This window comes from Salmo trutta, chromosome 7 (assembly GCF_901001165.1).
Source record: "Salmo trutta chromosome 7, fSalTru1.1, whole genome shotgun sequence".
Lineage (NCBI taxonomy): Eukaryota > Metazoa > Chordata > Actinopteri > Salmoniformes > Salmonidae > Salmo > Salmo trutta.
The window spans coordinates 23,070,152-23,196,172 of NC_042963.1; the positions used below are offsets into that span (position 1 = coordinate 23,070,152).

Consider the following 126,021-nt stretch of genomic DNA (forward strand, 5'->3'; position numbering starts at 1 on the left):
AGCTGGATCTACAGATTGCCTGGGACACCACATTTGAGGTCTAAAAACATCTGACAACTCTGGGATGGTTATATCCCTTTAAAATATCTACGCCTTTAATCCGGGCCTGAGTTCAACTCAGCTCAGACTGAGGAGTGCAATGAGAAAAAAATTGAAGATAGGAGCTAATTGAAAATGGGATCAAAGCTAAGCAGCATCAGATGTGAGACGCACTGCAGGAGGATTCCTTGGGGCTGTGTGTGGGACAGCAACACTCTCACTGGATTAAGACAGATCGTGGGAGGACTCTGGGGAGATAACCCACTCTCAAACAGCATGACTGAGCACATTTGAACTCCAGAAAGTTTTGTAGATGGATGATAAGTGTGGGTGAACCTACTCCAAACATTTTTACAGCCCTAAAACCACAATACTCTTCAGGCCAAAATACTGAACAAATTAGAAGAAAAATTCCTGGACTAACTGAACTGTTGATGTGGTAATAATGTTTGAGTGATGATTGTAATACCTCACAAGGAGCAGTAACCTGTGTAGTAATGCTGTGATTACTTTAGTAACAATATTGTACATACCGCATCTTTTGGGCACACTTGTGACATGTTGGCATTAGCAACATCACAACACTAGTGTTGACAGGTGGTTTTTACCAAAGCTAGTACACAGGCCTTGTTTTGGGTTATCGTCACCATTTCAATGGGACACATATTGCCATGGACCTAACCAGCAGAAGCCTTGGCACCGACGAAAGCCGTGTCCACTTTCTATGGCAAGAAAATGGCACCACATCAAAAACAAAAAGCAAATCTGTCTGTCTTTCACGGCTGCCAGGGATTTTCAACACTCCGCTCTGAGAGCCGTAACACAGCAGCAAGGCGGCGGTTCCCATTATTCAACACAGAGGCTGCCAGGACGACAATGTAACGCCCCTGCTTTTTGACCTGGTATCCCTTGAAAGAATGAGTTTCCCCCTGAGTGAATCACAATGCACGGGGAAGCCGGGTCCGGGGTACAAGCCGCTGCGATGTTAATTTAATGACGAGCTGCAGCTCAAATGATCATCCAAACAGCTGAATAAAGTCATTGTTGTTTTGCTTCGGTCTGTCCCGCTTTCCCGCGGTCTGTCCCTCTGTCACCAACAGAAGAGAACAGCTCTTCCCAAAAAGCTCTTCCTTACCACCGCCCAACCCAATTAAGTTCTACACAGGGTTTTGAAGGGGTGGGGGCCCTGCTGAAAATGGCCCATTGGTTTTGTGAACTGAGACAATTAGTACCTAACTGGAGTATACATTATCAGAATGACGTCAGATGCTGAGAGATGACAGAGAATAGAAAAATAACGAACTACTAAATGTTTGCACCTGGACAGTTCGCACCGGTTTCTTTTTTGAGGGGATAAAAGAAAAAACAAAGTGCTTTATTAATACTTCACTGTACATTTTTATTGTTCACTGAACCTTTATTTAATATTTTGACATTTTTGTTGTTTTACAACCTCTTGAAAATAAGGTGCAAACGTTGCACTTGTGGTAATGCTTAGTTTATCTGTCCAAAATCAGGATTAGACCAATAAACACTACATTGGCAAAGGTATGTGGACACCCATTCAAATGAGTAGATCTGGATATTTCAGCCACACCTGTTGCTGACAGGTGTATAAAATCGAGCACACAGCCATGCAATCTCCATAAACAAACATTGGCAGTAGAATGGCCTGTACTGAAGAGCTCAGTGACTTTCAACGTGGCACCGTCACAGAATGCCTGTCACGTCCTGACCAGTATAGGGGTTATTTGTTATTGTAGTTTGGTCAGGACGTGGCAGAGGGTATTTGTTTTATGTGGTTCGGGGTGGTGGTTTGTTTAGAAGGGTGTTTGATTTATTATTTCTGTGTTTTGGGTTATATTCTATGTTTTTGTATTTCTATGTTCATTCTAGTTCTTTGTATTTCTATGTCTTAGTATTGGGTGTTGGACTCTCAATTGGAGGCAGGTGTTTTCTGTTGCCTCTGATTGAGAGTCCTATATATAGGTTTGTGTTTTGTTTGTAGATAGTTGTCTTTAGGACTGCTGTTATGTGTATAGCCTGTTAAACTGTCGTCTGTCGTTTTTTGGTTTATTGTTTTTCCCGTGTTCACATTTTTACATTTTACATTTTCCAATTAATATGATGAGCACGCAACCCGCTGCGCCTTGGTCCTCTCTACCCAACGACAGCCGTTACAATGCCACCTTTCCATCAAGTCAGTTCGTCAAATTTCTGCTCTGCTAGAGCTGCCCCGGTCAACTAAGTGCTGTTATTGTGAAGTGGAAAAGTCTGGGAGCAACAACGGCTCAGCCGCTAAGTGGTACGCCACACAAGCTCACAGAACGGGACTGCCGAGTGCTGAAGCGCGTAAAAAACGACTGTCGTCAGTTGCAACACTCACTACCGAGTTCCATACTGCCCCTGGAAGCAAGGTCAGCACAAGAACTGTTTGTCGGGAGCTTCATGAAACTGGTTTCCATGGCCAAGAAGCTACCCAGAAGCCTAAGATGTGCAATGCCAAGCATTGGCTGGAGTGGTGTAAAGCTCGCCACCATTGGACTCTGTAACAGTGGAAACGTGTTCTCTGGAGTGATGAATCACGCTTCACCAATCCAACGGACAAATCTGGGTTTGGTGGATGCCAAGAGAACGCTACCTGCCCAAATGCATAGTGCCAACTGTAAAGTTTGGTGGAGGAGGAATAATGGTCTGGGGCTGTTAGTCATGGGTCGAGCTAGTCCCCTTGTTCCAGTGAAGGGAAATCTTAACGCTACAGCATACAATGACATTCTAGATGATTCTGTGCTTCCAACTTTGTGGCAACAGTTTGGGAAAGGCCCTTTCTTGTTTCAGCATGACAATGCCTACATGCACAAAGAGAGGTCCATACAGAAATGGTTTGTCGAGATCGGAGTGGAAGAACTTGACTGGACTGCAGATAGCTCTGACCTCAACCCAATCAAACACCTTTGGGGTGAATTGGAACGCCGACTGCGAGCCACACATATATATACACACACATATACAGTACCAGTCAAAGGTTTGAACACACCTACTCATTCAAGGGTTTTTCTATATTTTTACTATTTTCTTAATTGTAGAATAATAGTGAAGACATCAAAACTATGAAGTAACACATTTGGAATCATGTAGTAACTAGTAACCAAAAAAAGTGTTAAATTCAAGGCACACTTAAATTTAGATTTCAAAGCAGCATTTGTTTTTCAACAGGACAATGACCCAAAATACACGTCCAGGCTGTCTAAGGGCTATTTGACCAAGAAGGAGAGTGATGGAGTGCTGCATCAGATGACCTGGCCTCCACAATCAACCGATCTCAACCCAATTGAGATGGTTTGGGATGAGTTGGACCGCAGAGTGAAGGAAAAGCAGCCAACAAGTGGGAACCCCTTCAAGACTGTTGGAAAAGCTGTCATCAAGGCAAAGAAAATGTGTCTACTTTGAAGAATCTCAAATATAAAATATATTCTAACACTTTCTTGGTTACTACATGATTCCATATGTGTTATTTCATAGTTTTGATGTCTTCACTTTTATTCTACAATGTAGAAAATAATAAAAATAAAGGAAAACCCTTGAATACGTAGGTGTGTCCAAACTTTTGACTGGTACTGTACATATACAGTGCACATTCGGAAAGTATTTAGACCGCTTGACTTTTTCCACATTTTGTTACGTTACAGCGTCATTCTATAATTGATTAAATCATTTTTTCCCCTCATCAATCTACACACAATACCCCATAATGACATAGCGAAAACAGGTTTTTAGAAATATTTGTACATTTTATTATTTTATTTTTTAAATAAAAACGGAAAAACCTTATTTACTTAAGATGTTTCTACAACTTGATTGGACTCCACCTGTTGTGAATTCAATTGATTGGGCATGATTTGGAAAGGCACGCACATCTATTTAAGGTCCCACAGTCATGAGGTTGAAGGAATTGTCCATAGAGCTGGATTGTGTCGAGGCACAGATCTGGGGACGGGTAACAAAAAATGTCTGCAGCATTGAAAGTCCCCAAGAACACAGTGGCCTCCATCATTCTTAAATGGAAGAAGTTTGGAACCACCAAAACTTTTCCTAGAGCTGGCTGCCTGGCCAAACTGAGCAATCGGGGGAGAAGGACTTTGGTCAAGGAGGTGACCAAGATGGTCACTCTGCCAGAGCTCCAGAGTTCCTCTGTGGACATGGGAGAATCTTCCAGAAGGATAACCATCTCTGCAGCACTCCACCAAATCAGGATTTTAGGGTTGGCCTCACCAGACGGAAACCACTCCTCAGTAAAAGGCACATGACAGCCCACTTGGAGTTTGCCAAAAGGCACCTAAAGGACACTCAGACCATGAGAAACAAGATTTAACACTTTGGCCTGGAGATAACCTGGCACCATACCTATGGTGAAGCATGGTAGTGGCAGCATCATGCTGTGGGGATTTTTTTCAGTGACAGGGACTGGGAGACTAGTCAGGATTTAGGGAAAGAAGAATGGAGCAAAGTACAGAGAGATCCTTGATGAAAACCTGCTCCAGAGCACTCAGGACCTCAGACTGTGGTGAAGGTTCACCTTCCAACAGGACAACAACCCTAAGCACCAAGCCAAGACAACGCAAGCTTGGCCACCCCAAATACAGGTGTGCCAAGCTTGTAGTATCATAACCAAGAAAACTTGAGGCTATAATCGCTGCCAAAGGTGCAAAGTACTGAGTAAAGGGTCTGAATACTTCTGTGAATGTGATTTCAGTTTTGTATTCTTTATAAATTTGCAAACATTTCTAGAAACCTGTTTTTGCTTTGTCATTATGGGGTATTGTGTGTAGATTGATGAGGATAAACATTTTTTAAATCCATTTTAGAATAAGGCTGAAGTATAACTAAATGTGGAGGGGTCCGAACATTTTCCGAATGCACTGTATACTGTATTTGCTCAAGAAATAATTGGTAAATACATTTCTCCAAACAAAGGAGCCATGATGCTAAACTGAGGGAATAAAACCATCTTTACTTTCCTAGCCTAAAAAGACATGCTTTGGTCTTCTTCGTTGTTGGTTTTGAAAGGTGTCAAAAGCTTAAAAGATTCTCATGTTATCATAAGTAGATGGAACTATTAAAATAGTAAGACTGACGAAGGTTGAAAAAGGTCAAGTTCAGCCAAGTGTGGGAGTGCTGTCACATCAAATTACCCAGAGTGCTTTGTGCCTCAGATGTCCCCAATGACTTTCATCCTGTGATATATTTAGTCACGCTTAACTCCAAATAAATGGTTTTCTCAAAGGGCATTCACACATATTCAGAGCTCTGACAGATACTTCCAGTGCAACACAAGTGTCCAAGGATTTATTCCACACAATTGGAATCCAGTAGTAGAACATTTCCAAACAAAACACTGCATTTGATGAAAGTGAAGACATTTTCAAGATTTAGTATGTTTTCTAGGAATCTGTGTGCAAGTTCACACTTGGTTCACATTAATGGCTGTGACGACAGAGTTAAGGACAGAAGGCTCACAAGAGGATGAGGCCGCAAGCACGTACTGGTATCCAAGTGAGAAAAAAATTGCTGGATAAGATGTGTTTAAAAGGGATGAAACATGGAATGCTGAATATCCTCATTTGAACCTCCAATGTAAAGTAACTGACTATGAATGGAGGTTTTCAATAAAGTTTTTGGAGGCATGTCAGAGGTTGTTTGTATTCAGTAGTGCACAACACAGCAAAAAAAACTTACAAGTACTGCTACTAGCACAGGGATAGCTTATAATTACAACAACAAATCAAATCAATAAAAGTAACAAGTAATTAAAGAGCAGCAGTAAAATAACAATAGCGACACTATATACAGCGAGGTACCGGTACAGAGTCAATGTGCGGGGGCACCGGTTAGTTGAGGTAATATGTACATGTAGGTAGAGTTATTAAAGTGACTATGCATAGATGATAACAACAGAGAGTAGCAGCGGTGTAAAAGAGGGTGGGGGGACAATGCAAATAGTGTGGGTAGCCATTTGATTAGGTGTTCAAGAGACTTATGGCTTGGGGGTAGATGCTGTTTAGAAGCCTCTTGGACCTAGACTTGGCGCTCTGGTACCGCTTGCCGTGCAGTAGCAGAGAGAACAGTCTATGACTAGGGTGGCTGGAGTCTTTGACCATTTTTAGGGCCTTTCTTTGACACCGCCTGGTATAGAGGTCCTGGATGGCAGGAAGCTTGTCCCCAGTGATGTACTGGACCGTTCGCACTACCCTCTGTAGTGCCTTGCGGTTGGAGGTCAAACAGTTGCCATACCAGACAGTGATGCAACCAGTCAGGATGCTCTCGATGGTGCAGCTGTAGAACCTTTTGAGGATCTGAAGATCCCATGCCAAATCTTTTCAGTCTCCTGAGAGGGAATAGGTTTTGTCGTGCCCTCTTCACAACTGTCTGTGTGCTTGGACCATGCTAGTTTGTTAGTGATGTGGACACCAAGGAACTTGAAGCTCTCAACCTGCTCCACTGCAGCCACGTTGATGAGAATTGGGGAGTGCTCGGTCCTCTTTTTCCTGTAGTCCACAATCATCTCATTTGTCTTGATCACGTTGAAGGACAGGTTGTTGTCCTATAGGCTGTCTCATCGTTGTAATTGTTGTTGTGTCATCGGCAAACTTAACCCTTGTGTAGTCTTAACATTCTGTATACTCCCCTTGTCCTAAGGGTAAAAAATGACCCGCCTTCACTAAACCTCTAAAATAATGCAGTTTAATTGAACTTTAAACCCCAAATCTATTTTGCAAGAAACAACCTGTCATTCATCACAAACTTTGTGAATACCTGCGTTTTCCCTCTTCACAATGCAGAAAGACTGCATTTAATCAGTGGACACCACTCGTTTTTACAACACACCTGTCATAATTGTTTTCTTTACTAAAGTACAGGTTTATTATTATTATTGCTAAAGGTACTGCATAGGTGTAAACATACATTTGTTAGCAAGAGATAGCACTTGTATAGCCTAAGAAAGTAGCAGAAATGTGCAGAAAGTAGTTTTTAATGCATTTTATTGAAGGGAAACAATAACAGTCTTGCACTTTCTTGGCAACATAGTGATATATTATTTTATACTGTACATATACTGTACTGTACAATGAGGAATTCAACAACAAAATACTAGTTTTCAGCCATTTTTGAACCATTGCCCCAACCCAAGGTGTAAAAACAACAACAATAAATAAGAATAAAATAAGATAATTGATTCAAAACAAAAACATGAAGAACATAAATCCATCAACTCTAATTAGCACATTTGCAATAAAATGCTAATTAATTACTTAAAAATCATACAATGTGATTTTCTGGATTTTAGATTCCGTCTCTCACAGTTGAAGTGTACCTATGATAAAAATGACAGACCTCTACATGCTTTGTAAGTAGGAAAACCTGCAAAATCGGCAGTGTATCAAATATTTGTTCTCCCCACTGTATTTGTTTTACAGTCCTTCTTTTGGGGGCAGAATTTGCATCTCCTCCTCTTGCCTGCTCCAGCTGCAGCTTGGTGGATCAGGACAAGATTCAGCCCCCTGAACAGCTTTCACAAGCACTGCAGAGGCTGCTGTGTGGGGGAGGCGCTCCCTTCTTTGAATGTGTGGGGTTACAAGTGACTTTTCCAGCTGTTCCAGGAACACCCTCCTCTTGTTCCGCTTATCAGGCATCCAGGTAGGGTTGATCTTGTTCCATGAGGACACATCAATGATGTTATGGAAGATGACCAGGGGCCAGCAAGCAGTCATCCTCCTGCATCTGTAATTTCCAATCACCTTGTCCAGGTTGTCCACGCCGCCTTTGTTGTGGCTGTTGTCCCGGATGATGGCTGGCTTCCTGTCCTCACGATCACTGATCTCAGCCGTTTTGTGCAGTGTGCTCAGGAGGACCACATTCTTGTTCCTCTTTGGGAGGTAAGAAATTAGAGTGGTGGTGGGGTGAAGGCAAACTTTGATGAGAAGGCCTTTCTCGCCCTTGTTGCGAGGAGTGCAGGGGGGAGCTCAGGCTTGTTCTTTTTAACTGTGCCAACCATGGTGATCTTCCTCTTCATGAGCTGCTGGCTGAGTTCAATCAGTAGCACACAATCTTAATTTCTCATTGTATGTGTGTGTGTGTGTGTGTCTTTCTGGTTTTTGTGGTGTGTAAATGATTTTATAACTGCCGGGTCAAAAATGACCCAAAGACAATCTTTGTACCCTGGTGGTGTACAGCTTTCATGGAAATATGAACAAAGGCGATGTTTCACTTTTTATAATGTTGGGGTCACTAGGAAAAGTCATCAAATTTCAAGCTGAAAAAATATAATTTAGTTTTTTTTTTCTGCTGTTAAACATAGTGGCGGGTAATTTTATACTCTTAAGACAACACAAGGGTTAATGATGGTGTTGGAGTCATGTCTGGCCATGCAGTCGTGGGTGAACAGGGAGTACAGAAGGGGACTGAGCACACACCCCTGAGGGGCTCCAGTGTTGAGGATCAGTGTGGCAGATGTGTTGCTACCTACCCTCACCACCTGGGAGCAGCCTGTCAGGAAGGTCCAGGATACAGTGCAGAGGGAGGTGTTTAGACCCAGGATCCTTAGCTTAGTGATGAGCTTTGAGGGTACTATGGTGTTGAAAACTGAGTTGTAGTCAATGAATATCATTCTCACGTAGGTGTTCCTTTTGTCCAGGTGGGAAAGGGCAGTTTGTAGTGCAATAGAGATTGCATCATCTGTGGATTTGTTGGGGCGGTATGCAAATTGGAGTGGGTCTAGGGTTTCTGGGATAATGGTGTTGATGTGAGCCATTACCAGCCTTTCAAAGCACTTCATGGCTACGGACGTGAGTGCTACGGGTCTGTAGTCATTTAGGCAGGTTGCCTTAGTGTTCTTGGGCATAGGGACTATGGTGGTCTGCTTGAAACATATTGGTATTACAGACTCGGACAGGGAGAGGTTAAAAATGTCAGTGAAAACACTTGCCAGTTGGTCAGCGCATGCTCGCAGTACACGTCCTGGTAATCCGTCTGGCCCTGCGGCCTTGTGAATGTTGACCTGTTTAAAGGTCTTGCTCACATCGGCTGCGGAGAGCGTGATCACACAGTATTCTGGAAAAGCTGGTGCTCTCATGCATGTTTCAGTGTTATTTGCCTCGAAGCGAGCATAGAAGCAGTTAGCTCGTCTGGTAGGCTCGTGTCACTGGGCAGCTCTCGGCTGCGCTGCCCTTTGTAGTCTGTAATGGTTTGCAAGCCCTGCCACATCCGACGAGCATCAGAGCCGGTGTAGTACGATTCGATCTTAGTCCTGCTTTGCCTGTTTGATGGTTCGTCTGAGGGCATAGCGGGATTTCTTATAAGCTTCTGGGTTAGAGTCCCGCTCCTTGAAAGCGGCAGCTCTAGCCTTTAGCTCAGTGCGGTTGTTGCCTGTAATCCATGGCTTCTGGTTTGGGTTTGTACGTACGGCCACTGTGGGGATGACGTCATCGATGCACTTATTAATGAAGCCAATGACTGATGTGGTGTACTCCTCAATTTCATTGGACGAATCCCAGAACATATTCCAGTCTGTGCTAGCAAAATAGTCCTGTAGCTTAGCATCTGCTTCATCTGACCACTTTTTTATTGATCTAGTCACTGGTGCTTCCTGCTTTAATCTTTGCTTGTCACAGGAATCAAGAGGATAGAATTATGATCAGATTTGCCAAATGGAGGGTGAGGGAGAGCTTTGTATGCGTCTCTGTGTGTGGAGTAAAGGTGGTCCAGAGTTTTTTTCCCTCTGATTGCACATTTAACATGAGGCAGTCCTCCATTCAATTGTAGCCTTTACACCCCATCTACGCTGTGACTGATTCAGTTTTGTTACGGATAAAAAGCATTTGTTTGCTATAACAATGCACACATACATTGAAAATTGGTGTGCGAAAACTTTGGTAGAGTGCTTGAGAGTGAGTGTACTACAGAAGGCTGCAGTGGTTATGCAAAATTGCCAGACTGCTCCTGACTAACCCCATTGCTGTGGAGGAGCCAGGAGGTGGGGGGCCTCAACACAGCACAAAAAGCCCTCATTATAGTTCAGATCTGGAGTATCCCCCGGGTACAGTGTGCAGAGAATACCCACACTGCAGTTGTGAAAAGAAGAACATTGTTGCAACAAAGAAGGTACCAGGAGCACTTTGTCTTGGCTGCGTAGTGCACTGGACAGAGAATGAATGAGGAAATCCGCCCCCGTGCTCCAGAAGAGAAAAGACTCTGTCCCATGACATACTGGAATAGTAAACAGCATTCGCCAATGTTTGCCAATCAGTGAGTTAATTGGCAGCTTTGACATTGAGGAGCCTCTTGTTTCAGAGACAATACCTAATCTGTAGTTCCAACAGCAGCCTGCTCTGAGAGTCAAACTTTGTATACGCCGGGCCACCATTTGGGGCCATTCAAACACTGTTGGAAGTTGGGAAGCATGCACTCTGAGGCATAATCATGCAGAAGGACTTTGGGGAAAAGTACAACCCCCTCTCCTGCTTTCCCTTTTAACAGAACTCATTACCTCTGCCGGTGGGAGAAGGGGGATTCTGTGGGCATGTGTCAGTCCAGCTCCTCGTCAGGGCCCCGGCGCTACAAGTGCTAACTGGGTCAGGGGGGAACAGAGAGGGGTGGGGGACTGGGTTTATCTCTCACCTGTCCGGCCTCATCGGATCTGTGCCAGTCGTGGTGCACCACCCAGGGCTCGCTGGCCAGCCAGACTGAGCTCAGTCCCAGTGAGGTCCCCTCAGCCCCAGCCACCCCATCAGATTATGTACACAGCTGCACTGAAAACAAGTGTCTGACCTATATGGCATGTCCCAATAACCTTGAGTGGCTTTTTCTTTGTGTCTCATTTGATCTCCATGACCACTGGTCTGTGAGAGCAATTTAATGGAACCGATCCAGTATTTGCATCCATCATTGGTCAGGAAAGTGACGGGATGAGGAAAGGAACTTATTCGGTGTCTTCGGACACAACCAGATGCTCATGTAAAAGGATATGTCCAACCACTTTTTGTACACGCCAAGCTTGGTAACTGTTTACGTAATGAGCAAAATGTCCTAAATCAACCTTGGCAAGAAGCCTGACTTTTTTTGTCTGAAAGTGGGGGTGCAAAAAAAAGAATCCTGCAATTCTTCTGTTTTTTCACAGAGGGAATCCATATTTATGAACAGAAGAACTCTTTTTCATAGGTTTAACCACAATAAATTAAGCTGAACAAAAAGTATAAACGCAACATTTAAAGTGTTGGTCTTATGTTTCATGACCTGAAATAAAAAACACACGCACAAAAAGCTTATTTCTCTAAAATGTTTTGCACAAATTTGTTTACATCCCCGTTAGTGAGCATTTCTCCTTTGCCAAGATAATCCACCTGACAGGTTTGGCATACCTGGAAGCTGATTAAACAGCATGATCATTACACAGGTGCACCTTGTGCTGGGGACAATAAAAGGCCCATCTAAAATGTGCCTTTTTGTCACACAATGCCACAAATGTCTCAAGTTGAGTGATCGTGCAATTGGCATGCTGACTGCAGCAATATCCACTAGAGCTGTCGCCAGAGAATTTAATGTTAATTTCTCTACCATAAACCGCCTCCAACGTTGTTTTAGAGACAGAACTTGTCTCAGCAGCATAGGCTACATATTTGATGCAACAAAGGTAGAAATGGCTTATTTGGGCGATATTACTTGCCAAGCAAAGCAGAGCTGTTTTATCGAGGTACAATTACCATGTTTTTTCAATTTGTGCATAGGCGCACACAGACACAGCTTGGCTACATTGTAACCGCGAAGTGGCCACGGTGTGCTCGCATATGGGGCTCAGCCACAACTCTTACTTTTGTGACTGAATAAAAACATTTTAACAATGTGATTTAACCGATTGATGTTGAGAAAATAGATGGCAAAAATGCAGAATGGTGTTAAATGCCTGTAAACAGCTTAGGGATCCTTTTTTTTAATTACAGATTTAATCATGTAATATTTGCAGTTTCCTGCTAAGGTGCAACCTTACGTAGGCTGATGGAAGGCTACTCAGAGTCAGTGGGAGAATCTCAATTGCATCCTCCTTGCGTACTCTCCTTCTCAAAATCCATTGGATGTGAAAGCCAGAGGTCCCGCCCCTCTGACATTCTCCACCAATGGGTTTTGAGAAAGAGGCGAGGAGAGAGGACGCAAGCAATTGAGATTCTCCCAGGCTGCTATACATCGAAGACTAATCAGTCATGCCCATGCCCATCATCGGACATGAAACAACGATACAAACGTGGAGGGAAGAAAAACTTTCCACTGGGCAAAACCATTCATCTTGAGGCGACAGGGGGAGGTGGTGCAAAATGCAATCTGTTAATTTTTATATAATATATCAAATTCACATATCCATTTTAATATAGACTAAATCAAAATATTACTACTCATTGAAATTGACAAATTACCCAATGGACGTTGACACATCTCAGGTAAAAAACACGTTAGCACCTCTATTTTGAAAGTGGGGATGCAGCTGCTCCTTTAATGCCATTGCTCAGGCGCCTATGCACCTTGGAATACACAGATGTAGTGCAGATGTACTTACATTCACAAACATTCCCAGTATATATTTAGTAACATTTTTTGTTGGTGATTGAGACCAACTACCACCACAATCTACTTTGGTTGACCACTTTACATTACTGGTATATTATGATTATTTTCTATGGGCAATGCTGCTCATCAACAATTATAATGTACACTGGTATATGGTGAAACAATGCCATCTGCTGGAAAGTAAGAACATTGCATGCGTGTACATTTCTTTGCGTTTGGTACAAGACACACATCCTATCCTACAACATCCCCCAGTGGCTAAACAGTATTAAGATAACACTATAATAAATAGCCCACCAAATCTCCACACAGAAGACTGTGGTCAGCAATAGACTCAGATTGGGATAGTTCCTATGTTCTCAACATGAAAATGGGTGAACAATGATACAGTGATACAATGACATGGGCACACACTGTCAAAGGCTTACGGCCAAAAATGTGTTACCGCTTTATCTTCATGGTCGAACAAAAAAAAAAGACTGATCGACCACATACACTTTTCTGGTGTGTTGCCGATTCTCCCTCCAACTTCCCTCTTCAGAGATATGCCCTCTTCTAGGTGGATACATAATCATTCCTTTAAGGCAACCATGGCATACATACAGTCAGTGCCTTTCAGAAAATATTCACAACCCTAGACTTTTTAAAAGTGTTGTTGTGCTTCAGCCTGTATAAAAAATTGATTAAATTGAGATTTGTTGTCACTACACACAATAAGACATAACCCCAAAGTGGAATTATGATTTTTGAAATGTTTACAAATTAATAAAAAATGGAAAGCTGACAATAAGTCAATAAGTATTCAACCCCTTTGCTATGGCAAGCCTAAATAAGTTCAGGAGTAAACATTTTCTTAACAAGTCACGTAAGCAGCATGGACTCACTCTGTGTGCAATAATAGTGTTTAACATGATTTTTGAATGAGTACCTCATCTCTGTACCCCACACATACAATTATCTGCATTTAGTTTAGCAGCTACATACTGTTTTTGTGTCCATTGGAGGATGTACAGGCTGCAAATATATATTTTTAAACAAACCCTCAAGACAGGGTATATCAGCTACAAATGTCATTTTTTATTATTATTTTAAATAATGTTGAAATAAAAGGAATATGATCCACAGAAAATACATGCTCAAGTGACTTTTTCGGGGGGGTTTGTGTGTGTATACACACACACACACACACACACAACTGGTCAAAAGTTTTAGAACACCTACTCATTCAAGGGTTCTTAATTTTTACTATTTTCTACATTGTAGAATAATAGTGAAGACATCAAAACTATAACACATAGAATCATGTAGTAACCAAAAAAGTGTTAAACAAATCTAAATATAATTTTATATTTGAGATTCTTCAAATAGTCACCCTTTGCCTTGATGACAGCTTTGCACACTCTTGGCATTTTCTCAACCAGCTTGACCTGGAATGCTTTTCCAACAGGCTTGAAGGAGATCCAACATATCAATCAATCACATTTATTTATAAAGTCCTTTTTACATCACCCAATGTCACAAAGTGCTATACCGAAACCCAGCCTAAAACCCCAAACAGCAAGCAATGCAGATGTAGAAGCACGGTGGCTAGGAAAAACTCCCTAGAAGGGCAGGAACCTAGGAAGAAACCTAGAGAGGAACCAGGCTCTGAGGGGTGTCATGTCCTCTTCTGGCTGTGCCGGGTGGAGATCATAACAGTACATGGCCATATGCTGAGCACTTGTTAGCTGCTTTTCCTTAACTCTGCGGTCCGACTCATCCCAAACTCTCTTAATTTGGTTAAGGTTGGGAGATTGAGAAGGCCAGGTCATCTGATGCTGCACCATCACTCTCCTTCTTGATAAAATAGCCCTTACACAGCCTGGAGGTGTGTTGGGTCATTGTCCTGTTGAAAAACAAATGATAGTCCCACTAAGTGCAAAATCAAATGTTATTTGTCACATGTGCCAAATACAACAGGTAATAGACCTTACCAGATGGGATGGCGTATCGCTGCAGAATACTGTAGTAGCCATGCTGGTTAAGTGTGCCTTGAACTTTGAAAGTTTCTGCAAGTGAAGTCGCAAAAACCATCAAGTGCTATGATGAAACTGGCTCTCATGAGGACCGCCAACAGAAAGGAAGACCCAGAGTCACCTCTGCTGCAGAGGATGTTCATTAGAGTTAACTGCACCTCAGATTGCAGCCAAAATAAATGCTTCACAGAGTTCAAGAAACAGACATCTCAACATCCACTGTTCAGAGGAGACTGCGTGAATCAGGCCTTCATGGTCAAATTGCTGCAAAGACACCACTACTAAACTACACCAATAAGAAGAGACTTGTTTGGGCCAAGAAACACTAGCAATGGACATTAGACCAGTGGAAATCTGCCCCTTGGTCTGAGGAGTCCAAATGTGAGATTTTTGGTTCCAACCGCTGTGTCTTTGTGTGATGCAGAGTAGGTGAATGGATGATCTCTGCATGTGTGGTTTCCACCGTGAAGCATGGAGGAGGTGTGATGGTGCTTTGCTGGTGACACAGTCAGTTATTTATTTAGAATTCAAGGCAATATTAACCAGCATGGTCATCACAGCATTCTTCAGTGATACGCCATCCCGTATAGATTAGCGCTTAGTGGGACTAATTTGTTTTTCAACAGGACACACCTCCAGGCTGTATAAGGGCTATTTGACCAAGAAGGAGAGTGATGGAGCGCTGCATCAGATGACCTGGCCTCCACAATCACCTGATCTCAACCCAGTTGAGATGGTTTGGGATGAGTTGGACTGCAGAGTGAAGGAACAGCAGCCAACAAGTGCTCAGCATATGTGGGAACTGTTGGAAAAGCATTCCTCATGAAGCTGGTTGAGAATGCCAAGTGTGCAAAGCTGTCATCAAGGCAAAGGGTGGCTACTTCAAAGAATCTAATATATTTAGAGTTATTTAACACTTTTTGGAGTACTACATGATTCCATATGTGTTATTTCATATTGTATGTCTTCACTACTATTTAACAATGTAGAACATTGTAAAAATAATGGAAAACCCTTGAAAGAGCATTTGTGTCTAAACTTTTGACTGGTACTGTGTGTGTGTGTGTGTGTGTGTGTGTGTGTGTGTGTATATAACACACACACACACACACACACACACACACACAGCAGAAATCTATCCAGGGTGGGAGACCTTGTGAAGAAATTAGACTTCGTTCAAGTCTTCTTGCTGCCTAGGGACTGCAAGAATGAACTGAGGGCGTATCCACAAAGCGTCTCAGAGTAGAACATATTTCACAAACTGCCCTAACCAGTTAACCAGTAGGTGTCTTGATAATAGAAAAGGGCAGCAAGTCAGTGGAGTTGTTGAATGTTTTGATATTCCTATATGATCAATGCATAAATAATGTAGACCTACATGCAACAGTATCTTGCACTTTTGAAAATTATTTCTCATGAGCCCTATTTCACATAATATACCTAACCACACAGGCTAATAAATAAGCCGTTTAATTTTTTATGTATTTATTTAATTAACCTACATATTAATTCAAGTCATTTATTTGGAGCACAATATCACAGTTTAAAATATGCCTAAATTGGGCAATTGAAAGCATCTAGGGCCTGTTAACTTTGATTTAGTTCAATGAAAAGGATAGAGCTTTCAATCATTCTATGCAACATTATCAGCAAGTGACTTGACAACTTTGCCAATGCGATTTAGAGTAGTTAAACAGGAGTGACGAGTGTGTTGATTGATATAACAGTACGCATGCCAACATATTAGCCAAGAATTAAGAGTAGGCAAAGTGATCGTGTCAGATGAAAATGATATACAGTACCAGTCAAAAGTTTGGACAAACCTACTCATTCAAGGGTTTTTCTTATTTTTATTTATTTTTTACTATTTTCTACATTGTAGAATAATAGTGAAGACATCAAAACTATGAAATAACACATAGCTATGTAGTAATTACACAAATCATGTAGTAACCAAAAAAAAGTGTAAAACAAATCTAAACATAATTTATATTTGAGATTCTTCAAAGTAGCCACTCTTTGCCTTGATTACAGCTTTGCACACTCTTGGCATTCTCTCAACCAGCTTCACCTGGAATGCTTTTCCAACAGTCTTGCAGGAGTTCTCACATACGCGTGAGCATTTGTTGGCTGCTTCTCATTCACTCCGCGGTCCAACTCATCCCAACTATCTCAATTGGGTTGAGGTCGAGTGATTGTGGAGGCCAGGTCATCTGATGCTGCAATCCATCACTCTCCTTCTTGGTCAAATAGCCCTTACACAGCCTGGAGGTGTGTTGGGACATTGTCCTGTTGAAAAACAAATGACAGTCCCACTAAGCGCAAAATCAAATAAAATTTTATTTGTCACATGCGCCAAATACAACAAATGTGCATGTGTCTGCTCAAACGGTCAGAAACAGACTCCATTAGGGTGGTATGAGGGCCCGACGTCCACAGGTGGGGGTTGTGCAGCCCAACACCGTGCAGGACCGTGCAGGACGTTTGGCATTTGCCAGAGAACACCAAGATTGGCAAATTCGCCACTGGCGCCCTGTGCTCTTCACAGATGAAAGCAGGTTCACACTGAGCACATGTGACAGACGTGACAGAGTCTGGAGACGCCGTGGAGAACGTTCTGCTGCCTGCAACATCCTCCAGCATGACCGGTTTGGCGGTGGGTCAGTCATGGTGTGGTGTGGCATTTCTTTGGGGGACCGCACAGCCCTCCATGTGCTCGCCAGAGGTAGCCTGACTGCCATTAGGTACTGAGATGAGATCCTCAGACCCCTTGTGAGACCATATGCTGGTGCGGTTGGCCCTGGGTTCCTCCTAATGCAAGACAATGCTAGACCTCATGTTGCTGGAGTGTGTCAGCAGTTCCTGCAAGAGGAAGGCATTGATGCTATGGACTGGCCTGCCCGTTCCCCAGACCTGAATCCAATTAAGCACATCTGGGACATCATGTCTCGCTCCATCCACCAACGCCACATTGCACCACGGACTGTCCAGGAGTTGGCGGATGCTTTAGTCCAGGTCTGGGAGGAGATCCCTCAGGAGACCATCCGCCACCTCATCAGGAGCATGCCCAGGCGTTGTAGGGAGGTCATACAGGCACGTGGCGGCCACACACACTACTGAGCCTCATTTTGACTTGTTTTAAGGACATTACATCAAAGTTGGATCAGCCTGTAGTGTGGTTTTCCACTTAAATTTTGAGTGTGACTCCAAATCCAGATCTCCATGGGTTGATAAATTGGATTTCCATTGATTATTTTTGTGTGATTTTGTTGTCAGCACATTCAACTATGTAAAGAAAAAAGTATTTAATAAGATTATTTCATTCATTCAGATCTAGGATGTGTTATTTTAGTGTTCCCTTTATTTTTTTGAGCAGTTTATTTACTGGATAAACTAAAGTAAAAAAAAAAAAAGTTTACATAAACAATAACGAGGGGTACCGGTACCGAGTCAATGTGCAGGGGTACAGGTTAGTCAAGGTAATTTGTAAAGTGACTCTGCATAGATAATACACAGCGAGTAGCAGCAGTGTAAAAACAATGGGGGGGGGGGTTAATGTACATCGTCTGGGTGGCCATTTGATTAGTTGTTCAGCAGTCTTATGGCTTGGGGGTAGAAGCTGTTAAGGAGCCTTTTGGTCCTAGACTTGGCGCTCTGGTAATGCTTGACATGCGGTAGCAGAGAGAACACTATGACTTGGGTGACTGGAGTCTTTGACAATTTTTAGGGCCTTCCTCTGACAACACCTAGTATATAGATCCTGGATGTCAGGAAGCTTGGCCCCAGTGACGTACTGAGTCATACGCACTACCCTCTGTAGCGCCTTACGGTCAGATGCTAGGCAGTTGCCATACCAGGCGGTGATGCAACCGGTCAGGATGCTCTCCATGGTGCAGCTTTAGAAGTTTCTGAGAATGGGGACACATGACAAATATTTTCAGTCTCCCTAGGGGGAAAAGGTGTTGTCGTGCCCTCTTCACAACTGTCTTGGTGTGTTTGGACCATGATAGTTTGTTGTTGATGTGGACACCAAGGAACTTGAAACTCTCGACGCGCTCCACTTCAGTCCCGTCGATGTTAATGGGGGCCTGTTTGGCCCTCCTTTTCCTATAGTCCACGATCAGCTCTTTTGTCTTGCTCACATTAAGAGGTTGTTGTCCTGGCACCACACTGTCAGGTCTCTGACCTCCTCCCTATAGGCTGTCTCATCGTTGTCGGTGATCAGGCCTACAACTGTTGTGTTGTCAGCAAACTTAATGACGGTGTTAGAGTTGTGCTTGGCCACGAAGTTGTGTGAGAACCGGGAGTACAGGAAAGGACAAAGCACGAACTCCTGGGGGGTCCCAGTGTTGAAGTTCAGCGTGGCGGATGTGTTGTTACCTACCCATATCACCTGGGGGCAGCCCATCAGAAAGTCCAGGATCCAGTTGCAGAGGGAGGTGTTTAGTCCCAGGGTCCTTAGCTTAGTGATGAGCTTTGTGGGGACTATGGTGTTGAACGCTGAGCTGTAGTCAATGAACATCTTTCTCACATAGGTGTTCCTTTCGTCCAGGTGGGGAGTGTGATTGAAATTGCGTCATCTGTGGATCTGTTGGGGCGGTACACAAATTGGAGTGGGTCTAGGGTTTCTATGGTGTTGATGTGAGCCATGACCAGCCTTGCAAAGCACTTCATGGCTACCGACGTGTGCTACGGGGCGGTAATCATTTAGGCAGGTTACCTTCGTGTTCTTGGGCACAGGGACTATGGCGGTCTGCTTGAAACATGTAGGTATTACATACTCAGCCAGGGAGAGGTTGAAATTGTCAGTGAAAACACTTGCCAGTTGGTCCGCACATGCTTTGAGTACACATCCTCGTAATACGTCTGGCCCCACGGCTTTGTGAACGTTGACCTGTTTAAAAGGTCTTGCTCACATCGGCTACGGAGAGCATGATCATAGTCATTCGGAACAACTGGTGCTCTCATGCATGCTTCAGTGTTGCTTGCATCAAAGCGAGCATAAATGGCAATTAGCTCGTCTGGTAGGCTTGCATCACTAGGAAGCTCACAGCTGGGTTTCCCTTTGTAGTCCGTAATAGTTTCAAGCCCTCCCACATCCGACGAGTGTCAGAGCCGGTGTAGTAGGATTCAATCTCAGTCCTGTATTGACGCATTGCCTGTTTGATGGTTCGTCTGAGAGCATAGCGGGATTTCTTATAAGCGTCCGGATTAGTGTCCCGCACCTTGAAAGAGGCAGCTCTAGCCTTTAGCTCAATGTGGATATTGCTTGTAATCCATGGCTTCTGGTTGGGAAAAGTACGTACGGTCACTGTGGGGACGACGTCATCAATGCACTTATTGATGAAGCCGGTGACTGAGGTGGTATACTCCTCAATGCCATTGGACGAATCCCAGAACCTATTCCAGTCTGTGTTAGCAAAACAGTCCTGCAGCGTAGCATCCGCGTCATCTGACCACTTCCGTATTGAGCGAGTCACTGGTAGTTCATGATTTAGTTTTTGAATGTAAGCAGGAATCAGGAGGATAGAATTATGGTCATATTTGCCAATGGAGGGCGAGAAAGAGCTTTGTATGCATCTCTGTGTGTGGAGTAAAGGTGGTCTAGAGTTTTTTTCCTCCTCTGGTTGCACATGTGACATGATGGTAGAAATTAGTTAAAACTGAATTAAGTTTGCCTGTATTCAAGTCCCCGGCCACTTGGAGCGTTGCTTCTGGAAGAGAATTTTCTTGTTTGCTTATGGCCTTATACAGCCGTCGAGTGCGGTCTTCGTGCCAGCATCGGTTTGTGGTGGTAAATAGACAGCTACGAACAACATAAATGAGAACTCTTATCATGAGATATTCTACCTCAGGTGAAAACTCTCAATTCTTCTTCAATGTTAGACATTGCGCACCATAAGTTGACAAATAGACCCCCCCAATCCCCACCCCGTCCTGCCGAAACACGGAGAAGCCAGCCAGCTCTATATTATCAGTGTCGTCGTTCAGTTTAGTCTCGGTGAAACAAACTAGTAGTTTTAAATGTCCCATTGGTAGTATAGTCTACCTCTAGTTTGTTTTCCAATGACTGCACGTTGGCCAATAATACAGAGGGTAGTGGTGGTTTACCTACTCGTCTGCGAATTCTTCCTTTCCTGTGGCGGTCCTCATGAGAGCCAGTTTCATCATAGAGCTTGATGTTAGTTCTTGAAATGTTCCAGACTGACTGACCTTCATGTCTTAAAGTAATGCTGGACTCATTCCTCTTTGCTTATTTGAGTGGTTCTTGCCACAATATGGACGTGGACTTTTACCAAATAGGGCTATCTTCTGTGTACCACCCCTACCTTGTCACAACACAACTGATTGGCTCAAACGCATAAAGAAGGAAAGGAATTCCACAAATTAACAAGGCACACCTGTTAATTGAAATACATTCCATGTGACTACCTCATGAAGCTGGTTGAGAGAATGCCAAGTGTGCAAAGCTGTCATCAAGGCAAAGGGTGGCTACTTTGAAGAATCTAAAATATATTTTGATTTGTTAACTTTTTTGTTATTTCATAGTTTTGATGTCTTCACTATTACTCTACAATGAAAATAATTGTAAAAATAAAGAAAAACCCTTGAATGAATAGGTGTCCAAACTTTTGACTAGTAGTGTATATACTTTACCATCGTCACATTTACCGCGATTGTGTGAAGCGTGCTAGAGTTCATAGCTGCCGATGCCTCGTCGCGATTGTTTTTCCCACATTATTTGCAACGTCATTGAGCATCATCATCTTTCCTTTGCAGTGGCTCAAAACGGTCGTGATTACAAGCGGAGAAACTTCAATGAATTGATTTTACTCCTGGTTCAGTTTGTCTGAGCAGTGTCTTAAAGGCCCAGTGCAGTCAATTTATTTTTATATAAACTCAGCAAAAAAAGAAACGTCCTTTCACTTTCAATTGCATTTATTTTCAGCAAACTTAACATGTATAAATATTTGTATGAACATAACATGATTCGACATAAACAGACAAAGTTCCACAGACATGTGACTAACAGAACTGGAATAATGTGTCCCTGAACAAAGGGGGGGGGGGTCAAAATCAAAAAGTAAGTCAGTATCTGGTGAGGCCACCAACTGCATTAAGTAGTGCAGTGCATCTCCTCCTCATGGACTGCACCAGATTTGCCAGTTCTTGCTGTGAGATGTTACCCCACTCTTCCACCAAGGCACCTGCAAGTTCCCTGACATTTCTGGGGGGGAATGGCCCTTGCCCTCACCCTCTGATCCAACAGATCCTAGACGTGCTCAATGGGATTGAGATCTGCGCTCTTCGCTGGCCATGGCAGAACACTGACATTCTTGTCTTGCAGGAAATCACGCACAGAACGAGCAGTATGGCTGGTGGCATTGTCATGCTGGAGGGTCATGTCAGGATGAGCCTGCAGGAAGAGTACCACGTGAGGGAGGAGGACGTCTTCCCTGTAATGCACAGCGTTGAGATTGCCTGCAATGACAAGCTCAGTCCGATGATGCTGTGACACACCGCCCCAGACCCTCCACCTCCAAATTGATCCCACTCCAGAGTACAAGCCTCGGTGTAACGCTCATTCCTTCGATGATAAACGCGAATCCGACCATCACCCCTGGTGAGACAAAATCGCGACTCGTCAGTGAAGAGCACTTTTTGCCAGACCTGTCTGGTCCAGCAACGGTGGGTTTGTGCCCATAGGCAACGTTGTTGCCGGTGATGTCTGGTGAGGACCTGCCTTACAACAAGCCTACAAGCGCTCAGTCCAGCATCTCTCAGCCTATTGCGGACAGTCTGAGCACTAAATGGAGGGATTGTGAGTTCTTGGAGTAACTCGGGCAGTCGTTGCCATTCTGTACCTGTCCCGCAGGTGTGATGTTCGGATGTACCGATCCTGTGCATGTGTTGTTACACGTGGTCTGTCAGTGCGAGGACGATCAGCTGTCTGTCCTGTAGCGCTGTCTTACGCGTCTCACAGTACGGACATTGCAATTTATTGCCCTGGCCACATCTGCAGTCTTCATGCCTCCTTGCAGCAAGCCTAAGGCACATTTACGCAGATGAGCAGGGACCCTGGGCATCTTTCTTTTGGTGTTTTTCAGAGTCAGTAAGTAGAAAGGCCTCTTCAGTGTCCTAAGAAGTTATTTGGATTTTTATGAATGCACCTTTGAAAGACAGGGTCCTGAAAAAAGGCAGTTTCTTTTTTTGCTGAGATACATATATATACACATAATGAGTTCCAAACCTCTCTACCAATAACAGCTAGTTCAGTTTTTCCCTCCTCACTCAGACCACTCCCAGACAGTCCTAGCAAGTCTTTGCTAAGAAGCCATTTTATTATTTTTGACCATTTTAATTGATAACAACCACAATAAGGTACTTAATTATTATCCAGAAATGATTTGATAGAGATTGGCTTAAAACAGGTTTTAAAACAGGATTCCTAGGACCTTTTCTGAGATGCTTTGTGGATACAGGCCTTCCGCTAATAGCCCAGCTCCACTCCATTCAGAGTATGTTCAGCATATCCACATGGGCAGTGATATCGACTGAAATGACAGCCAAAATCAAACTTCAAAAAAATTTAAGATTTTATAAAACTTCCATTTCAAAAACAAAGACCTGGATACATTTCTACTTTTCAAATGAACATTTCTTACTACAAAGAACAAAAAAAAAAACACAGTAAGGAAAAACAAAAAACAACTATCCTAATCAACTCCCTTTGGTAAAAACTGTCTTGCATTTTTATTTTTCATACACATACTAACTTCAGCCATCTCACTAAAGTCCACAGTAAGCTTAGAAAGTATTACTAGAACAACAACGCAGTTCTTAGTCATAAAAAAGGTCTGACACTATGTACAGTTTATTTACAGTGTGGATAGTCCATCCATAATGATCTCGGTTTATGTGTACAAGCTGGTGTATTGGCGTAGTAGGGCATTGCCAGCAACTTCAAAAGGTTGAATATCAGGGCGGTCAGGATTAGTTGTGTTTATATACTTATAATAAATATATACACACACACACACACACACACACACACACACACACACACACACACATTTCATAATCTGACATTCACAAGCTATACAATTTTACAGTTAGACACAGCAGAGTTGTGTGGCTAATCTACTTGTCTTTTTACATTAAACACAACAGTGCTTTTCACTTCTCACCCCACAACGCTGCTTGTGACTCAGGCCTCGTTCTCTTAATGCACCCTTGTGTTTGAAAAGGAAAGGTGACCAATAAGAAACATCTTGGTCTCATTTTGAAGTGATGTGTTATTGTGATTTGTCCCCAACACAGGGACGTGGCTGTACCAGATCGTTTCAACTATAGTCCGCTTTGAGCTCCATGCACCCTTGAAACCGTGGCAACTCAAACTCAACCCCATCCAATTCCTAGTTAAGTGCACTTATCCCCCAAAACTATTTTCCACGGATACCGCAGTTACACCGTCAAAAGTAATCTTTGACAACAGAATCCTTATTTTGATGGCTTCATATATTACTATGTCTGTCAATTACAAACAACCAAACCCCAGCCTACTGACTGAGCCCAAGTGAGGCTGTTACCCAGCAGGCACCTCTAGGGAGCACACAGGGCGAGTCCCAAAAGCTTTTTATTAAAGCCCCAAGACCATGATTTGTGATGTGGTTTGGTCTGCTGGTAAGAGCTCAGGTCAGTGACTGTGGCTAGATTTCAACCAACAGGACAACTCCCTACGTTTTGGCACCGAAGGCCCTGCAAAAGTGTGCACAGCTAAAAACGCTGGTTAAAAACAGTGATCCAGTCGCCCCCGGTAAGACCTAGTTGTGTGTTGTGCTCCCATATCAGTCTTAGAAAGTTGTTGATATGCCCTCTCCTCCATTCCTGACCCATCCTAGTATATAATCCCAACCCAACCCCCCCCCCTTCCATTCCTGGTGGGTTATGGTGCATTGAGGGGTGAGCCGTATTTGACACGGTACTTGTTGATGTTCATGAAGTGGAGGATCTCCAGCTCGCGGGTGGTGGTGCACGGCACCAGGCCGTCACGCCCCTCTCCCATCAGCCACTTGTTGGTCTCAGCGGCCATGTCGCGAGTGACATGCTCCTTCACCCAGAAGTCGACCCAGGCCTGGAAGCGCTTGTGCAACCGAGTGCTCACTCTCTCGTGTGACTGCAGGTGGAAAGGAGAGAGGGACACCGTGGTCATGTTACTACTGTGTTAAAAAAACAGAACTCTCAACACAGCAAATATAGGTTTCTAAGGTATCGCTCACACAATTGGTGGTCCTTTAGAGCAGTGGTTCCCAAACTGAGGCACGCGAGGGATCGGCAGGGGGGGCACTTGGGTCCCACCCCAAAAAGGAACTCAGTCCGGCTTTCAACGTACTCTTGAAAGTGGTAAAAGTAGAATGCACAAGGTGCAATTTCGAAATTGGGTTGTGCATCAGTTTTCCTCGTCATGTCAGTCATTGCATAGCTTATGTCACATTCGCAAACTAGTCGGAACTAGGCAACGCTGACATTTCCAACTTGCTAACGGGTTGTAGTTATACGTGCCGCGTTCAATGACTCAGCAAGTCTGAAATGTTTGAGTTTTTTAGTTCCGACTTGCATGTGAGCGCGGCATAAGAGAGCTATTTATAACCTCTGGACATTTCTGAGATCAACTAATCCATGTCAGTGAACGTTTTTTTAGCCATAGATTTTGTTGTAATGTTTGAGTCACTCAATTATCACATGAATACACATTAGACATGGAAAAATGTATAAAACTGCAAGAAAACGAGATGTAGATCTTACAATTTCTCTCTGCACCATGTGACAAAATGTGTAGAATTGCTGGAAATAAGCTGTAAAGCTGAGAAACGTTCTCTCCACCAACAAGAGGGTTGTGAACAGTTAGAAATACACGTGGCACGTGCAGGAGGGGGCGCGGAATGTTCCCCAATGCTTGAATGGGAGCCTGAGTGAAAGTTTGGGAACCACTGATTTAGAGGACGGTTACTAATTTAACCGACTAGAATAACAAGTCACAAATAGGATTGTGCCCATTAAAAGGATGAGGCCACAAAGGGTAATATGTACAGCTCACTACACTAAGACGGTAGTGGGAGAGGAATATGAGTAAATGGGAGGAGAGGTGAATACCTGGTGAGCTCGCAGCAAGGCAGTGCGTCGGTACATGTAGTCCTCAGACTTGAAGACATACACCATCTTGTAGGAGTTGAGCTTGAACATACATTCCATTTTAAGGTTCTCAGCATTCTCCATGGACTTTTTCTCTCCCTCGCTGGCCTCCTTCTCCAGCTGCTCCCTACCCCTTTGGTACTTCCGTATCCGACGGAGGTTCCTGAATAGAAAAGGTTCCAGGTTAGGCTAGTTAAAGCCAACTCTTTTGAGGCATTTTGCACCAAAAGAGAATAAAGAATGCATATTCAAATAGAGTGACACTAACCTGGGAAGGAAGACGGGTTTCTGAGCAAGGTGTTCCCGCAACTCTGGAGAGGTAGAGTCAGAATTCAGGTAGCGACCCACGTAATCTGACCAGCGCTTGAAAATACAAAACAACTCCACTCAATACACAGACCAGCTGCCAAAATAAAAGGTTAGCAGTGATAACACACATCTACCGTTTACCACAACACTAAAAACAACTTTCAATTAGATGGGTTCAAAGATTACATGTTGTCAATCAAAACAATCGTCGCCATTGGTCAAACACAGTATAACAAAAAAATACAGGCGCGCTAATTAAGTCGCGGAAAGCTGAGAGATGCCTGGGTTCACACACACACAGGAGAAAATAAAAGCATATATTTGTACTGTGCTGTCTATTACCTCTGCCTCCATGGGTTCATCGGAGTTCTCCTCCTCGGTGTCCAGAAGCTCCACTGTCAGTTGAACATGGCCTCTGTTCTTTAGAAACATAAGCTGTGGCGAGAGCGAGGGAAGAAAGGCAGGAGAGGAGAGAGAGAAAGATAACGTTAGAGTTTTTATTTATATACATGTGTACGATAGTCAGAAACAGACATCACAGGAAAAAAAACTATTTCCTGACAGTGGTCGATCTACCTTGAAGCAATTCTCATCGGACATGATCTGTTCCGCCTTGCGCTGGTAGCATCCCTCTGTGGAAGCTCTGGATGTCTGGGTGGGAAGGGGACCCCCGGTGGCCTCGTTGGTGCCCTCTGCTAAGTACAGGTCTGTCACCTGCACGCAGATCTCGTCACTCACTATGTGCTGGAGCTGCAGACAGAAAAGAAGAAGAGCTGAGTGGAGAATAGTGCTAGACCAGCAGAACCAACCCGTAAAAAATGCTTAAACAAAAACTGAAAACAGGTTTAGAATAGGCTCATCAACCTGGAGGATCAAAAAGCTAGCTATGCTACTAGGAACTAGCCCAAATCTAGTGTAAAAGAATAGCAGTAATGAGGGGCTACTGACCTGCCTGACGATGCTCTGGATGAGTTTGTCCATGGTGAAGGCGGTGTAGGCATGGATGGTGAACATCTCCCGGAGGGAGTCCTCGTACTGAGCCGGCTCCATGTTGCCATCCAGAAGGTTCCGCACCATCTCCAGGAAGGCAGAGTAGTAGTCCTCCACCTCTATATCCACTGCAGGTAGGGAAGAAAGACTATCAGAGACTGATCATGGCACTATGCATTTCAGTTTAACCAATGTACAGATGACATTTAAATAGAGGACTGCATTCCCATGGGATGCCCGCAGGACCTGAGGATCCCGACAGATCATTGTGGCGCGGTGAGCAGTTTTCATGCTGCGGGTGGGAGTGGGCGGTGAGACAGACTTCTTTGGGATGAAAATATTTTTGTTGTCCTGCAGAGTTAGAAATGGTGGTCTTTCCGCTTTGTATGGGTTAGCCTAGGCCTACCCATTGTATTAAAAGCACGTTGCATTATTCACAAACTCAGAATTCGCTACTTCAACTTCAGTAGCCTACCTCTGCTCTTCTAGTTGGGATCAAGTGCCCCTAGTATACAGTACCAGTCAAAAGTCTGGACACCAACTCATTCTTAATTTTTACTATTTCCTACACTGTAGAAAAATAGTGAAGACATCAACACTATGAAATAACATATACGGAACCATGTAGTAACCCCAAAAAAAAAAGTTAAAACAAATCAAAATATATTTTAGATTCTTCAAAGTAGCCACCCATTGCCTTGATGACAGCTTTGCACACTTGGCATTATCTCAACCAGCTTCACGAGGGAGTCATTTGGAATGCTTTTCCAACTATCTTTCCTTCACTCTGCGGTCCAACTCATCCCAAACCATCTCAAATTGGGTTGAGATCGAGGGATTGTGGAGGCCAGTTCATTTGACGCAGCACTCTATCACTCTCCTTCTTGGTCAAATAAAACTGTTCATCTAAAAACAACTAAGGCACTACACCGCAGTGCTAGAGGCATCACTACAGACCCTGATTCGATCCTGGGCTGTATCACAACCGGCCGTGATCGGGAGTCCCACGGCCGGCACACAATTGGCCCAGCGTCGTCCGGGTTAGGGGAAGGTTTGGCCGGGGAAGGCCGTCATTGTAAATAAGAATTTGTTCTTAACTGACTTGCCTAATTAAATAAAAAGGTTCAATTTATTGTGGTGCATCTTTCCAAGGAACTGTACTTCCTAAATATGATTACGGCTATAGTTTACAACTTTGCCTAGGAATAAATACTGATTAACCATATTTGCCTCAGTCTGAAAATCGTCCCACTCCGAATGTAGGCTATAAAAATAGCTCAAGAGAAAGTATCTCCAACTCTGCTCCAAGAGAAAGTATCTCCAACTCTGCTCTCTTCAAACTACATCTAGCATATTGGCCGATAAACCCAGTAATATCGCTAGCTTAATATAATGGGCCACGTGAAAATTACATAGACCTAAAATAACATTGCAGGACTGTGGTTGGGTTGAGGACCAGTTCTTGCAGTAACAGGTGGGAGTCTGCGGCAGGATGAAAAAAATAAGTGCCAGGCAGACCTCTATACTTAAACATCTTTCAATGCACAATCTGAATAACAACTGATTTACTGTGGAAATTTTGCAGACAACTGCACATACTGTGTATGGCCAAGGGCTATGATTAGCCAATCTCTAGCTTGCTCAATGCTTCACAGATCCACAGTAGCCCCCATTAACCCAGTGCTGATGCACTGTGTGTCTATGAGACTTACCAATCAAAGTGATGAAAATCAATGAGTGATTGAGTGTGAAAAGGCTATTGCTGTGTGGGATTAACAGTTTTGTGCTATGAACTCACTGGGCTCTTTCAGTCTCAGCTGGATGGCAGGGTTGTCCTTCTTGTCTCGCTTGAGGCCCAGCACCTCTCTCTCCCAGTCACGCTCCCGGATGTCCTCCTCAATCTGCCTCTCCGCCTGCCCGTAGATCCGCGTCAGCCGCGAGCACAGTGTCTGGTGCAGCCGCAGGAAGATGTACCAGTTATTGTTGACGTAAAATAGATTGTAGGCCTCGGCGCAACTTCGCAGCTTCTGGGCACCCGTGTTGCAGAAGAGGAGCTTGGAGGACTTGTTGGGGCTTCCGCCTTGCATGACGCCATTGTGCTTCTTGGCCACGGACACATCCAGCTCCATCTCCTCTTCCTCTTCTTCTTCCTCCAGGTCTGAGAGCTCGCCGCGCTGGGCGAACAGCATGTCGGGGATCAAGTGGTGAATGATTTGTTTGATCTTGTACTTGTCCTCCTTCTGGATGCCCGTCTGCCGCTTGACGTGGTGGATGATGAGGGCGGCAGCGTCCTCCAGGATCTGGCTGTCCTCGTAGGTCAAAGTTAGGTGGGGGCCGCTGGGCATCGCGGTGTTCTCTTCCGATGCCTGTTCCTGTCGCTACACCGTAACACAAAAGCACACACTTTTCACGTACTTGCTGTTGAATGAACAGCAACATAAAATTCCCACAATTTAGGATTCTATCCATTTTAACTTATTGGAACTCAAGAAAACTCACCTCGTCGTAGATGCTCTCAATCTCATTGAGCAGTGTCTTGGATCGTAGCACCTTGGTGTCGTTCTGTTTGAAGTTGATACCTTGGTGGTCAAGAGACTTCAAGTAGTACTTCTCATTCTGCTCCCTCCAGATCTTGTTGAAGCCCCTCTGGGCTTCCCGCCACTCCTCCTCCTTGGTCTTTAACCTGAGGACAACATGGGAATGAGGATGGCTTGCAGGAGAAAACCTCAAGTTGTGACTAAGTGAAAAGATTCATAGTTATCAACTCAACACTTTGATGTAAGAACAGGCATATGAGCATGCATGAAAGAAGAATGTAGACACCCACAAAAGCCCTGTAAACAAATATATAAAAATTGAATCAACAGTTTAGATAAACTAGGGATAGTTCATCCAAATTAAATGTGGAATAAATAATACTCCTTTCCTGGTACAGTTTGAGTTTTGGCTTGACACTCACCTCTTCAGCACAATGGGAACAGAAACGGCAGGGTTCTTCTTGAGCCCATCGATGATGTCAGGGGCCTTGTCACCATATATCCTCTGGATGGCCTTGCGATGGATGACTTCCGAGGAGCCTCCCAGCGTGTTGTCCAGGCGGAACTTGGCCTGCTCCTCGGCAGACATACGGGACAGTTTTCTTTGTACTGTCTCCAGCATGCGGATGGTGGCCAGGTTGGTCTCCAGCACCACGTCCAGCTGGAGGCAAATACAAATGAAAATAAGGGAGTGTTAGATAACAAGCACAACATGGGCAAGACAACATAATAGCATAGACCAGCGATGGGCAAATGGGTGCAATTTCGCAAATTTGGTTGTGCATCAGATACTTAATTAGCACATGTCAGCAAAAATGTTTTAGATTGGTAAATTAGTCTAGCGGCCAGCTATCTAAACTTGTAGTGAATATGGTTGAATTACTGACAGGGGTAGGGTCCATTGGACATTAGTTATATTAAAAACTGCAAAAGTGTACCTCCAACCAACGGCAAAATGTGTAAAATTGCAGGAAACATAACAAAAAATATTAGATGTCACGGGGGGGGGGCTGAAAATGTTTTGTTAGCAAGGGGGTGCCTCATGACACAAGTTCTGTTTTTTTGTGGTCCCCACCCCCATCAAAGTTGCCCATCGCTGGCATAGATGGATGTATTTGTCCATGAAACATATCAAAACTGTTTATATTAATTTGGTTTACAGTTTTGGGCTAACTCACCTCGAAGCGTTCATCCTCACATCTGTAGATGTGCTCCTCATACTGGGTCTTTTTGGAGCTCACAAAGGTAGAGTCTTCAGACCAGGAAGGGAAGGACACCCAGGTGTCATTGAGGACCTGGATGAAGCAAGGACACACTAAACATCTTGTGTACATACTTTACACATCTAAAAAAGGTGTAAAACGCAATACAGCCCCGGTAATAATACAGCTCTGATTTCACCAAGTAAACCTATAGAAACATGGTTCCGACATGAACATCCACTACATTCAGAAAACAGTACACACAGTGAGTAGACTAACTAGAGAGTAATTATTTGTGTGAACAGCTGACAGGTAGGTGTGGTTAATGGCTGGTGAAAAAGGTTCCCTTGAGGGCCTGTTGATTGGCTGTAGGTCTTTAGATTGCCTTCGAGGGGCAGTGTTGCACTTACCTCTTTGCACAGTGGCGTTCTCCCGGTGCACTTTGGCTGCGTGTAGCTCTTCGGCAGTGCTCTGTAGCTCGATCCCAGTCTCTTGCAGGAAGCATAGTCGATCTCCATGGCAATGCCCTCCAAAGCACGCTCCTTGGGATAGCGCTCAGTGTGGGACATTTCCCGGTATCCTAGGAAGTTCTTGAACCAATTGAACAGTTCGGGGAATTTCCTGTCAACGACAGTGGCCATTTTGGTAAAAAAAAATGTTTTTGCTTCAGCCACACTTAACAAAGCTTTACTGAATGGATCAAATGAATGCATAACCAGTCGAACATGTCAATGATGTGAAACAAGCCACGACCAATGAGGAGTGGATGAATCTAGAGTTAGTCGGTCACTGACTGAGTGAGGCAGTTTCCCAACTTCCGTACTCACCCCAGGAAAGGCAGCACCAGTTGCACCAGCTCAGCCCTGGAGATGACCTCTTGGTTGAAGATGACCAAACAACGCAGGAAGTTGTCATAGGCCTCTGCACTCCGCAAGCCCTTCCGCACCTGCAAAAAAAAATTTGTAAACACCTGGATGAGACGTCAAGTAAAGACAGATTAAAAAAGTAAAAATATAAAAATAGCATGTTTCCCTTTAAGATAAACTATATCATACTGCACCTTCAAGCTTTATGGGGGGTTTGCCGCCTGGGGCGGCAGGTAGCCTAGTGGTTAGAGCATTGGACTAGTAACTGAAAGGTTGCAAGATCGAATCCCCGAGCTGACAAGGTAACAATCTGTTGTTCTGCCCCTGAACAAGGCAGTTTACCCACTGTCCCTAGGCCGTCATTGAAAATAAGAATTTGTTCTTAACTGACTTGCCTAATTAAATAAAGGTAAAATTAAAATAAATACATTTAGTTCATTATAGCAGGAAATTATAAGCAACTTTTACTCGTTAATATTTAATTTAATTAGTTAAAAACATTGACCTTTCAGGTTATTTAATTACGTAGCTAATGAAACTAAATTGGGTAGAAAGCCAAGCTCAAACTCACCTTCTCAAAGAACAGAGATTCTGTGCCATCTCCATGTTTGCTGGCTTCTACCAGGGACGAGTCTTTCAAATTCAGCAACTTGGGCTTCTTCTTCAAGATAGCAAAGATGTGAACAAAAGAGTGTGAGTTCTCAACTGTGATGTAAAAAATATCATATCAGTTTATATTGATAAATAATTCAACACAAGCTGTAAAATAGTAGAGCATGCTGGAAAGCAGTCAGAGGGTAATGCATTTTCGTATCTACAGTGTGCTGATAAAGGGGTGTGTACCTTGACAGGGGGTGTGGCAACTGTCCCAGAGAGCATGCGGATCTGGCAACCGTTCTGATTGGGCCTCTGTTTGTTGTTGAGCTGCAGCTTCTTTGCTGTGCCACCGTGGTCATTCCGCACAGACTCCGCCTTTTCTGCTGTCGTCTTGCTTAACAGCTAGGGAGGACAAGGGACACGACATTGGCAGATAGCTCAGAAGTAGTTGCATCACAATATTACCTCAGGTACTCATTTGAAAACCTGCTATCGAAAAGTTACGTCAACCACTGAATATTATGTCTGATACGGACTTTTAGGGACAAATACTTCTGAATAGAAATTAATACTTTACACACTTTATAGGCATACACTGAGTATACCAAACATTAGATATCAACATCCTAATATTGAGTTGAACCCCCCCCTTTTGCCTTCAGAACTGCCTCAACTCATTGGGGCAAGGACTCTACAAGGTGTCGAAAGCGCTCCACAGGGATGCTAGCCCATGTTGACACCAATGCTTCCCACAGTTGTGTAAAGTTGGCTAGATGTCCTTTGGGTGGTGGACCCTTCTTGATACACACAGGAAACTGTTGGGTGTGAAAAACCCAAGAGCATTGCAGTTCTTGACGCAAACCGGTTTGCCCTGCACCTACTACCATAACCCCTTCAAAAAGGCACTTAAATATTTTGCCTTGCCTATTCACCCTGAATGGCACACGTACACAATCCATGTATCAAGACTAAAAATCCTTCTTTAACCCGTCTCCTGCACTTCAACTACACTGATTGAAGTGGATTTAAGAAGTGACAATAAGGGATCATAGCCTTCACCTGGTCAGTCTATGTCATGGAAAGAGCCGGTGTTGTTAATGTTTTGTATACTCAGTTTAGATTCTCAGGGAACAGATAAATGCTTTGTGCTCTACTCACCACCGAGCTGTTGGCATCTGGTAGGAACTGGCCAAACTCAGAGAGAAGGTCCTCCTGGTTCTTGAAGAGCCGGGCCACCTGGGCATAGACCTCCTGCTCTGTCAGGGCTGGGGTGTAGTTCCCTCCTGCCTCCTTAGCATTCCGCTGCTCCTTCTAGAGTTGACAAAGAAAAACATTGCTATTATGAATGCTCCAGTTGGAATATTACATGATAGGCAAATGGCAAATGTGGCAAATGTGGTTTGGCTGCTGACCTGGTAGGTGTGCAGGATCTCCAGGAAGGCTTTGTAGATGTCCGGCTGACCCTGGAAACGGTTCTTGATCTTGTTGACGTAGTTGATGGCATGATTGAACTCCACAGGCTGGTTGTTCTGCAGTGGAGGGGCATTGGGCGTGCCACTGATCGGGGTGTGGGGCTGCAGGGTTGGGGATCGGGGGGAGGCATAGGCGGGGATGGACGGATTGGGCTGGCTGCTTGGCGTGAGGACTGGAGATTGCAGTGGCTGCTAGACAAAGACAAAACGAACATGTATATAAAAATCATGTTGGGGAAAAACTAACATATTTAACATTTTGGACTAGCAGACTGAGAAAACAGAGTGGTAAACATAATATAGGCAAATAATGTGTAATATTTATATTTTCACCCACTCACCTTGCTTATCTTGGTAGGGGTTGGCTGTGTGGGAGGGGGTGGGGCAGAGGTGGTGGTGGGGGCTGGCGGCTGGTGCGGGGTGGGTAGTCCCGACAGGGGGATTTGTGAGACAGAGATGCCGTGAGGGGTGATGTGGTGGATCTGACCCGGCGTGGTCACATTGACCAGGTCGTTGGTCGCGACCTCGATCTTGTAGCCTGGTGGCAGGAAGGTGTTGAATCCCATAATGAGGTCAGGGTGGCCTTTGAAGAGCTGGGATACCCTGCTTATCACCCCTGGAGTGTCAATGCTGTGACAGAACAGAGAAACATATTTGCTTGAAAGGCAGTTAACTTTTGTCATGCTAGAGTAAGAGAGAGGCAAAACCTTAAAACCTCACCTTTGAGACTTGAACTCCTTCATGATGTCCAGGAAGTCATTGTAGACTTGAGGTTGGTTGCCAAACTGGAGTTTCACTTGGTCCAGGTAAGACAAAGCATCTTCCACCTGAGAGAGACAGAAAGATATCCATCACTCTAAGTCTGATCACTGTTCATCTGGGTTTTATTGGATTATATTTCAGAAAAATGTCTAAATTGCTCTCATTAGGCTGGCCTAGAAAACACCAAACGGGGGGCCCAGGAGGTCTCACCTTGAGCCTCTGGAATTGCTGCTGGCCCTGGGCTGAGGCAGGGGGGTGAGTGTGGCCCTGCATCACAGGGGGCCCATGGGGCTGGACAGCTGGGCTGTGGTGGTGTACAGCTGGGCTAGGGGCGTGGCCATGACCACTCGAGTTCTGTGGCACAGTGGAGACCTGTAGGGAGGACACAGAGTCAAATACACTACCGGTCAAAAGTTTTAATAAACGTACTCATTAAAAGGGTTTTTTCTTTATTTGTACTATTTCCTACATTGTAGAATAATGGTGAAGACATCAAAACATATGGACTCATGTAGTAACCCAAACAAGTATTAAACAAATCAAAATATACATCTTTAAAATAGCCACCCGTTGCCTTGATGACAGCTTTGCACACTCTTGGCATTCTCTCAACCAGTTCACCTGGAATGCTTTTCCAACAGTGTTGAAGGTGTTCCCACATATGCTAAGCACTTGTTGACTGCTTTTCCTTCACTTTGCGGTCCAACTCATCCCAAACCATCTCAATTGGGTTGAGGTCAGGGGATTGTGGAGGCCAGGTCACTCCATCACTCTCCTTCTTGGTCAAATAGCCCTTACACAGCCTGGAGGTGTGTTTTGGGTCATTGTCCTGTTGAAAAACAAATGATAGTCCCTCTAAGCTCAAACCAGATGGGATGGCGTATCGCTGCAGAATGCTGTGGTTGCCATGGTTAAGTGTGCCTTGAATTCTAAAGAAATCACTGACAGTGTCACCAGCAAAGCACCCACACACCATAAATCCACCTCCTCCATGCTTTACGGTGGGAAATACACAAGCAGAGATCATCCGTTCACTCACATTGCGTCTCACAAAGACACGGAGGTCGGAACAAAAAATCTCCAATTTGGACTCCAGACCAAAGAAAAAATGTCCACCGGTATAATGTCCATTGCTCGTGTTTATTGGCCCAAGCAAGTCTCTTCTTATTAGCATCCTTTAGTAGTGGTTTCTTTGCAGCAATTCGATCATGAAGGCCTGATTCACGCAGCCTCCTCTGAACAGTTGATGTTGAGATGCATCTGTTACTTGAACTCTGTGAAGAATTTATTAGATCTGCAATTTCTGAGGCTGGTAACTCTAATGAACTTATCCTCTCCTTTCCTGTGGCGGTCCTCATGAGAGCCAGTTTCATCATAGCGCTTGATGGTTTTTGCGACTGCACTTGAAGAAACTTTCAAAGTTATTTATATTTTACCGGATTGACTGACCTTCATGTCTTCAAGTAATGATGGACCGTCGTTTCTCATTGCTTATTTGAGCTGTTCTTGCCATAATATGGAGAATGCCAAGAGTGTGCTGAGCTGTCATCAAGGCAAAGAGTGGCTATTTGAAGAATCTCAAATATAAAATATATTTGGATTTGTTTAAACACTTTTGGTTATTACATGATTCCATGTCTGATTTCATAATTTGTATGTCTTCAGTATTATTCTACAATGTAGAAAATAGTAAAAATAAAGAAAAAACCTTGAATGAGTAGGTGTTCTAAAACTTTTGATCAGTAGTGCACATGCATGTAAAGGCATTTCTTTTTTGGGGATGAAATGACTGATTGGTTGTTTTACGAATGCAGTAATGGAATTGATTGATTATTGTTAAATCATTCCAAAGTGTACATAGCCACAGAATATCACTATTAGAAAAGTTACTGCTCATTTATGATTAAAATAGCAGTTAAATCTATTAAACCGTAAACCTTGGTTGCGTGTGTAGCACTGCGTACCTGGTAGCCCTGTGGGACAGAATACTGGATGTTGCCTGCGGTAGGCTGCATGCTGTCGCCCACGGCCTCGTACGCGGCAGGCGCCGGGGCCAGGACGCGGTGCTGGAAAGCCTCCGTGCTGCCGGTGAAGCGCCGCTGTTGGGACGCAAATACCGGTTCCTGTTCCTCCAAGCGCCGTTTCATTTTGAACTCATGCTCGAGGGGGCTGAAAGACCTGCAGACGAAACAACTTCAGCATGGTGTCCGGGTAGTCATGTATTTACAGGGCCGTTTCTTTTGTCATACTCGCGCAAAAATTGTGTTTACCTTTTCACTTAAATGGAGTCAAAGACAGCGTCAAAAATATATGTACTTTCAGGTAGGAAGGTATACATTTAAGAAAGAAATGTAAGCCTAAACTTAATACACAAACAGGTTTTATTTTTGTCAAACATCCATGCTGGGAAGAAAGTATGAGCGTGAATCTGAAGCTAAACATGGACATAAAAATACGACTGGCACGTGTTGATACAATGTTGAAATACTATGTAGACTGAAAACAACCTAGCAGCCAAGGCATGCTGCAGAACTATGAATTACTTATCGAAGCGACGCCACAGTACTGGGGTTTATTCAAAACATTACGCCGATTTACGTTGCAAAACAGAAACCGCTTATTCCTAACGGAAAATGCTTCGTAATGAAAACGAGAGTTTCTACTGGACAAATTCAGGAAGGTTCGTCCCCATTTCGTTTGCTTCTTATACGGTTTCCGTTTTAAGATGTAATGAATACACCCCTGATTGAATGTGACTGGCTTGCTACATTCCATTCATGATCTAGCTACCGTGGTAGTGATTTATTTCCTGCAATTTCGCATGATGACAAAACAAAATCAAAAAGTCAAAATATGAGATTTCTACTTGGTTAGTTTAACGAGAGGTTCCAATAAATATGTATTTTGATATAAAATAACTAGCTGGTAGCTGGTTAACATTTCGGACAAGCTCCTGTAAGTTACACAATGCTGCATTTGTTATGCTTAGAAATGGTAAGCTTTATAGCAAAAGTTTAGTTACCGTTAGCTATATTGAATTAATATTCCAATACATCTGTGGCTAGCCAACACACGTACGCTATGATGACTAGACCACACTAGCTCAACTATATGACCGGGTCCATGTTTTTGGTCGGTGCCACCTACCCAGACAACCTCGGCTGGTCGACTCGCTAACTAGCCAATATATAGTTAACTTAGCAAGCGTCTTCAATCAGGTAGGTAAACTAACTGCCAACACACTAACGTCACAAGCTAACCACTTATGCTGTGCATCTTAATCGTAGCCACATGACTAGCTTGCAAACAAACCACCAGCGTTTCCCAAATAAAGGCATTGCGAGTTAAGTATTAAGAGAACGGCTCATATGCAAGTGTATTGGCCACAATAATAGCTTCGGCCTTATTTTCAAGTTGAAAGTAATGGCCAGTCCCCTTTACCCTCCCCCTCTGCTTTGCGGCCTGTCACCATTTCAGAACACCGACCGCGAGTAGCCGAGTTACAAGACGAAGCGATCCAGTGCCCGCCTTTGGATAACGACTCAAAGTATTAAGTGCTTTAGAGAAAACATAATAACGTTAACTAGTTAGTGTTTTCAAATGCCATAGCTAAGACCACAACAAAAGATGAGACATTAACGGTGCCTTTTAAAAATTCGCAAACTAACAATCTTTGTCCATTGCAAAGGTAGGTGTGTTAGTTAGCTAAGCTGTCTTGCTAGCATACAACATAAACAACACATTGAGAATCGATTCGAGTGGAGCAGACTATCTACACAGTAAATTAGCGTTACACAATATTCACATGCTAGCCAATTTACCAAATGTTTCCCTCAAATCTTTGCTAGAGTACTTCAGCAGTGACTGAAAGTCCAGTTCCACACGCCAGTTTCCCTTTAGTGCTAGCTATATCAAAATTGATATCGGGGAAATAGCTAATTCAAACGAAACAATGATTGTTTTTTCAATTCTTGACAAATGAACTCACCCCCTGCCCTGGTAACACAGACTTGAACAGGCACGTTAAAGTTGCAGTCAATTCGTGGGTATAAACTTAAACCTTTGAAAGCCGAAAAGACTAACAGGAGCATGCATATACTTTTGTAAATAAAATAATTTAAACAGCTATAAGTATTTTAACAATCACCGCAATAGGAAAATTATCCTCGACAGAAAACAACCTCGGCTCGGTTCTTAAACAAGAGGCGTGGCCACGATTGTGTATTTCTCTTTCCCACCCACTGAACAATGTTATTGGTCGGCACTCGAAAGAAGCGGCAAAGTGGGATGGTATTGTAGTTATTATTGGCAGTTTGAGAAGTCCCTCAAATATTAACTGGAAGGGGGCTGTAATATCGCCCGCAACCCTCGCGCACACAACATTCGAAAATTAAACTGAACAAAATGCTCGCGAAATAATCCGAATGTTTGTAAACAAAGCCGTTCTGGTAGTTCCGGGTTGCGAGCGTCGGAAAGCTGCACTCGAGAACGAAAATAAAACCATATGCAGATCACCGCCGTAATAACTAGACTATCTAATTAATAATGTATATACTCAGTTTAACATTTCTATAAAATCATCAACACTATTCTTGTTATCAAGCCTCCATATTTCTAGGTTGTTAGATAGCGTTTCCTCCATTAACGAAGCAAGCAAGCTAACTGCAAAACTACAAACATTGCCTTGGTTGCAGCTGACCTTGCTGTATGCTAGCCAGAGCTATGTCATTTTTGGGGGGAAATGTATTGCCAGCTAACTCCAATTGCAATGCTGGACAGATCGCTAGTCTGTTCCATTTATGAAAACAGCGCATTCATTGACTTTATTTAATCTTCACCCACTAGCATTGTGCAGAATGAATGTATGCAAAGGTAGTAACTACCTAACGTTAGCTAGCCCATCTGTAGCCCCTAACTGCCTAGTTAGCGGAGTTACATTTCTCTCCTTTTTCAGCTATCTTGTTTGAACACCGAATGACCGACCACAAACTGCCTTCCAGTGGGTGCGCTCGCTGGTTAGCTAAATATTCCTACCTCTGGCATTGCATTGGCTAACTTGTCAGCACGCATGGATGAATGCAGATGTCCGTCATGTCACGTTAACAAAGAAAACCCTCGTTTTCAATTAATAAGCTGGTTTGGTATCTACAACAGTACACACATATTTCCTTACCCAATGCCGATGGTTCCATAGCCTGCCATACGCGAGTTGCTGAGCTGGGTTATGAGAAAGCTATTTGTCTGGCATAAGCTACAGCCTACATGTCGACATGTAACGTTAATCATTGCAATTTCAGCTAATGTTATACACAAACAATCATGTATTTTAAACAGTTGTTTGACTGTGATATCCTTCATCTGATGAGTGCAGGGCCATAACCAGGGTTGGAGTTTTAGTGAAGTTGAAGGATATGTCAAAGTTGAAGCTCATTTACTGCATTTCTATACAATTAAAAAACAATACTATTTGGAGAACAGCAAAAATGACCCCAGCCATGGTGATCCTTCATTCTGCTGTAGGTTCATTCACCTGTTGATCTACAAACACCACATATTAGCTATACAACTGTAATGTTATACCCCTGAATTATGAGAAATGATTCACATTGACACATTGTCATTAATGACAAAATCTCCCCCTTCCCCTGCATTCCACTTCAAATGTAACATGGCAGAAACTCGCACTTGAGCCTTTTACTCTCGGTTTTAGTCCAACAGCTGTAAAAACTATGGTTCAATGATTCCCTACACTATTCAGTGCATCTTTTGTCACAAAGAGAAGTTTCAAATTTTTGCAACCAGGAATATACAGTGATTTCTACATTGGCCACTTGACCCTATTTTCACTAGATAAACACAGCCACAAAGTCGTCTTCTCTGGTATTATGGCAGCCTGCAAACAAAGGTTAAAGTTGTATGCTGCCACATACTATACGGGTAATGAAAAAGGGGTCAAAAATAAACTACGAGAAAGTGGAAAAAAATACAATACAAAATTAAATCCTAAAACCAACTCCTTCAGTCATAGTCCAAATCACATCCCTACAGGATGGAACATTCATCAACAGGATTCCTTGTAATGCCAAAAAAACGTTAAGCCGCACTCACAACACTGCCTATTTTCTCAGATTTCCAATACGTTTGCACCTTTTTAACATGCAACATCTCAGGATCCTGTTGGCGAGTAACATTTACTCGTTTCTCTAATCCAAATACCATGGTTTCTTAAACTTTACTGACGCCTTCCACTCCTCTCACCACCTCTGTCTCCTTCACCCGAACAGGGCACTTCATGCATTCGGGCGCATGCTCGCTACCACAATTGCAGCACTTCGCCTCAAATGGCATATGATACTCCTCCCGTCTACATACACTTCACAAATTTACATTCATCACACTGCATGGGTTTGAGCACAAAGGCTCTTACAGGTTAGCTCGCATAGCATAAATATATAGTACAAGTCAAAAGTTGACACCTACTCATTCAAGGGTTTTTCTTAAATTTTTGACTATTTCCTACATTGTAGAATAATAGTGAAGACATCAAAACTATGAAATAACACATATGGAATCATTTAGTAACCAATTTGTTTTAAACAAATCTAAATATATTTTATATTTGAGGTTCTTCAAAGTAGCCACCCTTTACCTTGACAGCTTTGCACACTTGGCATTCTCTCAACCAGCTTCATCTGGAATGCTTTTCCAACAGTGTTGGAGTTCCCACATATGCTGAGTACTTGTTGGCTGCTTTTCCTTCACTCTGCGGTCCAACTCATCCCAAACCATCTCAATTGGGTTGAGATCGGGGGATTGTGGAGGCCAGGTCATCTGATGCAGCACTGCATCACTCTCCTTCTTGGTCAAATAGCCCTTACACAGCCTGGAGGTGTGTTGGGTCATTGTCCTGTTGAAAAACAAACGATAGTCCCTCTAAGCTCAAACCAGATGGGATGGCATATCGCTGCAGAATGCTGTGGTAGCCATGCTGGTTAAGTGTGTCTGGAATTCTAAATAAATCACTGACAGTGTGACCAGCAAAGCACCATCACACCTCCTCTTCCATGCTTCACGGTGGGAACCACACCTGCAGAGATCATCCGTTCACCTACTCTGCGTCTCACAAAGACACAGCGGTTGGAACCAAAAATCTCAAATTTGGACTCAGACTAAAGGACAGATTTCCACTGGTCTAATGTCCATTGCTTGTGTTTCTTGGCCCAAGGAAGTCTTCTTATTGGTGTCCTTTAGTAGTGGTTTCTTTGCAGCAATTTGACCATTAAGGCCTGATTCGCGCAGCTTCCTCTGAACAGTTGATGTTGGGATGCGCCTGTTACTTGAACTCTGAAGCATTTATTAGATCTGCAATTTTTGAGGCTGGTAACTCAAACCTATCCTCTGCAGCAGAGGTAACTCTGGGTCTTCCTTTCCTGTGGCGGTCCTCATGAGAGCCAGTTTCATCATAGCGCTTGATGGTTTTTGCGACTGCACTTGAAGAAACTTTCAGTTCTTGAAATTTTCCGGATTGACTGACCTTCATATCTTAAAGTCATGGTGGACTGTCATTTCTCTTTGCTTATTTGAGCTGTTCTTGACATAATATGGACTTGGTCTTTTACTAAACCTTGTCACAACACAACTGATTGGCTCAAACTCATTAAGGAGGAAAGAAATTCCACAAATTAACTTACGGCAACCTGTTAATTGAAATGCATTTCAGGTGACTACCTGAAAGCTGGCTGAGAGAAAGCTGGCTGAGAGAATGCCAAGAGTGTGCAAAGCTGTCATCAAGGCAAAGGGTGGCTAATCTGAAGAATCTCAAATATAAAATATATTTTGATTTGTTTAACACTTTTTTGGTTACTACAGGATTCCATGTGTGTTATTTCATAGTTTTGATGTCTTCACGATTATCCTACAATGTAGAAAATAATACAAAAAAAGAAAAACCCTTGAATGAGTAGGTGTGTCATTCCACTATTACTGCAGATATGATGTAAATTTTCTGTAATTACACAATGCAAAAATAAATAAGAAATACCATGTGTAGTGCCACTATTCAACAGGAACCAGCTTCCGCATTCGGAGCGACTGGGAGTGAATGGTAGCAGCAAGAAGTTCACCATCAAAGTGAATAATGAACGTAACTGTAGTGAATTTCAGTTAACTACTCAGCAGTCACATAACAGATTGACAGTAAAGCAGTTATGTTAATTTAGAGGTTTTTTTTAAATAGCATTGTCTTACCATCTTCAACCTAGGCTTCAGGCTATTCGGTGTGGAAGAGTGGTAAATTGTGGGGACCAGGTGTCCAAGGGTGTGTTCGTAAATTCACTGTGGCTATCTTCTCCGATTTCAGAGCACTCTCGTCTGAGTGTGACAGAGGACAGAATAACTGAGGAATTTATGAACACGTAACACCCGTTGAATATGACCGGTGTCAGTAAACACCTGCACATTTTTTAAATTAAATTGTTGCTAGCAGCACAGTCAGTCACCAACGCTCTAAATAACATGTAAAACAGCCTAACTAGCTCTGCTAGGGCAAGTAAAGTGATCAGAGTGAAATGATTGCTCATTTGTGTCTGGAAGTAGCTAGCAAGCTAGCCAACTTTAGCCAGTTAACTTGGGTGCTTGACTGCGGAAGTTAGAGTTGAGGTCAGAATGCTCGGATCAACCCTACTCCTCGGCTAGTGTCCAGTGTGTGCTCTGAACACACAGCGAAATACTCAAACGCTCTGAATTTACTACTTGTACAGTTGAAGTCGGAAGTTTACATACACTTAGGTTGGTGTCATTAAAACTCGTTTTTCAACCGCTCCACAAATTTCTTGTTAACAAACTATAGTTTTGCAAGTCGGTTAGGACATCTACACCAGTCATTTTTACAATTGTTTACAGACAGATTCTTTCACTTATCATTCACTGTATCACAATTACAGTGGGTCAGAAGTTTACATACACTAAGTTGACTGTGCCTTTAAACAGCTTGGAAAATTCCAGAAAATGATGTCATGGCTTTAGAAGCTTCTGATAGGCTAATTGACACCATTTGAGTCAAATGGAGGTGTACTTGTTGATGTATTTCAAGGCCTACCTTCAAACTCAGTGCCTCTTTGCTTGACATCATGGGAAAATCAAAGGAAATCAGCCAAGACTTCAGAAAAGAAATTGTAGACCTCCACAAGTCTGGTTCATCCTTGGGAGCAATTTCCAAATGCCTGAAGGTACCATGTTCATCTGTACAAACAATAGAACGCAAGTATAAACACCATGGGACCACGCAGCTGTCATACCGCTCAGGAAGGAGACGCGTTCTGTCTCCTAGAGATGAACGTACTTTGGTGCGAAAAGTGCAAGTCAATCCCAGAACAACAGCACAGGACCTTGTGAAGATGCTGGAGGAAACAGGTACAAAAGTATCTATCCACTAGAGGTCGACCGATTATGATTTTTCAACGCTGATACCGATTATTGGAAGACCAAAAAAGCCCGATGCCGACTTTGTTATTTATTTATATATATAAATAAATAAATAAATAAATAAATAAATAAATAAATAAATATATATATATATATATATATATATATATATATATAGTAATAATGACAATTACAACAATACTGAATGAACACTTATTTTAACTTAATATAATACATCAATAAAATCAATTTAATCTCAAATAAATAATTTAACATGTTCAATTTGGTTTAAATAATGCAAAAACAAAGTGTTGGAGAAGAAAGTAAAAATGCAATATGTGCCATGTAAAAAAGCTACCGTTTAAGTTCCTTGCTCAGAACATATGAAAGCTGGTGGTTCCTTTTAACATGAGTCTTCAATAATCCCAGGTAAGAAGTTTTAGGTTGTAGTTATATGACTATTTCTCTCTATACTGTTTGTATTTTATATACACCTTTGACTATTGGATGTTCTTAAAGGCACTATAGTATTGCCAGCCTAATCTTGCGAGTTGATAGGCTTGAAGTCATAAACAGCGCAATGCTTGAAGCACAGCGAAGAGCTGCTGGCAAATGCAGGAAAGTGCTGTTTGAATGAACGCTTACATGCCTGCTGCTGCCTACCACCGCTCAGTGAGACTGCTCTATCAAATCATAGACTTAATTATAATAACACAGAAATACGAGCCTTAGGTCAAATCATTGTCAAATCCGGAAACTATAATTTCGAAAAAACAAAATGTTTATTCTTTCAGTGAAATACGGAACCATTACGTATTTTATCGAACGGGTGGCATCCCTAAGTCTAAATATTGCTGTTACATTGCACAACCTTCAATGTTATGTCATAATTACGTAAAATTCTGCCAAATTAATTACTGTCTTTGTTAGGAAGAAATGGTCTTCACACAGTTCGCAACGAGCCAGGCGGCCAAAACTGCTGCATATACCCTGACTCTGCTTGCACAGAACGCAAGAGAAGTGACACAATTTCCCTAGTTAAAATAAATTCATGTTAGCAGGCAATATTAACTAAATATGCAGGTTTAAAAATATATACTTGTGTATTGATTTTAAGAAAAGGCATTGATGTTTATGGTTAGGTACACATTGGTAGAAACGACAGTGCTTTTTTCGCGAATGCGCTTGTTAAATCACCCGTTTGGCGAAATAGGCTGTGATTCAATGATAAATTAACAGGCACCGCATCGATTATATGCAATGCAGGACAAGCTAGATAAACTAGTAATATCATCAGCCATGTTTAGTTAACTAGTGATTGTTAAGATTGATTGTTTTTTATAAGATGAGTTTAATGCTAGCTAGCACCTTGCCGTGGCTCCTTGCGGCACTCGCATAACAGGTAGTCAGCCTGCCACGCAGTCTCCTCGTGGAGTGCAATGTAATCGGCGTCCAAAAATGGCAATTACCGATTGTTATGAAAACGGCCCTAATTAATCTGCCATTCCGATTAATCTGTCGACCTCTACACTGTGTGCACAATTATTAGGCAAGTCAGTATTTTGACCATATCATCATTATTATGCATATTTCCCAACTCCAAGCTGTATAAACTGGAATGCTTATTGGATTTAAGACACTCTAGTCAGTATAACTGTTCAGTGTATCAGGCTACACCAGACAGGGGGGACGACACTCTAGTCAGTATAACTGTTCAGTGTATATCAGGTGATGTGTATTTGTGTAATGAGGGAGGGTGTGGCCTAAGGAGATCAACACCCTATATCAAGGTGTGTATAATTATTAGGCAGCTTCTTTTCCTCAGGCAAAATGGGCCAAAAAAGAGATTTAATTGACTCTGAAAAGTCAAAAATTGTAAAAAGTATTTCAGAGGAATGCAGCACTCTTGAAATTGCTAAGATATTGGGGCGTGATCACAGAACCATCAAACATTTTGTTGCAAATAGTCAACAGGGTTGCAAGAACCGTGTTGAGAAAAAGACACAAATTAACTGCCAAAGATTTGAGAAGAATCAAATGTGAAGCTACCAGAAACCCATTATCCTCCAGTGCTGTCATATCCCAGAACTGCAATTTACCTGGAGTGCCCAGAAGTACAAGGTGTAGAGTGCTCAGAGACATGGCCAAGGTAAGGTAGGCTGAAACCCGACCACCACTGAACAAGACACATAAGTTGAAACGTCAAGACTGGGCCAAGAAATATCTGAAGACAGATTTTTCAAAGGTTTTATGGACTGATGAGATGAGTGACTCTTGACGGACCAGATGGATGGGCCCGTGGCTGGATCAGTAACGGGCACGGAGCTCCACTTCGACTCAGATGCCAGCAAGGTGGAGGTGGGGTACTGGTATGGGGTGGTATTATTAAAGATGAGCTAGTTGGACCTTTTCGGGTTGAAGATGGACTCAAACTCAACTCCCAAACCTACTGCCAGTTTTTAGAAGACACTTTCTTCAAGCAGTGGTAGAGGAAAAAGTCTGCATCTTTCAAGAAGACCATGATTTTTATGCAGGACAATGCTCCATCGCATGCATCGAAGTACTCCACTGCGTGGCTAGCCAGTAAAGGCCTTAAAGATGAAAGAATAATGACATGGCCCCCTTCCTCACCTGACCTAAACCCTATTGAGAACTTGTGGTCCCTTGTTAAACGGAGGATTTACGGTGAAGGAAAACAGTACACCTCTCTGACCAGTGTCTGGGAGGCTGTGGTTGCTGCTGCACAAAAAGTTGATCATCAACAGATCAAAAAACTGACAGACTCCATGGATGGAAGGCTTATGACTGTTATTGAAAAGAAGGGTGGCTATATTGGTCAGATTTTTTTTTGTTGAAATGTCAGAAATGTTTATTTATACATTTTGATTTGTTTGTTTATTATTCTCCCTTTTAACAGATGAAAATAAACAAGTGAGATGGGGAACTTTTCGTTTTTAATTTAGTTGCATAATAATTCTGCACACTAATAGTTGCCGAATAATTGTACACACATAGATATTCTCCAAAGAAAGCCAAAACCTCACTTTTACTTTCTTAAATATTCAGGTTTGAGGTTTATTAACATTTTGGATTGACCGAGAGCGCTGTAGTTGTACAATAATACAATTATTCCTCAAACATACAACTTGCCTAATAATTGTGCACACAGTGTAATATCCACAGTAAAACGAGTCCTATATCAACATAATCTGAATGGCCGCCCAGCAAGGAAGAAGCCATTGCTCTAAAACCGCCATAAAAAAGCAAGACTATGGTTTGCAATTGCACATGGGACAAAGATCGTACTTTTTGGAGAAATATCCTCTGGTCTGATGAAACATAAATAGAACTGTTTGGCCATAATGACTATCGTTATGTTTGGGGGGAAAAGGGGGAGGCTTGCAAGCCGAAGAACAGTATCCCAACCGTGAAGCACGGGGGTGGCATCATCATGTTGTGGGGCTGCTTTGCTGCAGGAGGGAGTGGTGCACTTCACAAAATAGATGGCATCAAGAGGCAGGAAAATTATGTGGATATACTGAAGCAACATCAAGACATCAGTCAGGAAGTTAAAGCTTGGTTGCAAATGGGTCTTCCAAATGGACAATGACCCCAAGCATACTTCCAAAGTTGTGGCAAAATGGCTTAAGGACAACAAAGTCAAGGTATTGGAGTGGCCATCACAAAGCCCTGACCTCAATCCCATACAATATTTGTGGGCAGAACTGAAAAAAGTGTGTGCGAGCATGGATCCTAAAAACCTGACTCAGTTACACTAGCTCTGTCAGGAGGAATGTGGAAGGCTACCGAAAACATTTGACCCAAGTTAAACAATTTTAAAGACAATACTACCAAATACTAATTGAGTGTATGTAAACTTCTGACCCACTGGGAATGTGATGAAAGAAATAAAAGCTGAAATAAATCACTCTACTATTATTCTGACACTTCACATTCTTAAAATAACGTGGTGATCCTAACTGATCTAAGACAGGGCATTTTTGCTTGGATTAAATGTCAGGAATTGTGAAAAACTGAGTTTAAATGTATTTGGCTTAGGTGTATGTAAACTTCCGACGTCAACTGTAGCTTTATAGTGTGTTGTTGGTCTTGGCTATTCTATGTTCTGGTTGGTAGCTCCCACTCAAGTGGCTAACGTTAGCACCATCATGAAAATGGGCATCTGGGAAGCCCTACAATATTACATTTTTCTAAGTAGTGAGAACACTTGGGAGCAGGCAATGTTGAAAAGTAATCTTCACATGTTGTACTTTTCTTAAAATGTTGGTAGTTTGTAAATTACAAACAAGCTGACAAGAAAATTGCATTTGAAAAAGGTGAAGTTTTTGCTGGGGAGAGGCTATACGTACACGCAGGATGCCCAAATGGATGACTTGTAGCTGAGAGTAGAATGTGCAGAGGAATGTATTCGGTTCAGTCAGTTGTCCAATAAGCCCTTCCCAGCTAACGTAGTTTATGCTGGCTAGCTGGCAACAGCATGGCGCTAGTTAAAACTTGTAAAAGTCAGTGATGTTATGTAGATGAACATGGGATAAATAATTTGCAGTATTGATCACCAATGTTCCCTTAACTGTGCACCACCACCGGGACTGCCACGAAGAAGAAATGCTGAGCAGAGACGAGATTACATTTCACTGAGTTCACCCCATTAGTTTTCACTATATAGATAAAGCTTTTTTCTGTGATCAAATCAACATTATATCATCCCCTTTTCAATTAAAGAAAACAAATCTAACTTTGCAAGATTGAGTCTGTGATTTTGTCGTAGCAGAGCCAGAGCGCAACGGAGTACAATTTTATTGGCAGGGTTAGCCCTTGAGCGGTCTTTCAATCACCCGCGAGTGAATGCACTTTTTTAGATCAGTTCAGAGCGTGTGCACATTTGTTCATATTCTTTTCTAGTTAGCGAGTTATTCGCCCAGTTATAGACAAGTATAGGTCAATAATGGGGAGTTATTGCTTCCTACAAGAGCACAAAACGTGTAGGCTACATTTCAAGTTGTCTTTGAAAAGCCAGTCAGGTAAAAAGCGTATGTCTTAATTAAAAGGGGCAGCAGGTAGATCGAATCCCGGAGCTGACAAGGTAAAAATCTTCGTTCTTCCCCCGAACAAGGCAGTTAACCCGCTGTTCCTAGGCCGTCATTGTAAATAAGAATTTGTTCTTAACTGACTTGCCTAGTTAAATAAAAGGTTAAATAAAATAAAAGAGGGACAGTCTTGCATTTTGTGACAGGCTTGACTTTACAAATAAGCCAATAAACAGAGGGGTAGCCTACATTGTCTAATTGTTTGTATGGTAATAATAATTAATTGTATATTGTTAGTGGTTTCTTGCATCATACAACAATACAATTTACAGTTACCTATTTGGCCCATGGCATTACAGACCAAGTCAAAATTCATGAATTCATGGCAAGCCCTTTCATATAACATAAAAACATTTTTAAAAGTCTCATGTAATGTAGGCCTGCATTGAACACCACATTGGCTACTGTAGGCTATATCATAGAAATCAAAAGCTATTTCCATGTAAAAATGTTTTGTTGGTAGGCCTACATTATGCTCAAATAACCACAATAGCATATTGGCTACGGTCTAAAATTATAAGGGTGTTCACTATAAACGCACACCGGAAGTTGCACAAAATTCTTACAATGTTCAAGTTTCTGCTCACAAGACCAACAATTTGCTCAGGGCCCCCAACATTTAAAGGGAACATTGGTGGTCACAATCTCCAATTTGTTCCATCCCACTTGATTTTATTTTGTATTAGGATAGCAGCCTACATGAGAAATAACCTGTAATATTGATACCATCTGGATCTCGTGATAGTCTTCACTGCTCAATGGGGATGTACAATATTATGTTTCAAATTCTCGCTGAAGTTTCTAGCTAAATTGGATATTGTGGCTAGAAACTTCTGCGAGAATTTGAAACGTAATATTGTACATCCCCATTGAGTAGTGAAGACTATCACGTGACATCCAGATGGTACCAATATTACAAGTTATTCCTCATCAGGACGACTGACTGAACCGAATCCGTTAGTCTACACTCAACTCTCGCTGCACGGAAAACATCATGAATTTGGTCACCAGGCATGTCTGTATAGCCTCTTTCAGAGTGGTGAGGAGGATCTCCACGGACCCTTCATGTCGGGGGAAGTAATTTAGCCATCTGTAGAGTTTTCTGTCAATTATCTTAATTCTAGCATTACACATTATACTAATTATGTCCGATTTAATCAACAAATACGATCGTCAGTTTAAAAAAGGTTAAGGGTACAAGACTGTGTACATATCTGGCTATGTTGGCAGAAATCACTACATATCCCATCAAACCAAGCGGGGAGAGAGTACCCATTGTTACTGTTCCAAGACCAGTCAGAAGCAGTGCTTGACGGGCAGGAGCTCATCAGAGCGGAGTACCGGTGTTGTGCCGAAAAGCTCCCCCCTGCCAGAATTCTCCCATTCTTCGCATAAACGCGCACACACACAATTCTTCATTGCTGTGACTTGCTTGCTAGTTAACAATTCTGATCACGTTAGGCTGCGTTTCAATGTATTTTTTTTATGTCGGTTTGATCGTGGGGGAGGCACTAGTAATGTCTGCAGTTTTCGGGTTTGGCTATTTGTTTCAAATGTATTAGTCTAAATAAATCTCTGCCAAAATTCGTCATCTCTCCCATGTCTTATTCGACTAGTAGTTGTTCTGTAATGTTTATTGCTTGCCTACATTTTACTCCCTCCTATGTTTAATATAACACACATACATTAATAATGAATTTTGGTTGCCTATCCTTGTGTGAAGTTTGTGCTATAGAAAGCATTTGACTCTGATGTGTGCCACAGAAAGTATTTGACTAGCCACAAAATGTAAAAAAAATTAGGGGGGGGGGGGGATTTCGGCAAGGCCATTTTCTTGCCTGACGAAATTCTTCCCCTTTTCTATCCTGGGACTGCAAGGCCTGGCACACTTCAGAATCATTTTGGTAGCTCATGTTGACCAGTAGTGTGTGCCACGGGAAGTATTTGACTCCAGCCACAAAATTAAGGAAATTAGAAGGGGGGACGACGACAACGATTTAAGCAGGCAAGAAAATGGCCTTGCCGAAATCACCCCCCAATTTACTTAATTTTCTGACAGGGGGGTGCTTTTCGGCCCAACACCGGCACCTAAAATGTTCTACTGCTTGAGCTCTTGTTCCTCTTATAGAATATTAGCTCAAAAGTATTGTGACGCTCCTGCACCTAAATGTCAACCTACTGGCACTCAACATGAGTACCGGCCCCTATTTCAATCCAAGTCAGATGCGTCCAGCAAATCATATGCCGATGACGCCGGTGGATCTCTAAACCGAACTTGGATGCGCGTTTAGTAGTGCAATGATATCCTTCGCCACCTTCATGAATATGCATAGTCATCTCGAGACAACTACAATAATGTGATTTTTCTCAAAGTTGCCGGCATGTCATTTATACTACTTATCAGTACACTCGTAACAACTGAAGCATTACAAAACTTCTATTCGATCAAATAAACCTCACGTAGAAAAAAATTATAATTGTTGACCAAATTTAACACTCATTGACCTCCATACAAAAACTCCTTGTTTTGTGGGCGAAACAACGTTACCTGCTGGAGGGAAACCGAGTTGTCTCGCGCATCACTGCGCATATGCAGGCTGTCAAAGGCACTCCGACAAAGTTGTTTTTGACAAATGAAAACGTGTCAGTTTGGCACTTTTACGAGGTCGGAGTAATAACAAATTCAACTAGACATTGGCCTGATATTCATTAATATATTGGCTCAAATCTAGGTAGTGCCTTTAGATTTCGATAAAATTAAACTTTGGAATAATATTTCACTTCTCAAACCGTGGCCTGTTTCGCAAGCGTACTCAGAAGTCTCGCGATGTTGCGCCTCTGGGTTTAGAAACTGTGGTGGAACTTCCAAAATAAACCATCGCCCACCGGAGGCGGAGCTGAAACACAGCCAGGGATTCCTCCCTCCTCCACCCGAGGAGTTACAGCAGCGATTGTATGACAACCGTGCCCGTGTACAGATTACTAGACATTGACCAGTACGCACATTTTAATTCGTTCTGAATTGGGTTTTGGCATGCTTCTGCTGAATACAGTCAAACAGGCGCCTCAAATGGATTCGCCTATGTGACTTATTCAGACTCAGAAATAGAAGCACAGCTAACAATTTCGACCGACGTAGGCACCAGATCTATAATGTTGTCAAACACATAAAAATCCATATGGTTATTGCTAGAGCGGAAACATTTTAAGCATGTAGCCAACATTAAGCTAACCAGCTAGGACAGAGCAAGGATTTCTTCAAGTTTTATAGGATTGATGGCAGACTAGTCTCGGTCTCCCTCGATATAGCTAGCAGATTGTAACTGGAGCGTCACATTAGCCCTGCAAAATCCCAAATGCTATAGGCTGCGCTGGCTGGTTCGATATGGCCCCTATTACTTTTCTACCGAAAATGAACAGGAACGATTGTGAAATGCTGCGTTCTAAAGCAATACGGGAAACATAGCAAACTATATTATTTCCCCGGTTGCAGCAGCTTTGTTGTGCGTAGATTTGGCACTCGCAGCGAGGACAATGGTTGAAACATGATATACAAGACTACAACAATGTAGATAATTTCAGATATCAATAGCAGATTTCGTTTGAAACATGCAAGTCAGTTGCCCTCAACATTCAATGCCAAAGTCAAATAGGAACTATGAAACATTTTGTAAGCGTCATTACAATTGAAGTTATAGGCAATTCCGTGTCAAAAGCAGTTGTAAATGTAAAGGAAATGCCTCCGTTTGAGCGTCTTGATTCAATTCTTTGTTTACTGTGATACTCGAAGTAAAATGTCCTATTCACCACAATAACTCCCTCCCCCTGCCGATCCATTTGCAAACTGTAGCCTATACATCGAGGTCTGCAAGATACTACATAGTATTTTTACTTATCGGGTAGTGTAAATATATAACCTCATTTACATCTATATAACCTCATTTACATTTAATTTGTGCTCATTCAGCAACAGAAACGCATGCTTGGGGGAAATGTGGCTTGCAACCATGTCCTTATTTTGGCCGTTCCTTTGACATTATCGCGTAAACACCAATACATTTGCAAGAACAAGATTCATAGCCTATATACCCTTAACCTTCCTAATCCTTATGAATGTCATATGGTACGAAATATGAAAGCAGCAACATTTATGTTTGCTTTACCAGCTGTTACATACCTAGGAAAAATGATCTTCTCACTCCGGATTCGTGTTTGTAACAAAATAGTTGGAAACGCCCCCCTCCCTCCCCTCTTGCATTGGCGTACACTTCTTCTTACGTCATTTAAGTTTAAATATTACCCGCCAAACTTACCTATAGGCCTACTTTTTTATGCTGGTCTAGTCTAAGAAATGTAATAGTTTCAAACAAATAAGGATTTGGTATGAACTTTGAGTCATATTGTTTTAAATTGTAGATATGTTATTGTCAGATTCATAAGCTATGGCAGAAAACTGTCACCTGGTGACAAAGTAAACAGCAAAAGAGGAAGACCTTGACGGTTGCAATGTTACCAATCTTTATTAAATAATAGCCTTTGGGAGCAGCTAAAGTGAGCAGAAATGTCTTTAATGCATCTTATACAATATAATTAAAAATGGTACATAATGTAATAATAAATATCGATTCTCGATTAGGCTACCCTCCCTTCACTTTCAGGTGGATGCCACCAGGTTTCCTCCAAATTAAGAGCATCTTGATTCAAGCAAGCCTAAATTGTAACCATGGAGTCAAGATGAGGCATGACACTTAAAGAAAAAGAAAAGCCTCTGCTACTTTAACTTCTGGGATATCTTTGATATCTTAAATGCATGCAGACTACTGAGAAGTGACACTTGGCCATAGGCTACTGCTGGGTTGGAGCAAAAAACAAAACCTGTGAGTTGAGTCTGTGCAGTAAATGCAAATGTATTCACATTTGTCCAACAATACTAAAATTGAAGTAAGATGTAAGGATAGTATGAAGGCTCATTAGGGACGACAACTTCCCTGTGGTGATAATATTAGGGCATCCTATCATTGATGTCCAAACCACTACTATTGGACACAAACTAAAAAAAGTCAACAGCAGATAACTCAGTTTTAGCAAGAGCAAGTAACGATTATCACAGGGGAGATGGAATACTAAATTGGAGTTGAAAAGATCTTAGCTCCCCCTTCTGGAATTTATGGAGCTTTTGGCCACCTCAGAAAGCTGCAAAACAATCCTGGAGCCAAGACTAGAGCCTTTTATAGATGCTAAGAAATGTAATCAAGTCACAAAAAAATTATTAAAGCCAAATTAATAATTTTCTTCAAGCTTAGATTTCAGAAATATGATTAGTCTAGACAAACCAGATTAAAATATGACAAAAGCACACAATCAATTGGGAATCACCATTTAATATGCTGAATACACTGTTTGTCTTTGAAAGGTTATTGGACATATCCCAATCGCCTTCGATTGGAAAATATAATACTTGACAAAAAAAAAAAAAAAGACAAAAAAAAAGGGTAATAAGAAAGAACCATTTCAAATGCACATGTGTAGACAAATGTTGGCTTTTCATACAGCATAGTTTGATTCAGTTGTCCTCAATCATACTAATAACAAGTAATGTTACAACTGAGAATATAATTTAAAGTAGATACTTTTAAAGTCTGAATACTTGTAAGAAAAAGTTGAATACAATAGAAAAATAATATTGGTCACACTTTGTGACCGTCATTGAAAGTAATAAATCTAAAATGATTAAGAGTGCACGAGGATGGCGGACTAAAATGAGGCTCCACTTCAAGCAAATTCAATATGAATTCAGTTGCAAAGAACACATTTCATCCAACTATAAGATATCATGTAATGATGCACAGGCACTGTACAGCAATGGGAACGGTAATATTCTACGTGTAATCATGACAAGATGTCAGGTACAGATGGATTATATTCGGAAAGTATTCAGACCCCTTCACTTTTTCCACATTATGTTACAGCCTTATTCTAAATTTGATTAGATGGGGGGGTGATTTAAACACCATAGTGACAAAGCAAAAACAGGTTTAGCCATTTTTGCTAATTTATCAGAAAGTAAAATCACATTTACTTCAGTTCTCAGACCCTTTACTCAATACTTTGTTAAAGCACCATTGGCAGCGATTACAGCAGTCTTCTTGGGTATGACACTACAAGATTGACACACCTGTATTTGGGGAGTTTCTACCATTATTTTCTGCAGATCCTCTCAAGCTCTGTCAGGTTGGATGAGGCGTGTCGCTGCACAGCTATTTCCAGGTCTCTCCAGAGATTTTCGATCAGGTCAAGTCCAGGCTCTTTCTAGGCCACTCAAGGACATTGAGTGTCCCGAAGCCACTCCTGCATTGTCTTGGGGTCTTTGTCCTGTTGGAAGGTAAACCTTAGCCCCAGTCTGAGGTCCCGAACACTCTGGAGCAGGTTTTCATCAAGGATCTTTTGTACTTTGCTCCATTCATCTTTCCCTTGATCCTGACTAGTCTCCTTTTACTGAGGAGTGGCTTCCATCTGCCCACTACCATAAAGGCCTGCTTGGTAAAGTTCTGCAGAGATGGAATGTTCTCCCATCTCCACAGAAGAACACTGGAGCTCTTGTCAGTGACCATAAGGTTCTTGGTCACCTCCTGACCAAGGCCCTTCTCCCTGGATTGCTCAGTTTGGCCGGGCAGCCAGCTCTAGGAAGAGTCTTCGTGGTTCCAAACTTCTTCCATTTAAGAATGATGAGGCCACTATGTTCTTGGGGAACTTCAATGCTGCAGAAATGTTTTGGTACCCTTCCCTAGATCTGTGCCTCGACACAATCCTGTCTCAGAGCTCTACAGACAATTCCTTTGACCTCATGGCTTGGTTTTTGCTCTGACATGCACTGTCAACTGTGGGACCTTAGACAAGTGTGTGCCTTTCCAAATCATGTCCAACCAAGTTGTAGAAACATCAAGGATGATCAATGGAAATATGATGCACCTGAGCTCAATTTCAAGTCTCAAAGCAGTGTTTGAATACTTATGTAAATAAGGTATTTTTTACATTTTTTATACATTTGTAAAAGTGGTCTAAAAATCCTGTTTTTGCCTTGTCATAATGGGGTATTGTGTGTAGATTGAGGATTTAATTTTGTTTTTATACATTTCAGAATAAAGCTGTAACAAAATGTGGAAACAGTTAAGGGGTCTGAATACTTTCTGAAGGTCAAAAGTTCAATCAACAGTAATCAAGTTATATTGTACCCAGTGCCTTCAGAGAGTTTACACCCCTTTACCTTTTTCCACATTTTGTCATTACAGCCTAAAAAAAAAAAACTGATTAAATTAAGATTTGTGTCACTGATCTACACACAAATGTAAAAGTGGAATTTGGGTTGTGAAAACATTTAGAAATTAAAACATTAAAGCTGAAATGTCTTGAGTCAATAAGTATTTAACCCCTTTGTTGTGGCAAGCCTAAAATAAGTTCAGAAGTAAAAATGTGCTACAAATCGCATAATAAGTTGCATGGAATCATTCCGTGTTCAATAGTGGTTAACATTAGTTTTGAACGAGTACCCCATACATACAGATAAAGTGTAAGGTCCTTCAATTGAATAGTGAATTTCAAGCACAAAGACCAGGCAGGTTTTTCAATGTTTTGCAAAGGGCACTGATTGGTAGATGTGCAAAACATGTAAAAAGCAGACCCTGAATATCCTTCTGAGCATGGTGAAGTTATTAATTAGGCTTTGGATGGTGCATCAATACACCCAATCAAAGATACAGGCGTCCTTCCTAATTCAATTGCTGGAGAGGAAGGAAAATGCTCAGGGATTTGACCATGAGGCCAAAGGTGGTGTTAAAACAGAATTTAATGGTTGTAATATAAGAACGGAGGATGGAACAACATTGTAGTTACTCCACAATGAAGACACATTTCAGTTGAATGCATTCAGTTGTACAACTGACTAGGTATCCCCCTTTCCCTTTTCCAATACTAATCTAAATGACAGTGAAAAGGAAGCCCGTACAGGACACACAAATTCCAAAACATGCACCTTGTTTGCAACAAGGCACTTAAAGTAATGTGGCAAAGAAATGTACTTTTTTCCTGAATACAAAACTTTGTGTTTAGGGCAAATCCAACACATCAATGAGTACCACTTCATATTTTCAATCATGGTGGTGGCTGCATCATGTTATGGGTATGCTTGTCATTGGCAAGGACTAGGGAGTTTAAGCTAAAAAGAAACAATAAGAATAAGCAGATGAAAAATCCTAGAGAAAAACCTGGTTCACTCTGCTTTCCAACAGACACTGGTAGACAAATTCACCTTTCAGCAGGACAATTACCTAAAACATCTACACTGGAGTTGCTTACCAAGATTGTAAAATCCAGGTGTGCAAAGCTCTTAGGCTTACACACACACCCCACCCCCCCCCCCCCCCAAAAGATGCTTCTACAAAGTATTGACTCAGGGGTGTGAATACTCATGTAAAATTAGATTTCTGCATTTAATTTTCAATAAATGTAAAAAAAATAAAACTATTCACTTTGTCATTATGAGGTATTGTGTGTAGATGGGTGAGAGAAAAAAAATCTATTTAATTCAGGCTGTAACAAAATGTGGAATAAGTAAGTAAGTGTGAATACTTTCTGAAGGCACTGTATATCACATGTCTACAATCTCCTATAATTGTAATTTCACCTTAAATGCACTTTACCAACACAAGAACTGTAATCTCTAAAAGCAAAGTGCTTCAACATGGCTGTGTATAAAAGTCTATTGCACTTTACTGAGGTGAGGTCTAAGACTGGTGTCTCAAAGCGGAAGCAGGGTTATGGCCTTCCTACACTAGGTCCATCGCAGCATAGGCGGCTCAGACGTACATGACACAACTGAAGCAAACGGAACAACTACTGAGTGAAAGCAGCGGCGACCAAACATTTAATGTCACGATCACTACAAGATTTTCACAAGGAACGTTTGAACAGCCAATGTGAATGACTTACAATAACAGAATGAAGGCAGATGGTTCATGTGTTGTCAGGAGGCCAGCTCTTAATTATTCGATCTGCAGGAAATGCATTGAGATAGCAACTTTATCAGCTACTCACAAAAACATTAATATGTGTAGTATTACTTTAAGTTGAACTTAAGGTCATCTATGCATTTTAACTCTCAATGGTTGAGGCTTGGATTGGGGGTAGGGTAAGATGAGAAGTCCGCATGCATCTCAGGGGCATCTTTTACATGTAGCCATTCGATTCAATGGCCCAGGAGAAGTTGGTGGGGGGGGGGGGGGGGGGGGGTCGGTCGTCCCAGGAGGGATTCAACGCTTGTATGCCAAGTATAGTTGTATCGCTAAGGTCACAACAACAATATCAAGAGGCAAAAGACCATGAAAAAAATATATTATTATTACTTTCTTCTCCAATACCATTCTTCTTTGCTTTCACAGGTAGAGGATGGAGAGAGAGGGAGAGAGCAAGAGAAAAGGCCTTCTCAAAGGTCACTGAACTGGTCACAGATGTGGTAGGTTCTTAAAAAGGATGTTGAACGCAAAGTTCATGTCATCGGTTACTGCTAAGTATCTGGATCACACAAGACACCAAAGCAAATGATGTGTGCACTATGTCACAACACTAAACGACAGACTCGTATAGACACAGATAACGGCCACATAATGATTCAAAACCTTCCTCAGACACAAAACTGACAACATTTGTTGCCAGGTTGCTGTGTCTTGTATGTTATTATGTCTTACTATCTATCTAACATTTTTCATCACAACTGTGGCTCTGTAAGAAGTGGCAGAGTCAGAAGGAGGAATGAGTTGGTCTTAAAGGCCTCTTAAAAAGGGAAGAAGTGATGGCATTCGCTAGAAGTGGGCATGCTGATTGGCTACAAAGTGTCCCCTGGATTCACAGATTGGCTGCGAGAAGGGTCACTGATAGGCTAAGACAACACCCAGGGCATCACAGATTGGCTATGAGAACTACAAGGCGACCACCAGGCATCACTGATTGGCTGAGAGCAAGCCCTGTCTTTGAGCGTGCTCCAGGATGGCGTTGTGGCAGAAGTAGTACTGGTCTGGGGTCTGGATGGTGAAGGCCCTCTGCGTTCTCATCCGCCGCACCGTCTGACACACGTTGAGCGTCCCCACATCCTGCAGCTGGGACAGACAGATGTCCAGGGCACAGAAGGTACCTGGGGAGAGGAGAGGGAAGGCAGGAGACATCATTATCAACAAATATGTTGTGGGGAAAATGCAGGAATAACATTAGTTCACTATGGCCTCCATACATTATAGCCAAAGTGATGGCCTTAGAAATAGAATCCCTATTAGAGAAATTGAGGTGACACCTATGACTGTCCATAGAGATTCTAAGTCATTCTGTGCTTTACACCGATCTTACCACAGGGCTTATTTTTGGCAGGAAAGAAGATAATTAAGTTCGATGATATCATGTTTTATGTGTCTATTTGGGACTGAAGGACTAGAATTAGTCTATGCGTGTCAGACTCTAGGAGTGGTGGTCGTCACAATAATAGTAATAATTCACCTGTTCTGCCAATGCCAGCACTGCAGTGAACCACCATGGGGGGTCCCAAGGGGTGGCCCGTCCACTGAGGCTCCATGGCCTTCACTGACCGCCTCTGCTGCCTCTTGACGGCCCCCAGAAAGTCAATGAGCGTCACAGCCGAGGTGGGGACGCCGTAGTCGGGCCAGCTCAGGTACTGGAAGTGGGTCACCTGCCTCTGCTCACAATTCTGGTAGACAGACACACACAGCCCATGAGATGTAGTGAGGGAAAAAATTATTTGATCCCCTGCTGATTTTGTACGTTTGCCCACTGACAAAGAAATGATCAGTCTATAATTTTAAATGGTAGGTTTATTTGAACAGTGAGAGACAGAATAACAAAATCCAGAAAAACGCATGTCAAAAATGTTGTAAATTGATTTGCATTTTAATGGAGGGAAATAAGTATTTGACCCCCTCTCAATCAGAAAGATTTCTGGCTCCCAGGTGTCTTTTATACAGGTAACGAGCTGAGATTAATTGTGTGCTCCTAAAGGGAGTGCTCCTAATCTCAGCTTGTTACCTGTATAAAAGACACCTGTCCACAGAAGCAATCAATCAGATTCCAAACTCTCCACCATGGCCAAGACCAAAGAGCTCTCCAAGGATGTCAGGGACAAGATTGTAGACCTACACAAGGCTGGAATGGGCTACAAGACCATCGCCAAGCAGCTTGGTGAGAAGGTGACAACAGTTGGTGTGATTATTCGCAAATGGAAGAAACACAAAAGAACTGTCAATCTCCCTCGGCCTGGGGCTCCATGCAAGATCTCACCTCGTGGAGTTGCAATGATCATGAGAACGGTGAGGAATCAGCCCAGAACTACACGGGAGGATCTTGTCAATGATCTCAAGGCAGCTGGGACCATAGTCACCAAGAAAACAATTAGTAACACACTACGCCGTGAAGGACTGAAATCCTGCAGCGCCTGCAAGGTCCCCCTGCTCAAGAAAGCACATATACATGCCCGTCTGAAGTTTGCCAATAAACATCTGAATGATTCAGAGGACAACTGGGTGAAAGTGTTGTGGTCAGATGAGACCAAAATGGAGCTCTTTGGCATCAACTCAACTCGCCATGTTTGGAGGAGGAATGCTGCCTATGACCCCAAGAACACCATCCCCACCGTCAAACATGGAGGTGGAAACATTATGCTTTGGGGGTGTTTTTCTGCTAAGGAGACAGGACAACTTCACCGCATCAAAGGGACGATGGACGGGGCCATGTACCGTCAAATCTTGGGTGAGAACCTCCTTCCCTCAGCCAGGGCATTGAAAAATGGGTCGTGGATGGGTATTCCAGCATGACAATGACCCAAAACACACAGCCAAGGCAACAAAGGAGTGGCTCAAGAAGAAGCACATTAAGGTCCCGGAGTGGCCTAGCCAGTCTCCAGACCATAATCCCATAGAAAATCTGTGGAGGGAGCTGAATGTTCGAGTTGCCAAACGTCAGCCTCGAAACCTTAATGATGACTTGGAGAAGATCTGCAAAGAGGAGTGGGACAAAATCCCTCCTGAGATGTTTGCAAACCTGGTGGCCAACTACAAGAAACATCTGACCTCTGATTGCCAACAAGGGTTTTGCCACCAAGTACTAAATCATGTTTTGCAGAGGGGTCAAATACTTATTTCCCTCATTAAAATGCAAATCAATTTATAACATTTTTGACATGCATTTTTCTGGACTTTTGTTGTTATTCTGTCTCTCAATGTTCAAATAAACCTACCATTACAATTATAGACTGATCATTTCTTTGTCAGTGGGCAAACGTACAAAATCAGCAGGGGATCAAATACTTTCCCCCCCTCACTGTAGCTTCAAAGTGGGTGAACAACCACCAATGTTTTGCAATCGTTCAAACTCGATGGAAGTTTTGATATTAGCCAACAGTCTAAGAAGAGAGTAGTGTGTGCTATAGCTAGATAATCTCAGAGGTCACTTGAGACCTGTAGCTTGCTACTGTACCTCCATGTTGTGCAGCTCCAGAGTGGTCTGGTTGTAGTGGGAGTGATTGTCCACCCTCTGGTTGACCACAGCCATGTGACTGTACACCTCCTGGCCGCCTTCCTCCAGAGGCCAGTACTGACCACACTTCTTCCGACCTCCCTCGTCCGCCCTGCAATACACAGATCCATTATCTCCATGAAGGTATTGACGATCTTTCTAGAACCTCTAGGAAGTGCCCCATTGTAACCTACAGTATTTGGGTCTGGTTCACAACAGTCATTTCCGACTGTCAATGACTCATTTAACAACAATTCTCTACATCATGCCCACTGGGTAAAACAAATATGTAAGAAGATGAACTACCTTGTTGTCATGACAATGACTAGCACGTTTTGCTCCCAGACCATCCTCCAGAAATCCCCATAGGTTTTCTCCAGTGGTCCTATGGACAGCAGAGGGTAGAATGAAGGGAATTAACTACTTTTAATAAAGACATCATAAAGCAGGGGTGTCAAGCATACGGCCTAAATCCTTAGGGGGATAGAAACGTTGCTCAATTGGCATTAAGGGACCAAACATGTGCCAAGACAACATTCCCCACATCATTACAACACCAGCCTATACCGTGACACCAGGCAGGATGGGGCTATAGACTCATGCTGCTTACGCCAATTCCTGAACTCAATATATACTTTAAAAAGGACAAAAAACAAATAAACTGTGTAGAAATAATAATGACCTACATTTATACCGTTTGACTGTGTCCCGCTCGCAAGTAATCACCGAAAAAAAATAAGCTTATGGCAGCGTTTGGAACTGCCGATCAAGAACGCAGAGTTCATCTCAGCCAATGCTGCCCTTCAGTCGCTTGACTTTTTGGCCCTGACGGAGACATGGAACACCGCTGCTCTCTTTTCATCTGACTATGTTCTCTCTCGTAGTCCGAGAGAGTGAGTTCTGGGCTGATCGCGGTCATGGCACAGGGCTACTCATTTCTCCTAAGTGGAGATTCTCCTTCCTCCCTCTCTGGCAACTTCAACCTTCCAATGTCTGCCTTTGATAACTTTGTTTCCAACTAACTCTTTCCCCTCCTTTTGACCTCACTCTTTCCCAGTCCCCTCCCACTCACAAGGCAAGCAATACGCTTGACTAGAGGCCGCTACTCATCTCAGTGAAACCCCCTTCCAGGTCTCTGATCACAAACTACCTTGTTTCCTTTTCTGTCTCCCTCTCCTCCAAACCTAGCCACTCAAACCCTTGCAGCTTATCCACAACGCTGCAGCCCGGCTGGTGTTCAACCTTCCCAAGTTCTCTCATGTCACCCGCTCTTCCGCACACTCCACTGGCTTCCATTTGAAGCTTGCACCATGACAAAACCATGGTTCTTGCCTACGGAGCTGCAAGAGGAACTGCCCCTCCCTACCGTCAGGCTATGCTCAAACCCTACACCCCAACCCGAGCACTCCATTCTGCCACCTCTGGTCTCTTGGCCCTCCCACACCTAGTGGAGGGCAGCTTGTGCTCTGTCCTGGCACAATGGTGTCAACAGAATCCCTGCCCATCTTCTTAAAACCCTACCTCTTCTTAAATAATCCTACAGCACCCCTTTGTGAACACTTGACTGCACTGGGCATTTAAAATGTGTCTTTATGTATCACATTTTCAACTGACTCAATTATTTGGTCAATCATCAGGGAGTTATAAATGCTTATGACAAGTCTTACAACGCATCCACCACATCAATGCATTTTACCTGCCAACTTTCGTGTTACCAAAATACCAATAGTTTGAGAACCAAAGGAACCTCTTACAAATTAATAAATATCCCATGAAAAAATGTATTAGTGCAAAAGTATCTGATGGTGAAACTAGCAGGTATCATAGACTGCCATCTTTGTACCTTGAGTACCGATGTACGCATTTTTCTGTTTGTAGCCGTCCATGAAGCTGGCGTTGATGTAATCCGATCTCTGTGGGGAAAAAACAGGACTTTGTCACAGCGAACGACAGAATAGGGGTCTTATAACAGAGCTGTACAGTAGCAATTCAGATAACATTATACAAACATGAAAATATAGCTCAGTTATTTGTGTCTTAATAGCATGCTCAAGATTAATCAATCATTTAAATTAATATTTCAAGTTCTGGGAACCACATGTAATGCGTAGGCATAGGTGCCTTTAGAAAGACAGGAATACTTACAGCAAGTCTTCTAATGCACTTTGTGCTTGATGAAAGGCAATTCCTTCTGAAAGTATTTCTAGCTTTTGACTAATTCCACATTTTGTTGTGTTACAGCATGAATTCAAAATTCATTAAAAAAAAAAATCTCAAAGTGAAAACATGTTTAGACATTTTTGCACATTTATTGAAAATGAAATAAAACATCTAATTTACATAATGCACATTATTGAAAATGAAATACAGAAGTATCTCATTTACATAAGTATTCACATCCCCTTGCTATGACACTCCAATTCCCTTTGATCATCCTTGAGCTAGCGCTACAACATGATTGGAGTTTACCTGTGGCCAATTCAATTGTTTGGACATGATTTATACACTGAAGACCTTCCTAATATTGAGTTGCACCCCCTTCGGGCATGGACTCCACAAGGTGTCTAAAGCGTTCCATAGGGATGCTGGGCCATGTTGGCTCCAATGCGTCCCACAGTTGTGTCAAGTTGGCTGGCTGTCCTTTGGGTGGTGGACCTTTGTTACACACAGGAAACTGTTGAGCAGGAAAAACCCAGCAGCGTTGCAGTTCTTGACATAAAACAGTGCACCTGGCACCTACTACTATACCCCTTTCAAAGGCACTTAAATCTTTGGTCTTACCCATTCACCCTCTGAATGGCACACATACACAAGCCATGTCTCAAGGCTGAAAAATCCTTTAACTGGTCTCCTTCCCTTCATCTACACAGATTGAAGTTGATTTAACAGGTGACAATAAGGGATCATAGCTTTCACCTGGTCAGTCCATGTCATGGAAAGAGTAGGTGCTCCTAATGTTTTGTACACTCAGTGTATAAGGTTCCACAGTTGATAGTGCAGAAAATGTACCATGAAGTCCAAGGAACTGTCCGTAGATCTCTGAGATAGAATTGTGATGAGGCATATATCCGGGTAAGGGTATAAAACAATTTCTAGATTGTTGAACGTTTCAAAGAGCACAGTGGTCTCCATCATTTGGAAATTGAAAAGAATACGTCACTACCCAGACTGTGCCAGACTCTGGCCGTCTGACCAAACTGAGCAACCGGGCAAGAAGAACCTTGGTCAGGGAGGTGACCAAGAACTCAATGACCACTGACAGAATTACAGTTTCTTGGCTGCGATAGGAGAACAGGCTCTACATCATTTCACCAATCTGGGCTTTATGGAAGAGTGGCCAGACCGAAGCCACTCCTGAGGAACAGGGACATGACAGCACACCTGGATTTAGCAAAAATCACACGAATGACTCAAAGCATAAGGCAAAAGATTGTGGTCTAATGCAATAAACTGAACTTTGGCCTGAATGCAAAGCGCCATGTCTGGAGAAAAACAGGCACAGCTCATCACCCGTAAAACACCATCCCTACTGTAAGCATGGTGGTGGCAGCGCCATGCTATGGGGATGCTGGGAGACTGGTAAGGAAAGAGGGAACAATGAATGGAGCCAAACACAGGCAAATCCTCAATGAAAACTCACTTCAGAGCGCAAACAACCTTTGACTAGAGAGAAGATTTATGTTCCAACAGGACAATGACCCCAAGCATACAGCCAAAGCAACGTTGGAATGGCTTCAGATCAAGAATGTGAGTCCTTGAGTGGCCTAGCCAAAGCCCAGACTTGAATCCCATTGAAAATCTGTGGAAAGACTTGAAGATTGCTGTTCACTCCCCATCTAACTTAACAGAGCTTGAGAAAATCTGCAAGGAAGAATGGGAGAAGACCCAGATCCAGATGTTCAAAGCCGATACAGACATACCCAAGACAACTCAAATCTGTAATTGCCACCAAAGGGGCTTGGTGGGGGTGTGAATTGGCTCAGGGGTGTGAATACTTATGTAAATGAGATAGCTGTATTTCATTTTCGTATTGTGTGAAGATGGAATTAAAAAAAAAATGTATTTAATCAATTTTGAATTCAGGATGTAACAAAATGTGGAATAAGTCAAGGGGTATGAATACTTAGTGAAGGCACTGTATGCACTATGCACAGGTGGTTCCTAGAAAGTGGTACTTATATCTCTTGTGTTATGATTCTGTAAACTTTAACTGCATGATGACGTTGTCATTTAACTTTTGAGAAGTACACACCTCATTTCTTCTGGTTTTCAGGTGAACTCTTGTTTGGTCAAGACACAGGACATCCCCATAGCGATTCCTCTCCTGGTTATATGCAGTACTGGAGAGATTGACAGACAAAAATCAACCAATGGTGATTTATGAATATCATAAAACAATACATCAACTTCCTACTCCAAGGGACTGGTGCAAAGTTTTGCCACCCAGTTTGACACTTTACTTCTTTCCTTGGAAGTTTAATTGATAAACCTACAGTCTCCTCATTTCTAACGCCTCACAAAGATTCAGACTAGGAGTGCTAGTATATGATCAGTTTTGTCTTATATCATAAAGAATACGATTACACGGTCAGGAGAGACTGATCCTAGATCAGCTCCTACTCAGACGCTTTGTGAATATGGGCCCGGAACTCTAGGCTTCTCTCCGTCCAGCTCAAAAGCCTGGAAATGTAGACTGACCCAAAGCTAAACCTTTATAAGTGCTTCTATCCATCTACTCACAGGGCACAATGGAATGTCCCAGGTGGTTGCTCCTTGCGGATTTCCTCGTACTCCAGGTGGATGCCTGACCGCTGGAGCCTGCCCAGGTGGGCCATGAGCTCAGGCAGACGCATGGCCTCAGGCCCAGGGTTGTGGACCGACGAGTCCTCCAGGGGGATGCCAACCAGCTCATCCACGGGGTCCACACGGCCGTTCTGCCCAGCCAGAAGCTGCTGGTTCCAGCCGTGGGCATCCAGGGGCAGCAGCCCCCCCAGGTGCTCAGGGAGACAGTCCCGTGGGAGGTGCTGGCAGAGGTCAGACATTTTGACCATCTGGACCTGGGAGAGAGGGGAAGGATGTAGGAGAGAGTGAGGGCTTCACCTACCACAATTAAATAACTTCCTTGCTCTGTTTCGAAACACACTCACGTCATTACAACTGGACCACATGTCAATACAAGTCTGGAATCCTTTTTAGGACATCCTGATTTGTAAGCTGTAGGTTTCAGCCTTCAGGATGTTCAATGGATTCTGTACAATAGAGGATTAGGTTGATTTCATTCCCATTCAATGCATCATGGGACAAGACATCAGATTGAAAATGTGACTCATCCCCAGGTCCCAGGAGTGTTTATCTGCTCCTTACTAGGAGATGTTCCTAAACTAGGGCAGGGAGTGAAAGGGGTTACTGGTGCAATGTCTTTAGAAACACAGGGGCCATGCTTCGCTCTACACTGAGGCTAAGCCTATGATAGTGCACCATGCCAGAACATATCTCCATCATGCTGCATCTGAAAAACCACTGTTTTAAAATGGCAACTGACAGCACAGCTTGCATGGTGCTAGCAACACCAGGGTTTTGTGATTCCTGCATTAGCCACATATACTTAGGAAGTCGGTTTGGAACATCAGTCACTGTCACACATTCTTGATAGTTAAAGTTGGACTTGATGCTTGTTTCTGAAGATATGATTCTGCCCATAGTGAGAATAATACCACTGCACTCACCCTCTCCCTGAGTTTCTCCTTAAGCAGCAGGCTCAGCAGGTTGTAGGGCACGCGGAACCAGACAGGGGCGCCCACTATCAACACTTTCTTCAGCCTGGCAGGGAACGCCCCCTGGTGGAGAGCAGAGCTGCAATTTTGGAACGGTTTTGCAATCCTGGCCACTTTTTCATAAACATACATTTTTTGTCAACATATTAGCCTGGTGAACAGATATTGACACACTACTACAATATGCTGGCTCAGTACTTTCTAACCTTGAGTAGGTTGAGGATCTTCTTGCTGAGGTCCAGCTCAAAGTTGGTGTAGTTGGAGCCCGCCATGTCGTAAATGAACACCAGGCCATTTCTTTGAGTTTCAAAGCTGGAGGAAAGAGTGTACAAAGCTGTCATCAAGGCAAAGGGTGGCTACTTGAAGAATATCAACTATATTTTGATTTGTTTAACACATATGGAATCATGTAGCATTTCATAGTTTTGATGTCTTCACTATTATTCTACAATGTAGAAAATAGTAAAAAAATTAAGAAAAAACCTTGAGTAAGTGTCCAAACTTTTGACTGGTACTGTATGTTGGTAATACGTTATAAGCAGATGCATAATTCCGTGTGCTATGCATAATGTACTATAATGAATGCCATAGATGTTAATAGCTGCATATAATTAACACCAACATGTCTCATATTTGGTCCAATTTGTCTGTTTTTTTTTTACCCAATGGTCTTGATTTTCTATGAAAGGAAATTGATCATGTCATTTAAGCCGGAGTCTCATCCACATAACTGAACAGAATCGATAATAGGCTAATACTGGTCCTCCATAGCTTAGTTGGTAGAGCATGGCGCTTGGAACACCATGATAGTGGGTGAGATTCCCAGGACCACCGATACGTAAAAAAATGTCTTTGGATAAAAGTGTCTGCTATATGACATACACACACATCTGTTCTCACCTCTCCACAGCCTGGTCCAGGAGGTAGAAAAGAGCTTGCAGGACAACATGGTTGCCTGTCTTGTTGGGGTGGTGGAGCTTGGCCGTGTACAAGGCTATGGAGGCGCCTGATGGGTCTCGCACACTCTGGCAGAACAGAACAGAGACAGGGGTCAAAGTAAGGAGCGATTAGGATGTGCATCTTAGCTGCACTGCGGGGCACAGATGCCAACATCCTCATATTCAAATAAGAGTCTATACAGTACCTTAGTTGAGCAAAGGAAGAAAATAAGCAGCACATCACAAATTTCATTTAGTATTAACTTCAATTTTTTTCTGTTGATCTAAATACACCGGAATTGTAAGTGGTATTCTGACAGAGGTGCATACAGTTGACAGTAGAAGTACATACAGGACTAGTTGCACACTGGATCCAACATGCAATCATCAAATACATGGGACAGAGCAGCAGCTTGCAGGTCCAAGTATCTAAAATGGGGTCTGGGTTCAGGTTGACCACAAGGTGGCAGAGTAGACATGACCATGAGAAGCAATGATAGCTTTGGCCACGTGGAAGCACCTGGGTTCACAGTCAGATTTAAAATGGGTGCCGCCTCACATCTCTGAAGGAGTGACTTGTATGAAACTACCAGTATGAATGGGACATTGCACTTAAGAGGAAACAAATTGTTATAACAAGGGTCCCATTCAATTAAAACAAGTTCAGGTTACTGGAGTATCAATGAAAATACATTGTTCTTGCACTTTGCGCAACCTATTCAAAATGACAGAATTTCAACTGAATAGTCTAGTCTGAACCACAACAATTTACACTCACCCCAGCATCCAAAAAGTGGATCGAGTGACTATTTTGACAAATGTATTTACCCCTTTATCAGGGCCCACATTCATAAAGCGTCTTAGAGTGGGAGGGCTGAATAAGATGTTTGACATTTTAGATTATAATGAATAAGATTACGTGGAAGACCTGATCCTAGATCAGCACTCCTGAGGCGCTTAATGAATACAGGCCCTGGACACTCCTGTTATTTGAGGGCAAAATAGTCTTATGACTAAAAATACCTGACAGGATACAGACAGAGGGCCAGTGCTGAAGTGGTGGAAGTGTTCTTTCTGTAAGGAAGGAGGTTGTCTCAAATTGATGCAGCAGACTGGCAGTGGCGTGACAATGGGAAGGGAGGGGGGGGAGAGAAGAGGGATCGGTGACAATCAGCTGTCATAGCTCTAGCCCTGCTGACTGACTCAGATTTCCAGGCAGGGAGAAAGGGAGGGACCCTTCACTACCACACTTGATCCCATTCCAAGACAAACTACATGGAAGGACCCTGACTTCTCGATTTGAACTATTGAGTTATTATTAACCCATTCCAACAGTCTAAAGACTACCAACATGCTGATATCTTACACCTCCCCCACAACATTCTTGCTGAAACTCTACACAGCTTACCATTATCATCCACAATTTTGAATTACATAAAATCCCATTTTGAATTCAACATCCAAGCCAAGATACAATTTCTATTACTAGTAGTACTACTACTTCTAGCAGCCTTTTTACACTCGTACCTGTATATGGGTTGAAAATGTCAAATTTGCACACTGATAAGTGCCTAAATTGAAACCAGTGGCTGTACAGTAACACGTCAGAGCTCAGGGACTCTGTTTCACAGCTCTGTAAGGATTTTGACTGACAGCCGTTCTGACTTAAACGACCACGCGCGATTAGAAGTTGCCCCCATCCTCCCACTAATTTGGCAGCTTTTGCAAATTGTTTCATTGCTTGAGTGAGGGAAATGCTGTAACTTACAAGGACTCAATGTATTTTGAAAGATGAGACGTTGAGGATTATAATACCGCATTGATGTCATACAAGCAAGCCAAACACCCATGAGTCCAAATGTGCACCTCACACTGTATTTATTTATTTAGCTCCTTTGCACCCCATCATTTCTACTTTGCACTTTCTTCCACTACAAATCTACCATTCCAGTGTTTTACTTGCTATATTGTATTTACTTTGCCACCATGGCCTTTTTTTTGCCTTTACTTCCCATCTCACCTCATTTGCTCACATTGTATATAGACATCTTTTTTTACTGTATATTTGTTTTACTCCATGTGTAACTCTGTTGTTGTTTGTCGAACTGCTTTGCTTTATCTTGGCCAGGTCGCAATTGTAAATGAGAACTTGTTCTCAACTTGCCTACCTGGTTAAATAAAGGTGAAAATAAAATAAATAATTCCATATCATAAAACTAATGTAATATACACCGAGTGTAAATTAAATTAAGGACACCTGCTCTTTCCATGACATCAACTGACCAGGTGAAAGCTATGATCCCTTATTGAAGTAACTGGTTAAATCCACTTCAAAATCAGTGTAGATGAATGGTGGATACAGGTTAAAGAAGGATTTTTATGTAAATGGAAAGACAAAAGATTTAAGTGCCTTTGAACAGAGTATGGTAGTATGTGCCAGGTGCACTGTTTTGTGTCAAGAACTGCAATGCTGCTGGGTTTTTCCATTCTCAACAGTTTCCCGTGAGTATCAAGAATGGTCTACCACTCAAAGTACATCCAGCCAACTTCACAACTGTGGGAAGCATGAGTCAACATGGGCCAGCATTCTTGTGGAACACTTCCGCCATCTTGTAGAGTCCATGTCCCAAAGAATTGTACAGCCTCAACATTTATGATCTCCATGTTTGATGTACAGTTACAAGATAACATTGCGTTATACACCGAGTTGTCCTGAACAGAATGAGCCCGTTTGTTTTGTGAAGAAAATTTGCACCGGACCATGCATCTCATGACTAGGGCTGTAGCGGTCATGAAATTGTCAGCTGGTGATTGTAAAGCAAATAACTGCTGGTCTCACGTTAATTAACAGTCAATTACCAAACACGTCCTGGCTTCTACACATAGCCGACAAGCCACTGATAGACATTTTGAACATCTACATCCATTTTAAAAAGTTCAATAAATCCATTATTTATTTTAGACACGTCTAAAGAAACATGATATGAAGAAAATGTAGTCTATTTTAGAAGAACAGAATAGCATACTCCTATACCATATGCCTGTGGGCTAAATCAATTCATTTAGCAGACAAGATTCGCTTAGAATTCCGTGGCATTTTTTATAGTATGAAGAATACAATTGTAAAAAGATAAATAGAAAGGATGTTTTCTCCAAACGATTTCCAAGTGCGCGCGCACATACGGCTACTCTGTTGAGCGGTTAACAAACGTCAGCCTATATGTTTAAATTTAGAGTTTTTTATGCAACTTTAGTTGCGATACAAACGTTTGGCTATACGTTTTGATTTTTAATACATTTTAAGGCTGCATGATGCGACTAATGATAATTAGAAGAAACAAAAACGCATGAAAGGCATGAGCTCCGATTTGTTTTTTGTGCAGGCTGCATACACGTCATCAGTCTCTCCTTCACAATTTGACAAGCACATAATATTCTAACCAGGCCTTATATTTCCCGGTGGCATCCTTGTGTGGCTGTAAAGCCCCCTAAAAAAAGCCATAACTTTTGCAACCCAAAGTGTCTATTGAGCTCTTGGGCTGAATATAATAATTATAATTCCCTTCTCCCGGCTACCATACGCCGAAGCACCTCACTCAAATATCTTACAGGCATCTCAGCTAAATAGTATACTACAAGTGAAGACCGACATGTCGGGGACGCAACTGCCCGAATCCCTCTAATGATGAATTTGGAGGTGCATATTTAAGATAAAAGAACTGTCCACATTTTGTCTACTTTGTCTGCCAACAAAATGAGTAGGCCTAACGAACACCTACGTCAACCTACTATCCCCATAGTACAAAAGTGACCCAATTCTATTGGTCAACTTCTCCTTCTGTGCAATAAATAAATACTCCAAACATACTCTGGGACATTTGTGGGATGTGAGATCCCAAATTAAATACAACCCCTCGCATCAAAACATTTTTTAAAAGCAAATGAGGCTAATACAACAGCTCAGAACCATTTAGCTTAAGAAAAAAAAAGAAACTATTAGGCTATTTATTCACATTATAAGCGCAGCAATGCGCACACTGCAGTAGGCTATAAGCGGGGATATCCAAAATGCAGCACAGCAATGCATACTGCAGTAGGCTAGGCAGAAAACACTTCTCAAAAGTGACTGCAAATACAATAAAGCATGTAACGCTTTATTATAGATGTGCAATTTTATGGTGAAAATTCTTACCCAAACTTGAAACTCACATGCCACCTATGTATGCCAGTTAGGCTCTACACTGGTTGTAAAGCGGATTAAACAAAGTTATTTGGCCACTTTAGTTGTGATACAAAACATATAGGCCTATGGGCTAGGCTACATGAGATGAGCGACTATGATTATTTTTTTTAAGTTACAGAAAAAGGCATGCCCTGTTTCTTGCCTTACTGCACACGCTGGGCATCATTCACAAGTGATACAGTTGAAATCATAAGTTAACATTCACTTAGGTTGTAGTCATTAAAACTCATTTTTCAACCACGCCACAAATTTCTTGTTAACTATAGTTTGTTTTGGCAAGTCGGGTAGGACATCTACTTTGTGCATGACAAGTCATTTTTCCAACAATTGTTTACAGACAGATTATTTCACTGTATCACAATTACAGTGGGTCAGAAGTTTACATACACCAAGTTGACTGCCTTTAAACAGCTTGGAAAATTCCAGAAAATGATGTCATGGCTTTAGAAGCTTCTGATAGGCTAATTGACACCATTTGAGTCAATTGGAGGTGTACCTGTGGATGCATTTCAAGGCCTACCTTCAAACTCAGTGCCTCTTTGCTTGACATCATAGGAAAATCAAAAGAAATCAGCCAAGACCTCAAAAGAAAATTGTAGACCTCCACAAGTCTGGTTCATCCTTGGGAGCAATTTCCAAACACCTGAAGGTACCATGTTCATCTGTACAAACAATAGTACGCAAGTATAAACACCATGGGACCACGCAGCCGTCATACTGCTAAGGAAGGAGACACGTTCTGTCTCCTAGAGATTAACATATTTTGGTGCGAAAAGTGCAAATCAATCCCAGAACAACAGCAAAGGACCTTGTGAAGATGCTGGAGGAAACAGGTACCATAGTATCTATATCCACAGTAAAACAAGTTCTATAGCGACAGAACCGGAAAGGCCGCTCAGCAAGGAAGAAGCCACTGCTCCAAAACCGCCATAAAAAAGCCAGACTACGATATGGGGACAAAGACTGTACTTTCTGGAGAAACGTCCTCTGGTCTGATGAAACAAAAATAGAACTGTTTGGCCATAATGACCATCGTTATTTTTGGAGGAAAAAGGGGGACGCTTGCAAGCCGAAGAACACCATCCCAACCGTGTAGTACGGGGGTGGCAGCATCATCGTGTGGGGGTGCTTTGCTGCAGGAGGGACTGGTGCACTTCACAAAATAGATGGTATCAGGAGGCAGGAAAATTATGTGGATATATTGAAGCAACATCAAGACAGTCAGGAAGTTAAAGCTTGGTTGCAAGTGGGTCTTCCAAATGGACAATGACCCCAAGCATACTTCCAAAGTTGTGGCAAAATGGCTTAAGGACAACAAAGTCAAGGTATTCGAGTGGCCATCACAAAGCCCTGACCTCAATCCTATAAAAAAAATGTGGGGAGAACTGAAAAAGCATGTGTGAGCAAGGAGGCCTACAAACCTGACTCAGTTACACCAGCTCTGTCAGGAGGAATGGGCCAAAATTCACCCAACTTATTGTGGGAAGCTTGTGGAAGGCTACCCGAAATGTTTGACCCAAGTTAAACAATTTAAAGGCAATGCTACCAAATACTAATTGAGTGTATGTAAACTTCTGACCCACTGGGAATGTGATTAAAGAAATAAAATCTCTATTATTCTGATGTTTCACATTCTTAAAATAAAAGTGGTGATCCTAACTGGCCTAAGACTGGGAATTTTTAATTTCTACTAGGATTAAATGTCAGGAATTGTGAAAAACTGAGTTTAAATGTACTTGGTGTATGTAAACTTCCAACTTCAACTGCACATAAGTTCAGGAGTAAAAATGTGCTTAACAATAAGCATAATAAGCTGCATGGACTAATAGTGTGTTTAAAATGATTTTTTTTATACTACCGCATCTCTGTACCCGACCCATACAGATAATTGTAAGGTCTTGCAGTCGAGCAATGAATTTCAAAACCAATTCAACCACAAAGACCCGGGAGGTTTTCCAATGCCTCGCAAAGAAGGGAACATATTGGTAGATGGGTAAAAATAAAATAAAAAGTGTGGTGAAGTTAATAATTACATTTTGGATGGTGTATCAATACACCCAGTCACTAAAGATACAGGCGTCCAACCTAAACGCAGCTGCCGGAGAGGATGGAAATTGCGCAGGGATTTCACCATGAGGCCAATGGTGACTTAAAAAAAAAAAAAAAAAAGTGAAGTTAAAAGGAATATAAAAATATTCCAAAACATTCAACCTGTCTGCAATAACGCACTAAAGTAAAACTGCAAAAAATGTGGCAAAGAAATGAACCATGTCCTGAATAAAGTGTCTGGGGCAAATCCAACACAACACCGAGTACCACTCCTCATATTTTCAAGCATAGTTGTGGCTGCATCATAGGATTGCTTGTCATCGGCAAGGATTAGGGAGTTTTTTTGTTGTTGATAAAAACAAACAGATAAGCACATGCATAATCCTAGAAGAAAATCCTTGTTCAGTCCGCTTTCCAATAGATACTGGGAGACAAATTCACCTTTCAGCTGGACAATAAAATAACACACTAGAGTTGCTTACCAAGACGACATTGAAAGTTCCTGAGTTGCCTAATTACAGTTGACTTAATCATCTTAAATCTATGGCAAGACTTGAAAATGTCTGTCTAGCAATGATCAACAACCAACATGACAAAGCTTAAAGAATGTTAAAATATTGTACAATTCAGGTGTGTAAAGCTCTTAGAATCAATTACAGCTGTGACTCTTTCTGGATAAGTCTAACATGTATTGTCTCAGGGGGTTGAATGCTTATCTAATCAAGATACACTACATGACCAAAAGTATGTGGGCACCTGCTCCTCAAACATCTCATTCCAAAATCACGGGCATTAATATGGTCCCTACATTGCTTCTATAACAGCCTCCACACTTCTGGGAAGGCTTACCACTAGATGTTGGTAACATTGCTGCTGGGACTTGCTTCCATTCAGCCACAAGAGCATTAGGGAGGTTGGGCATTGATTTTTGGCGATTAGGCCTGGCTTGCAGTCGGCATTCCAATTCATCCCAAAGGTGTAAGTTGGGGTTGAGGTCAGGGCTCTGCACGCCAGTCAATATTTTACACACCAATCGACAAGCCATTTCTGTATGGACCCCACTTTGTGCACGGGAGCATTGTCATGCTGAAACAGGAAAGTGCCTTCCCCAAACTGTTGCCACAAAGTTGGAAGCACAGAATCATCTAGCATGTCATTGTATGCTGTAGCGTTAACATTTCCCTTCACTGGAACAAGGGGACTAGCTCGAACCATAACAGCCCTAGACCATTATTGCTCCTCCACCAAACTTTACATTTGGCACTATGCAGTTAGGCAGGTAGCCTTCTCCTGGCATCTACCAAACGCAGATTAGTCCGTTGGACTGCCAGATGGTGAAGCGTGATTCGTCACTCCAGAGAATGTGTTTCCACTGCTCCAGAGTCCAATGGTGGAGAACGTTAGACCACTCCAGTCGACGCTTGGCATTGGCATGGTGATCTTAGGCTTGTGTGCGGCCATGGAAACCCATTTCATGAATCTCCCGACACAGTTATTGTGCTGACGTTGCTTCCAGAGGCAGTTTGGAACTTGGTAGTGAGTGTTGCAACTGAGGACAGACGATTTTTACACGCTACAGCACTCGGCGGTCTTGTTCTGTGAGCTTGTGTGGCCTACCACTTCCCGGCTGAGCCGTTGTTGCTCCTAGACGTTTCCACTTCACAATAACAGCACTCAGTTAACCGGGGCAGCAATTTGACGAACTGACTTGTTGGAAAGGTGGCATTCTATGACGGTGCCACGTTGAAAGTCACGGAGCGCTTCAGGAAGACCAATCTACGTCTATGGAGATTGCATGGCTGTGTGTTCAAATTATATACACCCGTCAGCCACAGGTGTGGCTGAAATCGCCAAATCCACTAATTTGAAGGGATGTCCATATACCTTTGTATTTATAGTGTATATTAGTGTTACACAAATAAAAAATTAAAAACATTTCTCTCATTTTGTAACACCAAAATGTGGAAAAAGTGAAGGGGTGTAAATCATTTCTGAAGGCACTCCAGGTAGGGATAAAGTGACCAGACAACAAGATAGATAATAAAACAGTAGCAGCAGCATATGTGATGAGTCTGTCAATACAGATAGTTAACCAATAGCTACTATTTAGTAGGGTAGAAGCTTTTCAGAAAAAAAAACCTTAGTTGAAGACAGTCATAAAAGTGCATTGAAATTACTTAGGAACTGTGTACACTTTGGAGTTGTGTGGCCACTTGGAAGCACCAGTTACACCTCGCACTCAAACCCTTTTTTTGTCTTGTTGCACCTACCCCAAATGTTCCAAGTATATTACCATACTACTGAATGTATCCAGAGTAATTTAACAACAAATGCAACAAAAATGTAAAATGCACATTAAATCAACAGTGTACCTTTAGTCTAAGAATTTTCCCATAATTTCTAAACTGTTCCCTTTTAATTGCTACCATGGTTATGCATATGCCCCCCCCAAGCTCATACAGCTCCAGAAATCTCATAAAGCGGTAAAATAAAAAAAGTTCAAGAGCATTTCCTCTGCCGGTCTCCCCATCCTGAGGAGAGCTTCCTCCTAAATGGGGAGTGAGTGACAGGAAGGGAAACAACATATACTAGCTGCTCCATAGGCAGAGGATAGCCAATTTAATGTCTAGTCCTAGAGTTGTTATAGTGTTTATCTTTTTCAGCATCTGGGTTGTGTTCAGTAGGCACGATGCAGGAGAAAACACAGGGTTGCCAAAGCTGGCATACACTCTAGGCACACACAATTGGTTAACAGGGATGTGTGCTTATTCCCCTCCTGTACTCCCTGTTCACCCACGACTGCGTGGTCACGCACAACTCCATCGATGGGCCTGCAGTGGAACGCGTTGAGAGCTTCAAGTTCCTCTGTGTCTAAATCACTAAGAACTTGAAATGGTCAACACATGCACACAGTCGTGAAGAAGGCGCGGCAGCGCCTCTTCCCAATCAGGAGGTTGAAAAGGTTTGGCATCGGCTCTCAAAATACTCAAAAAGTTGTACAGCTGTACCATTGAGAGCACCTTGACTGGCTGCGTCACTACTTGGTATGACAATAGCACTGCCCTCGATTGCATGGCGCTACAGAGGGTGGTACGGACAATTAGGCGGTGTGAAAGGAAGGCCTGGAAAAATCATTAAAAAAGACTCCAACCACCCAAGCCATAGACTGTTCTCTCTGCTTCTCCAGAGTGGTACCGGTGCATTTAGTCTGACACCAACAAGCGCCTGAACAGCTTCGATCCCCATGCCATAAGACTGCTAAATAGCTAACAAAATATCAGAGTTGACTTTTATATTTTCTTATTATTTTTCACCGTCCCTATGCACACTCACAGGGCCCAACACACACACACACAACTGCTACTCTGTTAATCATATATCCTGATGCCTAGTCACCTTACCCCTATCAATCCAGTATCCCTGCACATTGTAAATATGGTACTGGAACTGACCCTGTATGCAGTTTGCTTACTTTGTGTTCTTATTTTTAGATCTTGTGTGTTTGTTCTACCTTGTCATTTTTAGTATTAAATTGTTATTGATTACTGCATTTTTGGGGTTAGAGCTTGTAAGAGAGGCATTTAACTGTACATGTGACATTAAAACTGGAAACTATTAGACTCACCAGCACAGTGAACTTTCCACTGAGCAGTTCTGAGCGCAGAGGTTCCTCCTGGGGCTGTAGTTTGACAATGCCCTCTTTCAGACGCGTCTCCTAGAAACGCGAGAAAAATAGTTAAAAGGGAACATCAGGCCTGTGAGGCCTACAGTACAACATCCATCCACTACACAGGTGTTCGGGTTGCAATGTGTGCATGCTTTTTGTTCCAGTCCAGCACTAACACACTTGATTCCAATGATCCAAATCCACCTACATCTTCAATGTAGGCCACTACAATTAGTCCAATCAGGTGTGTTTGTGCTGAGCCAGAGCAAAAGTCTGCTTCTGTTCCAGCCCAGTACAACAGATTCAAATGATACGCTAATCAGTCTTCAATTAAGACCTTGATTTGTTGCATTGGGTGTGTTGGTGCTGGGCAGGAGCAAAATATTGGACGATGCAAACAGAACTGCATTCCCCATCCCAGACAGTGTCTCAGAACTCTTCATTGACTGGCCTTTCCTTAATCTGTACTGATTAGATTAAAGTCTGGAAGGATGAAGGCAATAATATGGATAACGCCTACCAGCAAGTGTGCTTTTACTAGTCGTGATTACAAGGAAGTTTAGATGAAAGGAAGGAGAAAGGAAAATAAACCATTTGACAGATGAGCTTCAGGATGTATTGCTTCAGTGCTAGGATGTATTGCTTCAGTGCTAGGATGTATCATATTACAGAGATACCGTGATATGCAAGCAGATAAGCTATAAATACCTGTGGGAAGCTGTGAATTAAACCCTGTAGGCTACACTACACTAACAGTTCCAAAGAACTACCTGCCCAAGTGACTAGAGCGCCTTTACCTTGTCTCCCGCTTTGCTCCACGCGGATCAAGAGGCTTCAATGGACTACCGTGGCAAACAATTGGATACCCGTGGACAAAGGACTATGACGTATTACATAACATGCTTACAGTTATAGGAGGGGTCACCATAGAATTAATGTGGGACAATATACTAGTGGCCCTAAGGGGCAAAGTAGCATTCAATATTTAGTGAGAGTGCACACAAAGCACACTAACCAGTAAGTACAAATGGGTATAAATGTATTTTCTTCTTCAAATTGCTGTGGCCACCTTCAACTTTTTGTCCAGTTTAACAATTTCATGCATTAGAGCCTTGAATTTGTCCTCTGGTGTGACATAATTAATGCTAATATTAAAAGGTTTAATGATTCTCAAATTGACAAAATGTTTTGATTTCTTTCAAAAATCAGTAGTGTGGAATTTCAATTAAAAAAAACAAAAAATTGTATAATGACGGTAACCAAGTGTCTCCCCATTACATTGAGTAAAATTCACAGCAATTTGACAAAAACCTTTAGTTTACTTGTGTATTATGATGTTCCCTGCCTCAGATGTCCTGCAGCGATTTTTTTACTTTACTGTTGAAAAGCGATATTTTAAGTATAAATACAGTAAAGTTCACACTCAAGGGTAAAAAAAATAAAATGTTGAGCAAAATAGTGTTTTGTAGACAACTGCAAACTTCAAGGAGTAGGGCATTCAAGGAGTGGTTTCGATGGGAAATTAGCAATGTCACCAGCCTCCCCCTTGCTTGAGGAACAATAGAGGCGCAATAGACAGAGACGTTGGGCCACCACTAGCCAGAACCGCTTCAAAGTGCCTTGGCTTAGAGTTCCAGATACTGTTAAAGGCATCTCTCCAGTGTTCAATTGGGTTAAGATCTGGTGACAGACTGCCATGGCATATGGTTTATATTGTTTTCATGCTCATCAAACCATTGAATGTCCACTCATGCCCTGTGGATGAGGGCATTGTCATCCTTGTAGTCATAGCAGATAACTCAAATTTTTGGTGACTAATATTCACATGGAAAAGTCCACAGACCCACTCCAAAAGGTTTTCGGAGCCATCATCGACTCAGTGGGTTTTGTCCAACATGTCTCCGGACCTACTCACTGTCACAGTCATACTCTGAGCCTAGTTTTGTCCCATGGAATAAATGTTGTGGATCTTAATGTTTTTCCTCATAATCCTGGACTATCGGACCACCATTTTATTACTTTTGCAAATGCAACAAATAATCTGTTCAGACACCAACCAAGGATCATCAAAAGTCGTGCTATAAATTCAGACAACCCAAAGATTCCTTGATGCCCTTCCAGACTCCCTCTGCCTACCCAAGGATGTCAGAAGACAAATCAGTTAACCACTTAACTGAGGAACTCAATTTAACCTTGCGCAATACCCTAGATGCAGTCGCACCCCTAAAAAACATTTGTCCAAAGAAACTAGCTCCCTGGTATACAGAAAATACCCGAGCTCTGAAGCAAACTTCCAGAAAATTGGAACGGAAATGGTGCCACACCAAACTGGAAGTCTTCCGACTAGCTTGGAAAGACAGTATCGAAGAACCCTCACTGCTGCTCGATCCTCCTAGTTTTCCAACTTAATTGAGGAAAATAAGAACAATCCAAAATGTATTTATTTTTGATACTATCGCAAAGCTAACTAAAAAGCAACATTCCCCAAGAGAGGATGGCTTTCACTTCAGCAGTAATAAATTCATGAACTTCCTTGAGGAAAAGATAATGATCATTAGAAAGCAAATTACGGACTCCTCTTTAAATCTGCGTATTTATCCAAAGCTCAGTTGTCCTGAGTCTGCACAACTCTGCCAGGACCTAGGATCAAGGGAGACACTAAAGTGTTTCAGTACTATATCCATCTCGACACAATTATGAAAATAATCATGGCCTCTAAACCTTCAAGCTGCATACTGGACCCTATTCCAACTAAACTACTGAAAGAGCTGCTTCCTGTGCTTGGCCCTCCTATGTTGAATATAATAAACGTCTCCCTATCCACCGGATGTGTACCAAACTCACTAAAAAGGTGCATTAATAAAGCAAAACCTTGGCCCAGAAAATAAAAATAAAAACTATCGGCCTATGTCAAATTTCACATTCTTCTCAAAACATTTTCAAAAAGCTGTTGCACAGCAACTGAAGACGAACGACGTATGTGAAACGCTTCAGTCTGGTTTTAGACCCCATCATAGCACTAAGACCGCAGTCGTGAAGGTGGAAAATGGCCTTTTAATGGCGTCAGACCAAGGCTCTGCATCTGTCCTTGTGCTCCTAGACCTTAATGCTGCTTTTGATACCATCGATCACCACATTATTTTGGAGAGATTGGAAACACAAATTGGTCTACACGGACAAGTTATGGCCTGGTTTAGATCTTATCTGTCGGAAAGATATCAGTTTGTCTCTGTGGATGGTTTGTCTTCTGACAAATCAACTGTAAATGTTGGTGTTCCTCAAGGTTCCATTTTAGGACCACACATACATACATACATATATATTTTAACTCTTGGTGATGTCATTCGAAAACAATGTTAACTTTCACAGCTATGCGGATAACACACAGCTGTACATTTCAATGAAACATGGTGAAGCCCCAAAATTGCCCTCGCTGGAAGCCTGTGTTTCAGACATAAGGAAGTGGATGGCTGCAAACGTTCTACTTTTAAACTCGGACAAAACAGAGATGCTTGTTCTAGGTCCCAAGAAACAAAGAGATCTTCTGTTGAATCTGACAATTAATTTTAATGGTTGTACATTCGTCTCAAATAAAACTGTGAAGGACCTCGGCGTTACTCTGGACCCTGATCCCTCTTTTGACGAACATATCAAGACTGTTTCAAGGACAGCTTTTTTACATCTATGTAACATTGCAAAAATCTGAAATTCTCTGTCCAAAAAAAAATGCAGAAAAATTAATCCATACTTTTGTCACTTCTAGGTTAGACAACTGCAATGCTCTACTTTCCGGCTAAAGCACTAAATAAACTTCAGTTAGTGCTAAATACGGCTGATAGAATCCTGACTAGAACCAAAAAGTTTGATCATATTACTCCAGTGCTGGCCTCCCTACACTGGCTTCCTGTTAAGGATTAATGTTTTACTGCTAACCTACAAAGCATTACATGGGCTTGCTCCTACCAATCTTTCCGATTTGGTCCTGCCGTACATACCTACACGTACGCTACGGTCACAAGACGCAGGCCTCCTAATTGTCCCAAGAATTTCTAAGCAAACAGCTGGAGTCAGGGCTTTCTCATATAGAGCTCAATTTTTATAAAATGGTCTGCCTACCCATGTGAGAGACGCAGACTCGGTCTCAACTTTTAAGTCTTTATTGAAGACTCATCTCTTCAGTATGATTGAGTGTAGTCTGGCCCAGGAGTGTGAAGGTGAACGGAAAGGCACTGGAGCAACGAAGCGCCCTTGCTGTCTCTGCCTGGCCGGTTCCCCTCTCTCCACTGGGATTCTCTGCCTCTAACCCTATTACAGGGGCTGAGTCACTGGTCTACTGGTGCTCTTCCATGCAGTCCCTAGGAGGGGTGCGTCACTTGAGTGGGTTGAGTCACTGACGTGGTCTTCCTGTCTGGGTTGGCGCCCTGTCTGGGTTGTGCCGTGGCGGAGATCTTTGTGGGCTATACTCGGCCTTGTCTCAGGACGGTAAGTTGGTGATTGAAGTTATCCCTCTAGTGGTGTGGGGGCTGTGCTTTGGCAAAGTGGGTGGGGTTATATCCTGCCTGTTTGGCCCTGTCCGGAGGTTTCGTCGGATGGGGCCAGTGTCTCCTGACCCCTCCCGTCTCAGCCGCCAGTATTTAAGCTGCAGTAGTTTGTGTCGGGGGGCTAGGGTTAGTTTTATATCTGGAGTATTTCTCCTGTCTTAGCCAGTGTGAATTTAAGTATGCTCTCTCTAATTCTCTCTGAGGACCTGAGCCCTAGGACCATGCCTCAGGACTACCTGGCCTGATGACTCCTTGCTGTCCCCAGTCCACCTGGCCGTGCTGCTGCTCCAGTTCCAACTGTTCTGCCTGCAGCTATGGAACCCTGACCTGTTCACCGGACGTGCTACCTGTCCCAGACCTGCTGTTTTCAACTCTCTAGAGACAGCAGGAGCGGTAGAGATACTCTCAATGATCGGCTATGAAAAGCCAACTGACATTTACTCCTGAGGTGCTGACCTGTTGCACCCTCGACAACTACTGTGATTATTATTTGACCATGCTGGTCATTTATGAACAAGTTGAACATCTTGGCCATGTTCTGTTATAAATCTCCACCCAGCACAGCCAGGTTTTTGCCTTTCTAGGGAGTTTTTCCTAGCCACCGTGCTTCTACACCTGCAATGCTTGCCGTTTGGGGTTTTAGGCTGGGTTTCTGTACAGCACTTTGAGATAAACTGATGTAAGAAGGGCTATATAAATACATTTTATTTGATTCTATGGGGCCATAGACATGGCCTGCCCAGCATTTTTAGACATGACCCTAAGCATGATGGGATGTTAATTGCTAAATTAACTCAGGAACCACACCTGTGTGGAAGCACCGACTTTCAATATACTTTGTATCCCTCATTTACTCAAGTGTTTTCATTATTTGGCAGGTACCTGCGTGTCACCATTTGAACCAAATGAAGTTATTGAAATTATATATATATATATATTTTTTTTTTATATATAAAAAAATGGTGTCACATCAACAAGCCAAATACAGCTCAACCTCAAACACTTTCATTCAAGCAGAGGTAAAACATGGGCATTTCAAACACCTTTCACGCAAACTGAAAGAGTTTATATGGTATTTATTCATAAGAGGCAAGATTATTCAGTCCTTGAAAATCAACCACCACTAACAAAATCCTCTGATAAAGTGACAAGCAGCAAAATCTAGCCACATCCTGCTGCTATTCAGGAAATTAGAGGGAGAACAAGACATTTGGGAACTTTCCATTTTCTGTGGTGGATTGGAACGGATAAGTCCCATTTTGTGTTCGACAGTTAGAGCCATTTGTCCACAAAGTGACTAAACACAGCACCATCCAAATGGAGGATTAATTAAAGGTCAACTGCCCCTTAGAACCAACTTCTCTGGTTTTAACCTATATGGCATCAATATATAAGTCAAACAAATTAGTGTCCAAATTTACTACAAACTGTAAATAGGATCATTTTTGTCATTAAGTCAGGTCTCATCCAAAACTGAGTTTGTCACGATTTACTGGAGATGGGTATGGATTACTTATATGCCCACTTTTGCCAAATTATGCCCAATTGCCCAGAAACAACACGTTGTGGTCCACCCCCAGCTGCCATGTGGACAATGTTGTCATGTCTGCATAAGGGTGCAACGCACATACATTTCACTCAGCAAATGGGAGTGAAAATGGCCATCCATAAAGTTGGTGCAAACTTGCAATGCATTTCAATAATATTACCAGATGGTCAGGATTGGAATGGATTACATGCGACAGTCACTTCTGCTGCCTGTCAACCCACTGGTGTTGGTACATTAGCTAAGTAGATACACTGCCTGCCTTCAGAAAGTATTCACATCCCTTGACTTTTTCCACATTTGTGTTACAAAGTAGGATTAAAATTTATTTAAAAGTGGTAATTTTTTTGTCAACAATCTACACAAAAATACTCTGTCAAAGTGGATTTTTTCCCCCTTTCTAACATTGAGGAAAAAAAAAAGAAAACAAAAAGTCAACACTTTAGTCACCTTTGGCAGCGATTACAGCTGAGAGTCTTTCTGGGATTGTAAACTATTTGTACATCATTCTTGAAAGAAAATTCTTCAAGCTCTGTCAAGTTGGTTGACAATTGCTAGACAGCCATTGTCAAGTCTCGCCACAGATTTTCAAGCCAATTTAAGTCAAAACTGTAACTAGGCCACTCATGAACATTCAATGTCATCTTGGTAGGCAACTCCAGTGTATATTTGGCCTTGTGTTTTAAGCCATTGTCCTGCTTAAAGGTGAATTTGTCTCCTAGGGTCTGTTGGAAAGCAGACAACCAGGTTTTCCTCTAGGATTTTGGCTGTGCTTAGCTCCATTTAGTTTTTAATCTTTGTCATTATGGGGTAGTGTGTAGATTGCTGAGGATTTTTAATTAAATCAATTTTAGAATAAGGCTCTAACAAAATGTTGAAAAAGGTCAAGGGATCTGAGAACTTTCCGAAGGCACTGTATAGGTTTACTACTAGGGATGCACGAAATATCGGTAAGCATACTTTGAGTGCACTGTATATGCAAATTAGCTCATAACTCCACCTATACAACATAGGCCTAGGACTATACATCCTTTAAGCAGGGTTCATACAGACATTGGCAAGTCAAATGAAAAGACTTTCTCAAGCACTTAATGTAAGGACTTCGGTGTTATACAATTGTATAATTTTGTAGGGCCTAATACAGCAGAACCCCCCTCCCACCAAAACAATAGTGTAAAAAAGAAAAGTAGGCCATTACCACTAAGAATAATGCATTGATATTAAAATTATGATTACATTCTAAAGTACTGTATGTGAGAATAATGTGGACATTGCCTGACTAAAACCGATGGGATGCATAGAGATTTTTCTGTAGCCTATGTGGCCGACACAGGCACACAAAGCCATGAATAGCAGTAGCATTAATCTCATCATGTGTGTCACACCATCGCTGTTTTTATAAAGAGAATGTGACGAAAAGCAGGTTTTTTTTTTTTTAAATTGAAGAATTTGTTTGGAAACCCAAGTTGAAGCCAGCATTTAACACAACACCCTTCAACTGAAGTGGCAGGAAACAAACTAAAGTGGACAAAAACAGAAAGAAAAAAATTATGAAATCACAGATAATTGTAAGAGAGCAGGACAACTTAGAAATTGGCTACAACAATTACCAGGACTTTTCAAACACCACATTGAGGAAACGTCTGATTGTCAAGGTAGGCGGCCTACTCCAAATTCAAGTAGACTACTTCAAGCCCCTTGTATTGTTTAAAATTGCAGGTCTAACATGGAGAAGAAAAAAAAAAATGTTAATTCATTAGCAGATCAAATTGTGAATAAGCCCATTACACTATGTAAGTTGTTATAATTTATAGAAATAGCGTTGGTCGTTGCGCAATAGTCTATCCTACACATTTGCGCACAGTAGACTGTCCAATCCGAGGCACAAAACCATGAACCCATTACCTTGGGCGCTGTGTGCTCTTCAAACATGACAGGGAACTTTATTATTTGCACACTGTTATATTACTGGGGCGGCAGGTAGCCTAGTGGTTAGAGCGTTGGTCCAGTAACCGAAAGGTTGCTAGATCGAGTCGAGCTGACAAGGTAAAAATGTTGTTCTGCCCCTGAACAAGGCAGTTAACCCACTGTTCCTAGGCCGTCATTGTAAATAAAAATTTGTTCTTAACTGACTTGCCTAGTTAAATAGAAAAATTAGGAGAACACTGCTTCTACAGTATTATGGAAAGTATGGTTTATTCTACATAAAACTGTTACTTTGTTTAGAATATGTACATAGGTTCAACAATTGCACTCATCTCAAATTACTCCGTAGGCTACTGACCGATGCAAAGCTTCCTCAGTAGCCTACATCTCACATCTGCCTGTAGTTCTTGAACTAAACCTGCTGGACACATGGGTTGAGGCAAACTCATGTCATCCATCTATCCATAACCTGTAATACATTACATAGATGGAAAGGACTTCGTCACTCACCGGAGACTTGAAGACAATCTCCCCTGGGAGCTGTGCATGTCAGTGTGTGCTTAGACAGCCAAAATCCATAGATTTGGACAAATAGAATGACATTCTAGTTCTGGTTAGACCGCTGAAGTACTCTACACAACTTATTTTATTTGCTAGGTAAGTGCATATTGTAACACTCAACTTCACTTTTTCATGACACTATATTTACACCCGCTGTAACATATTGCATTATTTTATGGCTGGTTATGACACCTGTGTCAAAACAGACATTTATTGAAATGTATTTTTTCCCTGCCAAGAAGTTTCCTTCAGTTTGAAAGTTTGTTTCTTAAATTCTTTAGTCATTAAAAAAAATAATCTAATTTTAAATAACTTGTAGAAAATACACGTTATGACACTGTCATGACCATCAATCATATAAGCCAAACGTGCATGCCGACATGTACACATACACACGACCGGAAACATACACCTGCATGTGACCAAAGGAGGCTATTCCAGGGAGGAAGAGGATGTTCCCCCTCAAATGTAGGAGAAATAAAACAAATAACATTTTAATTAAAATAAATCCTCCTAAAAAGTTTAAAAATAATTTTTCATAAAATCTTCCTCCCAACTTCACAAGTTACCAGCAACCACTGGCACGGCACGCCCCACCCACACACACACACCCTGTAGCTGTGGAAGAGCTCGATGGCCCTGAGCACATCGAACTTGCGCGCCATGAGGAACTTGACGGCCACTTCCCAGGATAGGGGGGACACTCCATGCTGAGTGGTCCACTTGTTGATTTCCTCCAGAAACTCCTTGGTAGCCTAAAAATACACACAGAGAGAGAGAGAGAGAGAGAGAGAGATGGTCACACACACACAATGTAGTCACTCCAGAGAGAAATGAAAGACTAGAGTAAGTGAAACTCAGGTTTAACATGATACATCCTATGAGGAAGTGGTGCATGTATGACCTTTCTATGACATGAAATGCTATCTCACAGGAGGCTACAGACGGCTCATAATAATGTATGGAATGGAGTAAAGGTAATGGTATCAAACACATGGAAACCATTCAATTTATTCCATTACAGCCATTACCATGAGTCCTTCCTCCTCATTAAGGTGCCACCATAGGTTTACTTAGGAAGGGGTGTTCGGTGGGGGGGTGGACTTAACTTGCCTGTGAAAAAAAGGATAAATATATATATATAAAATAAAAATTATAGGTACAGTAGCACTTTTTGCTTCCACATTTCTGTACTTCCACAGTGGTCTATTAATCTGAATCAGAACAACTGGATTCCATAAGGTCTGACTATCAACCCTACCTACACAAGGGACATGAGTGGCATCTCCATATTGCAAATGCACAGTCCCTTACTAGATGTCCGCGGGTGTTATTAAAATAGGCCGACGGCCTCAAGTCGTCCCCCCAGGGCCCGGTTTTCCGGGAAGTCAAACTAAAATGTCAGAGAGAATTTATTTCCGCAATGCTTAAATAGTTTGACATTTTTCTGCTGTACAGGAAAATTCCACCAGATGGCGACTAGCTGCTTATTGCAAATGGTCAAAACATCAAACGGACATGGCCGTTTCTCGTAAATGGAAAAGACTTCGAAGACGAAACTCGGTGAGCACAGGTTTGGCCAAATGTACTTTTAGCCCAGAAACAAGATGGCATCGAGGCCTCAACGCTCTTTGAATGAATGCCCATTTTCTGGGATTAAAGGTCGAAAATGGTAATACAGCACTAATTTGACCGCTTCACATCTAAGTACATAAACGTACAGTGTAAGGAAAAATAGAAACATTCATTTATGAGTGTGTATATGGTTCACCCAATGCCAATAAGTTGCCATTCATTTTTGTTGCCCATAGCAAATACACTGGGCTTCTGTGCAGAAAACACTGACTTCGTCAGTCCTCCCATGTTTAATAGCTACAGTTAAATGAGGCTTGAGATCCAAGACTGCAACATCAATTTCAAGTAAATGTGCCCTCGCTATTGAAGGAATGGCGGTTTTAAACAAATGGATCAGGGCTCTACGCCAACTTGCGTGTGCGCCTAAATTGAAAAATGTAAGCGCACACAAAGAAATTTGGGAGCACAATGAAAAATATTTGAGGTAATGAAGCTAGAATCCTTCAAATTTGTCTAGGCGCAAAATTCCTGGTCGCACAGCAAAACATTTAGGCTATATGCAAGTAAAATGGTTGCACTGTAGAGCCCTGTCGATGTAGATTTCACACACACCCATGTGCGCACACCAAACAGACACCTTGGCCACTAAGATGGTTAAGCAAAATGTACTTTAGAGACCCAAGTGATTACAGCAGCATCATACTACATGAATGCTGCCTGGGACTGTTCCCCCCCCCCGTTGATTTATCAATTACATAACTATGAACACAATTCCATTTCAGCACTCTGCTCAGTTATCTAAGCGTTCTTTATGAACTACAAGGTTGAGTAGAGATTTGAAACAACAATGTTTTCCAAAGAGTAAAAAGTGATAATGTTTTATAGGAGAATGCTATGAAAAATAACATTAGCTAGGTGCTAGATTTAAATATTCAATTGATGTTCAGGGAGTTATTTCAGAATTGCAACAGTGTTCATCCCTATATCTAATAGCTTGGAGCTGATTTGGGGGTGGGGGGGGGGGGGGGGGGCAAACGTCAAGGTGGACCATTAACTTCCCGTCCCTCATATCATGCCATCTTTCCCTCTAGACACCAGGCCTGAAGGAGCTAATTCAAAGCTTTAAAACTTCCCCATTATCCATTAAATAAAATATTCAAAAACAAAACACATTTGGACAAAAAGGGCTTCATAACACTGTTTGTTCTGTATTTTTTTAATGGTGTATTGTTTGTATATTGTTGTATTTTACATTTGTGGGACTATCAGTGTTTTGTTACTTGCAATGTTTTGTGTTTTTTGAGGACCCAAGGAAAAGTAGCTGCAAAATCTAATGAAGATACAAATAAACAAAATCAGTAGTGAAACCTACAGTAGTGTGAAAAGGCACTAGAGACCCCCATTATATCATGTTTCAACTAGTAAAGAGACCAATCTAAGCGTGCACGCCCTCTAGGTCCATGTCCTCCCTAAAAGCTTCCGGACATTCTCTTTGACGAGCCCAGCCAGGCAGCACCAGCAAGCTGTCACAGAAGCCCGAGGGGGGAAATGAAAGCTCAAAGCAAGAGTTCCACTTCTCCAGCCAGTGAGGGAGGGGGGGGGGGGTAGTCAAGTCAGGCTCTTCAAGAATACAAAAAGCTACTGATGAGCAAAGCTAAAAAGGACAGGATGCCACCGTCCTCCTCTTGCAAAGCCCAGGCTTTCAAAGACAAACTGGTGAGTGTCAGGGGCTCCTGCACTACTAAAACAGCTAAAAGCTGAAGAGGAAGCCAACTTGTAATTGTTTAAAAAAGAAATTGCAACGTGTTGCTGGATTGTGTTTTCACCATGTAGTTTATTCCATTCTCATCTCTGTTTGTGTATCAGTTGATTCTTTTAACTGGGAAAATCCAAGAAAGTCACGATATTGGCCTGGCTCTTTTAGAAATCTCATGTAAAAAGCATTTCCTCTGGTTGCAGGTGGTGTTTAAAGGAGGTGGGCCTCAATATCTAATCAGATTATCAGTACATTTTAAAGTACTCTAATTAGCATGATCTTCCTATATAAATATCAATTGTATAAAAACTGATACAAAAAATTATTCAGGTAAAAGACAACAAATGGGCCAATATCAGCCAATAATACCAGTCAACTGATATCAGTATGGCTCTACTCAAAATACAACCAGGAACCCTGGACTCCCAGAGAAGATGAAGGAATGCTATTATTTATGATCCAAAAGAGCCCAACAACCAGGATTCAATAAAGGACCACTACAAATTGTGATACTCAAGGACACAGAATATGCTCTCAGGCTCACACATAGGCCCATTAAATTACAATGTTATTGAGGGATTAAAAAACAGGTGTTTGTGCATGGATAAACTATTAAAAAGTAACCTACCTCTAGAATAACTTTCTGGTTCACCAAAACTTTTAACCGTCACAGTTTACACTTGAACATGCACCAAGAGTTGGACCCATTACTGACCTGTTACTTCAAGATAGGTACCTTTTCTAATTCAGGTGAACTAAGAGCATGAATGTATTCCTAAGAAGTATTCTATGGACCCTGTGTGTCACCAACCTAGGTTCTGGGCCGGTTTGCTTAGCTACTGCTTATAGCCATCATGAGGATTAGGCCTAAACAAAAAAAATTCTACTTCGAAGACAAATGTTTTGGCTCAGGCAAATTCTGTGAATCAAGAGGATACACACAAATATTGACATATTGTAAAGGATTCAGTATGTTGTTCCTCAAATAGTGGTTCTGCTGGGTTACACATGCTGCAATAAAAGCAAAGTGTCCATCCTCACTGAGTCATTTTCTTACTGATCTCGCACTATCTGCAGAAAAGCAAAAATGACTGCTTGCTCTAGGAACAGGTCACAGCCTTCCCATACACTCTGCCCAGAGTCTGTTGCGTCTCCTTAAAAGGCTAAGATAGCAGACAAATGAAAGCTCAGAAACTTGACAGTAGTAGTTAGGATCATATTAATCAGTGAGTTCCTTGGTTCACATGGAGAGGGGTGACTGGCTATATGCTGTAACAAGGGCCAGAGGAGCTCAATATCAAGTGAGTGGACATGAGAGACTGGCCATTTCATAAGTCTGAAAGCTATACGAACCACCAGTGACCGAGTTCATATTAGAGCCTGACCGATCATTTTTTGGGGGTCCGATACGGATTCCGATTTTTGGGGGCGGGGGAACAAAACCGTGTGATAGTGGTACATCTGTTTTACAGCATGAAAATTGCCATCCAAAAATAAATATGCTTCAAAATGTTGATTTCTTACATTGTGACAATGACACAGCATGAGAATGGCCGCATGTGTTCAGATAAGCAGGAGATATCCTTTTTTGATCCAATTTATTGAATATCGTTATTGGGTGGAATTATTGTCCGCTATCCGTAAAAGGCCAACATCGTCTGATTAGTCTCTAGACAGATGGGTTGCCTCCCACAGTGCACCAATGCTCCATGTTTGTAGAAGTTCCGGCATCTCTTTTAACAGCTGGTGCACAACCTCTAATGTTAAGGGAGTTTGAGTTTTTGCTCACCTGCGTTAGAATACCTATTATTTACGAAGAGAGTTAATTAAAAAAAATTCATAGTTCTCCATTTACCACCACAAACCAATGCTGGCACTAAGAATGCACTCAATGAGCTGTATAGGGCCGTAAGCAAACAAAATGTAGATCCAGATGCAGCGCTTCTCGTGGCCGGTGATTTTAACACAGAGAAACTAAAATCTGTTTTACCAGCATGTCACCTGTGCAACTAGAGGAAACAAGTCTAGATCACCTTTACTCCACACACACACACACACAAATACATGAAAGGCTGTCCCACGCCCTCCCTTTGGCAAATCTGACGGTAACTTTATCCTCTTGAATCCTGCTTACAAGAAGTACCAGTCACACGCTGAATATGGAAGTGGTCTGATGAAGCGGATGCTAAGCTACAGGACTGGAATATGCTCTGGGATTCATCTGATAACATTGAGGAGTCACCAGCTTCATGAATAAGTGCATCGACGACATCCCCACAGTGACTGTACATCCCAACCAGAAGCCATGGATTAAAAGCAACATCCGCACTGAGCTTACACCTTCAAGGAGCGGGACACTTATAAAAATACCGTTACGACCTCCGATGAGCCATCAAACAGGCAAAGTGTCAATACAGGACTAAGATCAAATCTGATTATGCTGGCTCAGATGCGCGTCAGATGTGGTAGGGCTTGAAACTACCACGGATTACAAAGGGAAACCCAGCCACAGGCTGCCAAGTGACGCGAATCTACCAGATGAGCTAAATGCCTTCTATGCTTGCTTCGAAGGCAAGCAACACTGAACCATGCATGAGAGCACCAGCTGTTCCAGACAACTGTGATCTCACACTCCGTAGCCGATGTGAGCAAGACCTTTTAAACATTCACAAGGCCGCGGGGCCAGACGGCTTACCAGGATACGCATTCAGAGCATGCGCTGACCAGCTAGCAAGTGTCTTCAATGACATTTTCAACATCTCCCTGACCCAGTCTGTAATATCTCCATGTTTGAAGCAGACCACCATAAGTTACCTTGTTGTTCAGGGTCACAGGGACTATCACCCCGTAGCACTCACATCTATAGCCATGAAATGCTTTGAAAGGCTGGTCATTGCTCACATCAACACCATCTTCCCAGACCCACTCCAATTCACATACAGCACCAACAGATGACGCAATCTCTATTGCACGCCACACTGCCCTCTCCCATCTGGACAAGAGGAACACCTATGCGAGAATGCTGTCCATTGACTACAGCTCAGCGTTAAACACCAGTGCCCTTCAAGCTCATCACTAAGCTCAGGACCCTGCAACTGAACACCTCCAAGGGCCTAAAATTAAACACCCTCCACATACAGGTAGATTTTGGCATTGGCGGGTAAGATGACTATTTCACCAGCCACATTGGCAGTTGGTCAGGGCTCCACAGCACAAACATTTCACTCGCATTTGTGAATATAAATAGTCAAGTATGATCACATTTATAGCAAAACAAGATCTTCAGTAGCTGTTTTCAAAGTATTTCATGTGTTGTTTTTAATACCGAGTAAGTTGATCACACAAAGTCAAAGAACTACAAATCATACAGCCTATCCCACCTCGTGCTGCAACACTGCATGTAAAGAAATTATTTTAAAATACATTTTTAGAAACAGGCATAAAATTTAGTCTAATTTACTTGAAACAAAAGTCTACTGAAGTGAGACTTTATCCTTGTGTTTCTTGGCTATTTACATTGTTTTATTCAAAAGCTAGGTTGTTTTTCAATGTGAGCTGCAACCACTAGGGAAAAGGCAATGCTGACAGCGCTACTCGTCAGACAATCTCACAGGCCCAAACATGACTGGAGTTGCATTACCACGGTAACCTCATGCCCTTAAAGGGGCAGGTGAACATTTGTCTCATCTGTGACATTTTGGTTAAAAGACTCGGGTCACAAAAAAAAGAAACAATTCCACAAATTCTTACTAGTTATACATTTGTTTTAGAAACATTACAAAAGCATGCACATCTGTTTGTGTGTTTTGTTGATGTAATTATAGCTAACAAAATAATTTTAGGCCCTATCCGCAACGCTGACCCTCAACACAGGGGCCCTATTAGGTACGTCTTTAGTCTCCTCCTGTACGCCCTGTTCAATCCCAACTGCGTGGCCGCGCACTACACCACAATCATTAAGTTTGCGGATGACACGATGGCGGTAGGCCTGATCACCGACAAATGAGTCAGCCTATAGGGAGGAGGTCAGTGACCTGGTAGTGTGGTAGAACCACTTTTGGCAGCGATTACAGCTGTGAGTCTTTCAGAGATTTCCACACCTGGATTGCTTCACATTTGCCCATTATTCAAGCTCTGTCAAATTGGTTGTTGATCCTTGCTAGACAACCATTTCAGGTCTTGTGCTAGATTTAAGTATATTTAACTGTCTTCTTGGTAAGCAACTCCAGTGTAGAGTTGCCCTAGTGTTAAGTAATTTTCCTACTGAAAGGTGAATTTGTCTCCCAGTGTCTGTTGCAAAGCAGACAAACACGTTTCTCTAGGATTTTTCCTGTGCTTAGCTCCATCACATTTTTTATCCTGAAAAACTCCCCAGTCCTTAGAAATTACAAGCATTCCCATAACATGATGCAGGCACCACTATGATTAAAACTATGGAGAGTGGTACTCAGTAATGTGTTGTATTGGATTTGCCACAAACATAACGCTTTGTATTCAGGACATAAAGTTAAATATCCTTGCTAAATGTTTGGCCTTTTTACTTTAGTTCCTTATTGCAAACAGGATGCATGTTTTGAAATATTTGGATTCTGTCATTTAGGCTGATATTTTGGAGTAACTACAATGTTGATCCATCCTCAGTTGTTTTCTCCTATCACAAGCATTAAACTGTTTCAATTAATTAATGTCACCATGCTCAAAAGGGACATTAAATGTCCGTTTTTTTTTTTTACCCATCTACTAATAGGTGACCTTTGTGAGGCATTGGAAAACTTCCCTGGTCGTGGTGGTTGAGTCGGTGTTTGAAATTCACTGCTTGACCGAGTTACCTTACAGATAATTGTAAGTGTGGGGTACAGAGATGAGGTAGTCATTCAAAAATCATGTTAAACACTATTATTGAAAACAGTGATTCCATGCAACTTATGAACTCACTCAAGCACATTTTAACACCTTAACATATGGAGGCTTGCCATAACAAAAGGGGTTGAATACTTCAGTCAAGACATTTCAGCTTTTCATTTTTAAATATTTCACTTTAACATTTAGGGGTAGTCTGTAGGCCAGCGGGGGGAAAAAATTTTTTGAATTTAAAATGGAATCAAAAGAAACTTAATGTGGAAAACATCAAGGGGTGTGTATTAGGGATGCAAATTTCTGTTAATTTTGTTCTCACATAGGCATTCCTTTTGTCCAGGTAGGAAAGGGCAGTGTGGAGTTCAATTAAGATTGCATCATCTGTGGATCTGTTGGGAGGTATGTGAATTAGGGTGGATCTAGGGTCTCCGGGATGATGGTGTTGATGTGAGCCATGACCAGTCTTTCAAAGCACTTCATGGCTACCGACGTGAGTGCTACGGGGCAGTAGTCATTCCCTTTCTTGGGCACAGGGACTATGGTGGTCTGCTTGAAACATGTAGGTATTACAGACTCGGTCAGGGAGAGGACGAAAATGTCAGTGAAGACTAGAGGTCGACCGATTAATCGGAATGGCCGATTTCAAGTTTTCATAACAATCGGTAATCTGCATTTTTGGACAACGATTATGGGCGCTTACATTGCACTCCACGAGGAGACTGCGTGGCAAGCCGGCTACCTGTTACGCGAGTGCAGCAAGGAGCCAAGGTAAGGTGCTAGCTAGCATTAAACATCTTATACAAATTCTTACCATAATCACTAGTTAAACTAGTAATATCGTCAACCATGTGTAGTTATCTAGCTTGTCCTGCGTTGCATATAATCGATGCGGTGCCTGTTAATTTATCATTGAATCACAGCCTACTTCGCCAAACGAGTGATTTAACAAGCGCGTTGGCGAAAAAAAAGCAATGTGTACCTAACCATAAACAATGCTTTTATTAAAATCAATACACAAGTATATATTTTTAAACCTGCATATTTAGTTAAGAAATTCATGTTAGCAGGCAATATTAACTAGGGAAATTATGTCACTTCTCTTGCGTTCTGTGCAAGCAGAGTCAGTGTATATGCAGCAGTTTGGGCCGCCTGGCTCGTTGCGAACTGTGTGAAGACCATTTCTTCCTAACAAAGACTAATTAATTTGCCAGAATTTTACATAATTATGTCATAACATTGAAGGTTGTGCAATGTAACAGCAATATTTAGACTTAGGGATGCCACCCGTTCGATAAAATAAGTAACAGTTCCGTATTTCACTGAAAGAATAAACGTTTCGTTTTTGAAATGATAGGTTATTAATATGGTCAAATCCAGAAACTAAGGCTCGTATTTCTGTGTGTTATATATTATAAGTCTATGATTTGATAGAGCAGTCTGACTGAGCGGTGGTAGGCAGCACCAGACCCGTAAGCATTCATTCAAACAGCACTTTCCTGCGTTTGCCAGCAGCTTTTCGCTGTGCTTCAAGCATTGCGCTGTTTATGACTTCAAGCCTATCAACTCCCGAGATTAGGCTCTCTATACTATAGTGCCTATTAGAACAGCCAATAGTCAAAGATATGAAATACAAAAATGGTAGAGAGAGAAATAGTCATATAATAACTACAACCTAAAACTTCCTACCTGGGAATATTGAACTCATGTTAAAAGGAACCACCAGCTTTCAAACATTCTGACCAAGGAACTTAAACGTTAGCTTTTTTACATGGCACATATTGCACTTTTACTTTCTTCTCCAACACTGTTTTTGCATTATTTAAACCAAATTGAACATGTTTCATTATTTATTAGAGACTAAATTGATTTTATTAATGTATTATATTAAGTTAAAATAAGTGTTCATTCAGTATTGTAATTGTCATTATTACAAATAAAATATAAATATTTAGAAAAAAAAAATGTAAAAAGCCAAGACAACACCGGAGTGGTTTTGGGAAAAGTCTCTGAATGTCCTTGAGTGACCCAGCCAGAGCCCAATCGGATGTCTCTAGAGAGACCTGAAAATAGCATCGCAGTGACGCTCCCCATCCAACCTGAGAGCTTGAGGGTCTGCAGAGAAGAATGGGAGAAACTCTCCAAATACAGGTGTGACAAGTTTGTAGCATCAAAGCCAAGAAGACTCGAGGCTGTGATCGCTGCCAAATGGTGCATCAACAAAGCACTGAGTAAAGGGTCTGAAAACTTATGTAAATGTGATATTAAAGTTGTAGAAAAAGGGGTCTGAACACTTTCCGACTCATTACTGCTGCAGTGCTTGTTGTAGTGCAGACCGGAAATAGGAAGAACATATTTTATGGCTTATAAAAAAATAAATGTAAGTGTTGAACAGTGCTGAGTAAGAACTTGAACGCACTCATAAAAACAACATCTCTTTGCTGTATTTCGTTGACAGTCTCTAGTCACGGTTGTAAAAATCTCACAGTATCAACTTTGCTGTAGCTTTCTTTTATGCTTGTTACGTTACCGCAGACACGGTCATCCGAGCCATCCGATTGGCCAGTGGTAGGCCTATAGTGCACTTGATTTGCTCTCTGTGCCCACCTGAAATGCAGTGTTTGTACCTTCAGACACATGAAATGGTTCAAAATGGCAACAATTTGCTTTCCTGGAGCGCAAGGCAGCTGAATCGGGTGCGCCTTCCGCAAAATCCAGAGAGAATAAAAAAATAAAAATAGGACCTCAAAGCTTTTTTTTTTTTTTTTTCCCAGAAATGTTTGCCGATCGACTAGGAATGCATTGGAGATCAACCAGTTGATCGTGAGCAACAGGTTGGTGACCACTGTTCTAGAAAGTTGATTGAAGTACAATCTGTTGCTTCTCTCGGTAGGCTGATATTTCAGCATGTCAGTCTCGGGGCTACTGCACACGCAAAGCTTAGAGGGAACATTGCCTGTGAGTAAGCATTTCACTGTTACTCTCCACCTGTTTACAAAGCATGTGACAAAAAGGCATAAATGCATTTTTGGTCATTTAGAAAATTCTGCATTTTTATATAAAAACACAAATGTAAATACTCAAAAAAACAGACCTAAAAACAGTCTAACACTTGCCTGACAAACAGCCAGGTAAGTGTTATAAAGTGCCCAGAAGTGTTTTCGGGTGAACTTCCCCTTTAAAAACATATTTCCATACACAAACAAGGTACACGAGTAGTGAATTGATGTGGCTTCAGCTGTAAGCTAGCAAGGAAAGCTATCGGTATCTTCTTCCCATTGTATGCAGTGTTCTAGCCTGTACTAGACATTGTTTTGGGTAGTCAGTAATTAACAGTTTCAACATTTCTACATGCCATGTTGCATTATTCAAGTGTGTTAATTTCTGATGCAGTACAGACTCCCAGTGAGATCAGTGGTTCCTCATGGCAGGCTACAGCTAGCAATGAGTAAGTGGCACAGGCAGGCAAGAGGAGGCACGAACGGTGTACTCACACTATAAAAGGATCGGCTGTGCTGATAGACTTGATCCTCTCAAATCAGTAGACGCCACGAGAAACCGTTTTGAAGAACTACAGAAATGTTGGTATACCGTGCATCACTACTAGGATATACAGGCCAGAATCTAAAAGAAACCAGCCAGGCCTTATAGTCTTGCTAAATGTATGAGCAGTTAATATTAGAAATGTTAAAGGTGATTCATATGTAACATGATCATGATTATTGCTGAGACACTTCGACATTAGCCATATGTGGAGAGTGCCATCCTATTCCGTTCAGTCCCATTTGGCACAAGTCGATCCTTACAGGAAGTCTCGTGCGTCATTCTTTCTATCCCCCACTCGCTCTTTCTTCCTGTTAAGCTTCCTGGGAGCAGACTGACTGCCTGCCCCCTCCCCCAACATACACAAAGTATCCCCACAACAGCAGCATCACTCCAGTGGAAATGTTTTTAACAGCTGCCTATAAGTGAAGTTCCACCATACTAGCAGAGTCCCCCAGAGACCCCTGTTACAACCGGACACAACCAGGCTGAGGATCTAATAACCCAGCCTACAGGCGTTCAGCCCTCCACCATGGCTGGGACCGCAGAGGAAATTAAGTCCCCAGATAAGACTTACTGCCTGCCGGCCAGATGAGCCACGGGGAATGGGAAATGGGATTAGGGCCTGGAAAGTGTAAAGAGCATCATTACCAACAGGCTGGAAAAAGGAACATCAGCCTTTATAGCATGAATAGACCTACAATAGGTCAACCAGCTCCTTTTTATGCTGTGGGTAAATGTTAATCATATGGACAATACCACTCTAGCAATAGATAGCCTATCATTATATAATACCAGCTCCCTGCCTGGTTTAAAAAAAAATTAGAGGCAACAGCTTGGCATGGATATATTGACCTGTACTAGCCATATTGTTGTTGTGTGGCATGTTAAGGGTTAAGGGCATCAATGCAAATATAAAGTGTGTGCACAAATAATTGCTTTTGAGATTCTTGCCCTTAATTTAACAAGGCAACGCTTATTTACAATGACAGCCTTGTTCAGGGTCAGAACGACAGGTTTATACCTTGTCAGCTCCGGGATTCGAACTAGCAACATTACGGTTACTGGACCAATGCTCTAACCACTAGGCTACCTGCCGCCCCTTAGACAGTTTCTAATACTATAGCATTTCATTGACTGTCTACATTCGCAGAAATCAAGTTACCATTGTGTTTTTCACTAGCTATAATAAATCACAAACAATCCATTGTAATATTTGAAATGTTCATGTTAGAAACATCGTCAACGTATGCGACAATGTAAAGGCCCATGCCATAAATGTATACAATGTTTGTGATCGGGATGCCTGCGTCGCAACAATTTAACCATTTAAGAGCATAACTTGCAGTAGTGGTGTAGGTAGCCTAAAGAGTTAGACACTAAGGTCGTTGTAATTACATTTTCCCTTTAAGGTCTGAACTGCAGGGTGCCGTGATCAGGACACCGCGGAGTCGGCGGGAGATGGCTCGTTAAACGTATCAGAATACGGGGATGGGAGAGGGCGCTGTACTCCTAATTATACATTGAGAACAATTAAATACTGCTAGATTTTAATTAAACTTCAAATTGTCTTCAGCAATGCATTCTAGGCTAGCTAATGCTAAAGCAAATCGTTGGATTCGACAACACTTCCGGTTACTCACGCCAATGCGTGGCGTCGTATTTTCATGGAATCCAATGGCCTGCTACAGTAACGGTAGGCTCGCATTAACAGTAAATTATTGGGCTAGCATACGGTCACTTGCGGTTCTGGGGTGGTGCCCCTGTGACAACAATTTTGGACCCCCTTGTGCCCCCCCTAAATGTGGAGTATGAAATCATTTTTACATAACATATTTTTGCTATCGTTCTTTTTTTACATCCGTTATTAGACAGTGGCAACTCGGAACACTAATTTAACCCAAACATTTTCTAGAGGGACGGCTTTAGGCGGAACACAACAGTATCGTACCACATGCAATATGCATGATGAACATGGTCTTTTGCCTGCTAATGCAGTGAAGATAAAGATATGACAACAATAACGTCTAATGTAACTGGCCCCTCTAACAGTACAACTGGCCCCAGCTTTGCCCCCCCCCAGTTGAAATGGTCTAGAACCGCCACTGCATACTGTACCACACCATTCAGACTAGAGAGAAGAAATTAACGAAAGTCGGATTCTGGCTATGGTAGGCTACCTGGAATGCAACTACTTGAGAGAGAGAGACACACACACACACACACACGATTTTTTATTATTTTCAAAATTACCTGTTCTTCCTCCGCTGACAAACTGGCTGCCATTCTTCAGTCTCGTTCTTGAGATTTTGACACCTTAATTCTTCAATTCGGTGGCCTTTTTTTATTTTCCTAAAGAAAAACGACGACAGTCCTATCCTCGTACCGGGCAGTACATCAACCGGTTTTGCCTAGGTTACTGGCATTTCACAAAACGGAAATGTTCCTCATATAGAAATGGAAAACGTATACCGTTTTTCTTTGTCTGGCCTGTTTGAGTCGAATAAGAAATTATATGGAATCTTCCATCAAAACACTCATGCATGAGCGAAAATCGCTGTTGTGTCAAATCTTCTCGAGTATTGAAGAAAATAGTCCTCAACAGTTTGGCTTTTCTCTGGGACGAATCGCAATTGATCGAATTTGACCCATTTGTCCAGATAGTAAAGTCACCCACCTTTGCTAAGAATCAAGAGTAAAGTCAAAAGGCATGGTGTTCAATCTTTTATTCTCTACGTACGTCGCCTGGACGACTATTCTGCCAGCAGCACTAATGACGTCATTTTCTATGGTAATGTAAAACCTTCAAAATAAAAGCCTGCATTTCAAAACATATGTATGTATGTATGTATGTATGTGTATATATATATATATATATATATATATATATATATATATATATATATATATATAAATGTCAGGCTGGTATGTTGACAATATTGGGGTTATAGTGAACATAAATATTGTTTATGTCGATGATTGATTTGATTGAATTTTACAATCAAATGTATTTATAACACCCTTTTTACATCAGCAGATGTCACAAAGTGCTTATACAGAAACCCAGCTTAAAACCCCAAACAGCAAGCAATGCAGATGTAGAAGCATGGTGTCAAGAGAAATTCCCTAGAAAAGGCAGGAACCCAAAAAGAAGTCCTCTTCTGGCTGTGCCAGATGGAGATTATAAGAGTACATGGCCATTAAGTTCTTCAAGCTGTTCAAACGTTCATAGATGACCAGCAGGGTCAAATAATGGTTGTAGAGGGTGCAACAGGTCAGCACCTCAGGAGTAAATGTCAGTTGGCTTTTCATAGCCGAGCATTCAGAGGTCGAGACAGCAGGTGCAGTAGAGAGTAGAGAGGGAGACCGAGAGGGTCGAAAACAGCAGGTCTGGGACAAGGTAGCACGTCCGGTGAACAGGTCAGGGTTCCATAGCCACAGGCAAAACAGCAGAAACTGGATCAGCAGCACGACCAGGTGGACTGGGGACAGGGACAGCCAGGAGTCATCAGGCCAGGTAGACCTGAGGCATGGCCCTAGGGCTCAGGTCCTCCAGGAGAAGAGAGAGAGAGAGAGAGAGAGAGAGAGAGAGAGGGGAGAATTAGAGGGAGCACACAAAGACCGCTACTTCAATGCAGACAAGAAGGACAGATAGGACAGACTGACCATAGCCCTCCAAGTGGGGTTGGGAGTACCCAGTAGGGTCCGTAGAATCTATAAATGTTTTTTTTTCATGGGTCACTGAGGTCTAAATACATAGCAGCACAATACGCACTCAATTCTCAAAAAACCTAATGAATATCATCCAGGATATTAGTACACAACATAATGACGCTTTCAGAACAGCAATTATTTACAAGTAACAAATAGGGAAGCACAGATATGACATTTTTGGCCAATACAGATATCCAATATTTTCCTTGCCAAAAAACCTGATACCGATAACCGATATTTAACATTTTAGCGGCCTTTTAAGCATTCTAGTACAGTTAAATAGTTGATAAACACACACACACACACCAAATAGTTAGTTTGTTGTCATTTACGTATGTCCCCATTACCAGTAAAACATAATCAACACCTATTTCTTTCACTTACTTGCTGTGCTGTTTCATTGTTCATTTGTTCAGTTGTTTCATTCTCAGCCAGGATTTCATCATACATGTCAAGCAGCGAAGTTTCAGCTCTGTCTGTCCGTGGCCTCTCTTCCTCGGTGCGCACTGTCACTGTGTCCGTTTCCAACTTGTCCAGCTGTGTCTGTAACATTTCACGAAAACCCTGTTTCTTGTCTGCATCGAAGCAGCGGTCTTTGTACCTAGCATCGAGCATGGTGGCGAGGCTCAGAGAGAATGCCACAAATCGCTTGTTCAGTCTCTAGTAGAGTACTTTTCTAAGTTAACCCCACGGTCTGTCGGCAGTTTTGTTGAGCAGGCATTTCAATGCCATGACAGAGGGTATCACGTTTGCTGCAGACGCAGTTGATTAGCTTATTTCTCGAGTCAGTTGTTCGAATAGAGTTAGGAGTGTTTTCATGTTTCAAACATGTTCTCAAATGCCATTGAAATAGCATCAGCGGTGTGAGAACCAGCACATTCTTGAGCATGCAATACGGCTTTCCTCAGTACGAAATCCTCGTCGACCCACTGTGCTGTCAGACTCAGCATGCTCATGGGGCTGACATCGCTGGTCCAAATGTCAGTCGTGAAGCTAATAGCAGTGACAGCCATAGCAAGAAGCTCATAGATGATAGTTTCAACAATACTGTGTAACTCCGGTAGGGCAACGTCTGAAAAATAGCGCCTACTTGGTAGTGTGTACCGGAGCTCAAGGTGCTCGACCAGTCGGCGAAAGCCAACGTCAACCACGACAGAGAACGGTTGATTGTCAAGGGCAATGAATTCCATTATCTTGGCGTTAATGTATTTCGCCTTTGAGTTGTCTCGCTGAAATGTTCTTACTCTTCCACACAGCCGAAATTGTGGCCTAGGTTAGTAATGCTTTGAACATGTAGCGCTATATTTTTCATGCAGTCATTACGTCATCTACCTACGTTATATAGGTATGAACGTCAGCTTTGACATTGGTTTTGCACATCGGTGTTAAACTAGACATCGGGCAGATGCCAATGTTGGCATTTTGAGCTAATATCGTCAGATTCCGATATTCTTACCGATATCTCGTGCAACCCTAGCAATTTAATCAATTTTAGAATAAGGCTGTAACGTAACAAAATGTGGAAAAAGTCAAGGTCTGAGTACTTTCCGACGGCACTGTATGTGTTGCTTATATAACAAGGTTAGCAGTATACAGTAAGGGCTATTAAACTTTTTTTCAAAAACAAGAGTATTAGCAAGTTATATTGTGGTGATTATCAAGGTCAGCGACGTTATTTTCTGTACAGTTTTAAAATGCATTACAAGAGACTGTCTGCTGCATTCTTCAAGCTTAAAACCCTTCAACTAATTTCCCCTCTAACTCATAAAATAGTCTCTCATGCCATTGTGACACTGTATTCACATTGCACTCTAAGTCTTTAGAGAACAATCACACATTTACACCACAACGACTACCGTCTGACAGTTTTCTAAAATGGGGGCACCGATGAAAAAATTCATAGTTTAGTGTCACATTTACCACAACTCCATGCATTGCCAGAGACTAATGCCAGGTATTTATGAATTGAAAGTAGTGTATCCTCTACTCTTTCATACTGGCTTCAGGAATCCATCATAAGATCTAAAGTAATGCAATTACTACTACATGTTGCATATCTATGGCTATAACTTTCCAATGTGACTAAGTTCACTGGCCCTATCACATGCTTAAAACCCCACCAGTTGTGGGATGTTCTAGGCACATTTGGCATAACTGCTTTGCTGTCACAAAACCGACTGTGTAACTCTCTTCTGGCCTGTCTACCTTCACAAGTAATGTAATTGGAGCATGGATGACATTAGGGCTGACAGAGCTTGACCACTGAAAGCAGTATTACAGTAATTTGTCATGTGGCCAGCAACACACTGTACTATTCAGTGCCCCATGAAATAACACCATACATACACTGAGTGTACCAAACATTAGGAACACCTTTCTAATATCGGTCAGTCTGTCATGGAAAGAGCAGGTGTTTCTAATGTTTTGTATACTTCATGTAGATTCTACTCCCAACCCCACTTTTACTTTGGCAAAGAGTTTTTTTGTACTTTCTATAAGCAAATATGTCATTTATAGGCTTGCAGTGTATTGCATTGGGACCACTGGAATGGGTGGAGTAAAAAGTGCTGCTGGGTATATAGACCTAAGTCCCCCAATAAATACAACATATATAGATTTCACAGACCCTACTGAGTAATCCTAACCCCACATTTACATCGGCACATAGAGTAGTTCTTTCTCCATAAGCCAATATGTAATTTATATGCAGTGCATTCAATTCCAGTGGGTGGAGTAAGGAGTCATTAGCATTCTGTATTATACCTGTTGCCCAGCACATTAGACCAATTTAAGTTTTGTAGACAATATTGAGTAATTCCAATGACATATTTGTATTTTATTAAAAGTGTATTTCTTTACATTTAGCCTACACAATAGCTGTCAACATACCAGTGTTGGTGTAAACGTTCTACAGAAATACTTGTATAAATAATACAATATATAAATAATAGTACGTGAAATGATCCATACATTAAAAGGTGGTTGCAGTGCTGTGAAAAACAGTTGTACTGCACCAGAGTGCAAAAAAATATTGATATTCCAAGTTTAGCATGTCTTAGTGGAGGGACTCTTATTATAATTTTTTTAAATCCGCGATCGTGCTGCCAGCGTAATACACTATATACAAAAGTATGTGGACACACCTTCAAATTTGTGGATTCGGCTATTTCAGCCAAACCAGTTGCTGACAGGTGTATACAATCGAGCACACAGCCATGCAATCTCCATAGACAAACATTAGCAGTAGAATGGCCTGACTGAAGAGCTCAGTGACTTTCAACGTGGAAACGCGTTCTCTGAATCACACTTCACTATCTGGCATTCCGACAGACAAATCTGGGTTTGGCGGATGCCAGGAGAACACTACCTGCCCGAATGCATAGTGCCAAATGTTACGTTTGGTGGAGGAATAATGGTCTGTGGCTGTTTTTCACGGTTCGGGCTAGGCCCCTTAGTTTCAGTGAAGGTAAATCTTAACGCTACAGCATACAATGACATTCTAGATGATTCTGTGCCTCCAACTTTGTGGCAACAGTTATGTTTCAGCATGACAATGCCTCCGTGCACAAACAAGGTCCACACAGAAATGGTTTGTCGAGATCGGTGTGGAAGAACTTGACTGGCCTGCACAGAGCCTTGACCTCAACCCCATTGAACACATTTGGGATGAATAGGAACCAACTGCAAGCTTAATTGCCTAACATCAGTGCCCGACCTCACTAATGCTCGTGGCTGGATGGAAGCAAGTCCCCGCAGCTATGTTCCAACATTTAGTGAAAATCCTTCCCAGGAGAGTGGAGGCTGTTATAGCAGCGAAGGGGGGACCAACTCCTTATTAATTCCCATGATTTTGGAATGAGATGTTCGACGAGCAGGTGTCCACATACTTTTTGTTATGTTGTGTATTTATGGGAATATCCTGCTGCCAGGAGAATGGTAATGTCGCCTGGTGAGGCACATATTCTTAGATATAACAACTCAACCCTCTGGTGGCCACAAGGAAGTACAGTTAAACTTGCCTTCTTTCATGAATAAAAATAGAATAGGAAAATCACAATTGTGTTTCTTGCACACACCTTGATGTGAATTCAATGCATAATGAATTACAGTTTGACCAAAGATTGAGTTCATGGAACAGCAGGGACTGTGAGGACACACAAACACACACACGCACACTAACACTCACTTTATACTTATAGTTGTATCGTATATCGTTGAATTTTACATTTGTGTGACTGTCCTTGTCTATCAGTGTATCAGTTACTAGTCATGATTTGTGTTTTTTGTGGACCCCAGGAAGAATAGCTGCTGCTTCGGCAAAAGCTAATGGGGATCCGAATAAACCAATTAGATGAAACCAGCTGATAATGATTCAAACATTGCAATGAGTTATTTTCAGCTCTGTTTAATAAAAGTGAGTCACCTTTAAACTCCTAGAATTAAAAAGATATTGGAAACTTTAACATTCTAATCAGAAGATAGCCTACCTATACAATTGGATTAAAGAGCATTTAGGTACAAAGTTTCTTTGTGACCATCACTACCAGTCAGTAGGAAGATGTCTACATGTAGGCCTAGGCCAATATGCTTGAATTGAGCGATCCATTGCATTTAGAAGTCAAGAGACAGGCCCCACATTCTCCCATGTAGTGGAAAGCAATGCATTTTGGGAAACTGCAATGAAGGATCCCAAATTGTCAGATAGAACACATGGAAGGCTTAAACGGCAGTTCTGCGGATTTTCAACCTCATATTTATTATCTCCAACACCAAACCAGTGTCTGCATACAGTAGCAGTCAAATGTCAACACACACCTACTCATTCCATTTTTTTATAAAAAAAAACTATTTTCTACATTGTACAATAGTAGTGAAGACATCAGAACTATGAAATAACACATATGGAATCATGTAGTAACCTAACAAAAAAAGAGTTAAACAAATCAAAATATATTTTATATTTGAGATTCTTCAAAGTAGCTACCCTTTGCCTTGATGACAGCTTTGCACACTCTTGGCATTCTCTCAACCAGCTTCACACTGGAATGCTTTTCCAACGTTCTTGAAGGTGTACTACATGATACCACATATGCTGAGCACTTGTTGTCTGCTTTTCCTTCATTCTGTGGTCCAACTCTCCCCAAACGGGTTGAGGTTGGGTGATTGTGGAGGCCAGGTCATCTGATGCAGCACTTCATTACTCACCTTCTATAAAATATTTGGATTTGTTTTCACTTTTTTGGTTACTACATGATTCCATATGTGTTATTTCATAGTTTAAGTCTTCACTTATTAAATTTTTTTTCTCCACCTTTTATTTAACCGGGTAGGCTAGTTGAGAACAAGTTCTCATTTACAACTGCGACCTGGCCAAGATAAAGCAAAACAGTGCAACACAAACAACAACACAGAGTAACACATGGAATAAACAAACACACAGTCAATATTACAATAGAAAAAGTCTATATACAGTGTGTGCAAATGAGGTAGGATAAGGGAGGTAAGGCAATAAATAGGCCATAGTGGCGAAATAATAGATGCGCAGAAGATGAGTGTGCAAGTAGAGATACTGGGGTGCAAAGGAGCGAAATAAAAAATAAAAATCACAGTATGGGGATGAGGTAGTTGGATGGGCTATTTACAGATGGGCTATGTAAAGGTGTAGTGATCTGTGAGCTGTTCTGACAGCTGGTGCTTAAAGTTAGTGAGGGAGATATGAGACTCCAGCATCAGTGATTTTTGCAGTTCGTTCCAGTCATTGGCAGCAGAGAACTGGAAGGAAAGGCGGCCAAAGGAGGAATTGGTTTTGGGGGTGACCAGTGAAATATACCTGCTGGAGCGCGTTCTACGGGTGGGTGCTGCTATGGTGACCAGTGAGCTGAGATAAGGCGGGGCTTTACCTAGCAAAGACTTATAGATGACCTGGAGCCAGTGGGTTTGGCGGCGAATATGAAGCGAGGGCCAGCCTACGAGAGCATACAGGTCACAGTGGTGGGTAGTATATGGGGCTTTGGTGACAAAACGGATGGCACTGTGATAGTAATTTTGGATTGGAGATGCTTAATGTGAGTCTGGAAGGAGAGTTTACAGTCTAAAATGTAGAAAATAGTAAAAATAAAGAAATGAAGAAAAACCTTGGAATGAGTAGGTGTGTCCAATCTTTTGCCTTGTACTGTATGTGAAAATGGCACGTTTCTATGATCTGTAGTTAAAAAGAAGAAAAACTGTGTTTTTCAAAACCTGCAACAAGTTTCTAGCCAGATAGAGGATATTTGTGTACTCCCCACATCACCTCAAATCTCATAGTGTTTGAAAATCACCTTTTAAAATGTTTTAACTTTTGGTGATGTCATCGGGTAGAACCTACATGAAAAATGCTATAGTACACTATGGTCTAAATACCATAGTAGTACTATGTTTATATACAATAGGATTCGTAGTGTTTTTGCAGACTTTACTCTGTTATTCACTGTAGTGTTTTTGCGGACACGACTAATATATTATAGTATTCACTGTAGCGTCTTTGTGGACTTTACTGTAGTATAGTATTCACTGTGGTGTTTTTGCAGACATGACTAGTACACTATAGTATTTACTGTAGTGGTTTTGCGGACATGTCTGTAGTATACTATAGTATTCACTGACTAGTGTTTTTGCAGACATGACTAGTATACTATAGTATTCACTGTAGTGTTTTGGCAGACATGACTGTAGTATACTGTAGTTGTCACTGTAGAGTTTTTGCGGACATTACTAGTATACTATTTACTGTAGTATTCACTGTAGTTTCTTGCAGACATGACTGTAGTATTTACTGTACTAGTGTTTTTGCAGACTTGACTAGTATACTATAGTATTCACTGTAGTGTTTTTGCGGCCATCGCTAGTATGCTATAGTATTCACTGTAGTGTTTTTTCGGACATGATGGTAACACCAGCCAACTATTGTTAGCTAAAATGGCACAACTACCAGACTTCTACAGTTACTGTTTAATGAGGGGAACACTTCAACCAGAACATAAGACAAAGTTTTGTGACAGGCCACCTATTGAGTTGGGTCAGCAGTTTTGAGCAATCCAACGGACCAGACAACAACTTAGCAAAAATATAAAAATTGTATTACAATTGTGACATTTAAGCATTACAGGTTTTAGGCCCTTTAAAGGGAAACAGTACAGAGGCAGATAAAGAACAAGCAAAGTTTATTCAAGTTCAGGATTAGGTTTGCTTGTTTGACACCGACAAATGTCAAACATTACCAAGAGTACACCAACAGGAATTCTTAGATCTGTTAATTCCACTAGATAGTTTTCCGAAATACAACAGCGCTTTCACAGAGATTCAGCTGACCACAAGATGACCAAACACAGTGACAAACAATACTGTACTTCTGATGGTAGAAAAGAAAGAACAGTTAACCACTGCATTTCAATAAACAATAGATATTTTAGAAATACAAATTAATTGACTTAAAGACAGTCACCTTATTGGAGGGCGCTGCCAATAAACTTCCTGGACCTCAAACCAGCAAAACCTCTACAAACAAAAGGACATTATTGCAGTAGCTTTACATAATGAACATCTTGAATATTGTCCCACATGAACAAACTCACTGATGGTCAAACTGAACACATACCATTAAGAACAATCAACCACACCCCAAACATCTCTTCAAGAAAGCATGGTCACAAAATGGTTGCTCACAGAAATAAAGCACCAGCACCCAGCACCCAGCACCCAGCACCCAGCACCCAGCACCCAGCACCCAGCACCCAGCACCACTGCTATACGACCTTTCAGATACTACACTTTCACCTGAACATGACCAAGGGGTGCTTTTATACAATTCCTTCATGTCCTCCCCTAACAAGGGTGCCCAGGGAAACACTGACCTAAACTTTGGTTCCTAGCCTGTCACACAATATTGTTCAGTTACAAGATTGTAACTGATTGATGTTTAGGTGAGGTTATGGTGATGGTGATGCCCATCTACTAGCCTAGTGGTTAGAGTGTTGGGCCAGTAAATGAAAGGTTGCTAGATCGAATCCCTGAGCTGACAAGGTAAAAATCTGTCGTTCTGCTCCTGAACAAGGCAGTTAACCCACTGTTCCTAGGCTGTCATTGTAAATAAGAATTTGTTCTTAACTGACTTGCCTGGTTACATTTTTTTTTTTAAGAGTCTAAGAGTCTTTATAGATTCAGGTAATGGAGATACATGGCAGGGAATGATTGACAGTTGTTGACTTGAGACTCTATTTGAATTAAAACTTGGTTGGCTTGGTATAGAGTTTGGTTTATCCAAAAGGAGACACAGAAAGTTGCAAATAATAACCGCAATAACAGCAATTAACGTACATAATTCATTGGCTGTAAATGGTAGGGATGGGAAACCGAGGCTTTCTGAAAGCTTCAGTGCTTTCACCAAATTGTGCCGTAAATTGGTTCATTACTTGGAGCTTCATTATCTGTTCACAATGCACATTCGTGACATCTGCTGTTTAGCAATAAACAGCAGTGTGTGATTATCAGATAATCATTTGAATTAAAACTTAGACTTCTTTTTCCTCTCCACTGTTTTCATAAAAATTCTGTGGCACAACGGTAACTTGTTGGCTTTAGTAGCCTATGATAATTTTGAATACCAGGTTGCGCACACTATCAAACTGCCGCGCCAACCGAGAGCTCTTATACAGACAGGAAGAGCTATCTTTATTTTCTCCTTTCTGACTGCTGATGCGCTCTGAAAGTGGCAGGGCACGGTGAAGGCTCCGTGCAGGATTTCGCCACACACCTACGTGACTACAACTCAGCGTTCAACACCATAATGCCCTCCAAGCTCATTACTAAACTACAGACTCTGGGATTAAACACCTCCCTCTGCAATTAGATACTGGACTTTCTGACTTAGCCCTCTCCTGTACTCCCTGTTCACTCACCCACCCACACAACTCCAACACCATCATTAGGTTTGTTAACGACACGACGATGGTAAGCCTGATTGCCGACGACGATGAGACAGCCTACAGGGAGGAGGTCAGCAACCTGGCTGTGTGGTGCCAAAAGGAGCTGATCGTGGACTACAGGAAATGGAGGGCCGAGCAAACCCTCATTCACACCGACAGGGCTGTAGTGGAAACGGTCAAGAGCTTCCTCGGTGTCCACATCAATAAGTACCTATCATGGTCCAAACACACCAATACAGTCGTGAAGAGGGCACGACAACGGCTCCTGAATAGCTTCTACCCCAAAGCCATAAGACTGCTGAATAGTTCATCAAATGACTACCCGGAATTTCTGCTTTTCACCCCTACCTACATGTACATAGTGTTCACTCACTCACCTAATCAAACCTAAATATTACCTCAATCAATCACCCCAACTACCTTGTACACCTGTACATTGACTTGGTACCGGAACTCCTTGTATATAGCCTCGTTATTGTGTGTTATTTTATTGTGTTACTTTTTTCTTGATCTATTTGTTAATTTTCTTACTTTGTTGGGAAAGGGCTCGTAAGTATGCATGTCACGGTAAAGTCTACACTTGTTGTCTTCTGCACATGTGACAAATATTTTTTTTTTGACACACACCACACTGTCTGTTTTCAGATGTTTTAACTAGCTCTGAAAACACAGGCACTGACTGTTTCCCACACAATTTCTCCCATCCAGAAAAGAGCTGATTTCACATGTTCTAACTACATAGGATCAGAAAAACACACACGTACAAAAGGACTTAGCTGTATGACAAGAGTACATGCCATATCTGACATATTGGTGTTTTACGTGAACACGAAGCCAATCCAGTTGTCGGACAATCGTTGGGACACACGCGCCAACCCCACTCCTTGTCTCCTTTACCCTTTTCAGATTCCGGACATTCCGGTCCTGAATCTTTCTACATGTTTCTATGACATCAGTAAATGTTGTTACACAGTATCTCCCGCCAGCTGTTGTCTTTTGCGTGCTTGTCTGTATACAACCGCATTGAAGGGTTGTAAAGGTTCTTGTATTGTCTCACCAGCTCACACAGACGCTCCTCAAAACTGGACAGTAAGACATAATTGCGCATAGCAAATCTCAAAATAAAATCACAAAAAAGGAAGCTTGCAAGTAGTAGAAGCGAAGTAGCAGAATGTCCATCTGTCGTGTTTATATCACAAGGGATTCCAGAAAATATGTGATGTAGACACAGGGGCGGGACTCAATCAATACTTACCCCTCAGTCGTCACATGGAATGATACGTTGGGTCTCAATTTCCAGGTACAAAAAAACCTGTCGAACGACGGAGCGTATTTCAAGGAGCCGTGTGACAAAAAACGTTGGCCCTGTTTGCGTACTTTGTGTAGACCCTTTTAGAGACTTCCTCGATGAGCTTGACACCTTGATAAGCTCATTTCCTGATGGCTCACCGCTCTTCGTACTTCAACGTCTTTCGATACATTTCTTTCCTCACCTTGCCTTTTTTGACACCACTCTTTCCCAGTCTCTCTCCCCACCCCCACTCACAAGGCAGGCAATATGCTTGACTTCATCTTTACTAGAGGCCTACTAATCTCACTGCAAACCCCTCCAGGTCTCTGATCACTACTTTGTTTCCTTTTCTGTCTCCCTCTCCTCCAACCCTAGCCACTCAGCCCCTACCCAGATGGTAATGCGCGGTCAAAATCTTTGCTCTTTCTCTCCCACTACTCTCTCCTCTTCTATCCTATCATCTCTCCCTTCTGCTAAATCCTTCTCCCGCCTGTCTCCTAATTCTGCTTCTTTGATCCTACTCTCTTCCCTTTTTGCATCCGATGACTCGCGCTGTCCCCTTTCCTCCTGGCCGGCTTGGCCCTCCCCTCCTGCTGCGTGGCTAAGTGACTCATTGCGAGCTTACAGAACAGTGCTGCGGGCAGCTGAGTGAAAATGGAGGAAAACTAAACTTCCGGGGACCTTGCACTCCCTCCTCACTACCGTCTCTTCCTCTGTATCTGCTGCTACAACCACCTATCATTCTAAATGTCAAGCTTCTGCCTCTAACCCTAGGAAACTCTTTTACCCCTTCTCCTCCCTCCTTAATCCTCCACCCCCTCCCTCCCTTCCTCTCTGCGGACGGTTGATGACATCCACTCCTCATTCACTCAGCCTATTGAGTCCACTGGTCCCACTCACACAGAACTACCCTACGCCTTTGAACTCTTTCTCCCCTTTCTCTTCAGATGAAATCCTTTGACTAGTGAGGTCCGGCCGCCCAACAACCTGCACGCTCGACCCAATCCCCTCCTCGAGACCAACTCTGGAGACCTCCCATTCATCACTTCCCTCATCAACTTATCCCTGACCACTGGCTAGTTCCCCTCTGACTTCAAAATAGCCAGAGTTGCTCCCCTCCTCAAGAAACCAACACTCGACCACTCTGACGTCAAAAACTACAGACCGGTATCCCTTCTTTTTATTTCCAAAACACTTGAGCATGCTGTCTCTGACCATCTCTCTGGCTATTTCTCTCATAATGATCTAATTGACCCTAACCGGTCAGGTTTCAACCGAGACTGTTCTTCCCTGTGTCACGGAGGCTCTCCGCACTATCAAAGCTGACTCTCTCTCTGTTCTCATCCTCCTAGATCTATCCGCTGCCTTTGACACCATGAACCATCAGATCCTCCTCTCCACCCTCTAAGGGCTGGGGGTCTCAGGCTCTGTACACTTGGATTGCATCCTATCTGACAGGCCGCTCCTACCAGGTGACATGGAGAGGATCTGTGTCTGCACCACGTACTCTGGTGTCCCCCAGGGCTCAGTTCTAGGCCCTCTCCTCTTCTCACTATACACCAAGTCACTTGGCTTCATCATATCCTATCATTTCTATGAGGATGACGCTCAACTACTTTTCTCCTTCCCCCCTTCTGACACCTAGGTGGTGACACACATCTCTGCATGCCTGGCAGATACTGTATCTCCGCTTGGATGTCGGCCCACCACCTCAAGCTCAACCTCGAAAAGGCTGAGCTTCTCCTCCTCCCAGGCCTTCCCACTCCAAAACCTTACCATCACGGTTGACAACTCTATGGTTTCCCCCTACCATAGTGCAAAGAACCTTGGCATGACCCTGGAGAACACCATGTCATTCTCTGCAAACATCAAAGCAGTGACTCGCTCGTGCAGGTTCATGCTCTACAACATCTGTAGAGTATGACCCTACCTCACACAGGAAGTGGCGCAGGTCTTAATCCATGCACTTGTCATCTACCATCTGGACTCCTGGAACTCACTGTTGGCTGGGCTTCCTGCTTGTGCCATCAAACCTCTGCAACTTATCCAGAATGCTGCAGCCCGCCTGGTGTTCAATTTTCCCAAGTTCTCCCATGTCACCAGCTCCCCCCACACACCCCACTGGCTTCCAGTCGAAGCTTGCATCCACTGCAAGACAATGGTACTTGCCTACAGAGCAGCAAGAGGATCTGCCCCTCCATTCCTTCAGGCTATGCTCAAATTCTACACCCCAACCCGAGCACTCTGTTCTGCCACCTCTGGTCTCTTGGCCCTTCCCGCTCAGCCCAGTCCAAGCTCGTCTCTGTCCTGGCACCCCAGTGGTGGAACACTACAGTAAATACTATAGTATACTACAGTTATGTCTGCAAAAACACTACAGTTAATATTATAGTATATAAATATAGTAATACTGCAGTATTTAGACCACAGTATACTATAATATTTTTTATGTGGGTTAGCTGTAAATGTGTAACATGTTTGAACAAACGTCTAAATGCGTTCTATCCACTTATGGTTGTATTGTGTTTATAAATAGTCAAATAAAATCAATCAAGGGATACTACAGTGTGGAGTAGTATTCTACAGTATAATACAAAATTCTATAGAAAGCACTACATGATCGAGGGGGAACCTCAAAAGAAATCCCTGGCCTGTGCTCCCCAAGGAAAGCACGTTCAAATCAAAACAGCATCGACAAAGCTAACAGCTAGCAGTCCAGTTGTCACGTCCTGACCAGCAGATGGAGCTAGTGTTTTAGTTTTGGGGTCAGGACGTGGCAGGTTTGTGTTTGTATATGTTGGGTGGATGATTGGGACTTCCAATTGAAGGCAGGTGTGTATAGTTGCCTTTGATTGGAAGTCCTATATAGGTGTGTGTGTTTGTCTTTGGGGTTGTGGGGAATTGTTGTGTGCACTGTGTTTGTTTGAGCCTGCCACACTGTTGCTGTTGTGAGTATTGTTTGTTGTTTTGTTTTTTCTCAAGTGGATACCTTACATGTTTTTATCAGTAATAAACATGAGTGTCCACAATCCCGCTGCGCCTTGGTCCTTCTATCTCCCATACGACATATTCAACGACAAGTATGACATTTTCGGTGACAGAATTCCCCACCACCAACACAGGACCAAGCAGCGGAAGAAGGCTGGCAAGGACTGGGAGACTGAGAGGCACCCCCAAGAATTTTTTAGGGGGGGGCACAAGGGCTGTGTGACGGAGCTGCCCGCCAGTCAACAGCCGTCGGAGCTGCTCGCCAGTCAACAGCCGTCGGAGCTGCCCGCCAGTCAACAGCCGTCGGAGCTGCCCGCCAGTCAACAGCCGTCGGAGCTGCCCGCCAGTCAACAGCCGTCGGAGCTGCCCGCCAGTCAACAGTCGTCGGAGCTGCCCGCCAGTCAACAGTCGTCGGAGCTGCCCGCCAGTCAACCGTCGCCGGAGTGGCCAGACTGCGCTGAACTGCCGGAGTGGCCAGACTGCGCTGAACTGCCGGAGTGGCCAGACTGCGCTGAACTGCCGGAGTGGCCAGACTGCCCTGAACTGCCGGAGTGGCCAGACTGCCCTGAACTGCCGGAGTGGCCAGACTGCCCTGAACTGCCGGAGTGGCCAGACTGCCCTGAACTGCCGGAGTGGCCAGACTGCCCTGAACTGCCGGAGTGGCCAGACTGCCCTGACCGCCCGAGTTGCCAGACTGCCCAGACTGTCCCGAGTTGCCAGACTGCCCAGACTGTCCCGAGTTGCCAGACTGCCCAGACTGTCCCGAGTTGCCAGACTGCCCAGACTGTCCCGAGTTGCCAGACTGCCCAGACTGTCCCGAGTTGCCAGACTGCCCAGACTGTCCCGAGTTGCCAGACTGCCCAGACTGTCCCGAGTTGCCAGACTGTCCCGAGTTGCCAGACTGCCCAGACTGTCCCGAGTTGCCAGACTGCCCAGACTGTCCCGAGTTGCCAGACTGCCCAGACTGTCCCGAGTTGCCAGACTGCCCAGACTGTCCCGAGTTGCCAGACTGCCAAGACTGTCCCGAGTTGCCAGACTGCCCCGAGCTGCCAGACTGCCCCGAACTGCCAGAGTGGCCCGACTGCCTGGAACGGCCAGAACCGGAGCCACCTCCAGGATAGGTGGGTTGGGGAGGGAGGGTGTAGCGCAGTGCCGTCGGTGACGGCAGCCACCCTCCCTTCCCTCCCTTATGGTTTAGGGGTTATTGTTTGTTGGTTTTTGTTGGGGTATTGGGGATTTTCTTGTGTTTTTCTTGTGTTTTTCTTTTTAGGTGCATTCCGGGGACTGCACCTTGAGGGGGGGGGTACTGTCACGTCCTGACCAGCAGATGGAGCTAGTGTTTTAGTTTTGGGGTCAGGACGTGGCAGGTTTGTGTTTGTATATGTTGGGTGGATGATTGGGACTTCCAATTGAAGGCAGGTGTGTATAGTTGCCTTTGATTGGAAGTCCTATATAGGTGTGTGTTTGTCTTTGGGGTTGTGGGGAATTGTTGTGTGCACTGCGTTTGTTTGAGCCTGCCACACTGTTGCTGTTGTGGGTATTGTTTGTTGTTTTGTTTTTCTCAAGTGGATACCTTACATGTTTTTATCAGTAATAAACATGAGTGTCCACAATCCCGCTGCGCCTTGGTCCTTCTATCTCCCATACGACATATTCAACGACAAGTACGACTTGTTCTGTGACACCAGTCAAGCAAAAAAATCTAAAAGTAAGCACTACATGATCGAGGGATACTTCAGTATAGAATTCTCCAGAATACTACAAAATTCTATAGTAAGCACAACTACACGATTGAGGGATACGACAGTGTATAGTATTGAATTCTCCAATATACTATGTTAGGTTCTAAATAAAGAGTAAAAACACACGGACGATTAGTAAAGCTCAAACCAAGTTTATTCACCCACTTGGTCAGACAGCTGAACAGACAAAGACATTCACAAAAGCATTGGTATTTAACCCTTCCTCCTATTCTGAGTTTCCACCTTAAACATCTGGATAGCCAATACACCTCTGTTGCTAGACAGAACTTTGGTGATATTTGTTCTTCCTCACTTCATTTGACCTGACCTCAGCCCAAATTCCTCACTCTTCCCCAACTCATGGCTGTCCTGTAGACTTGTACCAGACTGTGGCCCTTCTCCTTCCCATAGGATCCCCGATATCTAACAATTCCCCTTTCTCCCTCAGTGACATGAATAAGGATATTTCATATTTTCAAGTTTAGAAGTCAGAACCCATCAACTACAAACTTCTAAAGTAAACAGTGCACTACTCGACCGAAGGATATTACAGTGTGTAGTATAGACTTCTCCAGTATACTAAAACATTTGAAAGTACTACACATAATTAAAGGATAGTACAGTGTGTAGTATTATAGTATTCTACAGTGTACTACAGCATTCTATAGTAAGTCCTATAGTATTCTATAATAATCTGTAGTATTTTTGTGTGGGAACATAATTTTTTTTCTACAAAACGTAGAAATGCTAACTTTTCACATGTGTAGACACTGGTCATGTGCTGGAGATAATGAAAATGAGCTTGAAAAGTGGTGGAGTTGCCCTTTTAATAATAGCTGATCAAATCTGTGTTCCAGTTAACTGGACTGACAGTGCAATGGCTTGTGTGAGCACCTGTATATTTACCATGACTACTACTACTGCCAATGTGTAATAATGATTTTACATATTATTCATGGTTTAAATGAAAAAATTTCAGAATATCTGTAAATAATGAAGTGTGAAAAGTAAATGTTGGAAACCAAGGTAACAGGGACTGGACAACAATAGATTTGTCATTTGGACAACTTGATTGACAGGCCCTCAAATCACCTACCTCCCATGTCAGCACTGACAAAAAGAGCTCCTTGAAACCTGGCACCATCCCTACAGTGACGCATGGTGGTGGCAGCATCATGATGTGGGGATGTTTTTCAGCAGCAGGGACTGGGAGACTAGTCAGGATCGAGGGAAAGATGAACGGAGCAAAGTACAGAGAGATCCTTGATGAAAACCTGCTCCAGGGCGCTCAGGACCTCAGACTGGGGGTGAAGGTTCACCTTCCAACAGGACAACAACCTTAAGCACACAGCCAAGACAACCAGTTAACTAGGCCAAAGAACCCTAGACAACAATATTAGCAGGCTAGTTAATCGGTTTTGTAACGCAATGGATAACTATACTTGTTCCAGTGTACAGAAATAGAGACAACTTGCTAACATGTGGACTACCACATTAGCTATAAACCACCATCTCTTTTTAAAAAAAAAGTTTTATTAAGTTCTTGTTTTTCAATCAACCAACAAAACACATTCACAGATGTGACAGACTTAAAAAAAATAAAAATAACTAACAATAATAATAGAAATAGAAAAAAAACTAAAAATAATTATACATAAAAAAAATAAACGATATATAGAAAAACTTGCAGCAGCACTATCAAGGTTCTTATTAGCTATTTCCAGCCTTAGCTGAGATGACGAGCAAATAATTAGTTTTTACAGCACCTTGCACAACATATCTGCTCATTTCCCATATCACCCCATTCACTCTGTCCAATTTGAAATATAGTTGAGTAGTGGAGACCAGAGTCTATCAAACTTGGGCTGTCTTTTGCGGAGGTCATAAGTGAGCTTTTCAAGAGGGAGAAAGTCAACAATCTGGTCAATCCACATTTTAAATGTAGGAGAAGTATTAGAGGCCCACAATAGAATAATACATTTCTTAGCAAAGTATGTAATAGTCATAAACAAATTTTCTCTGTCAGGATCAAGAACAAAGTCCTGCTGGGCATTAAGAAGATAGATACACGGGGTCATATCAAACTGTACATCTAGTATTTTCTGTGCAGCAGTATGTATAGATTGCCCAAATCTGGCAATCTCTCTACAGCTCCAAAATACATGCATATAGGTTCCACTTTCAGAGGTATATATTTTACAGTTAGGAGAAATGTCTGTTTTCATTCTATGGAGACTCATTGGAGTGTAAAAAATGTGTACAAAAATGTGTAATTAGATTCTTTCATTTTTACATTAGTAGAGGAGCAGTATACCCTGTCGCAGACCTCCGCCCATAACTCATCACTGATAGTCAGACCAAGGTCCTTTTCCCAGATTATTTTCAAAGGAGTAAAGGAGGAGGCTCCTTTCTCAGAAAGGAGTCTATAGATATAGGAGATTTTGCCTTTAATGGATTGTGCTGTAGCAAGAAGGGTTTCAACTTCATTCAGCTGAGCTCTAAACCTCCTCTTGGAAGTAAATGAGGAAATTACATGTCTAATTTGAAGATATTTAAAAAAGAAAATGGGATCTTGGCACTGAAAGGATTTCAGTGTAGTGGTTTTCTGATGAAATAAGTCTGAAAAGGTCCTGATTCCTAGAATATGCCAAAGATTAAAGTTGGCATCAGTCAGGGCTTTTGGCAAGTCTGGGTTGCATACTATAGGCGAGTGAGATCATATTTGGGAGGAAATGCCCAGCTATTTCTTACAGTCCCTCCACGCTAGTAGGGTGCTGTAAATCACAAAGGTTTTGGCTATGTTGCCCACTTCACTAAAGTTATTAATGAATATAATTGAGCTTAGGGGCAATGAACATCAAGATTGGGCTTCTATCGGAATCCACGTTGACTCTTGTCTGTTTGTGATTCATGTTAGCATGTTGCGGATTTGGGCAGACCAGTAGTACAATTGAAGGTAAACCACCATCTCTAAACGTCACCTGTGTCACTTTCACAGTTTGTTTTGAGATTAAAACTTCTACAAGACATGTTTTCACCTGAGAATTAAGCATACATATCCAACTTAGTTCTAATAGACTGTAACCATACAAGTACACACAAAATGGAAACTAAGGCTGTTTCAAACTATGCTGTGGAAGAGGGAAAGAGCTATTTTCTTGGAAGTGTTGTGATGATAGGTCATGCACTGAAGTTTGACCCTGACGTCTAGTTTCTAAAAGTGTGTGTGTGTTTGTGTGTGTGTCAATTAAAATGAGCATGAGAGAGCGAGAACAAAATGTTTGAAAAGTGTGGTTGTGAGCTGACAGGTACACATTGTTCCTGGAAAGCTGTATCGGGATGACTAATGCCGGAACACCACTCTAACCACAATGCCTCAGCTCTCTTCAGTCGTATTTTCACTGTGACGCGACTGTCTGAATGTGAGAAAAAAAAGTTCTCTGTTGTTTCGTTAGCTAACTAACTACCCTCTTCTGAGAACACTTGACTCTTCAAATACGTTGGCCACATGAGAGGAATTCATGCATAAGCTTTTGACCTTTCAAAACATTGAAAACACTTGCACAAGTATATATATATTTTTTTACCAGAAGTGAGGCACGCCAGAATAGCAAACAACTTAGGAAATATTCTGAGAGAGGTTTAATAGCTTTTGTACTAATGAGTAATATGCAGATGTTTAATTTTTTGAATGAAATATCACCCTAATTTCTAAGACACATATTAAAATGGTACTTCAGCACTTTTGTTATTTTATTGGCCTTCATAGAACCAAAGCACAACACAAAATGGAGAACTGTAACAACACTAGTAAGACCAGAAAATCACCAAAGCAGTATAGATGGCTTTGAAAGAGATCATTGACAGTCCAAGGTCTCTCACTGCAAACTGGGTTAGTGAGGGAACTTTCCTGTAATAAAAAATGTAATAAAAAAACTAAAATATATTTATTACAGCCTCGAGTCTTCTTGGGCATGATGCTACAAGCTTGGCACACCTGTATTTGGGGAGTTTCTCCCATTCTTCTCTGCAGATCATCTCAAGCTCTGTCAGGTTGGATGGGGAGCGTCGCTGCACAGCTATTTTCAGGTCTCTCCAGAGATGTTCGATAGGGTTCAAGTCCGGACTCTGGCTGGGCCACTCAAGGACATTCAGAGGCTTGTCCCAAAGCCACTTCTGCGTTGTCTTGGATGTGTGCTTAAGGTCATTGTCCTGTTGGAAGGTGAACCTTCGCCCCCAGTCTGAGGTCCTGAGCGCTCTATAGCAGGTTTTCATCAAGGATCTCTCTGTACTTTGCTCCATTCATCTTTCCCTCAATCCTGACTAGTCTTCCTGTCCCTGCTGCTGAAAAACATCCCCACAGCATGATGCTTGGCATTCAGGCCAAAGTGTTCAATCTTGGTTTCATTAGACCAGAGAATCCTGTTTATCATGGTCTGAGTGTTCTTTAGGTGCCTTTTGGCAAACTCCAAGCAGGCTGTAATGTGCCTTTTACTGAGGAGTGGCTTCTGTCTGGCCACTCTACCATAGAGGCCTGATTGGTGAGGTGCTGTAGAGATGCTTTTCCTTCTCAAAGGCTCTCCCATTTCCACAGAGGAACTCTGGAGCTCTGTCAGAGTGACCATTGGGTTCTTGGTCACCTCCCTGACCGAGGCCTTTCTCCCCCGATTGCTCAGTTTGGCTGGGGGGCCAGCTCTAGGAAGTCTTGGTCAGGGAGGTGACAATTCCTTCGAACTCATGGTTTGGTTTTTGTTCTGACATGCACTGTCAACTGTGGGACCTTATAAAGACAGGTGTGTGTCTTTCCAAATCATGTCCAATCAATTGAATTTACCACAGGTAGACTCCAATCAAGTTGTAGAAACATCAAGGATGATCAATGGAAACAGGATGCACCTGAACTCAACTGAGTCTCTGAATATTTATGTAATTAAGGTATTTTTGTTTTACATGTTTCATATTTAATACATTTGCAAACATTTCGAAAAACCTGTTTTACTTTGTCATTATGGGGTAGATTGATGAGGGAAAAAAGTATTTAATCCAATTTAGACAAAGGCTGTAACGTAACAAAAAAAGTAAAGGGGTCTGAATACTTTCCGAATGCACTGTATATGCACATGCAACCTAGCGATTCTGCAGTAAATATCTAGTGCTGCATGCAGAGTTCCATAAATGCTAGCCTGCACAACTGAACAAAAATATAAACGCAAGATGTAACAATTTCAAAGATTTTACTGAGTTACAGTTCATAAGGAAATCAAAAAATGTAAATAAATTCATTACGCCCTAACCTATGGATTTCACATGACCGCGAATACAGATATGAATCGGTTGGTCACAGATACCTTAAAAAAAAATGGGCCTCACAATGGTCCTCAGGATCTCGTCACGGTATCTCTGAGCATTCAAATTGCCATCAATAAAATGCAATTGTGTTCGTTGTCCGTAGCTTATGCTTGCCCATACCATAACCCCACCGCCACCATGGGGCACTCTCTTCACAACGTTGACATCAGAAAACCACTCGTCCACACAACGCCATACACATGGTCTCCGTTTGTGAGGCCGGACATATTGTCAAGTTCTCTAAAATGACGTTGGAGGCGGCTTATGTTAGAGAAATTAACATGAAATTCTCTGCCAACAGCTCTGTTGGACATTCCTGCAGTCAGCATGCATTGTGTTGTGTGACAGAACTGCACATTTTAGAGTGGCCTTTTATTGTCCCCAGCACAAGGTGCACATGTGTAATGATCATGCTGTTTAAACAACTTATTGATATGCCACACCTGTCAGGTGGATGGATTATTGTGGCAATTTAGAAATGCTCACTAACAGGAATGTAAACAAATTTGTGCACGACATTTGTGCGTCTGGAACATTTCAGGGATCTTTATTTCAGCTCATGAAACGTGGGACCAACACTTTACATGTCACGTTTATATTTTTGTCCAGTGTCAAAATGCCAAGTTCGTATTTCTTGATCCAACCAAAAAACAGAACAAACAAGTCACATGCATACAGTACCAGTCAAAAGTTCAAGGGTTTTTCTTTATTTTCACTTTTTTCTACATTGTAGAATTATAGTAAAGACTATGAAATAACACATATGGAATAATGTAGTAACCAAAAAAGTGTTAAACAAATCAAAAGATTTTATATTTGAGATTTTTCAAAGTAGCTATCCTTTGCCTTGATGACAGCTTTGCACACTCTTGGCATTCCCTTAACCAGATTCATGATGTAGTCACCTGGAATGCATTTCAATTAACAGGTGTGCCTTGTTAAAAGTTAATTTGTGGAATTTCTTTCCTTCTTAATGCGTTTGAGCCAATCAGTTGTGTTGTGACAAGGTAGGGTTGGTATACAGAAGATAGCCCTATTTGGTAAAATATCAAGTCCATATTATGGCAAGAACAGCTCTAATAAGCAAAGAGAAAAGACAGTCCATTACTTTAAGACATGGTCAGTCAATCTGGAAATGTTCAAGTGCAGTTTCAAAAACCATCAAGCGCTATGATGAAGCTGGCTCTCATAAGGACTGCCACAGGAAAGGAAGACCCAGAGTTACCTCAGCTGCAGAGGATAAGTTAATTTGAGTTACCAGCCTCAAAAATAGCAGCACAAATAAATGCTTCACAGAGTTCAAGTAACAGACAGATCTCATCATCAACTGTTCAGCGAAGATTGTGTGAATCAGGCCTTCATGGTCGAATTGCTGCAAAGAAACCACACATAAAGGACACCAATAATGAGAAAAGACTTGCTTGGGCCAAGAAACACGAGCAATGGACATTAGACCGGTGGAAATCTGTCCTTTGGTCTGATGAGTCCAAATTTGACATTTTTGGTTCCAACCTCTGTGTCTTTGTGAGACGCAGAGTAGGTGAACGGATGATCTCCGCATGTATGGTTCCCACTGTGAAGCATGGAGTAGGAGGTGTAATGGTGTGGGGGTGCTTTGCTGGTGACACGGTCTTTGATTTATTTAGAATTCAAGGCACACTTAACTAGCATGGCTACCACAACATTCTGCAGCGATACGCCATCCCATCTGGCTTACGCTTAGTGGGTCTATCATTTGTTTTTCTAAAGGACAATAACCCAACACACCTACAGGCTGTATAAGGGCTATTTGATCAAGAAGGATAGCGATGGAGTGTTGCATCAGATGACCTGGCCTCCACAATCACCCGACCTCAACCCAACTGTGATGGTTTGGGATGAGATGGACCGCAGAGTGAAGGAAAAACAGCCAACAAGTGCTCAGCATATGTGGTAACTCCTTCAAGATTGTTGGAAAAGCATTCCAGGTGAAGCTGGTTGAGAGAATGCCATGAGTGTGCAAAGCTGTCATCATGGCAAAGGGTGGCTACTTTGAAGAATCTAAAATCTAAAATCTATTTAGATTTGTTTAACACTTTTTTGGTTACTACATGATTCCTTGTGTCATTTCATAGTTTTGATGTCTTCAGTATTATTCTACAATGTAGAACATTTAAAAAATAAAAACCCTTGACTGAGTAGGTGTCCAAACTTTTGACTGGTACTGTACATTGACGTGCTGTTACCAAATCCACTAAACAAAATCATCAGACAACAATTATCCGTTTGCTCTGGTGGTGTTAGCTACATTTGGCTAGCACAGCAAATAACCACAGAGCTACTGTGAAGGTAGAGAAAGATCAATTTACCTTGTTAGCCAGCTAGATAGATCTCACGACAGCCAACAATATAACTAAACAAAATGTAGCTAACATACGAGTCCAATGTTTGACGGCCACATTGTTCATATCATGGGGTAATTTCTTCCGCTAGCTATCAATCCCTCTCTCCTCCCTCACCAATCTCTCCTAGCTCTTCATCTGCTTTCTCCAAAACGCAAGTATATTTTACCAGGTGTATTGCCAACTTAATTTCAAATAAGAAACATACTGTAGTATTAATGAACTAGCTATTGGCATGTATTTCCAACCTCACTTTACAAGAACGAGCTGGAAGTTTGTTTCCATGTAGTAAAACTAGACTATAATACAAAAATGCTAGCGCTGACACCTTGTGGTGATATTGTTGAACTGCATATAATTACACCAGGATGACACAGAAAACTTAATTTCAAGCAACATACATTTTGAAATTAAATCAAAAGGAATCTTCAAATATTACTTTCTGCACACCCTCATGATAGTGATATTTGATAATAATCTCTCTCTCCTGTGCATGTCATCCTTAAGGCCTACCTACATTAGTAGGGCTTGCACTAATCCATTTCATGACGGCATGTACAGTAGCTGTAAAAGTCAAATTTGGTATCCTTCAAAATGGTAAACTTCATAAATTGTCTAATGAAAAAAAGTGTCAGCTTTTAGTTTTCTTTCAAATTATTAGAAACATTATTCCCACTCACAAATTCAGATCGGGGAGTGCTTTTCCTATTTCAAATAGTATAATTTCAAATGGAGAAAACATCTGAACAGATTGTAAACAAAGTGTGAGGATTTGCTAATCCTGTTTCAGTATAGAAATGACAAGCCACATGTACAAGTGCATTGGACATGCCCACGAGGCCAATACTAATCCCAACATATGTCTGTATTGGGAATGCATGTCATAAATCATCTCATATCCATTGTAAACAATGGAACCAAAAGGGTA

At 42.2% G+C, this 126,021-nt stretch overlaps 2 protein-coding genes and 1 long non-coding RNA gene across 6 annotated transcripts; all 3 read right to left on the reverse strand.

The window, feature by feature from the left end:
* Nucleotides 1-13,708: 13,708 nt before the first annotated feature.
* Nucleotides 13,709-16,522, reverse strand: LOC115196681 (uncharacterized). Its single transcript, XR_003878894.1, has 2 exons — nt 15,777-16,522; nt 13,709-13,846 (listed from the first exon to the last, which is right to left on the reverse strand). It is a non-coding gene; the product is annotated as an uncharacterized LOC115196681 (long non-coding RNA).
* A 6,465-nt stretch (nt 16,523-22,987) lies between these two features.
* On the reverse strand, nt 22,988-53,354 carry sin3aa (SIN3 transcription regulator family member Aa). 4 transcript variants are annotated; one of them, XM_029758453.1, is made up of 21 exons: nt 53,303-53,354; nt 36,559-36,772; nt 34,805-34,966; nt 34,553-34,659; nt 34,174-34,462; nt 33,773-34,024; nt 33,519-33,671; nt 32,607-32,762; nt 32,335-32,424; nt 31,725-31,843; nt 31,308-31,518; nt 30,874-30,990; nt 30,118-30,356; nt 29,658-29,841; nt 28,957-29,536; nt 27,117-27,286; nt 26,745-26,918; nt 26,511-26,603; nt 26,128-26,222; nt 25,821-26,022; nt 22,988-24,843 (listed from the first exon to the last, which is right to left on the reverse strand). In XM_029758453.1, exons 2-21 carry the CDS (start codon nt 36,739-36,741, stop codon nt 24,613-24,615), a joined length of 3,807 nt encoding a protein of 1,268 aa, XP_029614313.1. In that variant the 5' UTR covers nt 36,742-36,772; nt 53,303-53,354; the 3' UTR covers nt 22,988-24,612. The 4 variants fall into 4 exon arrangements, with proteins under 4 accessions (XP_029614313.1, XP_029614310.1, XP_029614309.1 ...); XM_029758450.1 differs by lacking the exon at nt 53,303-53,354 and adding an exon at nt 51,674-52,094 and having other exon boundaries at nt 33,773-34,021; XM_029758449.1 differs by lacking the exon at nt 53,303-53,354 and adding an exon at nt 51,674-52,094.
* Nucleotides 53,355-58,018: 4,664 nt separating this feature from the next.
* Nucleotides 58,019-101,468, reverse strand: ptpn9a (protein tyrosine phosphatase non-receptor type 9a). Its single transcript, XM_029758454.1, has 13 exons — nt 100,919-101,468; nt 87,549-87,692; nt 78,322-78,411; nt 68,367-68,491; nt 67,673-67,778; nt 67,419-67,529; nt 66,433-66,749; nt 65,945-66,032; nt 63,536-63,605; nt 61,999-62,077; nt 61,654-61,804; nt 59,665-59,872; nt 58,019-59,308 (listed from the first exon to the last, which is right to left on the reverse strand). The coding sequence occupies exons 1-13, from the start codon at nt 100,949-100,951 to the stop codon at nt 59,118-59,120; spliced, it is 1,713 nt and encodes a 570-aa protein (XP_029614314.1). The 5' UTR covers nt 100,952-101,468; the 3' UTR covers nt 58,019-59,117.
* Between the last annotated feature and the right edge of the window lie 24,553 nt (nt 101,469-126,021).

What these genes read in the sequence shown, in the direction of transcription:
- ptpn9a (XM_029758454.1), bottom strand. Translation starts at nt 100,951, where the DNA reads ATGGCAGCCAGTTTGTCAGCGGAGGAAGAACAG. An exon ending in AGCTCTTCCACAGCTACAGG is followed by an intron (nt 78,412 to 87,548) that starts GTGTGTGTGTGT and finishes TCGCGTTTCTAG; the next exon opens with GAGACGCGTCTGAAAGAGGG. An exon ending in TGAAAACCAGAAGAAATGAG is followed by an intron (nt 63,606 to 65,944) that starts GTGTGTACTTCT and finishes TTTTCCCCACAG; the next exon opens with AGATCGGATTACATCAACGC.
- sin3aa (XM_029758449.1), bottom strand. Translation starts at nt 51,705, where the DNA reads ATGCGCGAGACAACTCGGTTTCCCTCCAGCAG. An exon ending in CTGTCCCACAGGGCTACCAG is followed by an intron (nt 34,967 to 36,558) that starts GTACGCAGTGCT and finishes TCCTCCCTACAG; the next exon opens with GTCTCCACTGTGCCACAGAA. An exon ending in AGATCCTGCACACCTACCAG is followed by an intron (nt 33,672 to 33,772) that starts GTCAGCAGCCAA and finishes TGTCAACTCTAG; the next exon opens with AAGGAGCAGCGGAATGCTAA.